Genomic DNA, 121,896 nt, shown 5'->3' with positions numbered 1-121,896 from the left:
ATTATGAATGCCATACGATTGTAATCGCAGAATGAGTTTTTGTTTATCTTGGGAAGGTCAAACGAACCCATTTTACGCAAAGTAATTTTTGTGTTTTTTTTAAAGAAAGCGATCATGGTTTACTTCAGGCTTCGGATTGGGCTGGGCGAAGGGAAACCAGGGTCTGCGCATCAGCTCTGGGTTCAGGAGGGCGCGTCTTCCTCCAGCGAGGGGACCTTCGGGGCCGCGGGGCCCGTCGAGGTGGTTTTGCGCCCTCGCGTCACGGGCGGAGCCCGAGGCCCGGGAGCCCCGCGACCCGTGCGAGGCCCGCAGCTCCCCGCGCACCGGGCCGGGTCCTGCCCGGCGTCCCGGTGCTGGAGGCTGTCCTCCACGCCACTCTCTCCTCCTTTAGGCCCCATAAAAATCATTCCCAGGTTTTTTGAAAGATGGCTGCACAATCGCCGCGGGCTAGGGAGAGGTTTTCCTCCCGTTGCGAGCCCCGTTTTCTTTCCCTTTCTGCCCGTCTCCGCGCCCCCGGACCCCGCGGAGCCGCGAGGCCCAGGCGCCCGGGCGGGGCCGGCTGCGGGCGGGCGGGGGCCCCGCCGACCCCCCCGCGTCAACGACCCGGGCTTGGCCGAGGCCGGGCCACGGGGCCGCGTGATGCGGCTCAGAAAGGTGCGGCCCGCACGTGTCCCCGCCGGCGCCCCGGCCTCGCGCGCCGCCGCCAATCGCCGCGGCCGCCCCGGGGACGCCCGCCCGCCGCCGCCATGCGATTCCGCTTCGGGCTGGTGGTGCCGCCCGCGGGGGCCGGGGCCGAGCTGCTGGTCGTGGGGTCGCGGCCGGAGCTGGGGCGCTGGGAGCCGCGCGGCGCGGTGCGCATGAGGCCGGCGGGCGCGGGCGCGGGCGCGGGGGCGCAGCAGGAGCCCGGCCTGTGGCTCGGGGAGGTGGAGCTGGCGCCCGCGGCGGCGCGCGACGGGGCGGAGCCGGGCCGCGTGGACACGTTCTGGTACAAGTTCCTGCGCAGGGAGCCGGGAGGAGAGCTCTCCTGGGAAGGTACGGGGGCTGGCGCCCGCCCCGGGCCTGGAGCGGGGACCCTGGACCCCGGACCCCGGCCCCGCCCGGGCGGAACCGGCCCAGGTCCCCGCTGCGCTCCTCCGGGCGCTTTGCCCGACCCCTGACTCGGGAAAGCCGCCCGCCCGCCCGGCTGCCTCCTGGCCAAACCGTCACCGCCAGACCCGACTCCGGCTCCCCACGAGCCCCCGGGCGTTTGCCGAGCCCCAAGGTGTTTGCCGAGCCCCAAGGTGTTTGCTGTGTCCCTAGGCGTTTGCCGAGCCCCTAGGTGTTGCCGAGCCCCCAGGCGTTCGCCGAGTCCCCGGGCGTTTGCCGAGCCCTCAGGTGTTTGCCGTGTCCCTAGGTGTTGCCGAGCCCCCGGGCGTTGGCCGAGCCCCTTCAGCCCTCTGCCTGTCGGGTCCTAGAGCCCCTGACTCCGTCAGTCCCCAGGGCACGTCCAGTTCGGGGCGCAGGCCGTGCGCGCCTCCGCCTCCGCGCCCTTCCCAGCGCTCGGCCCCGTGGGCTCCCCGCGCGGCGCCGCCGTCGGGGTCTCTCTCCGTGCGCAGTTCACGGAAAAGGACCCGGCCGCGGGGCCCGCCGCTCCGCTAACCCTCGACTGCACCGTGCGGGTCACAGTAGGACTTTCCCCTTAGAGCCTTTCTCTTCTTGGATTGTTTTCATCCCAAATACGTGACCGCCGAAGCATGCTCTGATTTCTTAAAATATAAAAACAATAACTCTGGTTGTAAAAAAAAAAATCAGATAAATGCACAAGGTAAAAAACCGTTTCCTCCCCACATCTTAAGCCCACTGGCTGCCCAACATGTGCAGGGGTGTGTATTCGTCTTACCTGGTGGCGTCATTCGGTGTAGATGTATCTCATTTTTTTAAGTGGCACCAAAATACTCTTCACGTACCAATGTGCATTTAGGTTGCTTTTTGTTTTCTTCTGTTATAAACAGGAATAGCCTCGCTGAAAATCGGTATACAGAGCGACCTTTGAGCATTTGGAAGCGTTTCTATAGGGGAGATTCCGGGAAATGGAATCTTCAGGTCCAAGTGTAACCCTGTTTTCATTTCGGTGGGGCTCCCAGATGAGGCCCGAAGAGGCTGTGCCGGTGCGGACTCCTGCGGGGACGTGAATTCACACAGCCCTTCCTTTAAACGAACTGTGCCAGGGGAAGGACTGGAGGGTGCGATGCTCAACAGTTGTCTAAAGCCAGTGAAAGGAAGGTCTCTTTAGAAGTTGGTATGAGGAAGGCAGGCCACTTAGGCCATGGCCATGTGGAGGCAAAGACTGGGCAAAGATGAGTCTTCTGTACCCCGCTGGGTGACATGGTCCTTTTGTATTTTCATGCCAGAACTGAGTCGCCCTCTTCAGCTTTTTGGCCTTCGTTACAGTGCACTGATATTATTAATAGTAGTATTTACTTATTTTTATAATAAGATACTATAGGATACTTTTAATAAAAATTGAAATGGGTAAGAACAAAAGTTTTCCCACTGCCCCTCCTTTTTGATTTTCAGCTTTTGCTATTCCTCCCACAGCTTTTCTTTCTAAAAATTTTTTTGGTAATACTGGAGGATATTGTTCCCATTGATTTTTAGAGCGAGTGGGGGGGGGGGGCGGACAGAGAGACATCTATATGAGAGAGACACATGGATTGGTTGCCTCCGGCTTGTGCCCTGACTGGAATCGAACCTGCAACCCAGGTACTGCCCTTGACCAGGAATCAGACCCATGACCTTGTGGCGCTCCGGTGGACACCCTAACCACTGAGCCGGACCAGCCATGGCCTCCCGCAGTTCTGAATAATTTGTTTATATTGCTATTTCTTAATGTAGCAGCTTTTAACTTTTCTGTTTTTATAACTTTTTGAGTTACCATATACATTACATATATTTTATTAAAATTGGGCAATATCTAGTGACAGCAGCTGTATACCCATAAAGTCAACCATGATTCTTGCTATGAAATATGAGGAATTTAGCTAAGTTCATTGTCTCTCTGCCCCTGCTGACTTTTATGTTCTTTTAAATTATATCTAAATTTTATACATATTTATTATAACATATATGTTTAAAGTTTTATATAATTTATATTCTGTTTTATAAGTGTTACTATGCCTTCCTGTTTTAGATTGATAGGTTGACTCTAAGAACTGTAAGTTAACAAAGAGCGCTGTGAGAAGGTCTAGCCACTGTTTAGGAGCAAGTATTCTAGAGTCAGGTTGCTGGGGTTCACTAACCAGTGTGTGGCCTTGGGCAAGTCACTTAGCCTCACTGTGCTGTTGTTGAAAGGACTAAACTGGCTAATAAATTTAAAGGACTTAGAATAGAATATGTATTCAGTGTTAAGTGTTAGTTGTTATTTCTTACTATTAGGATTAGGAAATACTGCAGAACCAAGTAGTTCAAACAGACTCCTAGAAAAGGAAATATAATTCTGTGACATAGAAGCTGTGCCACCAGAACAAAACAAAAAAACTCTTTTTTTTAAACACTGTAAATCATATTCATATTTTTACCTACAATGATACCAGACTTTCTTTTAATTCATATTTGGATGGTAATGTTCTTCTACAACTTGTTTTAAAAATTCTAGTTAATTTTTAAACAGGGGAAGCACACAGATCCTCAAAATTTCCTAGCTTGATTGCATATTTAATGAATACGGATTGCTCGTTTTTTGAAAACTTTTTTTTTCACTTAAAGATTGGGGACTTCCTCTTCTAATTTTCACTAGTATGTAGCTTTCTGAGAGCAGCTACCTGGGAGTGAGTTTGTTTTTAAACTGAACTCGTGTGTTATTCGCATTGTTTTGGATCCCACATCTTCCTCTCTGAATATGTGAATCATTTTCGAGAAACAGTAGATGGAAGGTAAAACATCTGAGCCCTTAAATGCCTGAAAATGCCTTTGTTTTGCCCTCACACTTAATTGATCACTTGGTAGAATATTCTAGTCTCAAAATAATTTTCCCTTTGATGGCTTTGCCTTTGTACTTCTAGCATGCGTTCTAGTTGATAATTCTGATGTCAAAATAAGCCCATTTCTTTGCAGACAATCTGTTTTTTCTTTTTCTTTTGAAGCTTTTCCACTTTTCCTTACATTATTTTACCAGGATGTAGCTGAGGGCTGTGTGTGTGTGGCTTGTCAGCTCATTTATTTTTATTGCTCACTAATATTCCGTTATATTGATGCACCACAGTGTGTGTATCCATATACCTATCGAAGGGCATCTTGGTTGCTTGCAGGTTTTGGTGATTCTGAGTAAAGCTGCTATAAACATTGATGTGCAGGTGTTTTGTGTAGACATAAGCCTCTCAGGGTGCCACGGCATTTTTTAATTCTGTTCTTGCCTGCTGTAAGTGAGAGTGCCTGTTGCTCTATAGCCCCATTGACAACTGGTATTGTCTTTTTTCGAATATTAACTCTTCTAATAGGATGGGTAGTGGTATCAGATTGTTTTCATTTGCAATTCCTTAATGATAAATAATGTTGAACATCTTTTCATATGCTTTTTTTGCCCTCAGTATATCTTCTTTAATATACTGATATTATATCTGAGTGTCTATTCAGATCTTTTATTCCATTTTTAAATTGGATTGTTTTCTTATTGCTGACTTTTAAGAATTCTTTGTATATTTTGGATACAAGCTCTTAAGAGATATGTGATTTGCAAATATTTCCTTCAAATCTGTGACTTGTCTTTTCATTCTCTTAACAGTGTCTTTTAATTTTAATAAAGTTTGGCTTATTAATTTTTCCTTTCATGGATTGTGCTTTTGGTTTTGAATTAAAAAAACTCATCCCCAAATCCAAGATCACCTAATTTTTCTCCTATGTTATTTTCTTGAAGTTTTATAGTTTTACATTTAGGTCTGTTATCAATTTTGTGTTAATTTTTATGTATGGTGTAAGGTCTGTGTCTAGTTTGTTTGTTTGTTTGTATACAGACATCCAATTGTTCCAATAACATTTATTGAAAATGCTATTCGTTTTTGAAATACTTTTATCAAAAATGAGTTGACTGTGTTTGCATTGCATGGGTCTATTTCTGGGCTCTCTTTTTAGTTCCACTGATCTGTGTCTGTTTTTTCACCAGTATCACACCGTATTGATTACTGTAGCTTTATACTAATCTTGAAATAGTGGAATGTGATTTGTTCTCTAGCTTTGTACTTTTTCTTCAGTATTATATTGGCCCTTCTTGGTTCTTTGCCTTTCATATAAATTTTAGAATCAATTTGTTGATATGTATAAAATAGCTTTCTATGATTTGGATTGGGATTGCAGTGAATCTATAGATCAGGTTTAGAAGAATTAACATCTTATAAATATTGAATATTTGAATCTATGAACATGGAATATATCTATTTAATTAGATTTAAAATTTTTTTTATTAAGGTTTTGAAGTTTTTCATATACAGATCCTGTACATATTTTGTTAGATTTATATATATAAGGCTTTTTCTTATGCTATTTTAAGTGGTATATATTTTTAAATTTCAGTTGTTCATTGCTGGTTTATAAGAAAGAAATTGACTTTTGTGTCTATTGATTTTTGTGTGGATGCTGGACATTTTAGTTTCACATTGTTTCAAAGAGTATAGATTTTTTTCCCTAGCAGTTATTTGTGATTTGCTTGATCCTTTTGAGGTTTATCTTGAAACTTTATAAGGGCAGGTCTATAGTAGCTTTTACTGTAGGCCTACATTAGCTCCTAAAGAGCACTACTAAGCCATACTTTTCCTGGAAACTTAAGTGTGACCCAGTTCTGTATGAGCAGTTTTTTTCTTGTCATTTGTTCTTTGGGTAGCTCTGTCAAATTCTACCACGTGCATTCACAGATTGGATGTAGCCAAAGAGTCTAGGAGACATTTATGCAGATTTATGGACCTCTTTCTCTGCATGGCTTTATCATCTCTGGAATTTGGCTCCACAAATTCTAGTCACTTTGTTTTCCCCAATTTGGATTTCATTTTCCTCAGTCATGAGATCACTGGGCTCTATTTGGGATCACTTCCCTATGTCATGGTTCAGATATTCTCTACAGGCAGAAATCCATGGCATCCATGTTACTCTTCCTGTTTATTTTCCTCTTCTCAGGGATTATAATCCTGCACAACTTTTAGTTCAACATTTTAAAACAGTTGCTTCATGTATTTTTTCCACTTTTCTAGTTGCTGCTTTTATAGGCAGCAGAAGCAGTCTCTGACTGATTTTTAAAAGTTTACAGATAGATATTTTTCCAGCATATTCTTAAAAATTTTGCAAAATAACAATGCGTGATTTTGCTGTTTAATTTGCTTCTAATATTTTAATCTGTACGTGCATATATTGTATATATAGGCATACACACAAACAGACACACACACATAGAGTCTGACCTATATTTTTCTTGCTAAAATGAAATTATTTTCTTTGAGAGTATCTTTCATTCTGAAGATTCTTAACTCTTTAATTATAACCGGTCATTAAATTTTGTTTCCACCCAACAGGATCAGGCTTTATAGTCTTAGATTTTAATGGCCATAACTTCAGTGTTTAAATTATCACTATGTTTTACTCTACTCTTTTATTCCTTCTGCACAAACTGTAATTTATTTTAATTTCATATCACCTTTTGTGCGACAGTAATTGTATTAGAGTAAAATTGACTCATGAAAAATTTGAATTCCTAAATAATCTGTTATTACTATTTAAGAAGATTAAACAAATCAACATACAACTTTTATCTTTAAGATAATGTATAGTTTCCTAGGGTTGCCATAACAAAATACTACAGAGTGGATGCCTTAAACAACAGAAATTTATTGTCTCACAGTTCTGATGGCTTAGAATTCCAAAATCGGAGTGGTTTCTTCTGAGGTCCACGAGGGAAGGATCTGTTCTAGTCTTCTCTCCTTAGCTTATAGATGGCTGTCTTCCGCATAGGTCTATATCATCTTCCCTCTATGTGTCTCTCTGTCCAAATTTTTTCTTTTTATAAGGACACAAATCATATTGGATTAGGGTTCAACCCAATGACCTCATTTTAACTTGATTAGTGCTGTAAAGAACCTCTCTCCAAATAAAGGAACATTTTGAAAAACTGGGGGTCAGGTGTTTAAAATATAAGTTTTGAGGGAGACACACAATAGATAATACATCTTTTTTAAAAAAATATAAACTCATTAAATTGTTCTTAACATTCTACATTATTAGATGAGGCTATTTGTTGTCTTTGAGTGGAAAAACTTGCCCTGTAACTACTTCACTGTTATCTGTGTTTTAGATAAAAGACATATTCTGTAGGCAGTGCGAAGGGACACCGTTGTACACGGGAAAGGACAAATGTTTGGTATCAGATGAAGCCGGATTAGACCAAGCTCTGCCACACACTGTGTAATCTTACATAAATTACCTAGCCCCGTGAGTCTGTTCCTTTCTGAAAAGGGGCGGTGAACAACCACACTAGGGTTGTTGTGTGGGCTAGTTTATAAAGTGTCTAGGACGAAGTAGTAGTTACAGTTTTAAGACAGACAACAGTTTTGGTAGCAGAATTATCTCTGCCTTTCCATTTTCACGAAGATGGACTTTGTTGATCTTAAAGACAGCGTGTGTTCACGGAGGCAGCAGTTTCATGTGACTGAGCTACTGCGTACGCTGAGCCCGACTCTAGCAGCCGGACCCGCACATTCTAGGCCGTGCTGCGCCTCCAGATCACTGTTTGCATTACCCCTTTCTACTTGTGGTTCTACTTGGCGCTACACCCTGGTGAAGACTGGATTAGAGTAGAGGACAGATGGACACATACTGCGTAAGGGGTATCTTCCACATTCAAGCCAAAGTATGTGAAATGCACTCAATTTAATTAGACAAACTGAATAAAGAAAGGTTTTCTAAATAGGACCTTGGTCCTTTGTTTCATCCATTATGAAGTGAGAGTGTTTCAAGAGCGTAGCTCTGCTTACTGTGCTCAAAGGAACCATCACAGGAACCACTGAAGAGGTGAGTTGAGACTATTCCAACTGGTCCTCTCTCTTGACATTATCTTAATTGCCCTCCCTACTTTTCCCCTTCATAACATTCACTTAATGTGTTGTTTCAGTCAAAATGACATGAGGTTTTGAGAACATCATCAAGAAGGGCATTCAAATAAAAATGAAAAGCATTATTTTCTCACTCTTGGATCAAACCACAGTCTACCACATATCCAAACAAGTTGTGCTGGACTAAAAGAGTCCAGGAGTAGGTATTATTGTGGTTTCTCATTCCATCTTCCCTAGTACCTGACCCTAGCCCTTTGCTAGAAAGTTAATGGGAGCTGAAATGAAAATTTTGCTGCCTTTAGATGACTTGTTCATGTCTCCTAGAAGCAAAATGAGGTTCTAATTTTAGGGAAAATTAAAATACTGTTTCATAATTACACAGTGGGGAGGGAGATAAGTTGTGAAACTCCCCCCCCCCCCCAAAAAAAAAGTGGTAGAGCAAGTACAGTCTTAGAAGTGTGCCTTGGGGCTTCTGTGGAGACAATAAACTGGATAAGGCATTGATGTAAACCAGTATAACATTCTATGGTGTTTAGGGAAATATAAACCCATGTGGTAGAGATTTGATGCTTCATTAAATATGTTTCTTTGTGTAGCGATAATGCTCAGGAGTGCCTGAGATTTGAGAATGAATGAGAAAAATGTTTATAAATTGGATTTGCTGAAAGCCAGAGGATGGATAGCTTAAGGAGATGAGGGAAGTCTGAGGAGATTTCAGCTTTCTGGGAAAGAAACGGGTTCCTGTGGCAGGCCAGGTTTGACTAGCCAGGGCTTCTGTTACGGTGAGCTCATTAAAATATTCTGTTATCCTAACACCATAAAAAATTTTGAAAATTCTGTTACCTGGGAAATCTCCATTTTCTGCTCTGATGGTGGGATCCTGGGCCTTGTCCAGCCAGCTCAGGTCTGTAGAACACCCAGCACACACTGGAGTGAGAAGCTTAATGTTTTTAAGTCCATGACCTTCATGTTTTTAAGTGTGAGGTCATAATGGCACATTAACATAGAGCTTTATCTTGTATTTTAGCTAATGAACTCATAGGGAATCAGAGGAATGGCTACTATTGCTTTAAGCTATGCTCCCAAGACCCCTTGGAAATGTTTGAGAAGCGTTGGTGATCTGTGAGTCTGTTTCTTTTCTCTCTGAAATACAGTGTTTGGAAAAGAGTAGGGATGTCAGAGGCTCTTTAGGAGGGCTCCTTGGTGTGAGCAGCAGTGAAGTGGGAGCCAGCAGCCTGCGGCTCCAGCACTTGTTTTGCTGCTAAAGAAACATAGACCCCTGTCAAGTCATTTATCTGCGAGAACCTCAAACTCAGGAAAAGATGGACCCACACTTCTGCTATATGTCCCACTTGATTGTTTTTTAAGGAGTAGTATTTTTGAAATTATTTTGAAAATTATTAAACTCTGTTATTCCAATTGAAATCTTTTCACATTTGAAGATTGTATTTATATTGTCGGTCCACTGGGTGGCAGTATTTCCTTGTGCTCTGCTGTAGCTTTCCAGAGTGTATATAATCCCATGGAAAATAATTTAATCAATATCTCATTCCCTCCCAATCTTATCTTTCCCCTTTCCCATCCCATGCTCTCTCTATCTCCCAAAACAAATTTGAGAAAGCGTTACCATTAATTTAAAAAAGGTAATGACTCTTTTTTTAATGACTCTTAGGGTCAGTCTCCCAGAGTCTTAGCAATTTTTCCAGACTTTCTGCCTCATTTGGGAAGAAATGTTGGATAGCTTAATTCTTGCTCAGATGTGAGCAAATTACTTTGATGTAGGTAGTTAAAATCAGTTAAAAATCACCTACAAAAATCTTGCCATTGACTTTTATGGTGAATGCTTTAACAATTACTTTTTACAATAAATTCATGTAGACACTTTTGATTGATAATACTAGCGCTGCTTGTTTTATCTGAGTCCTTTGATGTCTATGACATATTTGACAAGTGTTTTTACTGTGGTTCCATATCAGTTTACTTTGTCAGGATTTCTTAGAGAATAAATTTCACAAATTGAGAAGTAAGAAAAGTACACTTGTAAAGCTTGATAAGTGTTTCCTTGTTAACGTCTCAAGGTTTCGATATAAGTGATGGCCTAGGTCTATCAGAATGGTCTTGTCCTGTAGCATGGAAAAAAAATTAAAAATCTTTAGCGCCATGATGGATTACTTGTTTTCACTTGTAGGAAGACCGCTGATGCATTTTTAAACTGCCATCGTCACTATATTCTATACAAGAGCAAGTAGGTGCTTTGAAAGTTAGACTGTTGAAAAGTTATTTATAAAACTGGATGTACGTAGAGAAATCTTTACTTTTAAATGGCTGACACTTGATAGAAAAATTTAATTGTTTTGTGCCAAATAAATCTTTGCTATTTTCAGGGAGGAAAAAAAGAAAAAGTTGTAAAAAAAAAAAAAAAGGATATCTAAACTCCAATTGGTATGTTAATGAAAATTTTATACCTTTCTCTTCTGGTTGTAATTATGAACCGCATTTCCTCTCTTCTAATGTACAGAATACTGATAAGATGTATGCACTGTGTGTATGAGCATTAAACAGTTTTTGGGGGGTGGGGATGATCAATAACTTTTCACTGATTCTCACATAAAGTAAAAAACAATAACACAGAACCCCTGATATTTCATCATCATTACATATTTTGAATTAGGTTTAAAAATTGCTTAAGAAATGTAACCTCACCAAATATCAACCCTCATTTGTATGGGGGAAACATGGAGTAATAGTGTACTTAGTTTTAGGAAGGGATTTTAGAAAAATCTCCCAATTTCTTTGTGCACAAATTAAAAGGCAACTGGCTGGCTGATCGATTAGTTAGGTGGGTTTGTTGCAAGTTGAACAATTGAACCTAAAGTGCTCCGATTAATAACCGGGAAGGACATGAATGCAAGTGGCAGGTCCAGTCGCTGGTCTTCGTGCTTTCCTGCTAAATCTTATTATTAGTGATTTAGGAAGCTAGCTTATCAAATTTGCTGATAAATCTGGGAGAGAGAGTTATTTGTTTGAGAGAAGCAGTATGCAAAATATTAAATCCCAAAGGTAGGAATAAACCTACAGGAAGAAATTAATAAAAGTTAAGTCTTATATTTGCATAAACAAGTTATTTTATAAAAATAGAGAGCTAGAGAAATTTGTCTTGAGAACAATTCAGAGGGAAAAGATTTTGGAGTTCCAATTAGTTTTGGTTTTAGGGAGAAATCAGCAGGTTTGGGCAGAGATTGGTCAGAATATATAGACTAGGTGAGTTACTGGAAAAACCAGTGTTCTTTCTTTGGAATACATGAGCCCATGGGAAGTAACTGTTATTGTGGTCTTGTCTCGAAACATAGAGATCTGAACAGAGCTGTTGTTAAAAAGCAATTTGACTTCTTTTAGTGGTTTACTTGTTTAGCAAGTCAGGGTATAGATTTGCAAGACACTACAAGGACTAGAAGAAATATAAGAGAAGAAATTGGTGTTAAATTGTTTTGAACACCAACCATAGTAGGTCCTGTGTTTAACCCTTTCAATGGGCTACTTAAGTGAATTCACTCACAACTCGATGAGGTAGATAACAGTACTGTGACCCCTGTATCACACGTGAGAACACAGAGGCACAGGTTGCCTGACTGACTTTCTCACCACTGTTTACAAGCAGTAAAAGAATCGCTTGCAATGGAGTCGTCTGCACGTTGAGCCCGTGCACTAGATGCTCTAATACACGGCCTTCCCGGAGCAGAGTAGTCCTGAAGGCACAGAGGAGAGTTTCAAGGAGAGTGGTCGCTATCATTAAACGCTGCAGGCAGGTGAGGAAAGATGAAAAATGAACCTGACAGTTAGGAGATGGGTTCATTTGAAGTTTGTTTTTTGCTATTTTTTCCAGTGGAGTGTTGAAGGCAGATGCCAGACTGTAGCGCACTGAAGAATACAGAGGGAAGTGAGGTTGTTCAGTGAGGACAGGGCCAGTTAGAGGGAAGACAAGGTTATAAGATGTGATGGCGGGGCAGATGCTACAGGAAAACTAGGAGAGGAGGGATTTGGTAGGACAGGAGGGTTAAGCTAGGGATGCAGGGGATGCTGTGTTACAGCAAAGAGGTTGTCCAAGCCAAACACCATCGAGTGCTAGACAGCCTTGCTCTCTTTCCCTCCCTGGCAATTTTTAACCTTTTAAAAGTACATTATTGTTGATTTAAAAAAATAATTTACAATTAAAAATTTAGTACATTGGTACTTTTGAATTAAATCAGGTAGAGACACGTGATATCTAAAGCAATGTGGTTCATTTTCCAAAATGAGTTGCTGGAGAAAGGTGATGTGTTCAGACCTAGTGCAGTTGCCATCCATGGCCTAATTGACATTTGTTTCTCCCCACTTTCCTGGGCCAACAGAATCCTGATTTGTTTTGGTAGAGGTGGGGTGAATCATTATTGCCCTGACTAGAATGGTCATCTTCCTCCTTGGCTGGTGATTGGTCAAAGGGTGTCTGTGTCACTTAGTTCTGGCTAATGGGAAGTAAGAAGTCTTGGGTGAGGCTCCCAGGAAAGCTTCCACTTTTCTCATGAAAAGGAACAGAGGCCCTTCACCCTGCTCCATGGCTAGGACTCCAGACATGATGCCCAGAGGTCCCCTTCTGAATGTGAGGCGACATTTATGACAAAGTCAATGTGTGAAGGATGGAAAAGCAGACATTTAGAAAGCACTTGGCATGTCACCAGTTCTGTGCTAACTCGAGTGCTTTGCACCTCTTGTTAGGGGAGAGATAGAGCTGTATTTGTGAAGTCACTGTTACATTTTCTGTGGCTTGCAACCAGACACGATCCTAAAAGAAGCAAAATCCTTCAGCTCTTCCTTATACGTGTGTAGTTTATGAGTATGGTAATTTTTAGATAATTTCTCTAATTGACCCTGTTTTACTTTTGCAACCTATAATGTCTCATTGAAAGGGTATAAAATAATGTCTTACCAATTTCTAAAAAAAACTTAGTCTTTAAAAATTATATTTGACCACTATTCTTGCTTTCAATCAGCTGGACATTTCTAGTTTCTTTCCAGTAACTAGAACAGCGCGTATATGCCCATCAGCTGGGTCTCTATAATGTCAATAAAATATTTTTGTCATAGAAGAAACTAAAGCATAACTCCACCAGAGATGGATTTCACAACACAACTAGACCAGTTCAAAGGGATATTTAATTAAACCATTTAGTCCACATTAAAAAAAAATCTGAATAAGGAGAGATTTCATGCCAAAACATTTCCTGACTATGAAACTGTTAAAATGCACGTCTGCTGGGTTAGTTGGGGTAGGATGGAGTTAAATGTATAATAATCCTCAATGTTCTTCAGCGTTCCTGGGATGAATGTGCTTCTTCTGTGTTCTTTGTATCTAAATGTTGGACACTCTTGAGATATAGCTACTAGGGAAGGTATTGCCTTCTGCCTCAGTATTATTTGACTTGAAGTACACAAAGACAGGTGACATGGGAGCTTTTGCCGTGAGATTCAAGGTATGCCAATGAAGTAGAGAAATCTGGTTAGAGGAATTTGCTTTATACAGTGAGTCTAATACTAATATAAATACATTATATATTTTCATAATGTGACTTGGGTTTGTATTCGGATGATGAAACACAATGAAGTTTCTAGTCGATCCTGGGAGTGCTGTGGAGAGGAAAAATGACCTGTTAATTTAACAATAACAAAAGTCTAGACACTACTATAAAAATTAAGTGAGAGTAAGAGAATCAACGTTAAAATTATTAGAGCAATTAAATAAAATGTATTGAACACGTGAATATAAACACCTCTTGTGGGACACAGAAAGTAAATGTGGTATCCAGCAAATATGCCCAATTATGCAGAGATGGAGCATTTTAATATGCTGATCTTGTTAATCACTTGAGTCAGGGCATAATTCGCTATCAAAGGATCTGATCACTTCAAATCAGGTGGTCAAATCTTTGGCCTTACTCTAGATTATCACATTGAATGAATTATTAATAATTCAGTCTTGGTGCTTTGAGTCAAGCCTATTAAGAGCAATCTACGTTTTAGATTTTCTCTAAAAAATTATAGAAGAAGGAAGCTCTTTTATTGTATTCAGTTTTAAATGGAAGCATAATTGCCCGGTAATGCCATTGTTGGGGATGTTTTAAAAGAGAATCTTCAATCTTTGAGATGCTTCCCACGAATCACTAATTAATGTAAATCTTCTTCATTTAAAAAATATCTGACTGCTTAAATCATGGTTAGAGAAGTGGTAGTTCTATTCTCTGCGTTGCCAGTTTATGAAACCCACCTGCTTTACAGCGCTTGCTTTAGAGTCTGTAAGGTATGTGGATCCCCTATGAGTCCGTATTACGTTGTCACTTTCCCCACCGAAATAAATATATTTGTTCTTATTATCTGCTTTCTGCTCTGAATCACAGTCATATATTCTTGTGCTCTTTGTATGTATCTGAAACATACCCTGTTGTCAATCACAGCGTGTGACCCATCCCGCCTATCACCCTTTCTCAGTAATTCTAACTCACACAGCTACAACCATCTCCATTTTCAGTCTTCTGCGTTTGTGTACATACCGCAAATTTATCCTAGTTTTCTTTCCTAGTGATCCAATTGCTCCTGAAAATATATCTCAATGTAGCATTGTGCATTAAAAATGGCACTGAAGATGAAGCCTATTTGCAATCTTTCCACAATCCGTTAATGTAAAACTATTTTATCATATAGTTTTAAAGTTATTTTCATTCTTTCACTCACTAATGCTTTGTGTAACCTTTGTCTAATGAACAGTGGCCCATTGTTGGAGTCAGGTTTTAAATTTCATCTGTCTTTCTGTTTACCACAGGACTGGATATGTAACAAGCTCCCAATAATATTTGGTTATTAACTAGATTAAGCTCTAGAATATTTAAATATATGAGTGTGTTAGTCTGCTTGAGTTGCTGTAACAAGATACCATAGACTGAGTGGCTTAAATGACAGAAATTTATTTTCTCATAGTTCTTGACCTGGAAGTCCCAGATCACAAGGCCAGCAGATTCGGTTTCTGGTGAGGACTCCTTTTCTGGCTTTGCTGATGGCTGCCTTCTCCCTGTCTTCACATGGTCTTCCCTGCATACCTGCAGGGAGAGAGAGATCTCTGGTGTGTCTTCCCACTCTTATGAGGACATGGGTACCTTATGGGCCCCACCATTGTAATCTCATTTTACCTTAATTACCCAACTACCTAAAGGCCCTATCTCCAAATACAGTTACATTAGGAGTTAGAGCTTCAACATATAAATTTTGAGGGGAACAATTTAGTTTATAACACCGAGATACTAAGTTATTCGTCAATCTTTTAAGAAAAGAGCTATTGGATTTTGTTCCTCCCACAGTTTTCTCCCTATTACATGTCTTCAATATAGCCTGTTCTAAGCCTCCACTTCACCTATATCTGTCTCTTATCATGAAAGTTTCCCTTCTAGTATTTTCTGCTCTGTATAGTTTGGCAGATGTTAATTAAGTCTCCTTAAAATTCTTAGCTTTAACTGATCAAGGCTCTTCTGGGAGTTTTACCTAAAAGATCCCCTCTGGAGGCCTGGCACAGAGTGAGTCCAGAGCTAAGCTTTATGAATAACTCCTGTTCGCCTTCCTGCACACCTCACGCTCACCTTTGAGAGGACCGACACATCACGCCTGGCTACGAAACATTCATCTGAAGGGCTTTTGTTGACTATTTCATAGAATGTGAAGCATATGTGAATGGTCTTAAGTCTGATTATTAATGAGAATAAGTGAGGTCATCCTCATTATATAGAGAGGTATGAGCCCGATGGTAATTCTATCAAGCAGTTGTCTTAGGCTCAGTGGCTCATTTTTGACTAAAGCATTATTGTTTACATGTTCTGTACAGAGGTGCAGAAAGGATGATGCTTATGTATCCCATGTTTCAACTTAACTATTTGCCATAAAAATAGCAATCACCAATAATAATCAATTTTCTATCTTGTAAGACACACACACACACACACACACACACACACACACACACACACACAGCTGAGCCAGATGTTTGATTCCTTACCATAATTACCCTGTCGTGTCTGATATTTTTTCTGGCCCTCCAAACTCCAGCCACCTTAACAAGTACTATTATCATATCTATTGTAGAAAAACCTTATTATATCTAATTCTTGTTCTCATCATTGCTAAGGAGGCTACTTATTTGTTTTTGTAGTCATTCTTTTTAATCAAAACCCTTGGAGCTCTTTCCTGAACTTGTTGGGTTGTTGTGTGTTGGATTTTCCCTAGGAGTTATTTCAGCTTTAACTCTAGGCATCGCACTCTTAACTGAATAAACCTCCTATTATTTCGATGCATTATTATCATTCAGAAACTGGGCTTTTGTCTACCTACCTGCCTGAATTACTATAGAACTTTCATCACACCCCTAGGCAGTCACTGATTTCCTAACTTTTGTTAGCCACATTTTATTGTTTTTGCCATTAGCAAAACTGTTGTCTGCTTACATTTTGCATTTCAGGTTTGTGCATTCCTCTAATCAAATGAGATTAAAAAAATCTTATGATTAAAAATATTCTACGTGAGCCCTGTATTATTATTTTCTTATTAGATCTTGCTTTCTTAACAATTTATTCTGCTGTGTGTGTGTGCAGATTCTGAAAGGTTGCAGAGACTGTAACTGCATAGGTTGGATTTTAACTGTGGTCTTCCCTCTTTAATAGGTATTTTTCGGTCCCTGGTCCTGTAGGTGGGGAGGGTGGACCCCCTCTGAGATGCTGTGCAGCGGGGAAGGTTTATGTCCTCGTGGTCTTTTCCTGCTCCTGCCCTGCTTAGCAGACACACCTGCTTGTGGCCCTGCTTATGTTTCCCTGTTCGGCGTCAAGTCAGCATAGGTGAGGCATTCAGTTTTTAAATAAACTGTCACTAGTGGACCACCTTCTCTCTCTCCACACAAGAAATTGGTGTGTGAATGTAGTAGGTTACTTTGAAGGTTGGAGAGGCAGGTGAGAGAGGAATATTACAGAAGGGCAAACACATTAAACACTAAGATATTAAAATACTTGCTTTTCCCTGCTCTTCGGTGGTCCCGTGACCCAGGTGTTTGGCTGCTCTGCTTTGCCTTAGTAGTTGGCCAGCTGGATCTCCCCTTCTCTCTTCTCTTTCTTCAGCTCACCTTCCCTCTCCTCCCCTTTCACACCCTTTCCTCACCCTCTCCTTTGACTACACCCACATCCTATATTTTGTGGTGCAAGATATTTCAGCTGGCTCCACCGCGCTCCCCAAACTCAGCTATTTTCCAGCTTTGCATATTACAATTTATCAAAGTGCTCGACCTGAACAGGGTCCACCCCTCCCAAAGAGGCAGTTGGTTGAACAAAAAGATTGTTTTGAGTGTTGTTTTGTTTTGGTCATTAGAATAGAATATCAAAATGCTGAAGAGTTTGTAATAATTATACCATGTTTGTATAACTTTGTGCACCAATAGCTTCTGAGGTAGTAACAGATGGGCCATGAGAAATCCAATTTGGGTGAATTAATAGCTAAGATTAGAGATTAAAGCGTGAGGTTCAGAATTTATGTTCATGTGCTAGAAATAAAAGCAGTACAGTAATTAAACTCCAGAGAGGATAGATTAAAATAAAATAACATTTGAATGATAATTAGAATTTTAATTTTAAGTAGGCTAGACTATCCAATAGATATTGCTTCTCTAATATAATTTCACAACTTCTGACTTTATAAAAAAAACTCATTTTAACGTTAACTTTCAAACTTACAGAACTATTTAAAATAATGCAGTAGTTCTGTTTTTTTTACATCCTGACTATCTTATTTTCCTGGCTTTAATTAGAGTCCCAGAAAGCAGGCCTTTTATTCCTTCACATTTACTCACTTTAACTTACCTCCCTTGCATTTTTTTTCCTTCAGTTTGAGATCTTTGTGCTTCATAATATAATGAGTGGCTGTCTATTGAAACCTGACATTTTGAGTTATATAATGAGACTCTGGATCTTATTTACACCTTCTGTCTTAACTGGATTCCTCTGATCTTGCACCAGTAGGAAAGTGGGGGTGCCACCTCATTACCCAGGCTCCCCTCCCAGTCTCCATTGACAGGTGAAGGGATTGGACTCCTTATTAGTGCTGATGGGGTGGGAGTTCCAGCGCTCCACTAGGCCTCCACTGATGCTTCCGTGGCTGGGGAAGATCCATGTGCCTCGTTACTTCTCCTCGCATGGCTTCCACTGATGGCGGGGCGGGGAGTGAAAGTCCTGACTCTCTACTAGGCCTCCTGTGACACCACATCTGTGGGAAGCGGAGGGCACCTTGTTATTTCTTTGTGGAGGTAGAATTCCGTCTCCCCACCTGGCCTCCACTGGCGCTGCCAAGGGGGTGGGTGCTAAAGCCTTGTCTTCTTTGACACCACCCTAGTGAGCAGGTGCTTATTACAGCCTGGTGAGGGTGGGAGTCTAGGTTCCCTACTTGGCCTTTGCTCGTGTGGGGCCACAATTTTTTTTCCGGGGTGTTTGGCTGGGGTAGAGCAGTTATTGTCTACAAGTTTCACGCCTTGCTCTCAGACTCTTGCCTTTTCCTTTAGACAGATAGAGCTAACTGTTGGTTTTTTTTTGTCTGTTCTTATTGGTGTTCCTTGGTTACTGGAATCTGCAGAGACAGGTCTGCCCCACCCGCAAACAACTCGGGGGCCTCACTGCCGTGGGCTGCTCATCCCCAGTGTCCCTGCGTGGTCCGCCTCCTCCCCCTGGCCTTTCGGAGCCTCCTTATATTTGTGTTTATGTACAGGGTGGGGCAAAAATAGGTTTACAGTTGCTCGTATGGACTATAATACAATACAGCGACTAATAAGTAATAATACAGGAATAAACTCAGTGTTTCACATGCTCTCAGCTGTAAACCTACTTCCCCCACCCTCTATAATGTCTGGTATTTTTAATTGTACTTAGTAGGAGGAAGAGGGAAGAGCACATTTACTCCGTAATCACTGATACAAAAGTCCCGAAAAACAAGATTTATCTTATTGTTCATTTTTGGTCTTTTTTTAAAACTAAATTCAGAAGACAATGACCAACCCTCTAAAGACACTTACTAGAAAACAATCTGCATAGCCCGGGTTACTCTGTGAAAGATTCCTTTAAATGTGACATAAAACGTGTACAGAAATGAGTGACCAAAGAAACCAGTTCCAGGAATGAAGACGTCTTAGGAAGTTGATGCTACATAAATAATTTTTCTTGGACATTATAATTTATGTATATTTGAGCTCCTCACTAATTACATGTAATTACGTTGTATCATTTAAGTTGTTATGTCTATTGTATTGAACAGTGGGAGCCATAGATATTCTTCTATTAAAAGAAGAAGCAATACCTGCATTTCGTAACAAATCCAATGAACTCAGAATATTTAGAGTAAAACTGTCCCCGTCCCAGTGCCCTCTGCACATAGAAGTACCGTCGGCGGTCAGGCGCGCGTGGCCAGCGTGCAGCCTGTGTGCCCGCCAGCCCGCCCCTGGCTGCCCTCGCCGCGGCCCTCTCTGTGCGTCCTTGAGCTCCTTCTTCCTGTCCATCGGTAACGGCCGGGCCGCCCCTAGGCCTTGCTCTGGGATGCTTTTCCTCTCGGTCAGCGTCGTGTTTCTCTGTGACTCAGATATCCTCGTTTCAGCTGCCACCTGCATTCAGAGGAGCCATGCCTTCATTTTCCCAGTGCAGATCTCTGCTCTGCGTGTCGGACCCGTGACCCCAGCTCTCTACTGGACACCCGCGTTAGGGGACCCAGAGGGCGCTCCCGCCGGCGTGCCAGGCCAGACCTGAGCTCCCGGCCGCCCCTTCGGGCCTCACGTCTCGGGCGGAACCGCTGTGTCCTGAGCTGTACCTCCTAGACGTGTTCACTCCCTTTCCCCTGCCCCTCCCGGGCTAACGAGTCGTCCAGTCCTGTGGCATTTTCCTCCCGAATCGGCCCACGCCGCTCCGTTTCTACCTCCGGGCGTTTATCATCTCCCAGCCTGGATTTTCTGCTTCCAACCTCATTGTACTTGAGTGAACTTTTTACTCTGTAACCAGAGAGATCTTTTCAAAGTGCAAATTTGGTCGTGTCACCTGCCTGCTAAAAATATTTCAATTGTTTAATGGCCTTTATGGTAAATACCTGGACCCTTACCGTGACCAGCACCGTGCCCGTCACATCGCTGGCACTCGCATACTTGCGGGAGAATGTGTAACGATCTTACGTAGGTCACAGTATTTGCTATTAAAACAGTATTGCCACATGCATATACCTCTGTGTGTATCTTTCTTTATGCTTATTCCTATTTCCTTTAGATATATTTCTAGAAGGGGGGTTGCTAGTATCGTTTGGTTTTCATCTATTAAATATCAAGGTTAATGGAGCAGCTGGTGTAGTGCTTTGCAGCCATCAGGAGAAAAGAGGAGCCTGACCCAGGAAGACCAGCGAGGATTTGTTGCAGCCATCCTTGCCTTCTGTCTGATGGAAGGGAATTACATCCTTAAAGAGTTGCCCAGTGACTTGAGCAGTTTTTTTGAGATTTTATGCCAAATAACTTTAGATTAAATATTTTAAGACAGAGCAAGGAACAAATGAATCAAAATTTTATATTCATAACAAATATCATTTATTCCTGTTTTTATTTTGTTTATATGTTTTTTTTAATTCATGAGAAATTATGGAAATTAGGTAATTTAAGGAAAGGAAGAACTTGAAATGGGGTGGTGACGTAAGAAGCACTAAGAAAAATAAATGTATGATTTATAATTTTCATAGAAGTGAAGGATCTGTTTACTGCTGTGGTTGATACAGGGCAGATTGTGTTTCAGAGACAGATTCTTCCTTCTCTGCCTCTTTTGCTCCACTCCCTGGAAGGAGGATGGTGTGTGTGGTGCTTGTGAGGTAGCCAGAAATCAGCATGAAGGTATCAGATGCCGGAAAAGTGGGGCCTGTGGGCATCAGGTTACTACCAGCCCAGCACTTACTAGTTCTGTGCCCTTGGACAAGCTAACTAATCTCCCATCTGAAAATGATACTAACCACTGATTTACATGCCAGCTAGGCTGGATGTGATCACTTGTTTTATTATTTATTCATCTGTTTATTTTTTAAAATTTGTTTATTTTTTAGCTGACACTAAAACACTTTATTACTGATTCCAATCCTGAGTTTGCATACCAGAAAATTAAAATAATGTAATGCAGGGATGCAAATTGCTTTAAGAACCCTTTTCAGCAGCTTATAAGGCTGCAGAAGAATTCGCAAGGGGCTCCTAAGGCACTGAGAGTACCGTGCAATTCTGAAAGAGTTAATGCACTCAAAGGGAACACAGAACTCTGACTTTCATAACTAACCTCTCACAAATTTCTGCTGTTTTCCCTCTCTAGTCTGCTTTTCAATACTGAAATGTGTAGATTATGTAGCTTTATATTTATTTTTATCTTACCATTAACTTTGTGTCAGCTGCTTTGTGGCTGTTTAAGCAGAACGTTGATGTAATTGCTCTGTTTGTCATCTCTTCTTGTTCCAGGCAATGGGCCGCACCACGACCGTTGCTGTAATTACGATGAAAACAACGTGGTAGATGGTGTTTATTGTCTCCCAATAGGACACTGGATCGAGGCCACTGGGCACACCAATGAGATGAAGCACACAACAGACTTCTATTTTAGTATTGCAGGCCACCAAGCCATGCATTATTCAAGGTAAAAATAGTGCCGTGTTTATAAGCACAGAAATAGGACAAGAGGTAGCATTAGGACAATGGAAGTATTTACTGCTTTTGAAACTGTAGTGTCTCTCTTCAGAGGGGCCCATGGGCCTGCAGTCCTTTGTGGGGATAGATTATAGTGAATCACGGCACCAGCTTTTCTGGTTCTAGATGTGAAGGATCCTTTTTGAATTCTTTTATTAAGTATATACCCTGGCATCAGTCTATTTTGACCAGACAGTAAACAATCTTTGTACTTAAATAGTGGATTAAAAATAAAAACTGGATGAACCCTGGCCACGTGGCTCAGTTGGTTGGAGTGTGATCCCATACCACCCAAAGGTTGTGGGTTCGATTCCCGGTCAGGGCACATACCCAGGTTGCCAGTTTGATCCCTGGTCGGGGCACGTACAGGAGGCAACTGACCAATGTTTCTCTCTCTCTCTCTAAAAATCAATGGAGACATAGTCTCCTAGATCCGTGTTTGTCTCTTTTATGCTACCAACCACCAGTGAAACAAAAATGGGTGCCTCTGTATAAAACCTAACTCAAGTAAACATGGGTGAAAATTTAGACATAAAACTAGATTGGATGTGATCATTTGCTCTGTTATTTATTTATATATTACCTTTTATGTATTTGTTTATTTAGTTGTTATACCCGCAATATATGCCTTATTAAAAATTCAAACACAAGAGGATGCTAAATGAAAAGCAAAGCCTACTACATTTTCCTTTATTCCCCCTTAGCAGAAATAACTATATTTAACCATTTATGATTAGTTTTCCTGGAGGGTAAGTCCAAGTCCCAAATAATGTGTGTCTACTTTATTTGTTAACATATCAATTTAAAAATTGCTGTTGATTCCGTTTATGACGTGAGACAAATTACACTCACATGTACTTTTTCTCTCTCTCCATTCCCAATCCCTACCACACTCATTAAAAAAAATTCATTTGTTATTTAAGATCATAAAAATTCTGCTTATTGGCCCATAAATTTGTGACAGTGCCTCTTGACTTCCTGCTGTGTAAGATGGGAGATGTATTGCCCCTCTCTTTCCCTCCACAGCTTCTTACACCTATTTGCTCCTGTTTTTTATGACTTTTACATTTTCAAGGTTTATAGAGTTTACATTTAATTTAGCAAGTATAAATAAGTATTTTATACTTTGATGATTTCAAATTTCAAACCAATATCCAACATATAAAATACTATGTATATATTGTTTACTGTGGAACATGCAGGGTTTGTACCATACACAAAGAGACGCATTCTCATGTTCTTAACGATGCACTGCTTTGAGCGAGAGGGACTCAATACGAACAGGGTTGTGAGGCGAAGGAGAGAGAAAGTGCGGCTTCATCAATGCGGTAGGGAATCAGTGATATTCTCGGACACAGCTTTCGTACAGATTCATGCTAGATCTTGGTCTCAAGGATGGTAGGAGGCAAAGCAGGAGGAGGAGAGCAGTTAAGCACGACTCATGGTTTTATGGCCTGAGCAGCTGGATTAACGGTGTTGCCGTTTCCTGAGATGGGGAGCATCAGGAGATGAGCAGTCTGGAATAGGGGCTGGGAAAGAATTCTATTTTAGACATACTACCTTTGAAATGTATGTTAGATTGCAGGAAGGAAGTCGATTGGATGTGTGAAGCTTTGGGGAGAGGTTGGAAATGGAGAGATGAAACAGATGACATCCAAAGGGGTGAGACTGGGTGAGCTCAGTCCAAAGGGGTGAGACTGGGTGAGGTCAGTCAGCATTTGAGCGCAGTGTAGGAGGAGAGGAGTGAGCGAGGCCCTTGGGTCCTCACAGGTTAGAGATCAAGGGGAAGAGAGTGCGGAGAAGGAAACGAGGGGCACCGTGGAGATGTTCAGGTTTAACAGGGATGTGCTCATGGGGCGTTTTTCATTTATCCCGAATCCTTTTATCTGAAAAGTCATGTCTCAGGCTCTGGGGATTTTCTTCTATTTGATTAGTTTTCTCTTTTATTGTCTTTATTCTGTCAATAAAGACACTCCTGAGATGGATGTCGGGTTTTATGGATTCGTGTCCCATTTTAGACTTTTGAAAAATAATTTTTACCTCCTGGTTTTATTGCTTTTCATTTTGGGGTCGCTTCATTTCCCCCCCTAACTCAACTCATTCTTTTTTTTTTAAGTTTGGCAATTGAATTCCTAATTTTTACAGACTCTGACTTACTCTGTTAGAATAACCTGTTTGCATATTAGTTGGTTTCAGCTTCTGAGTGCATACATTCTTTAATCTGCCTTAGAGTAAATTCTATGGAGAAGTATTTAAAAATTCTCATTACTGGATCTGCCTTGTTTCCTCCTGGATGAATTGTTTTCTACTCATTCGATCTGTGTTATTGTAGTGTTAGTTTTGCAAATAGCTGGTGGTTCTTAGCTGTTCCTGTTTATTGTATGAAAGTGTAGGTGCTTATTAAATGTGGCTGGCATTGCCGAGGCTAGCCTCTGGGCCTCTGAGAGCGCTGGTGTGTGCTGCGTGCCTGCGGCGGGTCACGTCTCCCTGTGCAGACCTCTCGTCTTTGTTAGGAGAAGGCAGGTTTCCCAGAGGAGGCAAGTGGGAAATGGCTCTGAGGGCCTGGCTGCTGCTTAAACAGATTTCCAACCAGGTCTTCTGTTCCTTTCACCCACATCCAAGTATCTGGCGATACCAGTTTCTGAGCCTGTTGGGGATTCTGTAGTATAATTCCAGTCCATTCTCAGCTTTCTTTACCGCTGGCCTTAGGAGTTAGTATTTTTCTGTCTATTAAGTTATTCAGTAATCAACCTATTGCTTTCCAGCTCCCACAATTTTGTTGTTGTCATCTTTCTTCCTGTCCTTTCTTGTGGTTTTATGTGTATAATTTGTTTTTTAAATCGTTCTCTTCTTGTTTTAGAGGGATTTAGTGAAGTCAATAGATGTGTGAAATCAATTTGTCTGCAATAAAAGTGAAATAAAGTATTTAAAGTGCCTAACATAAAACTTAGTCATAGTAGCTCAGTAAATTTAAGTCCATTCTTTATTTCTCGTACTTAGCATACATTCTGTTCCTCTGATGCAGGTAAGATTCTACCATGGTATCATGAGATTTTAAAAATCAAAGTGCACTTCCATCTTCAGGCTGAGGAAGGAAAGTTTGTACTTGGTACCAAACTGCATCTCCCTCTTAGATTTTTCCTTATGTAAAAGAGTGAATATTTGCCTTAAAGACATAGATAACTAATGAAATGAGACTTTAGTGGAAAGGGACAGTAGTTTCTGTATCTTGAAAAGACTTATTGCCTACTAAACTCATTTCAATAGACAAATTAGGCTTTATAAACATCACACTTTATACAGTTTAAAAAATGTGGCAGTTTAGAAAATGTATTATAAAAGCATGCTTATACTTTGCAGCCCCTTTGGCTTATAAAGAAAAGGTATATAGTAATTTTCAATACTCAACAGTACTTTAAACGCTAGAGCAATAATTTTGCACATTATTAAATACAGTTTTATTTAGCACATTTTCAAAAATGAATGAAATTAATCATTTTGGAGACTGAATGAGGACCTTGGGTGCCAGCCCAGTCTCTCATTTACTTTTGGGTAACCTTGGAATGAACCTGTAATAGTTCTAGATTTCACTTCCCTGATTTGCAAAGTGAACTGATTGAACTAAATGACTACTAAAGGCAGTTCCGGAAATAATCAAGGATTAAAACTAATTAAAAAACTTAAGGCTTGCGTGATATTTTGCCAATATGTTATATATTGGCCTAACAGCCACTGTACTTCATATCAGCTTCTCTGGTTTCAGATCTAGGGACCAAATGCCTGCAATCTAATGCTGTCCCTGGGTGATACTTTCCCTCATTTTTTTGTAGCCCAGGACATACATTCAGTTCAACATTACAGAAGCTACATTTGGAAATACATATATTATAGCCAGTATACAAATAATCTTTAATAAGTATGTGTGTGCTTCTCATATAATGATATTTTTATATTGCTCATATTTATAATCAAAATTTGACAAGAAATCTCTCTTGGAATAAACAGACAATAGCCGTAAAATTCTGTGTGCAAGACACCTCATTACATTTCCTACTTCTTCTATAGATCACAGTCAAGATGTTATTGGCCAAAGGAAGAATCTACTTGCAATTGGTAATTACATCTGATTGAACGATTTGAGATTTTTCTAAACATTAAAACCAAGACTATAATTGTTCATGCTCGTGTAGGAAAGGAAAACAGCATAATCCTTCTTTCGAGTTCTCATTGACCAATGATTTTTATTATTGAGTATTAACTGAGCGTGGGAGATTCCTTGAAGTTTCTTTCCCTTATAAATAATGCAGTGCATATTTTATAAGATTGAGTTAATTGATGGCTGTCCTCTTTTTATGATTAAGATACATATTATTATATGAAACATATCTAAATATATTAAATAAAATAGATTATATATTTCATATTATATGTAATTATATTGAGATGATTTATTTTCAATGTTGTATCAAAAATGTTAGTGATAGATATGAATATTCTAACAGTAATATGGGCTAGTGAAAATATACCCTTTAATTTTTATTCCTTTTTTTAAAAAAGTATATCTTTATTGATTTCAGAGAGAGGAGGGGAGAGGGAGAGAGATGGAAACATCAACAACGAGAGTCATTGATCGGCTGTAGCCCACAACCCGGGCATGTGCCCTGACCGGGAATCGAACCCCGATCACCTGGATCCTACGTTGACAATCAACCGCTGAGCCACGCCTGGCCGGGCTAATTTTTATTTCTTAGGAGTTATTTAAAACATATCTGCAGAAGTTCATGGAGAAAACAGTTTTAGCTGATAGTGCTGTTGTGGAATCAGTACAGATCTGAAGGAAGTAGCTGGATTTTGTGTTGCCTTGTATATTATCAACAGCAAGAATAGAGAGGAGTTTAAGGTTGGAATCAGCTGTATAGATCGGGTAACTAATGGAACATAAATATACTAACTCATGAATTTTAATTTTTACAAGACTCTTCCAATTCCAATGTTGCAGTGCCCATGGCAACCAAAGAAGGGTTGTTCTCTCATATTAAATGAATTCAGAAGACAGAGAGAATATTTTTGACAAGCTGAGATAGTCTTTTTTTGCAGTTGCTTGTGTCACTTCAGCAAGATCATAAAGAAGTCTCAGTAACACACTAAAATGGAGTCTTGGTAGGTTAGAAATTATAGGCCATGCTTTTCTAGTCACTGTGGCGGAAGGTCCACGTCAGGAAGACCAGGGATCTATTTGGCGTATTACGGTCAGTGGATACACGGGGAATGCTTCTCTCTTGTTTTCAGAGGGTTGGAATATTTATATCACGTTTTCAATCATTGATTGTGACCATTTAAGTTGGCTTAAAGGGACTAATTTCTTAGATCATAGTCTCATCTTTGGCTGAACAAACTGGAAGGATAATGAAACCCAGGGGGTAGGGATCAATTAAGGATCAGTAGTCAAAATACACGTTCCTTGCTATAAATGAGAGTCAGTCTTGCTGTTGGCTATTTCTATATTATAAAGGCCCTGTTATGACTTTTCTGCTGGCAGGATTGTTTTGGAAAGGTGAGGTCTTTATTTTCATGCTTTGATACATTGTAACATGCCTTTCCCATTTTTCTTTGTCCAAGTCCTTTTAATCTTTCTCCTCGAATGCCATGTAGACTTCTGTTTCTGATAAATGAATCAGTAGAGATGAAAATATTAACGTAATTGATTAGCATGTGTAAACATTACTCTGAAAAAATACTGGGTATATCAACACACGCAGAAACACACATACACACACATACACACAAATAACATCTATTCATACAGACCGTTTGCTTTATAGTAACAGGATAGTTTTTCACCCACAGGCCACATGATGTGTTTGACAGAGTGCTGGGCCAGGGCTCTAGGATCTGGGCTAATGAAAACAGGGAGTGGATTTTAGATGCTGTACAATGATTATATTGGGCAAGTAAAACCACAATATTGCTTTATAACCCTCAGCTACTTCTGACTATGAAAGCAAAGGCATCTCACACAGAATTCCCTCATGTTATGGAGAAGCCAAGTGCAAAGCAAAGCTACCAACATACTGCTTGAGGTCATAACAGTTGACAAGGACAAGAGCTGCCATCCCCAGTTCTCCACGGGTCTCTATTTTTTCCTCATAAAGGCCTCCATTTTCTTGTACCAGAACGTTCTACCATCAAGTTCTGATCAAAATGCAGATCTGGACACAAATAAATGACAAAAAGAATTCTACTTATTTTCACTAATCCAAGTTTCAAGTTTGTGCAGTTTATGTAAGTCTAGATGAGTTTATTATAACAAGGACCAGAAACCTCTTTTTCTCTCCTAGCACTTTTGTGCCATTTTTTGAAAAGTGATATTTATTCAGTCTTTTGCCTTGTCATTTAACATGCCTAGTTATCCTTCCCACCTCGTCATCTTGAGCGATTGTATTGATTGCCTGTCTCCCTTCCCCTTTCCCTAGATTTCAGATCCTGTCCAAACAGCCCTTTCTTCCAAAAGACTGCTCTGTTTGTCTGTTTAGCTTTTTTGAGACAATTATTATTAATCTTCTTGATTTAGTTGCTGACATTTCTGTGGCTACGCCCGCTCCTCAGGTTTATTGCAATTGTCATTATAAATAGGAGCATTGGTGTTAGAGGGAGACGTTTTTATAAGAGGATCTCTCAGTATAAACCACGTTACATTGTTTTTCTACTGCTGCTCCAGCTTAATTGTACCAGGAGTGAGACTTCATGCTGAGTTTTGTGGAAACTGGATATAAAGTCCTAAAGCTCAAAGGGACATATTTGCATTAAGTTGGAAGTCGCCAGAGAATTTACTTAAATGGTGACTTCTGCAAGGATCTAAGAGTTTATTTCAGATTTTTTTTTTTGGGGGGGGGGGGGTTCTAGTTTTAGGAGAGAAGAGAAACCTAAAGCTAAAATTAATGATCAATCAAGATAAAAAATTAAGTATCTTAAAATGATAAATTGACAGGAAGTGTGATCAATTTGCTGTAAAAATAATAGGGTTATATCAATGATCAGGAATCATTTTGTTGTTCACAGTGAAATATATCTATATCTATGAAGCTACTTGTATGTTTATAGTTGGGTCGTAGTTATAATCTAGACAAACTAGAAAGGAAGGAAAAAAGAATAAAGACAGAAGAAAGTGGGGAGAATGAAGGACCAGGGACTCTTTTCTGGACATGGCTGGGCTTCAGTCTGCTGTTCTGTGATCGCAGGTGGTAACATGGGTTATGTTTTTGATTCTGTTTCCTTCTGAAGCGTGCTCTGTCCCTTGAAATTTCCCTCTGAATAGCCTCTTGTTTCTGATGTTGCCAGAGGTGTGAAATAGGGCCTCCTGTGCATCTCATTGCTTATAGATGATGTGTTTTTATTACTCCAGAACTTTTCAAAGGAAACAAAGCCCAGGGATGCAGTGGAAGTGAAAGACCCGTTCTGAGAGAGCTCAGCAGTGCACTGGTCCGTGGTCCGCAGCCAGAGTAGCTGTTGACAGTTGATGGGGTTTTGAGAGCTGTCCTTGAATTCAGGATATTTCAATCAGAGACTGTTACTTTAGTCAAGGCAGAGTAAAAGGGTGATAAAAGTGGCATCATAGAAGCCAGAAATACATGTAATTAATTAATTGAATATAGAAATAGATTTGAGCATTAGCACACCAACTTTCAAAATACCCTTTTCATAAGATTGTTTAATGTTAGTCTCTACTTGCAAAAACAAATTAAAGAACAGAAGTTAGAAGTATGTATCAACTCGATAATATACCGTGTGCCCAGTACTGTGTGCTAGGTACTGTTAAAATTTCTCAACTTAAATAATAATGAAATTGTGTGGTGTCTGTTTATCTCACAAAAGTGTTCTTCACTTTGTGAAAGGATTTAGATGAGTAGACATTCTCGGGATAGAGCTGAGGGGCAGGATCTCTCCCCTGCCTGAATTAATAATACCTGAGGGATGTATCTGTCTTGGCCACCGCCACTATGACAAGGAAAAATTAAGAACAGGAAAAAACCCCCCATAACTGAACAGTAATTAACCAGCTAATTCACACTTCAAAGATGAGGAACGAGAAGTTTAAACCCTGAAATTCGTGAACTACAGATCGCACACAACGACACGTACAAAACTTTACCTGCAGGTGCACCGTCACCCGTCAGGGTTTGCCCTTATACGTGGCCACCTTTTCTATTTTTCTACCCGTTTCTGTATTTCCAGGCCCCTTCTCTGTGGCCCCCACCCTGTTCTGTTTTACAATGTTTTCCATTGTGCTTCTGTTTTCCTGCCTGTCTCTTACTTTCCCTCTGGCTTTGCTCTCCCCTTTCTCTATCTTTTTAAAAATTTTTTTATACGTCTTTATTGATTTCAGAGAGAGGGAGGGAGGGAGAGAGAGAAACATCAATGAGAGTCACTGATTGGCTGCCTCCTGCACGCCCCCTGCTGGGGGTTGAGCCCGCAACCCGGGCATGTGCCCTGACCGGGAATCGAACCCGATCGCCTGGATCCTAGGTCGAGGCTCAGCCGCTGAGCCCTGCTGGCTGGGTGCCTTTCCTCTATCTTAATGTCCTTCCCTGCTTTCTTCATTTTCAGCTTGATACTTTATTAACTGGCCACGATATGAGATTGAAGTTTATATCTAAAAAAGCATTTACAATATTTTGCATTCTCTGTTCTTAATAGAATAATAAGGTGAGTTTGGTCTGTGTTCATTCCATTCATTGATTCATTCCTTCAACTGTTTTCTTTTATCCTCACCTGAGGATATGTTTTTGTTGATTTTTTTAGAGAGAGAGGAAGAGAGAGAGAGAGACAGACAGAGACATGGATCTGTTGCCTCCGGTACATGCCCTGACCGGGGATCAAACCCGAAACCTTCTTTTGGTGTGCGGGTGACCCTCCAGTCAACTGAGCCACATTGATTTTCGTGTGGGCACCTCAGTAGCCAGTTATCAAACTACCAGCCAAATATTTCACTAATTTCATTGTTAAACTTTAAGTAACCAGGAAGTGGTCTCGGTTAACAGGCTTTTCATGCCTTCCATTGCTGGGGAAACAAAGAAGTAAGTTAGAGTCTAGGTCGGGTCATAGTAACCTCGACAGACTTTGTTAAGCTCTGAAGGCATCTTTGAATTTCTGTTGGACTCTAAGTATGGATCAAAACCTTTTTTTGTATTTCATACAATCAAGAAAATTTTCAGTAGCATAAAAGGTTAATTTATTATTTTTTGGTTTCTGCTCCCTGGTCCTGAAATACTTTTCTGCTCTCTGTACTTTTATGCAGCATTAAAATTGCACAGCCTTTGCAGAAAATGGTAAAGTTGACCCTTTAAATTAAAGACATCCTTGATCAACAGTTAGTTCTGAGATGAGGACAGTGGAAGACTAAAGAAGTTCAGGAAAACCTCCTTGACCTCCTCAAACTTACTGTCCATTGGAATGATGTGGCATTAATACCTGAACATCTTATTAGCAATATATAAATTAAACAAGTGAAGATAAGAGTAGAAGGGCCCCTAGAGGCAGTGTGTGATATCTGTGATTGTTGATCTTATGTGTCAGCTTGGCTGGGCCACATTACCCAGGTCAATCGTTATTCTAGATGGTTCTGTGAAGCCATGTTTTAGATGATATTCATATTTAAATCAGTAGTCTTTGAGTAAAGAATATTACCCACGTAATGTGGGTGGGCCTCATCCAATCAGTTGAAGGCCTAAATAGAAAAAGACAGAACTCCCCAGAAGAAGAGAAAATTTAGCCAGTAGGTGGCCTTTGGATCTGAACTGAAATATTGGCTCTTTCCTGGATCTGTAGCCTGCTAGCCTACCCTGCAGATTTTGGATTTGCCAGCCTCTGTAATCGCATGAGCCAATTCCCTAAAATAAATGTTTTTGTCTACATACACATCCTATTAATACAGTTTTTCTGGAGCATGCTAATATGGTATCAATAACAGTTGAGTGCTATGACTTCAGAGGAAAAAGATCGATGGAAAGATTGTTGTGTATCTCTCACTTCCTTTTCCTGCATTTAATCTGCCTTCCTGGATGCGGAGCTCCTAGAGATCAGCAGAGACAATATCAAAGGTCTAGTCTGGATAAAGACTTTCAGGGGAGCATCCTTTAATTCTTATATTTAAAGCTGTCCAAAATGAATACACAAAAATCGTAGGCTTATTGTGTGGCTTTCTCCTTTCACTGGTTAATAGGAAGGTTTTTAGAGCTAATAAGCAATGCTGTGGAAAGCATATTAATTGAAATGTCTAGAGTTTGTTCTTCAAGGGTTGCAGGGCATTATACAGATTGCCCCGTGTCTATGCCTCTGTTTCTGCTTGTGGGTTAAGCAAGATAACAGAAGTTCCTGACTCCACCCAAACCGGACAAACGAATCTATGTGTTATAAGTCCAGATAGTGGTTCTCCTGGTCGTGACTAGAAAGGAGGAGAGGGAGAAGTTCTGCTTCTGGTTTTGGGTGCTGGCTATATGGATATGTTCACTATGAAAAATATTTATCAAGCAGTATATTTATGTGTATTTTTAATATATATTATGTTTCAGTAGAAATTTAAAAGTTAGTGTCTTGCAAATACTTTTAAAAATTGATAGGGCACAACAATTATAATGTGTTACAAAGATAAACAACCAAAATAACTTGTTACAGCATTTCCCTTCAGTAGAGTCCACTAGAAAATCAGCAAAGGCAAATAAAAAGTGTGGAAAGTATAGACAAAGGGAAACAAATTTCTTTGAATCCATTAACTGATTCTTAATAGATCCACCTAAGTTGCATTTTAGATCTCTGGGACTACACTTATTTTCTTTGTTGATGTTCATCTCGAGGATGCAATGAGCCCAAATGGTTGTATTTATGAAAGTGCTTTTTAAAGAAAAAAAAAAAATCTTTATTGATTTCAGACAGAGGAAAGGAGAGAGAGAGAGAGAGAGATAGAAACATCAATGATGAGAGAGTCATTGATCGAGCCCGCAACCCGGGCATGAGCCTTGACCGGGAATTGAACCCCGATTGCCTGGATCCTAGGTCGATGCTCAGCCGCTGAGCCACGCCCGGCAGGGCTGAAAATGTTTTTTGATGTTTGTAAAAACACAACGGGAGAGTCAAAGTAATAACAGTAAGAAAGGAACAAATAAAGCCTCTTACAAGAATGTTTGAAGCTTCATGGGTCCTAAAGTCAGAAAATGGAATTATTTAGTGTTTCGATAAAGGCACAGGACCACCCTCCATTAGTTAGTCACAAGTGTCACACCAGCCACCTACTTTTAATATCAATGAGAAGCAGGTGGAGAGAATTTTCATGTGCACAGTGTGTGTGTGTGAAACAATAAAACATACACAACATTCTTTGCAGATCCCCTTTGAACTATTCAATAAAATAACAAAATCCAAAATCAAGAGTTTTTATTTTTATTTTTTAAAAGCATCTGAGCAGCAGAGGGACAGCCTTATTGCAGGTGTGTTGGGCAATAGGGTGGACCTCAGTATAGCTCAGGACTCACTGCCATCCCCTCTCCTCTCTTCTGGTTATTTTATATTCATGACCATTCTTCTTTCCTTGTGTAAATATAAATATACACCACTTAATTCCTAATTCTGTTGGCTGGATGGAGAGGGCAATCCATTAATCCATCCCTCAGTACTTCTGGTTGCAGAAATGCTGTGCATTGCTCAGTGGAGGCAAAGGACAGCTTCCTGTACATTGATAGAAACAGGTGTTCTCTTTTAGTTGTCAAGTCAGCTCCCTTCTGAGAATCTCAGATAAGTGGTCCAAATTACATCTAAGAGGAAGATTCGCCAAAGCATAATTACTTTTCATCAGGGTGCCACAAATAATGAAAAGAAAAGAACATTGGATGTATATTGTAATCTACTTAATCACCATCATTTTAAAAAGCTGATGTAGAATTTCTTACTTCAAGACAAGTTGTATAGCTTTGGTGGTAAATTAGGCATATTTTCTAAACACTAAATTATATTTCTTCTAATTCACATTTGGCTAAGAAGAGCTGACTAGACGGGTCTTTGTAGCAATGGAATATAAGAGATAAGGTTTGCAGCTGCCATTTCAAACAGTGCATTTTTGTCTACTGTTCAACAGCTTCCTGTGTTTCTATTCATATTGAATGAATCCCCTTCTTTATCTTGGGAAGATGAATTCCATCAGTGTTGCCGTCTGTGCAGGACGCAGGCACATTCCTCCCATCACCTTGCCTGTCCCTGTTCCTCCCCCTCCCCCTTCCCCAAGAGCGAAACTTGTAGACAGCATTAGATTATTAGCATGGGTAGAAATAGTAAGGCTTTGCCTGGTGATAAATAATAATCTTGCACAGTACATAAAAAATCCTGGTCAGAATTTCAGGTCGCATTTCTCTGCATTTAAGAGAAGTTCTAGAAGTGGAAACTTCAGTAAAGGCATAATGGAAGATCCGAGACAGATAAAACTAGGTTTGACTACAAGCTCAACCCTTGATTCGATGTGGGAAGTTGCTTAAACGCTGCGTCCCTTGGCTAATTCATCTATAAATTAGAATAATACCTATCCTGTAAGAAATAGCATAAAATTTTTTTTTCTAGTTTGTATTCAATTAATAGTAGTAATTATCAAGGAAATCTCATATTTTGGGGAGGGTGTGTAGACTTTTAAGGAGGTGACTGGAGAAAGTGGCCATCCTACATCAGCTCCTTTACTGAGGGGCAAGGCCTTCAGGTCGCCTTCTCTCTTCCCAATTGTCTTCTGTTTCCCCCCATCAGCAGCTCTTCCTCTGTGGTCCTCCCTGTTTATTCCTTCCAGCCCATATCACTGAACCTCCACCACCATAGCCACTCTCCCTTTGCATCCCACACTGATGACTGTCTTCTTTCTCCCTCCAGCCAACTAGCTCGACGGCGTAGAACTGCCCACTCATGAAATAAAGTTTGTCTTGATGATCGAGACTATGGGGAGGAGCTGTCGGCTTCCCAGTGCCTTACTCATCTAAAGCAGGGACTGGCAAACTTGTTCTGTAAAGGGTCAGACAGTATGTATTTCAGTCTTCGTGGGCCACATGCTCTCGGTTGCAGCTCTTCACCCCCTCCCTCTGATTTTTGTTGTGCTGTGAAAGTAGGTGTAGACCATATGTAGACAAATGAGCATGGCAGTGTTCCACAAAGACTGTATTTACCAAAACAGGTGGTGAGCTGCACTTGGCCCATGGGACATAGTTATCTGAGTCTCTAAGTTGTTGAGTGAACCGCACCATGCTAGAGTTTAAAGGGACATAGCAATCATGTAGCCTACTTTTCTCCAGCTTGTGCTCTCCTGCAACCAAGGGTTAACCAGTAAAATGTATTTTTGAAATGCTATGTGATGTGTCCCCTTCTTAGAGGCTCACCAACATTAGTAAACTCGAGGCCCTGACTTTTTTTCCAGGGTGAAATATTAGTGATAGGAATGATAATTAATGTTTTGATAGTTCTTACCATGTGCTTGGAAATGTTCTAAATGCTTTACATATATTATTTCACTTAATCTCGCAACCCTGTGTGGTATATAGTGTTGTTAATTCCATCTTTTAGTCAGGTTATTTAATCTGCCCAAGGTAAAATAATTACTGGATCCAGGATTGAAATTTAGGCCACCCGGCTCCAGGGCCTGTGCCCCCAGCCATCCATCCACTTTGTCATAATATCCAGACATGTCTGTGAACAGTGTGACTTGAGAAAGTGCTTCTTTAATCCAGTTCTCTCAGTTTACACATTAGAAGTGACGTCTAGAGAGATTCCAGTGACTTTGCAAAGGTCACAAGCGTAATTAGTAACTGAGATAAGTCTACAAATCAATTAAATCACTACCTGGTACTTGAAGAAATGCTTCAATCCATCCTTTATGAAGACAGAAAATCCTTTTAAAAATGAGTAATCACTTCTGATTTCCCCTTTCTAATTCAGGTTTCATAACCAGTTTCATTTAATGGGAGTAAATACACAGTTTGATTTTTAAGAGGTAGTATTATTTTCACTTTATTATGAGACAATAGTATTAGGCAATCTGCTATCATGAAAAGATGACAGATCTTTATCTCCAACTCTGACCTCTCTCTTGCCCTACATTAGTGATCCCCGGGCCTCAATGTACATTAAATCACTTGGGATGCTTGAAAAAATGACACTGCCCACCCACTGCCTCAGAATTATGTTTTCATTGAGGATCTGGTGTGAGCATTTCTAAAGATACCTGCAAGAGATTCTAGTGTGTAGTCAAGATTTCGAATCACTGTTCTAGAATCACATTTGTTATTGTCTGCTAAATGTGTCCACTTGCAGTATCAGCTAACATTTAAAATACGACATGTCATGAAATGAAACTTATGGCTACAGTCCATGGGTTATAATTAATGAAAATGTGACCACATTCCAAGCATGAGTGGAACTTTATTATTGCAGATGAATTATACCGGCAGCCATAATATTCGACCAGTTTTATGCGAGTGGGACCTTTGGATGGACATGCATAGCTGTAGAACTGGGCTGACCAAAAATCTCGGGGATTTCAATAGTTGCTGCAAGTCTATGTGGCTCCAGCAGAGCCGGGCTCTACCTTTTATGTGGCCTGGGACCTATGGTGGAAGAAGCAAGTATTTTGGAAAATTAGGTTTTGGCACCATCTTCCATCTACTTACAGATATTATAAGCAGTTATAATAGAAGAATTTAGAAAAAAAATCATGTATAGTAGAAGAATTTAGGATAGAAATAGACCATCTATGAGAGCAAATGGAATAGAAATTTTCAGGGACTTGAGACGGTCTAATTACTACTATTGACACCAAATTTGTCTTTAAGTTTTCTGGCAGTTAAAGCAAAAAAGGAAACATGTAATTTATATTATGGCTGAAAACAGCTTTCACGTTTGTCTGCAGAGAAAATTGGTATTTTGAACTAGTTTTAGCTAGTAATTTAACATGTATATCCTTGGGATAACACAGTTGAAAATGTCTTCACCACAGTTTCGCAAAAATCATTGACTCTAGTTGTTCACTCATTCATTTATTCATTTAATTACCTATTTGCTTCTAAGTGCTAACTCTATGCTGGATATGGTGTTAAGTTCTGGGAATATGGTGATCAAGAAGACATCATTCTTGTTCTCAAGGGGGTCACAGTAGAAAGGAGGAAATGGTCAGGAAAACCAACATTTCAGACGAGAGAGGCCAGAGTGAAATAAAGGTGTCCCATCACTTGTACATGTTATCGGAACACAAAGGAGGAGCCATGGTGAATCGGGGGAGATGGGAGTAGGCTTGATCAGGTAACTGAGCAGTGAAAATGCATCTGGGAGGAAGAACCGCAGGATCAGAGGCAGGGGAGGGAGAGTGCATGGCGCTTCAGGACACTCTCAACAAATATCTCCCCTAAACTGGAAAGCTGTGGTAATGGGGGAAAGAGGACAGATTGTATAGCTATTTAGGAGATTGACGTATGTGACTAGATTAATGACTTTAGGGAAGGAGAAGAGGAAAGAGCTAAGACGCGTTTCCTGGCGTGGGTGGCTGGGTGGCCTGTGGCGCAGTTCATGGAGCTCAGGCGCCATAGAGGAGCGTCAGGTTTGTGGGTAGAGAGAAGGGGTGGAAGATGGCGAGGGGGAGCCCCGTTGACACTGACCGGATATTGATGGAGAATCGGGCAGGGACAGGCCTGAGCTGGGCGCAATAGATTGTAAGTGACCAGCACGCAGACGGCAGGTGTAGACGGCAGGCTGTATTAGCGACATCACTTCAGAGCATAGAAGTGGAAGAGACACCACCCTTTGGAACTCTGAGGGACGCTCACTAAAAAGGTTTGCAGAGGACACAGTTTATGAAGGAAACAGAAGCAAAGTAAGAGTAAACTAGGAGTAGGTAGGGTAGTGGAGGTAATCAGTTGGATAAGGCTACCACCTAGTAGAGTTAGGGACAGAGATAGAAAGTGTACATCAATCTGTCTCCGTGAAAGATAAATTGTGTCGGAAGGGACTTGATAGGTGTTGGGTCTTTGGCTGCTGGACCGAATTCTCTAAATAGGAGATTGAGATACCTGATTATGTTTCAGAAGCTTGACATCCAAACATTTCTCCACGCGCTGAAGCCCAGCTGTGAATGCCGAATAGTTTCCCTGAAAAATCTTGAAAATATCTAAGCACTTGCATAACAAAAGACAGAGATGACAGTGTCCTGGGAGACGCTGAAATATGAAACATGGGAGACACAGTTTTAGCTTAAAACGTTTAAGACCAATTTGTACCAATTAAACACTTCAGTGAATAGAAGCTAAGTATGCTCAGTGGAATGGATGATCTCAAATAAAAGTATATTGTGAAGGCCTTGCCAGAATGAATTCACTACATATAACAGCACCACATACCTGAATGCAGTCTCTTGATGACTAGGGTTATTTGAGGTTTACCTGCTTAAACATGACAGTGAGAGTTTGGATACGATTGGCACTTAGTTCACCTTGTGAATTGTATTGGAATACGTGCCTGACTATATATGTTTAAAACCGTTCCTAGTTAGAAATAAGTAGAGCAAGTTTCACCAAACCTGCCCTGTTCTCCCAAATCTATGGGTCCTCAGGATCTGTGGTAACTTAAAGAAAACAGAGGCCTTTTTGATGTGCATATCCTTAGGAGGGCTTATTGACTATTGTGACTTCTCTCTGGACATTGTAAGATACACTCCATGTGCCCTGACTCCAGACTGAATGAAAGAAGCACAACTTCCCAGGGACTGTGTAGATCCCAATCTCACAATATTTTCTGTTATGCATCTCTCTTTGTCCCCTACTCACATCTCAAAGGGGAGAGGAGGTGTTTACTTTTTGTCTTTCTGGAACCTTATCGAATTTCTGACACCCCTGAATGCAACACTGTTAATTGCATCAGAGTTCTCAACCATTTAAATTCCTGGGGTCCCATAAATTTCGGGTCTTGTGTGTATTTTTTCCAGTTTTCAGCATCCCTATGTAAAATCTCAAACTGCATTTAAAATATAACACAAAAGGGAATTTCCGGTTCCTATCAAGAGGCCAATGAGCATCGTAAAACAAGGAAGGTCATTTTGTAAACACAGCCATTTGGCTTCCTGAAGATGGAAAATCAAGAAAGAGTGCTAAGGGGATTTTAAAGTTTTCTGTAATCAGTAGAGTATTTTTTAGAAAGCAAGCCTCCCTGCATGGTTAATATTAGGTCTCTAATATTAGTATCAACAGTAGAAACCAATGCTTGTCTTTTGTTTGCTCTAGCAGGTGATCTTATTTGGTTACTTCTCAGTGCATCTGAGCATTGTGAATTGTACTGAACTATTATAATGTATAATAATATAATAATAGTATTTAGATTAAACATCATCATTAGAGTACTCCTTGCTACTCAAAGTGTGCTTCAAGGGCAGCAGCATTGGTGTTGCAGGGGAGGCTGTGAATTGCAGAATCTCAGGCTCCAGCCAGGTTTCCTGAGTGACCGTGTACATCTTAACACGATCCCCAAATGGTTCATCTGCACATTAATATTTGAGAAGCACTGGCTTAGATGAATGATAACCATAGGACTATCTATAGTGATTTTTTTGGTCAATAAGATGATAATAAAAACAGCCATTGTGGCTCAAAGTATTTAATAGAATCCCCTTCACACCAGGAATTCCTTGTATTTCAGTAAATGAAATGAGTGATTGGCAATGATGAAGAATTAATGTAAAAAAGAAGAAAAGTCATGATTTAAAAAAATTTTCCAGCTGTCTTTTCCCCCCCTAAATTTATTTTTGTTTTAGAGCTGAAATAAAGACCCACAGGTGAAAAGAATAAGTTTTTAAAAATGTCTTTAGTGAATCGATTAAATAAATAAACTAGTTTCAGTTGTGTACTACTTTGTAATGGATATTTCTACAACGTGAGCTAAATCTAAAAGATGGGCAGTGTATCCTATGTACAGAGTTCTTACATCAATTTAAAAAGCCCTACCTTATTAATATTTGCATAATAGAAATAAAGATTTGAATGGGAAACTGAAAGGAAGTTTGAATAGTTTGATGTCATCAAGACTTGAAGCATATGGCTGCTATTAGCATGCTAATAGCATGCTATTAACATTTCATTAGTTCATTAGTCAATGAAATGTTAATTAATCTGAAACTGTAAAAATATATAACAAAGAAACCTAGAGGTAGAAGCTTCATTGAGGGCAGCCTTGGTTAAGAAATTGTAGATCATAATATCAGATTAGTAAATTTTAGTCAGTTTTGAATCTTTCCTTCCCCTCAACTTCTTCATCCAGTTAATGTGCATGATCTGTTGGCTCCACCACGGAAGACATGTGAGTGAACCCACTTCCATCGGCACCAGTAACTTTTCCATGTCATCTCTATCTAAAAGGTCTTCCCTGTTCCCCTTAACACCACCTCTTAAAAACTTTATAATAAGTCCATGTCACTCCTCTACTTAAAAATCCTTCCTTGGCTTTTCGCTCCTTTTATATCATGATACAGATTTCCTAGCACATCAGTAAGGCCCGGCGTGGTTTTCTGTCTGTCTCAGGCCGCGCTCCTTCCTGTTCCCCTCACTCCATGTCTCTGGGTTTCTCGCAGCTCCTAAGGTCTAGCTGAGTCTTCTCTCCATAAGAAAGCCGTATGTCTCACTATTTTCCTAAGTCAGGTTTCAGCTTTAGTGTCCCTTTCACAGAAGACCGTCCTGATTGTTGTATCTGAAGTCTAGCTCCCCTGTGGTTCTCGATTTTAACTCCCTGTTTATGTCCTTGAGAGGACATTACAATTTAATATCATAAATTTTATACATTTTATATCTTTATTTGCTTATTTCCTGTCTTCCTCAAAGAATGTAGATTCAAACGAGGGCATACCTTGAAAGTCTCCCTCACCGCTGATTATTGGGTGCCTGGCACACAGCGGATATCACTGCATATTTGTTCAATAGACAGATGACTTTAAAACAAATACAAAAAAATTCACGTTTAATTTTTTTTATCACTTTCTTGATCTTCTGTGGTTCTTAATTCATTATGCAAGTGCTTAATTTTAAACAAATCCTTTTCAGTTTATTATTAGAAAAAAATATTGAACATGACATTTCACTCTTTCAGGGAATGCTGAGCACTGGGAACAAAATTGCCATGCCAAGAGAATATTTTTTTGGAACGTTATGTGGAAATTTGTGTCAAGGAAACAAATTGGGGCTGCTATCGTAGTTATTTGTCTCAATCTTTGTGTTACCTTGTGATTGATTTTAAGAAAGTGAAGTGTGCTAGTTGCCCTATTTACCACTATAATCTGTCAATGTGGCATATAAACCAGATTTCAGGGCAACAAACGCACAAAAACAAGAAGGCTGAACTCTCTGGGACTGAGAGTCATTAGAAGTTATGAGTCTGAGAGACTGTGCTCTTATACTTTTCAGGTAATTCTCCATTGAGGTCCATTCTCTGAAAGCCAAGCAAAGGGACCCAAGACGCCACAGTATTTATCAAAACTAGACGACAGCTTAGTACTTTAGAACTGAGTTATTAGATTAGGAAGGAGGCCAAATAGTCCAGCCAGGGACCTGATGACTCTTCCGCCCTGTTGGAGGTGCTCAGGTGATGGATTGAACGACACGAGTGAAGGGAGAGTGGGTAGTATTGTGGATAAGAGAACAATTCGGACACCACAATCAAACATTAGTCATAATTGTAGAATTCCAATCATCAGGGTGAAAGGTGAAAACTGTCTACTAAAATGCACCTTGAAGTACGCCTGCTGTGCGGCTATCTGAAGAATCTGTCTGAATGAGTGTGTGTATGTTAAGTGAATTGTACTCATCTCCTGGGGCTACCACAGCAAAGCAGCAGGAACTGGGGTGCCTAAACAACAGACATGTACTGCCTCCCAGTTCTGGAGGTGAAGGTCTGAGATCAGTGTGTCTGGAGGATTGGTTCGCCCTGGGGCTCTAAGGGCAGGATCAGTCGGGCCTCTGGCTTGCAGACGGCCGTTTTCTTCCTTCATCTTCTTGCCCACTTCCCTTTGCGTGCGTCTGTGAGCGACTTTCCCCTTCGGATAGGAGACCAGTCATTTGGATTAGGGCCAACCCTGACGGTTTCATCCTAACTCGGTTGCCTCTGTTGAGACCCTAGCTCTAAATAAGGTCACATTCTGAGATGCTAAGGGTTAGGACTGCAACACAGAAATTTTGGGAAAACACAATTCAACCCATAACAGACTTTTATGATTAATTTAATTATATAGCATTTTATTATATAGAAAATAAAAGAACCTATGTCAAAAGTTTTTGCTTCAGTTATAAACTACAAAGCACATCTAAAAATATCTAACAAAGTAACTGCATTTATAGAAATTAGCATGTGCTCTATTTATGCAATAGTCTATGACCCATAAGCAAACTACAATAAAACTGTTTTTATAATAAAGAAGTTAGTATCTTTACATTGGAATTTGTCTTTGAGCATTTATTTAGCCTTAGCTGGAGTCTGTAACAAGCACCCTTTTGGGTTAGAAGTTCGGCATTAATTACTTAAAACAACACCAGAGGACACATTTTCTGCAGAAGGAGCTACATGTGCTAATGAAGCTTGGAGTTCACCGGGGATTGCTGTTAATGTTTCTCTTGCTTTCTCACTAGTGAGATCTAAATTATAAGATGGATGGATTTTTTTCTTTACCCATTATTTAAAAACCAGATCACGGTTTAATTTCACATCGAATCGCCCATAAAATATTAAATAAGGTAAATTTAACACAACTATCCAACTTAGGAAAGTGCTAATTTTAAAAAAATATTTATCTTTATTGTTGAAAATATTTTTTGTTTTTCTTTGTTTTTAAATTCTTAGCTGGGTTTTGTGGAGAACCACTGCAAAATCCATTTTCTCCCTCTTTGGAATGGTGCTGCTTGTCTGACTAAGAAGGGCACTGCCCTTCAATAGTTGTGGTCTCTTGGTTTGATAAGAAATAAAAACCTGTGTTCCTACATTGATCTCATTATCTTGTGGTTTTCCTAATTTTTTTTCCTACGGACAAAAATAATGCTAATTTTCACCTTCAGTAAAAGGTTATTCTGCCATTCCTCTGGCCTTTAGTGATGGAGCCTGTGATGTGGAGTCCATACAGTGATCTCAGTTCCTGATACCTGTTGTCTTTTTCATGCCCCTCCTGCCAATGCCCGTGTTTGTTCTCCCCCCAAGCGCGTGGGTGCGTGTTCTGCCTGATGTGCTCATTGCTGCGGGCGAGGCCTCCCTTGACTGGCAGCTGGGAGTAGCAAGGGGCTGTGACTCAGACGCTTCAGTGGCCTTTGTGCCACTGGCCCTGCCCGGCCTGCCAGGCGGGGCGAACGGTGTAGCGCTGGGATGTGATTGCCTGAAACCACAAATCCAGATTCATTCGAATGAAACTGATTTTGATTTGCAGTCCAAGAAGGTGAGGTTCTGGAAATGCCACCATGCTTTCTTTCCCCTGGTCTTTAGCTGCATTGTAATATTACTAGGATCGATTTTATTTAAATCCATTCTTGTTGAATCAGAGTGGCAGTAGTCAAAACCCAGGTTAAAAAAATTCCCCCCCCCCCGCAAAAGTGCATCCGTAATGGATAGAACTATATTAAATACTTATCGTGACTCAGCGGGTTTAATTCTGACTTTTTAGAAGAAACTACGCAGTAAACACATGGGCTCACTTTCTCAAAACTACTCTTTCCTCAAAGACAGTTTGCCATTCCTCACGCTCTGTCTAGGAATCATTTGCAGCCTTGAAACTATTTTGGGAGAAAGGTAAGGACTTAAATCTAGATGTGCCTGTGTAGAGTTGAGCAAGTGCACGTCCTCTCATTTCCAAATCTTTTACTTCTACTAAAAAACATTGCGATCTGTATATTAACTTCTCCTATGTATTTTTTGGGATCTGCCACGCTAGTAACATACATAATCTGGTTAATTTCTAAGGGAAAATAATCCACAGAATCTTAGACCTCACTCCAGAGCCACGTTATGAGTATCTGCGGGGTAGACCTTGGTAATGGCAGTTTTTATAAAAGCACCAGGTTTGGGAGCCTCTGTCCTGGGCTGGCTGTCAGTACCCATTTGGTACAGTGGGTTCTCTTTGATCTTTCCAGACAATCTACAGTGAAGTTGCCAGAAAGCTCTGATGAAATTCAAGATTGGTAATGAGTTACTCATAAAACAATCCTCTAGAAATTTTACAATGTAATTGACAATATAAGCTATATATTTTATTCCATTATTATAGCTTTGAAGTTTGGGGTATGTCTTGCATTAAAACTACCTTTACAGAAGGTTTTTATTCCCTAAATCCCAAGTTTCAACACATTTCTTTTCACTTTAAAAACAACCTGGTTTTTAAAATTGTTTAAAGTGTCATTGACACCAAAAGAAGATTAAAACTAAGATGGAATGAGTAAAAATTGATTTTTGATGGTGTTAAATTATTCTCTTTTGAATGGATAAGTAAGAGTTTAATTACTATTTGGAAAGTAAATCATGCGTCTTATTACTTCTAGTGTATCATATAACTAGAAATTTATCACCTACTGTTAGAGACAACAAACTGAAATAGGATGAGTATAAAGGGCACTTTAGCTGTCTGATTAAGCAGAATTCATTGATTTGTGTGTTTCTAACAAGCCCAGTGTTTTGTCTCCATGTCCCATATAATGGTTCAGTAAATTTACTTTATAACTTTAATTCTCTATCCTTCAATACAGTGCTTGTTTCCAGAATTTATCTTTAGTTACCCATCTCCTAGGTTCAGAACATCTTGCTTAAAACATCAGGAATTGCTTTATATTTATTTTTAAAATATGCATTCTGGCATTTCCAGAGGAAAATGTTATCAAAAAGTTGAAAATAATCTGATACAGAAACTGGTGTTTATATGTGTGTGAGAATATGTGGGTGTGTATTTCCAGGGCTTATTTCCACTGGAAAATTGATGGAGGAAGTATATATGTTAAGGTATCAACTTTGGGTCTGTTTTTCTTGGACTCATTCTGAATTTCCTGAGGTTCCCAGTTATTTTAAATATACTTGAATACCACGGCTGAATGAGATGATAGAATAATACCTTTTAGCAACACAATGTGATTTTATGGTACTGACTCTGGTTTGGGATTCCGATTTCTTATTTTGTAGGCTCGAATATCCCGATGTACCCTTTGCATATCTCTATGAATTATTCTTTGGTCTTTATGCAGACCTCGCATATTAGCCACTTTATTTTGGCATTTATTTACTAGCTAACTACTAAGTGCTACCTACTCAAAGGGTACAATACGTATTCAAGTGAGCTCCGGGTAATGTTTGGAATTCAGCTTGCCTGTCGTGAATATTTGCTTTAATATTTTACCAGTCCACTTCAAGATTTTGCCAACAAAAATCCATTGTTCAAAAGGCTATATTTCTCAGTTATATAACTGAGGTGTCAACTTCCTTCTTTTCCAGCTTAGTGTGCATAGTGTCTTGAGGTGAATAAAATTGCATTTTAATACTACATGTTTCATGCAGCTCCTTAGATCTCAAATCATACCCACAATAGTAAGAGTTGTCTCCTTATGTTCTCATTAGAATTCTACCAAATATCTGGCTGGGTAGCTGCCCTCGCCAAGTGGAACACGTAACCATCAAACTGAAGCATGAATTGGGGATTACAGCTGTAATGAATTTCCAGACTGAATGGGATATTGTACAGAATTCCTCAGGCTGTAACCGCTACCCAGAACCCATGACTCCAGACACCATGATCAGACTGTACAAAGAAGAAGGCTTGGCCTACATCTGGATGCCAACACCGGATATGAGCACTGAAGGTAAGGATCAGAACCATTCTGGCTCCCTGTGAAATGTGTTTCAGAGAAGCCCCGGCCTGCCTACCTTTCTTTCTATAATTGATTGACCTAAATATGAACGGTACAAATGGAATAAGGGAAAGGGTTTAGGTTTAATATATTTAATATCTATCTTTTGACACCTTAGCTGAGGTTCTGTTTAGCATGGGTCCTTTGTTTATTCATGAAACATGTATCTATTGTGTATCTACTGTGTATGTGGCACTATGCTGTGGCAGGGAATACAGTGAAGATAGGCAGGACAACTCCTGTCCTCATGGAGCTTATAATCCTGTAGGTAAGACAAGCATTAATTAAATGACTACAGATAGAAATTAAGAACTGCGATGAGTTTTTGTTGTTGGTGTTAGAAAGATACGCAAATATTGCTATGAGAGCATGCACAGACAGTCAGACCCAGGAAGGGGGCTCAGGGGAAGTGTTCTGGGGAAGCAGTGTTTGAACTAAGATCTGAAGAGAGGGTTGGGGTTGGGGGTAAGGCTCCCAGGCAGAGGGAGCAGCTTTTGAAGAATCCCTGTTGCACGAGAGCATAGAGGGTTGTAGGAACTGAAAATAGGCCGGTGTGGCTGCAGATCAGAGGATCAGGGATGTGAGTCTTGCAGGATTTGGGCACAATAAGGACTTCAGACTTTACCCTGAAGTGGTGAGAAGCAGTTGAAAGAGCTGGAAGCTGAGAGATGCCCAGATAACCATTTTCTTTCCCTGTAGCAGTGTAGAGAATTGATTGGGGTGGGCCCAGAGTGGGCCTGTGACACCAGTGGGGACGTTATTGCGACGCTGAAGTGAGAGATAATGAAAAAGATAATTCGGTTCAGGAAAGAGGGTGATAGTGAGGCTGCATTTATTGCACAGGTACTGGCTGAGCCTGTCTTTGTGAGGAGAGAATTGTGACGTGTCATGGGCGCTGCTGGGGGGAACAGACAAATAAGGCATAGTTTTGATCTCATGGTGAGGGGCAGTAAGACAAGTTCAAGACTATCTACAGCGCAGAAGGAACATGACGAGAGGAGTGATGTGCTCTAGGAGAGTTATGATGGGGGAGGAGCCTTTCTGTGAAGAACAGGCAGGCGAAGTGAGTGTCCTGGCATTTGATGTGGGCATGACAGATCAATGTGGAGGGAGGGAAGAGGGCATGTTAGGTACAAGAAAGCATAGGCCAAGGCACAGAGACATGGGATTTTAGAGGAATGATCTGTATTTCATCCTGGTGGTAGAATAGAGTTCTTGTAGAAAGGGAATGGAGCCAGTAGAAGCCAAGAGAACCAAGTTACACTAGTAGTATGAATAGATGTCAGCAGGGGTCAGCAGAGAGCTGTAAAAATGGCACAGGCCAAGGGAGTTGGGCCAGCACTGTCCCAGGGAAAGAAGGAAGCAGACCTTGATGCCTAGGGAGGAAACGTTTCTGTCATCAGCCCTCTTCCCCGAGAAAAGTCCGTTATGTATCAAACACTCTCCTAAGCAGCTGCTTGCATTAACTCATTTAATTCTCACAACAAGAGTCTGGACATGCGTAGATATCTCTATGTTGCAGAGGAGGAGACTAAGGTGCATAAAACATAAGTAACCTGGCCAAGGGAAATGACAGACACAGCCTGGATTTCAGTGCAGACAGCCTGACTCGGCACATTGCTGCAGACACCATACATGCTCACGTGAACTCTCCACGCGCATTCCACAGGCCACCACACTTTCAACCTGTCATTTGCCTCTTTAGCTGGAATTAGGCAAAGTCATGAGTTGCTGGGGAAGTAGCTAAGTCTTGAGAATCACAGGCTGCCTGGCCCGTGGCCACATTGGCTCTTTATCAATCTCAGGAGGCCCTGTGGGCCCAGCTGGACCCCTTTGTGGGTCTTTGTGTGAACTGAGCTATCTCTAGGAATGAGGTATAATTTTTGTTCCTTAAAGAGGGCATAGTTTGGCTCTTCCTCTTGGTAACGCTGATCCAAAGAAGCTTGATTTAGCCACACGAGCTTTGTCTTTTTCCCAAGGGAGGGGAAAAAGTTTCATTTGCACAGAAGAGCACTGGTTGAATGTAGGTCATATTTGTCCTGTCGAGCTTGTTTCTCTGGTTTCAAAACAGAGGAAATCGTCAGGGTAGTGCACCTACAGCTCCCAAAGGGCGTTTAGATGTTCACTGCTTTGATTCTGGTTCTATAGCATTGCTATCCCATTGGGATATTATGTGAGATGAGGCTCAGGGAAGTTGCAGTAAGTGTGGCGTGCATCCCAATCCACTCCATGCACTGGCTACCCGAGGGCCCTGCTGACAGACTGGGAATTTGCATGCTCATCACTAAGACCCGCTATAGTTGTATTGAAACCTTCTGGGGGTCTGTCTTTATGAAGACAGAATTATGATGTGATATGGGTGCTGCCAGGGAAACAGACAAATAAGATCATTCCTCTATGACTGGGGGTGCCAGTCACAACAGCAGAGCATCCTCCACACTGACTACGTGAAATGACTGCAGAATGAAAGCTCCCACTTGAAAAAGGCTAAACCCCAAGACCACATAGAGGGTTTCTTTGGTTCAGCATAACCTGGCAAGTCATTGCGGGGTACTGACCATTTCGGAATCCCTAAGCAATTTTTGACCAATAGATCCATTTATGCAACTCACAGTATTAGCACAGTAAACATATAGATTAGTTCTGCTGAATATTTTTAGAACTTTAGAGAAAAATCCGTCTGGAAGTGTTTTGAGCCACATAATGCTGTCGTGAGCTTTCTGAGAAAGAAGACAGTCTGTTAGGACTGACCTGTTCCAATTGATTGTGCCGTCCATCCTTGCCTGGTATATTTTGTGATATGCAAAGGGGTTGGTTAGGTTTTTTCTTTCTTTTTTTCTTCTATTTTGGTTGTGTCTTTCGCCTAAGAAACAAAAAACTCCCAAATTTAGCATTCACCTGGAAAAAAACCCCCAAATGTGTTCACCAAGATTCAGTTTCCCTTCACATAGGAAGCACTGTGCTTGTGTTCGGCCCTCTGCCAGGGCCGTGCTTGGATAACGAATGGTCTCTGCTTCCCCAAAGAGTCCGCGTGCTGCCCAGCCCTCAGCCACCCTGTTGTCACAGTCTGAGTTGTCGTCTCTGACTCAATGCAGGGAATTCAGCGCTGCCATGAGGCAAAGACGCTGACCCCGGAGCCACAGCCCCGGGCTCGAGCCTCGTCACCCTGCGTGGCTGCATGATGCTGGGCAGACTGGCTCCTGAGAGGGAAAATGGGTATAATAATTTCTGCTTGACAGGATCATAGCAGCAGGGGAGGTGATGGATGTGAACATGCTTTGAAAATCCCAAAGTCGGGACTGTACTATTAGTCCCAGGTCCTTAAGTTTCTACCGAAGGGTGTTACAGATAAAAGAACCTTATCCGTGTTCCACTGCAAAGGTAGAAAAGAAGACATCCTCAAAACGTAATAATATATTCAGCCATCAGTCTGCTCCGTATCAAGAAAGGAAATTAAATTCTGTATGAAGCCAAAATCCACAAAACATAAAAATTAGGGGCTCTGGTTGACACTGGCCCTGTGGTGTGAGCCCCGTTCCTTTTTGTATTCCTCGGTGGGTTACATATTAGCTAAGGCTCCCTAGAACGGTCTTCACGCAGAGCGACGTGGGCACGTTGGGCACAGATGGCCCCTCTGGGGTTGGTGGCAGAGGTGCGCAACCCCAGGCCAGGCGTGACTCACACAGGGGTAAAAGCAGAGCATGCCCAGGGAGAGGGGACGCAGGGACTGACTGGGAGCTCAGGTTGGCAGCATGGGGGCAGCAAGAACCACTGACCAGGGAGGCTAGGGAAGGACTGTAGCACAGGGGTTAAGACCAGAGGCTTTGGCGCCTGGCTGGCCGGGTTTAAGTGGCCATGAGGGAGTAACCTTGGGAAAACCTCTGTGCCTCAGTGTTTTCAGATACAACAGAATAATAGTAGTCCCAAACTGGTTGTTGCTAAGAGGTGGCTGTAAAGGGGCCATTGCATGCTCAGTGCTTAGCACAGCACGTGGCTGGTAGAAAGGTAGGAAGAGCTGCCCTCAAAGCAGGGCGATTTGCAGTCCCCGGAGATGAAAATAAACAAGGTCTCACCGGAGGCCAGGCTGAGATGGGTGGGCACCCTGGCCCCACCACTTCTCTATAGTATTTGTTCACTTTTTATGTTATTTAAGTACCTGTTTGACAGTTCTTAAGTGGAATAGCTGAGTGATTTTAGGAGAAGACCACTGGTGTGTGAAACCTGTGTTTAAACTGGGAGCCTTCTGGAGCCTCCACGTGGCCGCTGACATGCATCTTCCAAGATAACGTATCTGAGATCATAGAACCTCAAAGTGACACATATCCGATTTCCACTTCTAAACACACATCCATTTTCAGCAGTTTCAACTTCTAAACTATTTGCATGCATCTTGAAGAATCTTTGACAGATAACAAGGAAGAGGGGAGATATTGCATCATTTAGGACATTTGGTGCAGACCAAATGGCCAGAGAAAAGGTCAGGGGAGAGATCCTGATGGTCCATGGTCCATGTAATCCCTGCACTGGGCAGGCCAGCCGCACCAAGCTGCAGAGGCTGGGACTCTGACTGCAGCAGCTCTTCCTGCAAATGGCCACTGTGGTCTGATTGTATATTTGGCGTTTAATAAAAACCTACATTAAACATGTTTCTGTTCATTTCTCAGCAATTTATATGATAGCTAGAGAGGTAGTTATAAGCAGGGAACTTGTCAAGTGGTAGATTAGGGAGGAGTGGAAAGAACCCAGACTTCCTGGATCCATCACCAGGAGTCCCCTTCCCAGCAGTACTACTCTACTCGGAGTAAGCCTCTAACACCCCTTCAGTGGAACAAAAGCCCTGAACTTGAGCCAGCCTCACCTTATCACCAGGTTGCTGAAACATACCTTGGAGGTTTTGCTTCCCCTGGGCCCCCAACTCAAATAGTAGATCAGCTACACAATACACTGAGACACACAGTGAGACACCTCTCTGGTACATACAAGGTTCTCTCCTTGCTACATCTGCAGTGATATTTTCCTGCCTCTGGGACAGTGCCACAAACAACTGACTGTATGGCAGGCCCACCCAGGTCTAACCTCAGAGCACCTCGACACCAGGCACAGAGGTGTACATCAATCAACTTTATGGCTCAGTGTGGACTCTGAGAAATCACACGACAGGTAGGAGCTGACGTGCCTCCAATTCAGATGCCTCCAGGGACCAGGCAGTCAGCACGAAGAGAGATGGGGCTCCAGGAGCTGCAGAGTGTGCCCTGCCTAAAGGAACTCTAGTTAAAAGTGCCTCCAAACTGCTCTTTAGATTCCATAGTAAGAGGGATTAACAGAGCACCAGCAACAAACTTAGAATATTTCCCTGGCTTCATGTAGACTCTCTGCTCCTGGCTCAGAGCGGGGTGAGTCTGGCTCAGGCATGCCCCTGGATAGAGCGGTAACTGAGCAGGCCTTCATGACGAGGTCTTGGTAACATCTGTCCTTCTCTGGTGGTGCTGACGCCTGATTGCAGTAAGATGTGTCCGCCCCTTCAGGGGCGCTTGCATTGTGAAAAAGGACAGCTAAGGGAGGAGGCTAAACTTACAAGAGGGCTCTGCAGGGAGAAATCTGGGCCCCGGGAAATCTGCAGTGAAATCATGTGAAGGAGGGGCTCTCCTGCCTCTCCGGGCCTCCAGTGGCAGGCAGTGTGAAGGCCGTGGCCCTTGAGGATACCATACCTTGTGTGTCTGTGTAGCTGAGGACACAGAGTAGCTGGAGAAGGTCAAATCATAGGCACGTAGTTGTAATCCAGGACTGTGCAGTTTCCCTCTTGCATCCCTTTTTGAAGTAATTTACACTGACCCCCCCTTCCCCCAAATCCACTAACCATCTTTGACGGAGAACCTGTAAGCAGAAGGACGTCCAGGCATCCAGGAGTGTGATGCTTTTAGGGGGACCACTTACAACAGCCCTGGCAGAGCGTGCGTGTCCTCTGTCAGTGCAGTGAGAAGACACCGGCATCGCCTCGTAATTGGAAAAGTAGTCACGAAGCTGCAATAGCCATAATCATAATTGCCCAGTAAAGGAAAAACTGAATTAGTTTTAACGCACCCTGCACCACGAGGGAGTAAATGAACGATTTATCCAGCATCCCACGTGCGTCAGTGAGTAAGCGTCATTCCATTGGACTAATGGAGACTAGCGCATGTTGAATGAGTTAGATTGGCTTCTTTAATCAGGATTGACTTGGTCTGTTTTACATTCCCTGGAAGACCCTTTTGGATTAAAGGAAACCGAGGTGACAGGACCTGTCAGGCTGTCTTTGGAATCCTCTGAACCTCTGCCCGGCCGGTACCGACGGGCAGATGTAAAAACCCGCTCTCCCAGCGACAGGCACTGGTGAACTTTTCTCTGGGGGGAGATTGGCGCGGACGGAGAAGTCCCTGAAGGTTGCAGCCAAACCAGGTGACAGCCCCGAGCTGCCCCCTGCCTCTGCAGGGCCCCTTCCGCTCTTAGCGCAGGATTTGATGCTGTCCCGCCTGTCCCTTGGCAACGGGAAGGCGGCGGGTGCCGTGCTGCCCGGGCGCTGGAGGGGCCGCCGGGCCCCGCCGTTCACGGTGTGCCTTGCTCTCTCCCTCCAGGCCGGGTGCAGATGCTGCCGCAGGCCGTGTGCCTCCTGCAGGCGCTGCTGGGGAGCGGACACACCGTGTACCTGCACTGCAACGCGGGGGTCGGCCGCGCCGCGGCGGCCGTGTGCGGCTGGCTGCACTACGTGCGGGGCTGGCAGCTCAGGAAGGTGCAGTACTTCCTCACGGCCCGCAGGCCCGCCGTGTACGTGGACGAGGAGGCCCTGGCCCGGGCGCGGGAAGACTTTCTCCAGAAGTTTGGGAAGGTGCGCCCTTCCGTGGGCAGCGTGTAGGCGGCCCGGCCGCGCCCCCCTCCCAGGCAGTTTCCTTTGGAAGCCGGGAGTGATGGAAGCGCAGTGACCGGGAAACAAAGATGCTGCCTGGCTTCTCCCCCAGCCCGCCTCCCTAGCCTGGGCCGACTTTCTGTTGCGCTTTGGTTGAGCCCTATCGCCTTTGAAATGTTTTACAAAGGAAGCTGTGACTGACGCAGGAAAAAGAGCCCCGGGCGGCTGGGCTGTGCTGTGGCTCCAGCCTCAGACGGAAAGGGAGCGCGTGCGGTCCACTGCCCGCAAGCCCGCCAGCCCTGCTTTACAGACGCTGCGATGGGGGCTACTGGGAAGTCATGACCACGCTGTCATGCTGCCTTGAAACCTGACCTGCAGACGAAAGATCAGGGTGTTCTGTAGATTCCATCACTGGTACACACACACACACATACACAGTTTATCTCCTGAAATTATAAAATGAGAGCTGGTCAGTTGCCAAAGAAGGACATAAGGGTAGAAGCCTGGGCTGTGACAAACTAAGAACTCAACATAACCCCAGCCGATGGCTTTCCGTACCTTGTTTTTGCGTTTTGTTTCAAAGCCTGTTTCCAGGCATCACCTTCCTTATCGGCCCGCGACCCTGTGTGACACCCAGAGTAGACTCATGTTCTCCCTGTTTGTCTTCATTGAGGCTCAGTGAACACAGACAGCTTGCCCAGGGTTTTGTTTGACTCAGTGCTTTCTCAGCACAACTTGTTTTGCCAGCAAACTGTGGTGGATTCCGTTTCTCTATCTCAGCATAAGGTCGATACTTCTGCTGCAGTTCCTACCATGAGAAATGGAACAGCGTTCTGATCAGGTGCCAAAGAATTTAGGAGAGTGCTCATATTTTGTACAACCTATTTTAAAACGTGGTGGGCTGTCTCAAGGCCAAAGTGGCCTGAGCTGTAGTTCACAAGAGGAGCAATACTAGTACCAAAAAAAAGCCCAAGGAACCCAAACCCATAGGTCATTGTTCCACAGCTTGGGAATGATCCTAATCCACACTCAGTTGAATACAATTCACAGTGACTGTTCCTCCAGAATGGGCACCTTGCTCCGTACGCTCCCGTAGATGCTACAGGAAACACGAAGATTAGCAAGACTTTGCCTTCCAAAGCTCATAGCCTGGGAATAGCTCTGTGTTGGATCACGTATAATGCAGGATTGAACTGGGAATGCCTTCCTGGAGCAGGGGAAGGGGGAGTAACCTTTGTTGGGTGCCTCTTATGTGCTAGGTGCTTTAGGATCTTATAGCTTTTAATCTTTGCAGTACCCTGTGAGAGAGCATTGTTATCTCCATTCTATAGATGAGGAAACTGAGGCCCAGGGAGGCGGAGTCAACTGGGTAGGGCAACGTGGTGAGTAGATAGATGAAATGAGATACAAAGCTAGGTGTGTCTGACTCAAAGCCCATATTTTTCCTATTAAACTACAATGCTTATTTACTTTTCTGCTCCGTCTTTCATAAATATTTATTGACAGATGTGAGGGAGTCTGATTTAGGAAGTAAGGGGAGTAGGAAGGATGCAAGGTGAGGCCCAGAGGAGTTCAGAGGAGGGAAAGACGGCTTCTAACTCTGGGACACAGGGGTGGTGGCATTTGATTTGGATGGAGAAGCTTACACAAGACACATTTCTCCCCCAATTTTACAAAGTTAGATTTATAAGTCAAGACTGAATAATGTGAAGCTCAGTTCCCTTGCCAAAAAGAACTAGAGATAACTATTGTATTAAAGTAACCCCTTTATAGTCATAATGTGTTGAATAAAATTTAATCTTAAAAACAAAATATTGCTAATATTGTGTGTGTGTGTGTGTGTGTGATGTCCAAGAAGCCTAGTTATGTAATTTCAACTATAGGAAATCCTTTTGGATGGATCTTTTTTCCCCCCTCTAATAGGCAAAATTATTTTAGGACTATTAAAGGGCACTTTGGAATAACCTCTCTCTTGTCTTCAGTGAATGGATGTCTAATGTATTTCAAAATCACCTTGAATTTTTGCTAAATAAAAGCATAAATGACCTCTGTGTACAGGATTTTAAAAAAAAGTTATTAATTTTGTCTGCAATTCTGAAGAACAAACTGTGTTTTCTTATTTGTAATCTAGTTTATTCCTTTGTTTTCAAAGTAACAAACTAAAACCCAGAGACATCAAATGACTCTTATACAGCAAAGAGTTTCAATTGAGGGTGAGAGGGAAGGGAAAAGCTAGGAAGATGGGTCAGGAGATTTATTTTGGTGTTGAGGAGCCATTGGAGAATTCACGGGAATGAGGGCAGACAGTGTAGTTAGTGGGAAAGAATTGGTGAGAGGATTAATGGAAATCGGAGAAAGTGGAAGAAAAATGGCTAAAATGAAAAAAAGGCAAAGAAAAATGAAATTTCCAAAAGAAGCAGCAGCAGGTAAGTTTTTTTTTTATAAAGATACCATTGGAAGGATTGAGAAGGAAGGTGTGACTGTAGAAATAGAGGGGCAGAGAGAGTCAAGGTTATGTTCCCAGGATAGAAAGTCATGCTAAATATCCACTGCAGTAGAAAAAGACAGCTAGACGCAATGCGCTGATGACTGGGAGGGTGTATGGGCATTGATTTATTACTTGCTGGGGAAAAAAAAAAAGAAATCTGATAGGGGATGGAACTAAGAATGAAGAGGAAAGGACTGACGAAGCTACCTCTCATTAAAGCACTAATCGTGGGAAGACAATGAGAGGTGCAACAACCGAAACAATGGCTTTGTTCTTCCCGTCCCCAGCCCGTTTCTCCAAAAGTCTTCCCCAGTTCAGGTAACGGACACGTAGTTCTGTCCCTCCACCTGAGTGGTTCTTAACTCCTTTCTTCCTTTCAGAATTCACATTTAAGCCATCAGAAAAATCTGTCACCTCTCCTATCAAAATACGTGTTCTAGTCTATGTGTTACCTCCTCCGCAGAGCAGCCCTGTTAGGGCCTGGTGAGTGATCTCCAGACATAGCCTCCTAGCTGGTCCCCCGGTTTCTGTCCTTCCCTCTCTCCCCCCCCACCACTGTCATATCTACTCTCGCACACAGGCCGGGGCGATCCTATAAAAGTGGTCGGGTCCTGTCACTCCTGTGCTCAAAGCCTCCAGTGATGTGCCATGTCCCTCGGGGGAAAGGCCAGAGCGCTTCAAGGACCTGCGCAGCCCGGCCGGTGGGCCTCTGGCCCGCCTCCTGCTGCGCTCTGCCTCACTCCTGGGCGCACTGGCCTGCTTGCTCTCTGCCTCAGGGCACTGGCACTTGCTGCTCGCTCTGCCCGGAAGGCTCTTTTCCAGTAGGCACGCGGCTCCCCCCATTCCCCCTTCACGGACCACCTACCAAGAGCTGCCATATCCGACCTCAGCCCTTCCTATGCTCACTTTTTGCTTTATCTCCCTTCGTGGAACTTAACTGCTGGCCAATATATTACATCATTTTGCTTATTTGCTTTATCGCCTGCCTTCTCTCGCTACACTGAACTTCACAAAGGTACACGTTTGTCTGGGTTTTGCTTGATGATGTACCTGTTGTGCCTGTCATGGAGTCTGGCGTGTAGTTCAATGAGTGAAGGTCAAGAATAGCTAATACGTGCTGACAGCACACGCGTTCCGTGGGCTGTTCTCTACGGGCTTTGCACGTGTCCGTTGACTTAATCCTCCCAACAATGCTAGGAGGTAGATACTATTTTTACCCCTACTTTACAGACCAGAAAACTAGAGGCATAGGAGAAACGCGAATTTATTTTAAGGCAAGTCAGTTTGACTCCTGGCTTGGTAGAGTGAGCTCCTCATGAACCCCCCTTTACAAACTCTCGCCACACGGCGTGTATTAGTTGGCCGGGGCAGCCGTAAGGAAGTACCACGAACTGGCTGGCGTCAGCAGCAGAAATGCGTCGTTTCACAGTTCTGGAAGAAGGTCGCAGTATCAGCAGGTTGATTCCTTCTGGGGGATGTGAGGGAGAGCCTTCCCAGGCCTCTCCCCGAATTTCTGGGGGTTGGCTGGCAGTCTTCGGCATTCCTTGGTGTGTAGATTCTCCCCATGAGTTTGTGTGTGTGTCCACATTTCCCTTCCATATATTTTGTTGAGCATATAAATAGCTGCAGGCCTCAGAAAGTCATAAATAAAACTCACAACTAAAAGATTAGGCGAACCTATTGACCTGTTATATTTCAGAGAAAACTGCAGATTTGGTCGTCAGAATTGTTATTACATTGGCTGTATTCCCTTGTGAAGTTAACACCAAGTTTTTCTTACTTATAGTATATTGTTTTTCCAAATATAATAAAAATTTACCTCAGTACTTTAAAAGAATCATATTTCTGTACACAGAAAAATTTTTGAGTATTTTTATATATTAAGTGAATTATTTTAATAAATTAAGCTGCTGATTAGAAAATGGAGCTGACACTCCTTGGAATATATTAGATCATGACATATGTAAACCGATTAGATAAAAGAGCCTTGTATATATCACTGGCAAGCAGCAATTGAAGCCTTTAGAGGACATTTTTTATTTTCTGTATTTAAATAGTTCTGGATATGCATGATGCAAAACAATTGCTGTAAAACAGTTCTCTTTCACAAGGTGATTTTAAAGTGTCCATAAGCAAATTTCTACTTTAATTTGAAGCATTAGCTGGTATTATTCCTCTAGGAATCACTTTCACAAAAATGTTTGCTGTTGGTACAGAATATATGTTATCCCTCAGTGGTCTCTTTTCTTTTGAATAAAGGAGAACTCTTTGACCTGTGATGCATAATTAATGGTGTGTGTGTTTTTTTTATGACAGAAATAGAGAATAAAGGAAATTTACATTGGAGTAAATCTTTCCACAGCTCATAACTGAAGTGTTATCAATAAGATATTTTGCATAAATAAATAAATAAATAAAGGGAGAGGCTGGGTTTAGTTCAAGTGAAAACAATCCAGGGCCTTTAAATGAGTCAGCCACTTGCTCTTGCCGCTGAAAAGGCTAACAAAATGACGGGGTGGTTTATCACACACACAAATATATAAACAAACAGGGAGTACTTGGGTCTTGACTCCACAAAATATAGTGCAAAACTTTTGCTCTGACCACTAATCTATTGAAGGATTGTATTTATTTCTGTCAACAAGTTTGAAGTAGGGTATTGACATTTACAGATCAGACAGTTTTCCAAAGAGAATTTCTAATTTTTTCCAAAGTATAGGTGGAGAAAACAAGACCCAGGGAGCTTTTTGTATTAGTAATTTCATCTTTTGAACAATTGTGCAGATGCTTAGTATCTTCCAGGTATTGCATGGGACTTTCACTCATTTAGTGCTCACAATGGCTTTGTTGAGTGGATATAATGATCAAAATATATAGAAAAGAGCTTAGGAAGATTTGCTTGGAGAAAAGAAGACTGTGGGAAAAATAGCACTCTTTAACTATTTGAAGGGTTGATATATAAATAAGACAATCACCGTGCACTCGATTAGATTCATAGGGTGGTAGCATTAATCTCCCTTTAAGAAATAACTTTCTAAATTGAGTTGGAAAATGGTGAAACAGATTGCTTTTTGAGATAGTGAGCTCCCTGCCACTAAAGGATTTTAAAACAGAAGTCGAAAAAACTCCTCCAAAAATGTGTTACAGAGGATTAATTACTGGATGTAAGATTTGATCTTAGGACTTCTGAGGTCCCTTCCAAAGTTTCCATGATTAATAATTTATGCTTCTAATTATTGATTTATGTGAACTTTCCATCTCTTCTTTTCCTTTGAACATTGAAATCTACACGTTAGCATTTACCAAGGTAGTCAAAGGATATGGGAGAGGGGAACAAAAGTATTACAGTGTTGAAAGAGAAAACTGAATGCTCAGTTGGCTCTTGCCACTTGCAGGTAATGTTGGAAAAGATAGGGGAAGGAGAATGCACAGCCCAGGTAACCAAGTGTAACCCTTTTGTAGCTATGGCGAGGTTTTCACATTGCGTGTCAAGAATTCTGGAATGACTTACCTGGGGCCAAGTGGATGAACTGTGGCCATCTCTCCAATGAGAAGAGCTTTAAAGGAGAAAGAAGGCCATGCCTGCAGGAGAGGAGAGTTCGCCTTTGCCACGGGAATAATTTAGAGTTCATGGTACTGTCTTGATTGGGACATTGTCTTCTACATGCACTTTTCTGTAAGATTAAAATTTATATCTATCTATATATCTTTATTGATTTCAGGGAGAGGAAGGGAGAGGGAGAGAGAGAGATAGAAACATCAATGATGAGAGAGTCATTGATCGGCTGCCTCCTGCACACCCCCAACTGGGGATCGAGCCCGCAACCTGGGCATGTGCCCTGACCGGGAATCGAACCCCGATCTCCTGGATCCTAGGTCGATGCTCAGCCGCTGAACCACACCCAGCCGGGCTCCATGTAAGATTTTCATTCAGAATTCTCCATGAAAATTTCACTTTAAAACGTCTCTGACAAATATTGAATCTGATGTCAGTAAAATAAATGTAAATTTGATCATTCCCAGACGCAGTTCTAGTTTATTGGCTGACAATTCTATGAGCTGTATTAGATTAGGTATATTGACTGGTGAATTCCTGCTCATTTATTTATTTTTATTTTATTTTAACTTTGATCTAAGCACAGAGTCAGATCAGATGCATTGATCTGACTTAAGGCAAGTATAATAGACATACCAGGATCTTATTAATTACCTAGACTCCTGGATGAACACCATCCTCTCCCTCCTGTTGGAAGAACTTCCTTTTACTGTTTCACAGGGTGAGAGCTGTTTGCTGTGAGGATGTCTTAGCCAAGGACATTAAAGAGAAGGATACTTGTGAATATGACCACATTTCTCAAATCATCTCCTCAGGAGTTTTGTTCCTATTTTCACTGCTATTTAGTTTCTTTCCTTTGACATAATTTGCTGCCCGCTCAGTTAAAGCAGTTAGGTATTTGTGTAAATTAGATTTTTGTTGACTACCCTGAAGTGGAGGCACTTAGCTCATGACGGCAGCTGGCATTAGATGCTCATTCTGAGAGCAACTCTTTGTCTCGCTGTTTTCTCCGTGGCACATTTGTATCTATTTCTTCAGACTGTGTCTGGCTCTCTGCAAATACATCACACTTCAGTGGGCCCTCAAAGAAGCACTTATTTGGTAGCCTGTTGTTTAAAAAATGGGTTGACTATGTTGTTTTTTACTTTAGTACCACTAGAGAAGAGAGATGACCAACTAAAGGGGTAATATGAACGTTTCCTTTCATTTACCAAGATCTTGAACTGTTTATGAGATTATATGTGGGAAACATGTAAGAGGTCGCAAAGAGATTTTTCATATGAGTGCACACAGAAAGCAAAAGTCATTTTACAAAAGAAAACAACTTGAAAAGGGCATTGATGAAGTAGTTTTTAAGTGTAATTCTGATACTTCGAGCTTTGATCTGTGTATGTCTGTGCAAGCATGCTGCAGTACATATGTATATAAAATTGTTTTTGGCCCTGCCAGGCATGGCTCAGCAGTTGAGCGTCGACCTAGGATCCAGGCGATTGGGGTTTGATTCCCGGTCAGGGCACATGCCCGGGCTGTGGGCTTGATCCCCAGTTGGGGGCGTGCAGGAGGCAGCCGATCAATAACTCTCTCATCACTGATGTTTCTCTCTCTCTCTCTTCCTCTCCCTTCTCTCTGAAATCAGTAAAGATACACACACACACACACACACACACATATATGTGTATATATATATATATATATATATATATAGAAACCAAAAATCTATTTTTGAATCCTGTGCCCTGGCTTCCCCTTACACTCAGAAACAATGGGCCGAGTGCCCAGCCACCAGGCAACTGATAGTGACAAAAGTTAAGGACAGGAGAGAGCAGCAATGGGTTAAGATAGTAAATGGCGACTCCACATGATAGTGTTTTGAAAAGCCAATGTAATTTTCCTTTTGCCCGCTCACTGCCTTGATTTATATTACCTTAAACACAGGACATGTTGGGATGCAGATCCCGTGTCAGCTGAAGGTCTCCCTCTGTAGCCCTCATGCTGCTCCCTGTGAATCAGAGCAGGTGTGTCACCCTCTCTCTTCCATTAAAAGTCACAAACAAATTTTCACGTCCTGTGCAGTGTTCTTTCTATCCACCCACGTTACTGCTAAACTGCCTTCATTTGCTTCATGTGTTTTCCTCAAATCTGTCCCACTCCCTTCCCCACCCCACCCCAGGTTACAGCCTGTCCTAGGTTCTTTTTATTTTGTATCTTGATCGACTTCAATCCATAAAACATATAATCTGTCTCTGGCATAATTGTAAATTTAATTTCTGCCATCCTCCTGTTCCTTTAAGCATTGATTACCCTTCTCCACACCTTCCTTTCCTGTCCCCACCCCAGTGATGCCCATAAGCCCAAGTATGAATGTCAAGGAGACCTTGCTCTGCTCCCCAGGCCTGCCCTACTCAGGTATATGCCACCTCTCCCCAAACTATCTGATCTTCCTTCCTGCTGGTGATTTACTTTCATGCTTGGACAATGACTATATTCTAAATTTAAGAGGAAACATGATTGAATAACAGAAGTTTGGTATCTTTAGGGTTCCCCCCAAAACTAGACACCAAAAGGGACCTGCTTACCCACTACCTAGATCTCCTAAGAGTGACTCTCAAGCAGTGAAGTGTCTGATATTATGATGGTCTAGGTGATCTTTAGAGGCCAGTGGTCCTCATTAGTGTTTATCAAACTGAGATCGTCTAGCGAGCCATCTACATACTTCTATGTAAGTCTTCAATGATCATTTGAAAGGAGAGGTTGAAAGGTGTTGGAGGTAATATGCTTTATTTGATTTTTCCAAATGGAAGTAATGCTCATTAAGGGACATATTTTGCATGAGAATATGAGAAATAAAACAGCTATTCTCTTTTTACTCAATTTTCTCAAATTGCCCTCTTTTTCTCTTATGTTTCTTTGGAACATTGTGATGAACTATTTGATTTATGAAAATTATTCTCAGGCTCTGGAGCAAATGACACCAAATACTGCACTTTTTCAGTAAATTAATGTTCATGAATTATTTACTTTGAAGACTATAATAAAACTAAATGGGGAAAGTTTTCTGCATGTGAAAAATATTATTTCATGTGGAATAGAGTATTTTAAGATATTCTTCTGTGTCTGGGTTAGATTTCCCAATAGTTGCACTTTGTAGATTCAATATAAAATTTACATTTGTAAGAGCAGGGTAAAAGCTAAAGCTGAGTTCTTCAAATACACATGTTTCATTCTTTATCAGGAATGCAATTTGTTAAAAGGGAGTATGCTAAATGGTCCAGTATTCCCAAATGTCTAATATATTATTTTGAGTCTGATAGTAAATTCTTAAAGGACATTTTCAAATCTTTGTATATAGTAATATTACCCAGCAGGCATAATAACATTTCTCAGATTCCCAAGAAATACAAACTACTTTATTTCCTAAAATGATGTTTAAAAAATACACACACATTTTAGGGATTTGTCTTCATGGCCCCAAAAGAGCCTTAACTCTTTATGGTTATCCAACTTAGCTCCTGTGAATAAACACTTTATTGTTTAAAATTCTGTTGGGTAAAAAAAAATAATAATAATAAAAAATAATAATAAAAAAAAATAAAATTCTGTTGGGTAAAAATCAAATCATTGACAAATTTCCATCCTATGTATTTTAAAGAAATTTCTCCCCACATCCTCAAATTTACCCTGAAGGCCTTTTTTCCCCCCCATTTAAATTGTTTAGATATTGTTAGTGGTTTGAAATATGACAATATCTTTTGTATTGAAAATCATACAACTTTTAGCTTTTTAACTGGAAGGGATCCTAAGAGATCATTTCTGAAATAACTTTACTCTACCAATAAAAAAAAAATTTGAATTGCAAAGAAGCTAAGTAAGCCATGGCAGAAATACTAATTCCCAGTTCAGGGAGCAGATCAGATCAACAAACATTTATTGAATACTTACTGGGGATTTTTACATAATTGAGAAGTAATGTCAACCTTCTAGGAGCTCATAATTTAATCGGGTGTGCAGATGTATAAATAGAAAATGTAAATGGAATGTGTTAAATATGGTAATAAAGGTAAGTGCAGGATAAAAATGTAAAGAGGAGCAATTGATTCATTTGATAAGTGTCTTTATTTTTCACCAACTAACATTTATTTGGCACCTACTAAATATCAAGTGATAAGTATTGGTGAACTGAAATAGACGTAGTACCCCTGATCTCAGAATCTTTAGTCTTTTGGGGGATAGAGGTCAATGAATTAATCACATAAAAATTATACTAAAAATTAAAATAAGTGCTTTGACTGCAGGTCTCAAAAGCACGTAACTGGGGATTCAAGAAAAAGTTTCTTCTCATTCAGTCACCAGGACAGCCCACAAGTCAAAGGGGTCAGCCTCAATGACTTTAACAGTCAAGTTAAAAATCCTTTGTATAATTTAGAAGTAACAGATTCTCTTCTAGGTAGTTTTGTTTGTGCAGAAAAGGGTATATGGCAGTGTCACAGGCTTGGGGGAGTCACAGTCAGAAATGACGCCTCAGTTGCAGAGATGCTGTTGTCCTGACAGCCAAGTGCAGACACTACAGAGAGTCCTGCCGACATGGGGTGTGGATGTCAGAGTGAAGGCTTCTGTCCCTCTGTCTCTGGACCAGTGTCACTGGATATCTCTGGTTACTTTACTGACGTAAGTTTTAGGAGGAGCCTACTTCTTCATGCGGCGTTTTTCTAAAAATGAAGACTCAGGAGCAGAGGCAAATCTGTCATGAATCTTCTGAAGCTTAAACTCAGGTGACCCTCACTTGGATGTCCCTTCCACAACCCTGGGTGTGACCCAGCAACATGTTCACTTGGTTCATATATTTTTGCTCCTGGAGGAGCACTGGCAGTGTGTGGTTATTGATGTTCTTGAAGACCTTGGGGTTCTCACTGTGCCAGATCACAAATGGGTTCAATTTGTAGCCTGCAACATTGTCCCCAAGCAAGACTGTTATCCTGTCCTTAAAAGCCTTGAAAACTGGCATTGACTTGGCCTCCTTATGGATGAAGGTCCTTTCAGGCATTCGTTTCTAGACTAGGGAAGTTTCATCCATACTGAATATTTGCTCTGGCAAGTAATTTTCCTCCACCATCAGATTATTTAGAGTTTCCAGAAATTCTTCAGCTGCTTTCACATCAGCACTTGGAAACTCCTGTTCACTTTCGCGTTATACAATGAATAACAAATCTTAAGGTGTTTAAACCACCCAGAGCTAGCAGTAGCTGGGTCTGGCCTTGTCCTGCACAGTAGGTTTGTTTCGATCAGCAGAGCCACAGACACATGAATAATGCAGTGCACTACAATGCTAGGAGGGCTACAGTGTCAGTAGGCAACAGGAATTTTCCAGCTTTGTTATAGTCTTGGGAGACCGCCGTCCTATATGTGGTCCACTGTAGACTGAGTCGTCGTTGGGCAGCACATGGCTATAATCCATTATTCTTATATTGGAGCCCTGTTGATGTGGTATTTAGGTGTGGGTGGGGAGAAGTGTTCCATAATCTCGTGATTAAACCTGAGTCTTTTAGTGGGCCTGTGTCCTTGGGCTGTGAACTTTACAAGTGTTTATAGTTTAGGGCTAGAGGTGAATAAGCCTCTGGGAAAGTCTTTCCCCTTTGTTATGGAGAACATTCTGGGCACCTTTCAATGATGACTCTCCCTTCCTTCCACCAGAACCATGAGGGGATCTTTCTTAGCTCTTCACCGTGAGAAAGGGATGAGATTCCTAAACCCACAAAAGTGTGAGGGTCTCCCTAAGACTGTGGCTCCCAGGAGTTTCTCATTTGCATTCTAGTCCACATTCAGACTCCAGCAATTTTTCAAACTTACCATCTAAGTGTTCTTGGAGTGTATGGCTCCAGCAACATCTGCTCTGGGCAAACAGATCTTGGCTGTGGTTTTCTGTACTTTTCTGTGTTTGTATTTCAGTGTTCCAGTGTGCCCTATGACCTCAGTTTTCTGAGAGAGGTCACTGATTTTCAGTTTGTTCAGCTTTTTTTCCTCCCGCAAGAATGGCAGTGACAATTTCCAAGCTCTTTACATATCAGAATTGAAACTGGAAAGTTGGGATTATTTTTGTTGTTGTTGTTATTTTTAAATTTATCTTTATTGTTGAAAGTATTACAGATTCCCCCCTTTTCCCCCCATTGACCCCCTCCACCCTGTATCCCTCCCCCCAGGCCTTCACCTCACTATTGTCTGTGACCAAGAGTTATGCATATATGCATATAAAATCTTACGTTAATCTCTCCCCACCCACCCACCCACCCCTGCCCACCCTCTGAGATTCATCCGTCTGTTGGGATTTTTTTTTTTAAGTTTTATTTTACTTGTTTTCTTTTTTAAAAAAAATTGAATTGTGCATGTATTGCTTAAATAACCCAGATATTCGTGGTCTCCTCATTCATTCAAGCTGATTCTTTTTTGGCCTAACATCAGTCACCCATTTCACATGAAATCCAACTGCACTCACCATTCATCAGCACCCTTTTTTTTTCTTAGTTTTGCAGTCCCCACATAAGATTTATAGAGGCACTGGAAAGGATGACAGTCACACAAGGTGCACCAGGCCCCATTAAACGCGTCTCGCGCAGGGTCACTCAGCCCTGTTGCTCCCACAGTCTCCTTCCCCATCCCCTGGACACCCCAGATCCTCTGCAGCGATGGCCCTCGGCCTCCGTTTCTCAGGAAGGTTGGGGGTCTATAAATAAAGTGCCTGTTGTTTTGTGGCCCTAAGCACACTTGCAGAGGAGAAGTGGCCGGATGGAAGGAATGCCCTGGGCCGCTGCACCCCAGACCAGGCCTTTCTCGCCAACAGCCGCTTCCAGGAGCCCACACGGTGGGCTGCTTCTATAAACCAACTTCCGTCGCCCGAACACTCCAGAAAGCTGATATTTCTAAGGAACAACTCTGTCCCTTCCTCTCTGGCAAGTTTCTTTGTTGCCAGCAGGCTTTGTGTTCCTGCCATAGATGCTTCCTTCTTGAAGAGGTTTGGATCTGGGGCTTGGTTGAGGAGAAGGTTCCCTCCTAATCATCAGTTCCCTTATTTTCCACTCTGCCTTCGCCTGGGGGGTAGTAACTTTTGCATCGGCTACATCTAGACACCTTAGGGTTCTCCTTCATCTCTTTTAGTAGTTAACTACCTTCTAATAATGAATATTTCCTTATAGTACAATTCCCCTATTCAAATAACAGTGTGATTTCTGTGTCGTAATGGAATTGACCGATTTGTCACAGTGCATTTTTTTTCCTGAGTCTTTACCTTTCCCAAGTATTTTTCCTTCCGATACTACAGGTTTAAGTTTACAGACTATAAAACATAAGCCATAAGCTACATTTTAGTCATCTTTTAACCTCTAGTATTTTGCACTATTCCAATAAGAGATCAAAAAGAGTTCAGGGAATGAATGAATAATGGTGATGATATTTTTAACCAACAGATTGGGAATGTTTTTGTACTCTTATGATACAAAAGGAAAAACAGCTTAGAACAATACATGCCAATTATTGTAATATTTCCTAAACTTTTATACTTTAAAAATTTCCTTAACACTTTTCTCAAATTTGAATTAACTTTGGGATTAGTAATGAAAACTGGAATAAAGTTTCCTGAAAAACATGTCTCAAAAAATAGCTCAATTCTCCAAGTTAAGCATGTTCCACTTGAGGAATTTTAATTCTGTTCTCTAAGGAATGAATTCATGAAATGCATGATTTGTCCATTCTTGTTAAATAAAGCATAAATAGGCCTATAAAGTAAAACTGATTTATTTTTCTACAGCACTCATGGTTTTTATTAGGTTCTTTCCAATATTAAAGAATGTTAAACTGTGAGATTATTTTTTCCCCTGATGATAAACATGTCAGCAGTGCTTTCAGTGAAGTCTAGCTCTGAAATCCTGTGTTTGGCAATGGAGACACATTACTTAGGTATTCCAGTTGTCTGTGTAATTCACTATAGTTCACCAGAGAGATTTATCCAGAAGTTTTTGGTGTTCACTGTCAGCAATTGATAAGCGTGCTTTTAATACATTTTGCACCAAAGTAAATGACAGCTAAATCTGTAAGTGGTTTTCCAAACAGAATGCTATCTGCTTTGTGCATGTATAACTTTTTTTAAATTCAGAAGTTTTATTTATGAGATTTCATCAACATTACATATTTATTTTTTAAATATCTTGAAAAATTAAATTTTAAAGAACAGGATGGATTCATTTAAGAAAAATGGCATATCCTTTCAGGTTTTAGATATATTTTTGTTATATCCCTCATCAAAAGTTCCTATAACCACAATTCTTGTGTGTTTTTCCCCCCACTTGGGAATGAGGTAAGAGTTGGATTAAGTGAGAATGATGCTTGGTAATGACAACGAGAATGTACGAATTGGGTGCTCAATGTGTGCGGTACATTACAAGGTTTTATAAATTCCTGGCTTCACCTGTTTGAAAAAAAATGAGTCCCTTCTCTCCTCAACTTGCTGTACTGAGAGAATTCTTATCTGCAGGAGTCAAGGAGCAGCTGCTTACTAATGGATCACAGCAGGCAAATAAACACAGCAGTCTGGGCAGAGGAGATTTTTCACTCTTGTGCAACTTGCTTCTCAATATTTTGTCTTCTGTTGTGGGTTATAAAGTGTGTGTGTGAGAGTAAACATCAGGCAATCACTCCTCCTCTCCCCGCGTGAGGAACGACACTTTGAGGCCTATTGGTAATTCATATATTCTGAGCCATGTGTAGTGCGGTTCTTCACTGAATACAGAGTACAGAAGAAACCTGGGTTTAGTTCACTTTTCTCATTCATCATAAGAACAGCACATTAAAATGAGACTGATTCTTTCGAATGGGGCAACACTGATTTGTCTGTTTCTATATTCTGCTAACTTACTACAAATGACTGCATGCCTCCCACAATTGCATGGCCGTTGTTGCATGCTAGGTGAGACGCTGTGAGAGTGAACCAGAGAGGAAGTGACTGGAACAAGAGCATTTCAAGAAGATACAAGTTTTCGGGGGTTTCAGATACTTGATAGAGGTCATATATAAAAGAAAATGAAAAAAAAACAACCACCACCACCACTCATTGGATTTGGCAATTCAGAAGTTTGGGTAATGTTGCAGTCAGTTTGGGAGCTACAGTACAAGAAATAAGGATTGATTATTGATTATTAGGGCTAGTTTACCCTCGAGGCTGTTTCGGGGTATCAGGAGCTCTGAATACAATCTGTGCTCCTGGGAGCACTTTAAAAAATGAGTCTACTGGTAAACACTGGGACAGTGAGATTACCCTGACCTTGTAGCCTTAGGAGAGGAAGCAGGAGGTCAGCCTTTGCTAAGAACATTAGTTTTATTTCCTGCTGGCTGTGTACTTAATTAATCCTGGGCAAAGTACTTAATTTCTCTGAATCTCACATTTCCTCATTTTAAAATACAGGGATTATACTATCTGCCCAATCTAGTTTACAGGCACCTTAAGAAGCTCAAATATATTAAAATCCTGCTGTGTACCTGCAAAACTCCATTAAGTGTAAATATGACTATAAAAGGACAGGGACTACATACGTCAAAGGGGGCTTTGCAATGATACATTTGAATATGTATGTGCAAATTGGGACGAATGAGTCTTCTCTGCTTTCCAGAATGATCAAGCTCTATTAGATGGCAAGAGCCGTGTCCAGGCCGTAGGTGAGTCACCCACTTGTTTCCTGTAATGCATTTGCCGTTGCCATGGAGGTCAAGTGAATTTTCTGGTTTCATCAGGAGCTTCCTGTAATCTGACGCCTGATTCTGCCGCCACATAGCATGCTGGGGGTTTATGAGGTCCCCTGAGTTGTCCCTTCTGTATCCCACATCATAGTGGACTACCCAGGTGCCATCACGGGAAGATTCTAGTACCAGTGAAAAGTAGATCGGGTTGGCAAAATTCACAGCGGATTAATGAGGGTTTTTAAAATACCTGTCTAGGCTATTGTTACAAAAGCAAATGTTGACAACATTGCAGGAGTCAGGACAGTCTACACGGCTGTGCCGTTTGGCTGCTTCTTTCTCAAAGTGTAAAGCTTGTAAAGGGCTGTAAATTTTCCTGAACAGCATTTCAGAATTTCATATATCATTTGGTTTCGAAAACTCCATGCCTGTGGCCGCCCCCTCCCCCGTCAATTCCATTTTATCGGCTGTAGTGACGCCTCCAGGGCAAGCTCATTCAGACCCTGGGCAGCAGCTTGCACACCCCGCAGGGAGGTCATTATTCCATCGGAGGCCTCTTATTGTCCTCGTCAGACCACTAATTTCGCAGGATTTAAATTTGCATTTGCTGCTGCCTGTTACTTGCCTGGTGCTGACACCGCAGGAGCCATTACCAGAGAGGGCCTGGTGTCTATCTTTTTCTGCCCTGTAGCGACAGGTTGGTATTCTGACATTGGAAAAGGGAAAGCATGGAGGAGATTAGAATCTAGTTCCTGGCATGTCCTTCACAGAGCACTTCGTATAGGATTTGAAGTCACAGATCCCAGGCTCTTATTCCGGCTTTGCCATTTACAGGTCACGTGAACACAGATAAGTCATGCAGCCTCTGTGGGTCTCAGTTTCCCACTGGAGAGTAAGACCACAAGACGAGTTTCAGCTTGTTGGAGAAGTCTCACGTTCGTTCCCTAGGCATCGTCCCACTCTCAGCCCCTTGGGAGTATTTGAAATGCGGAACAGGTACATTTATTATAGAGCTGTAGCAACAAGTTTAATTAACATGATCTTAATTAACATAAAATGACATTAATTATGTGGCATCCTTCCTTTATGCTGTCAAATTCTTGATCTCTGAGTCTGGAGATGCAAATACGAAATGCTTCCAGCCAACAACAAGGTTGAATGGCTGAACAACATGCCGCCAGGCCCTCTAAACACCCAGCCTACACTGGGATAGTCATCGATTCTGGGCTCTGCAGAGAGGTAGAAGGGGGCCAGGTGTCACACTCTGCGGGAGTGACCCTTGACTCTGCACCATCAGAGAAGCACCAGCTGTTCCTTGGCATGATCTGGCTTCAGGATTCAATATCAGAATAACGGAGCAAATCATGGTACCTGCCTTATCCTTCTGATCAGTGTGCTTGGTTCGAAAAAACAAGGGAGGCAGGCACAGTTAGCACCCCCTAAAGTCCACATGCAGTTAGGTCAGGGCCTTGTGGCTAGTTTTGAGCAATGAGCTAGGAGCAGATCTGTTGGTGCCACTTACAGGCTGAGGTAGTCAGAGCCAGTCTGCTGCCAACAAATTTCCTTTAACCTGCTTTGGAGACATGTTCCAGATTGTATGGCTCCCAGGTAGAGCTGGTTCCCCAACCTGCATTAGCCTTTACCCGACCAAAAAAATAAACCTTTGTTTTTTTAAGTCATCCAAAGCTGGGGGCTTGTCTGTTGCATTAGCTAGTGTTGACTGAAACACACTTAAAACAGGGTAAAAGATATGGGAGAGTGGGGACAAGTATTTGATAGTGATCTAGAAACAATTTCAGTTCTTAAGAAAGAGTATTCTAAGAGAACTTTCAAAAATAGATTGGTCAAGAAAAAGATGCCCATCCAGTGCGATGGTGAGCCCCGTCTGAGCCGCCAGTGCTTCCGAAGAGGTGGTGGGCATGGGATGCTGATAGGCAGCTGCGAGGATTTCCCAGCAGCACCGCCACCCCTGAGGATTGGGGGCCTCCCCGAGCTGACACCTGTGACAGGCCACACGTGTGCAGGACAGCGTTAACGCATGAACGATGGGTTTATGGAAAGTGTGCAGAGAATGTTTCACCTTCACCAAAGTCAACTCCCTCTTTTGTGATTTCTGAAGAAGAAAAGACTCCGGGCTCGGTTTATTGGATTTTCACCGCCCTTTGATAGGACTACTAAACCAGAGTGACTTTAACATGGGCACCAGGCACATTCCGAATATTAGATTTCTTCAGGCCTCGGGCTACTCTTGCCTTTAGGAATGTTGCCAGGCAACGGCCTAAAGTTGTTGGTCTAAAACACTTCGGAGAAGCTCATCTTTAAAAAGAGGAAAATTTTAGTAGTTTCTTTTGACCCTAGCGAAAAATAAAAGATGAACGAGCATTTTGAAAGGTAGCCTGCAGGGCCTTTAGAATGTTCTTTGCTGTTTAGGGTGCTGGTAATGGGTTTCTGCTCTCTTTCCCTTAGGCCACATAGAAGCAGCTCACCCTCAGTAACCTTCAATGGTTTAATGCCTAGGAAAGGATTTAGCACTGTGGTCAAGGTGATCACCACTCAGCGAACAGGTGAGATTCCAGTTCTTACCTGAGCAGGCGCTGGGGGCATAGTGTGGGGGAGAGATTGGGCTGGGAGCTGCACAGGGAGGTAGGGGAACCTTAAGACAATCACGTGCAAACATATACCCAGATAAGACAACCGGCCACCAACTATTCAGGAACTTTCCAGAGGGGTGGTTAGCATTTTTATTTTAAACCTAAACAGTTCTTCAGAAGGGAATAGAATGCATTGTTAGTGATAGAGGAAGCTTTAGAGCTCTTCTAGTCCACATTCTCCAATTTTCAGGAGCTTGAAACCAGCAGACAAAGATATGAAGTGGTTTGTCTAATGTCACAGAGTTAATGGCAGGTTTAGGACTAACACTCAAGTCTCCCAGTTTCTAATCACATCCTTTGGTATTATTCCAGTAATAAGTTCTTTGGAGATGTATTATCCAGGTATTTTTTGGTTAAGCTCATCCACCTAAGAAAAGTTGGCCTCCGGTTGTGAAGCTATTATGACATTCTTCGATCACTCATTCATTGTTCTTGATCTCAAGGAGTTTCATTTTTTTAAAAAAATATATATCTTTATTGATTTCAGAGTGAGGAAGGGAGAGGTGAAAGAGACAGAAACATCAACGATGAGAAAGTCATTGATTGGCTGCCTCCACGGGGATGGAGCCCGTAACAATGGCATGTGCCCTGACCGGGAATCGAACAACCACCTCCTGGATCATAGATCAATGCTCAACCACTGAGCTATGCCGGCCGGGCTGAGTTTTCATTCTTATGTGGAAATATATTTACTGACCCAGAAGCAGAAGCTGCTCCAGGCTTATATTACAGGAGCAGTGCGGTGTCAGCCCTTCCCTCCACAGAAACACAGAAATAAGAGCCAGGCAAATTTAAAGGGTGACTGATTAGCTGGATCTCTTTCCACCTGAGTGTGAGCCCTGGCTGTGATGTGGGTTGGTTTCCTCAGTGTCCACTGCAAGACTTCGCACCCCGACCCTCAAATATACACACACATACACATACAAACACACACAAATACACACACCTTGTGTATGCGCATATACAAGTGTGTATATATGCATGTGTATATATGTATGTGTATGTATTAATGTTTTATGTATTATATGAGTAGTAATATATAACATTAGTTACAGTTATTTTGTATGTTACATAAGAGTAGTAACGTATATAACATTAGCTATAGTTACACACACACACACAGACACACAAGTTCTCCAGGATCCTCGTGTCTTTTGGGGCTGATTTCCTCCCTCCATATGCTGCCCCTTGTCCACTGTGATTCCTCACTAACACACTGTGCTTTGAGCAGGGCCAGAGGCTTCATTCAAACCCTTTACATGCCTTCTGTTCCTCAGAACTTACCTGTTCAGTGCCCCATTTCCTAAGTACCCTTTTGGTGGGGTTGGTTCTAATCTGATAAGCTGGTTTCATTTGGTGGTCGCTAATGACTTACTATGTTATTCTATTCAGAGAATGTATTGGCATGTTAACTGGGTCCTTCTGAGCTTTATCCCAATAACTGCCACGGCCAGGATGAGGTAAATGAGCTGCCCCGGCTGCACAATTTAAGGAGGCGCTTACGCACCTCTGCAGGTGAGTAACTCCTTAGACTTTGTGCTCTGGGAACCCCTTTTTCCACAGCCCAGTTCATCACCTGGCTGCTAGATGGGGGCAATGCAGAGCACTGTGAACAGCAAGAAGAGAGAGACTTCTTGGCACATCCAAAATTACATTCCATAGTTATCTGCTTGCTCTAAGTATTAACCTTGGGACACCTTAGGTCTTAAATTTATTTAAGTCAAAATATAAAGTGTCACATAGACAAGTAAATTCGTCAAGCTATTTCTTAATGAGTAACAATTTTGAAACAGCTAAAAAAGATTCTTGATAACAACAGAAGGGAGTTGAGCATAAGCTGATACTAATGTGGCAATGACTTGTTTTTATTTTTGTAGACTAGACATTCTGAAATAGTATGGCATTAAGGATAAATTTAAGATATAAAATGAGACATAATCAGGAAAAATAAAGTTTTTAAGTGAAAGACACAAGTATGGTTCTCAAGTAGAGCAATTGCCTACAAATGCAAAATTTACAAGATCCCCAGGGGACACACATTGGCATGGTTATATCCTATGATTGAAGTTGACCTGCCCGTCTCCAGGTAGAAATGAATGAATGTATTGCTGATGTTCAGTTACTTCCTGTCACTTTGCCTAAGTCACAAGTGCAAAAGCAGTGTTGTGATAATAAGGAATATGTGATTCAATCATTTCGAATGTTTTAGAAGAAATCATTCTGGTCACAAATGTTTTATCCAAATGGGAAATTAAATGAACAGGAAAATATGACATTATATTCTTATGAAAGGAATAGTGGTTTTGAACAACAATTGCTTTTGAAAACAAATGGGCATTTTTTTCAAATCTATCAGTAAAAGCTAACTATCAGCTAAAAATAAGAGATTGAGTTTTGTCACGGGGTTTCCTATTAAAGAGGCAACGGTACATGGTGTCCTCTAGCAGGTGCTTGCTAATGGTCTTGCAGCTTCAGAAACTTCCCTTTCACTTCCAGTCATTCTTCTCTAAGGGGCACTTGGTAGACTGGAGGCAAGGAATGTACCCACGGAGCAGGGAACTCAGATGGAGCGGGACTGAAATTGCTGTATATCTTTCATCAGCATCAAAGAAAGGATGGTTCAGTATTTGTTACTTTCCTATATCACCTATTTTAAAAATTATTTTCTATATTCGTGCTTAATTATTCATTCAGCACCCAGAGTATTGTGCTCACCGTGTTGAGGGTGGGGTAGTGGGGGGGGGGTTGCAGGAATTCAAAGCCTGTCCTAAACCTCAGGCAAAACCCCTTGGTGCAAGAGGGTTAGGTTTATTTGGAAACACAGTATCTAAATGAATAAAATAATGTTAGAGTTGTTCCATTGATTTGCTTTTCCCCCCCCCATTTCATCAGATCCAGATACGTTTTGTCGAGCTGGCAGTAAATGTTGATTTCATTACTCTACGCTACCATCCTTGAGTGATTTCTCATTGCCTTGCTATTAAATCCAAACTCCTGGCCATGGCTCAGCAAGGCCTGCAGGACCTGGCCTCCAGGACCTGGCCTCCTTTGGCCTCTCCAACCTTAACGCCCTTCATTCGCTGCGTTCTGAGCACAGTGGCCTCTTTCTGTTCCTCAGTGCTCAAGGCCTTTCACAACTTTGGGCTTTCTCGTGCATTCCCTCTATCTGGAGTGCCCTTCCTCCAGCCCCTCCTGTGGCTCCCCCATCCCTTGGTCTCAGCTGAAATACCACCTTGTAATAGTCTGACTCCATGTATGATGCTTTGCCACACGTGGCTTCAAGCTCTGTTCCTCTGGGCAAGCCAGTGAGAAAGCTGACACACTCACTCCCTTGGCACAGGGATAGGTGGGAAGTTAAACCACGAGTGCCCCAACCCATGCATGGAAACTTTATCCCCCCAACCCCCTAACCACAAAGATAAACAGAGCCACATGTTCCTCTCTCTGCTCACGCCGTTTGAACTGGCTTGGGCATCTGCCTTGCTCGCCCCAAAGCCCCATTATGTGAGTAATAAAACTTTTCACACACTCTGTGTTCTTGTGTCACTTCATCTGTCTCCGCATGAAGCCAATTCTGTGGGTGTGATCTCATCCTCTATGGTACAGTCCCAAGACGTACCTCCTCAGAGAGGTCTTCTCTAGCACTCATTCTAAGATGGCCATGCCATAATCCTCTATCTCATTCATGTCATACTCCTTGAAAAAGTCTTCAATGTTCCTCGTTGTCTTCAAAATAATTAAAAATGGCAGTATCTGACACTCAGTACCTCCCACAAACTGACCACTGCTTATCCAAACATGTCCCTCCCTGCTCTATGCTCTCCCAACTCACTAGTCTTTACAGGTCCTAACTAGGATATGACTAGTCCCTCTCTACCATCTTACCCATTGCAATTTCACTTACTTGGAAAGCTCTGCCTCTCTGATACTGGTTCAAGACTGATCCATCTATCAAGTCTTAGATTTAGGACTGTTTCTTCCATGAACCCTGCTAAATAACTTCAAAGTTCAGCAATTACTCCCAGTTCTAAACTCCTACAGAAATGTTTGCTGGCATGATTTCCTCCCTATACTTTCCTCTTTTTTTCATTTTAAGTACCGAGACCCTCAGGCATTTTGCCAAGGGAGGAAGTCAGAGAATCCTGAAATCAACAGCTTTTCTTGCATTTTGCAAAAAGTTAATTCCATTGAGTTGATTATATTAGTGCCCTGGAGCAGTAGGACAGAGAGGGGAAGTCTCTGAGAGGAAACTGGACAGTGAAGAGTGTCCTCTGCAATCAGACAGGTAAGAGAGCTGTGAGGCTCTCCAGAGAATGGATATTGGGCAGCAGTTCCAAGGCAACATCCCAGGGTTGGGGGCAACTCAGGGGAGAACTGTGGGGTGTGCCAAAGAACACAGCACCCTAGGCGCCAGAACTCAGCCTCCCCAAACTGTCCAGCCCTAAGAAGCCCTTCAAAGTGGCAAAGTGCTTGGTCCTGAGGGGATCATGCAAACTGGAAAATCGTGTCTCAGAATAACTAATGTGGACAGGTGGCCTTCCCAGACCTGGACACTGCATCTTTTATTGTGTAGTGAAATCTGCACAGATAATCTGTATCAGAGAGACTGATAAATTGGTATTTGATTTTATGGCATGGTTTACATGTTGATATCGCCTGTGCTGGTAAACTGTGGCCTGTGGCCCCAAAATCCTGCCTTCCACCTGTTTTTCTAAATACACAGCCATGTCCTTTCATTTACGTGTTGTCTGTGCCTGCTACAAAGGCAGAGTGTTGAGTCTGTATGACTCACACAGCCTAAAATATCTGTTATCTGGTCCTTAACAGAAAATGGTCGCCCCCCCCCTCTGATTTAGAACATTGATTTGAATGTCCCCTGAATAACTAGAAAAGTAAGATGTTTATTATATGATGAGTGCTCTATGACTCATGTGTTTTGAGACATCTCTGGTGATTTCAGTTCCTAGAAAAGTGTGAATTGCATCAGAAGAGTGTGAGTTGGTAGAATATATCCTGAACAGAAATCATTACTGAGACCAGAGCTACAAGGCAGGCAAATTGCCCTCTGGAGATGAATTTCACCTCTGACCTCACTGTTGCCTTCTGGGCTGATTTCCAAGGCCAATGTCTATCCATGGCATCTTGCACCCGTTTGTCTAAGTCCCTGATATGGATAAGCACCTGTGAATAAATTTTAATGCTGCAGAAGTGGCCTTCCTATTGCCTTTCTAAGTTCAGAGGCTTCTGTTGCTCAGGGTTGGGATATTTAACCTCTCATCGCAACACCTGAATCAAGCCTACTACTATGACTGTGTCTTCCTCCTGGCACAACTGTTTTGACTGCAGAGCTAATCCTTGCTTTATGAATTGTGCATCTGGAGACTTTGGGTTATGTGACTGCAGAGACTAGAGTGGCTAATGTCATCTAAATATAATTATTGTGTAAATCAGCCTCAGATTAATTGTGGTGAAGGGATTTGCTTCTCATGAAGTTGAGATAAATGAGCATACTTTATCAGTTTGGTGTTTGCTTCTTAAAAGAGCATCCTTTTTAGGGGGAAAGTGTCATTGTAAAGGGAGTCATGGGAGACAACACTATGAAGGAGTGAATTGCCCTTTGTCTCCCTTCTACCACTGTTTTAAAAACTTCCTTTTTCCTGGAAGTGATTATTTTCTTTATTGACACTAATGATATTGAAGAAAACTGTAATAATTATTACAAATCATTTAAATTCTTATAATTCAGTCTCTATCCATTATTTATTATCTGCATATAGGCTTATGCTATCTTTAACTCTTGACAACTCTTATTTATTTTTATAATACAAACTGAGACCTCAGAACACTAAGGGACTTGGCTCAAATCATATAGTCAAGAAATGGAAATTGGGATAAACCCAGGCTTTATTTGTTTTTCCAAATCCTCTGCCTCTATTGTCTGTTGGCTTCCCACGACTGTCTACTCAATTTTGTCTTTTCGATAATCTCCTAGGCTCTAGGCATTGCTTACCCACTTCCTCTCTCTATTTTTCATCACAGTGACATTTGGGATCACAGTTGTGGCAAAGCAGAAGGTACAGTGATCCTTTCATCTTGAGATTTGATCTTTTTGCTAATATTTTTTCTTTCTGCTGCCATGCAGTTGTGCTTATAGTTAAGCCAGTGGCTCTGATGGATTTTGGGAGATGTTACCCCCAAATATGGCACCTTGGTATATTGAATATCTTAAAGCTGAAGAAGTCTGAGAAAATAGTAGAAGCAGGAAGGTCAATCTGACCTCCTCCCACATCATTTTTCTTCCCTGAACCAAGGAGATAAATCCCCCATGGCAAAGGCACCCTCCTGTATCAGGAGGAGGGAAGATGTTCTTCTCATCAGAGTTGGGGAATTGGGGCTTTACAAAACTCCTGCCAGGAAATGGACAGTGATTACTTTCAAAATGCATCATTTCTGAATTTAAAGATTCAGCAAAACACTGTCGTAGTGCTACGATGCTTGCAGATTTAGAAAATATGAAAAGATGCAATGAAAAAATTTGTCTTTTATTGTGTAGTGAAATCTGCACAGATAACCTGTTAAACTTTTTATGCTATTATTTTCTATTTTCATGTAAATGTAGCATATCACTGGAGAGAGAATAGAAGCTAGGTATATGTGGTTTGCTATGAGAAGTCTTCTGTCTTGTGGTTTTACATGACTATGTACAATATTTGCAAATATATACTTCTAGACTTTCTTGAATGATTTGTATGAACAAAAAATTCAATAGAAATCATTGTAAACACTTCAAATATTTTTACAGAGACTGCAAATTAGACACATAAGCAGAGACATAAATGTATTGGGTGACAATGGTAAGTAAGATTATATAGGTTTCGAGTGCACATTTCTATGGTATGTCATCTGTATATTGCATTGTGTGCCCACCACCCAAAGTCTTATCTTCTTCCGTCACCATACATTTGACCCCCTTTACCCTTTAATACTCCCACCCCCTTTCCCTCTGGTAACCACATGCTCTTGTCTGTGTCTATGAGTTCTGTTTGTTTTTCTTTTTTTTTAAATTTTTTTTTTTAATCCTCTCCTGAGGATATTTTTTCCATTGCTTTTCAGAGAGAGTTGAAGAGAGAGAGAGAGAAACATTGAATGTGAGAGAGAGACACATCAACTGGCTGCCTCCCGCACGTGCCTCCAGCTGGGGATCAAGCCTGCAACTAAGGCACGTGCTCCTGGTTGGAATCGAACCCGGGACCCTTTAGTCTGTGGGCTGACGCTCCAACCACTGAGCCAAACCAGCCAGGGCTTGTTTGTCTTTTTGTTTGTTCATTTGTTGCTCTCAGTTTTATATCCCACATATGAGCAAAATCCTATGGTGCTTAACTTTTTCTGTCTGACGTATTTCCCTTAGCATTTATTTTTAAGGAGAGGAAGGTCAGCTTTTTTCAGCAAACAGGTAACAGTTGTTCCGAGGAGAATACTGCCTGATAAAATGAGCTGAGCACTTCAAGTTGGCCGTCTTATCAAAGTTTTCCAGGAAGCCTTCTTAGAGCCTCATACCAAAGGCTGCTCTGAAGGAACCAAATGGGCTGACTCTCATTTCCTGTCCAGTATTGATACCATTGTAATTAGCTAGATATTAATAATAGGAAAGGAGCAAAGGGAAAGCCAGACATTATAGGCATGTTGTTTGGGCAGCTTCACCAGGAAGCTGCAACTTTGCACTCCCCAGGGAACCTACAGATCACTGGGGGAAGGGGTCCAACAAAGGAGAGATAGATGCATGCACACTGAAGTTGGTGTCACGTACGGAAGGTACTTGCCTGTCAGTCACACCTGGGAACAAAGATTATTTGCCAGAATGGGCCTGGCCACTGCAAGAGCACAAAGATTTCTAGAAAACATAATCTCCTAAACAAAGGAGTTTTCTTACTTCTTGCTTTTGTGCTCTTGGCTGGCTCTCGTCTTCCTCGCATTTGCCTGTGCTTCCTCCATAGCTGTGTGGACCTGCAGACCCCACATGCAGTGGATTGATGGACTGCAGTGAGGAAACACAAATTAAGCTAGCCTGATGTTGTATTGGACTGTACAGACATGGAAAGGAAATTCTGGACACTGGCTCTGATTTTAGCCCTGCTGAAGGTAAAATGGGACTTCTTCCTTGTCAGGACTGGGAAAATGAAATGCTAGAAACTCAGGGATGTAATTCCACGCCAATAAAAATCACTCATTCTTCCATACAGGTCTCAGAAAATTCTTTTTCTCAGGATTTACAAGAATTCCACTCCCACTAGCAACCTTTAGTAACAGTATTACCTTACATTTTTAACTGCTTCTTCTCCTCCTCTTGGTAACACATGTCCCAGAGCTCTAAATACTTTCTGCCTTCTAAATGCCCCCCTATTAACCTTGAAGCCATGAGGAGGCCAGCAGGAGGATTTGGAGGGGCTATTCATCTTCAGAGCTCAGAAAATTCTATCCCATTGGGGTCAAGTAAATTTTACAAGATCTCTGCCCATCAGAAACAAATTTGAACTTTCTGGCTTTGCTCGGGAAATGAGAGAAGAATGAAAATACATCAGTACTAGTCACCCCCTCCCACATCTGACCAGGGAAATTGGAAGAGAGGGTTCTTCAATTTGTCAGGAAGGTATCTCCACAAGGAAGTGCGCCTTCTGAGCCCTGGAGAGTCTTGGCAGGCTTTTATACGCTCTATTCACAACAAATATTGTTTGCTAAAAATACAGCCTTGGGACGAAAACCTAATTTGTCACAATTTAAGTTAAAATTTTTTAATAGAGTGGTTTTAATTGTGGAACACAAAGTGCAAGCAGATGAAACAGTGCCGAAATCCTGAAATAGATTATGCATGTGTGAAATGCTATGACTGCAAAAACAAAAAAGTTAATGTGCAACTTAATTAATTTCTTCCATTGCAGAGCCTTTGTCTTTGCTAGACTCTGCCTGTGTTAGGTAAGCACATGTTTTAGTTATTTACATCAGAAAGGTCCAGGAACTACTTACAGGAAGACAAAAGAATAAATTCAGAAGGTGAGAGGCAAGAAGCACAGTGAGAGAGCTAAGCCAAGGTTAGCTGAGAGGAACAGACTGGGGTACTGGCTTGGGGTTCCATGTGATACAGAAATACATATACCTATCTATATATTGTCTATATAGAAATACATACACACACAAACACAGCTATTTCTCTGTGTGTGTGTGTGTGTGTGTGTGTGTTTTGAGAGAGAGAAAGAAAAGGAAATTTAGAGATTTCATTTGTGGTTTAAAAATGTAATTCCCCCAATTGTTTTTGGATGTTGGCATGGGGTTTCTTTTTAAACTATACTGATATTGCTACAAAGTAGCTTAGTTTATATTAAGCTGAACCATATGAAATTGCTGATTTTGGTATGTCAAAGATGGTCAAATATTGCTGATTTTTCCTGGTTAAACTTATTCTATGGGCCACCTTACATTTGTAGTTAGCTGGTTCATGCACAAAGACACATTTGAATGTGCCAGGCAGAGGAAGCCACATGTGCAAAGCTGGGAGTAAAAGGAAAAGTGGGGCACCACAGGGACCCCTGTCCTGTGGCTGGTAAGAAGTAGCTGGGAGGGGAGCAGAGATGAGTAACCCTGAGGATACTCGTACAGCGGTGCCTGGGCGTGAGCCTTCTTCAGACGCTGTTCCTAACGCTGGTAGAACAGATCTCAGTACAACCCCACGAGGGTTGTCTGAAGCAGGGGTTGTTATTTTTCATTATTGTTATTTTGCTGATAAAGAAATGAGCCTGTGATGTTTATGTGTCAACTTGACTAGGGTATAGTGCTAAGTTGATGTGATTACTATATAACTATTAGACTTTTGTAAAGGGTATTACCCCACATAGTGTGGATGCGCTTCATCCGATCAGTTGAAGGCCTTAAGAGAAAAGACTGAAGTCCCTTAATGAGTAGTGAATTCTGTCTGTCTGTCTGTCACTCTCTCCCCCAATATATATATATATTTGGTTCTTTTTCTCTGGAGAACCCTAACTAAGAGAGGGCCTTAGTAGTTAGGGAGCTGATAAATTATAGAGCAAGGGCAGGAACTCAGGTATTTGTGGTCCCAAAGTTCATATTGTTAACCACTATATCATTCTACCCCCTTATTTTTCATTATAGAAAGTGTCATCCTGTGCTCCCATCATTTGTTTATGTGTTTGTTTCCCCTGCTGTGCTGCAGTTCAAGAACTTTTGTATCCCCAGCATCCAGCACAGTGCCTGTCACATGGCATTATTCAATACATATTTACTTTAGAATTTGGAAAAAAATATTTATAGTAATGTGCTTGGATAACTGTAAAGCACTGTACAAATATTAGACCTTATTGTATATGGCAAACACATAATTCTTGTAAGTTATTTGTAAGAAAATATAGATTGCGTGTATATAAAAGTCAGATTGTGTGTACCTAAGCCAGTGTGAACTTGTAAGCCAGAATTTTTATTACTTGATATAATTTTTATCTTTTGCCAGCAACCAGGGGTGAAGGAAAATTTCCAGGACAAAAAAGGAAATTGTGTTTCTTTCCGTAAAAACTGACGAAAGAAGTAGCAATCACAGATGTTTTGCACATAGGATAAGGTCCCCAGCCTTTAAGCTGTGAAAGGAGCTAGTTTGATGTCAAATGGTAGCTTTATCGATTGGTTGTGGCTGTTAGAGCACTTGAGGAGACTGTGAGATTACATTTGGTCCTTCAACAAAGAGTGCCATGATTCTACCCCGGGCAAAGGATTGAGGGTGGGCCGCGTGAGTGCCCTGTGGCCCCCTGCCCTGAGCTAAGCAACACAAGACTCGGCCTCAGTGTTTGTGGACCAGCGAGGCTGGCTGCTGGGAAAGAGGAGAGGAATAAAGGTTCCATTCGAAAGGAGCCAGGATAAATGTACTGAATTACAGGTAGAGCATTCTAAGTGTTTAGGTGAAGATTAATCTTAATACTGTCTTCAACATTCCATCAATTGTCTAATTAATCACAGAAATCAGATACATTTAAATTAACCAACATGTTTGGTAACATGTTTACTGGACCAGAAGAATTGTCCATGTCCAAAGCCAACACCAAGATAGAAATATATAGTATTATCAGAGAATATTTTAGTTTTGCCCGTATTTCACCATAAACTAGACATTAAGTTCCATAGTTTTATAGTCAGTGGTTTTTCACTTTTATTCACACTTTATCAATGTTTTTGCACACTTTTCCTTTTTGAATGTTAAAAAACCTTCCATCTAGGTCACTCTTTTTCTGTTTGAAAGACATACGTGCTTTATTACTTTAGTAGGGATCTTTTGGTGATAAGCTCACTTAGCTTTTTCTTTTGTCTGAAAATGTGTTTGCTTCTGACTTTTCCTGAGAGACAGGACTGTTTGACACAGAAATCAAGGTTGATGGTGATTTTCTGTCGGTCTATTTTTTGGCAGTCTCCTGGGCTCTGTTCTTTATTATGTGAGGCCAGCAATTATTAGAATTCTCATCCCTTTGCAGGTATCTGCTTTTTCTTCTTGGAATTTTAAAAAACATGTTTTGTTTCCCTTTGTCGTCATGCAGTCTCTCTATTATGTGTCTACGGTGGGATGTATTTTCATTTATTCTATTTGAAATGTGTTAGTCTCCTGAATCTGGAGATATTTCAATACTTCCTTTTTTCATTAATCCTCACCAGAGGATATCTTTTCCATTGATTTTTAGAGAGAATGGAAGGGAGAGAGGGAGGGAGAGAGAAACATCAATGTGAGAGACACACACCGATTGGTTGCCTCCACACACGTGCAGGAGGCAGCTGATTGATGTTTTGCTCTCACATTGATGTTTCTCTCTCTCTTCCTTTCTCTCTAAAAATAAATAACAATATATTTTTTAAAATAAAAAAATAAGTAAAATGATTCCTAAGAATACAGTTAATCTGTCTTAATCACAATATAGCCTGTCATATTTTTGAAAACAGAGGTCAGATCAGATTATATCACACCATTTTTGACTCAGACTTCTGCTGGGGACATTTGACTTTCAGGTATGAAATCTCACTTACACAGAATCACAGTCAGTAGAGCTGATTGAGTGTACTGAGGGTGGGCTCTCTGATTTGGGGGCTGAAATCTATGAATGTGTACGCCTCTTTATGAGCTTTGTATTGCACTGGACTCTGTAATGTATGAATGTGGGGGAGTTCACATTAATTCTAGATAGAAGGTTCCTGGATTCATTCTGACCCCCAGACACTCATACCTGTATGTTATCCATCACGTCAGGGCAAGTAAAGGAGAAAATTAATATGTTCGGTACATGGGGTAGCAGCAGAGAACAGGGCCATGTGGCTTTGTAGAGGGCCACTCTCTCTTTCTGGGCTGGAGGACAGCTCCACATGCCTCTGCTAGGAAGGGCAGGCTGCTCGTGATAAGGCACCATCTAGAACAACTTACCCACGTGCAGTTTCCCTTGGCAATTCCCCTGTGCTTGGATCTATTACCATAATGGTTGGATTTCTATCGTCTGTTCCTTGGCAATATTTTGTAATATCAGTGTTTACAATGTTAGGATTTTTATTTTTTGGGAAGGAACTAAGAAGTGTTACAATTTATTGTCCATGAATTTGAAGAATAAAATATTCTCTTGCTTTGAGCTGTTAGCTCAATTCTGCTCATGAATCCTCTGTTCCAATTACTTGAGTCTGTATGTAGGTAAAATTCTGACATGGAGTTACATCACTGCAGATAAAATACCTTCTTTAAACCGTAAAAGCAATTTTAGGATTCTAATTCTTCAGAATAGTGTCATTTTGCTTTATACTATTTTGCAATGACAAGCAGGCTTGTAAATTTTAAACCAAAAATGATGATAGCATTTGAAATAAAATTGCTTTTTGTCTTTTAAAAATCTAATAGATACCATTTAAAAAATTGTGTGTGTGTGGGGGGGGGTGAGTGTGGGGGGAGGGAATCTAGTATCTATGGCTCATAACAAGTGCCCTTTCATTATTTCTTAGGGCCATGACCTCCTTCTGTGTAATTTTGCCTAGAGGTTCTTATGTTATTTTTGAAGAATTTTCATGACAATAGTAGGAGAGAAATAAAAGTAATATCTAGAGAGGTGCCAAATCAGGTATAGGTGTCTCTAGTCCTCAATGTAGTTTATATAGTAAAAATTCTTGATATAATTTTATAGGGTACATTATTCAACCCAGGGGATTGGGTGAGGGATAATTCTATCCCTTTAGATGAATCAAGGAAGACTTCCTGAAGGACGTGGCATTGAAATTGATCATTGAAGGATGAATACTAATGTGGAGAAACCATATTTTCTTAGCAGTAGAATTTGCCTCTAGGAAGAGCCTTGTTTTGTTTGATGGATACTCTGATAATTCTCTTTTTTGGGTGAGGACCTGAGACCAAAGAAGTGCAGGCTCTGTACCAGGTTTTTTATTTACTGAGTAGAGCAAGCAAAGTTAATATGAGCTGAATTTAGCTCTTAGGAAAATAAAGAGGATTTTTAAAGGCAGTAGAGGGCAACAGGTGAAAGACAGAAGAGGAGTCTTCAGGGGAGAGACTTTTAGGGGAGGAAGACTAGAGATCATTGGCAGTCACACTGGGATTTGGGGGGATGTTGCTACCATGTGAATCTTCCTTCTCACCCTTCCACAACATATTTGGTAAAATATCCACTTGTTATTAATGAATTCTGGAATTAGACCTACCGATGTCCTGCTTCAAGGGTGTTGTGAGTTAAATACAGGGGCTGTTCACAGGGACCTGGTCACTCACACCTTGGTTCCTATGGATAGGACTTTGTTGACAGGGAACACTAATACGTTTCTTATTCAGACTCTTAATAGAAGTTAAGAGAGCAGATGCTTGAGGCTATATTTTCTCAAGAGTGCTTAAAATGCAAATAAACTGAATTCTTAATTGGGAGTTCATTAAAACATTTAGAGGGCACAAAACAGAATAAAGTTGGAGTGGCTTTGTGGAAACTGAGGAGGCTTGCCCAGGAGTCATGGGATGGAGGACCATCTCAGCTCCGGGTGGAGACAGAAGTGAAAAGCATATGGATGAATCTGAGGAAAAGCAGTAAGACAGGAGGCTAGAGAAATAATCTGGAGCCAAACATAAAAGACCTTGAAAGTCATGATTATTTGGTTCTTGCTTGTTAGAAAAAAAGAGTCACAGAATATTTGTTTTAGGGTGACAATTTGGATTTATAAAATAAGCTTTTTAGTGCTTCTAAAAATAATGCATTCTTGTCATATTAAACCAAATAATATTAAAAAAGCATAAAAAAGAAATCAGACATCTGGGCAATCCTACCATGTAAGCTTTTTAGTATCCTTTCTAGAATTTGTTTCTGTGCACAGACCCAGGTTTTAAAGAGTAAATACATTATTGGGATGCACAGACTGCTTTGTCAGCTGCTGCACTGTTCTTACCATTGAAGAGTTTTGGTTGGAGACCTACTCTAAATGAATGAAAGTGGTTGCAGTGAGGTGCTGGACTGTGACCAGAGTCTGGATACTGGCAAAGCCCAGAGAGGTTTCAGGGGAGAAGTCAGGTCAGTACAGAGAAACTGGAAAGGACGAGAGAGAGCTGGTGGGTACACGGCATCTTAGGGGAGACTGAGGCAGCGGACAGTGATTTCCAGATTTTGAACCTGAACCTGTTGAAAAGTTAACAAAATGGAGAATTCGGATGAGTTGCCAGTTTTGATAGAAAGTTGATAGGTTTGATTTGAAATATGTATGGCTCTCAGCAAGTTGGGTGAAAATGTCTAGCAGAAACTGGAATCCCCGGGCATGGTGAACAGGCTAGGACTGGACTAGAGAAGGGGAGGGCTGCTTGAGTATTTGTTCATGCACAGAACCTTTAAACTCACCAAAGTAGGAATTACTATCCCCTAAAATTTTAGAGATAAGAAAAGACTCAACAAGATTACACCATTAACCCACACAGCTACCAAAGGGCAGAACTGAGATTTAAACAAAAGACCCAAATTCAAAACGCCTTCGGTTTTGCTAAGTGAAGTATCGAAGGGTAGAATGACTAGGGACATCATTAAAGGGAAACAGTGTTTGTCAAAATTTATGACCAAGACCTTCGCCTAGACAGTACTCGGGAGGGCCTGTGGGAGGCGCTCTCACGCCCTGTGTCGGTAGCTAAAAGCCCTATAGGAAGAGCTCTGTGGTTACAGCAGCTCTATGTTGTAACAGCCCCCCCCCTTCACTGCCATCTCCCCTCTTCAAAAGGGGCTTCCTGCCTCTTGTTTAGCTGCATGCAGGTGGTTCGCTGTGGCCGCACGCACTAGATTGCAATCCTTTTTCCCAAATAAATCCTTTTTGGTGATGGGATTGTCAATATAAGAAACATCCAAACCTGTAGAAAAATTTTACGAGTTTATTTGAGCCAAACAGATGACAGTTGCCAGGAAGCAAAATCTCAAAGGATTGAGAAAATGCTCCTGAGAATGGCAGTTTTGCAGTTTTCTTTTATATGTTACCATCCAAGGAGCCATAAGGAGGGTTACATGAAATTTATTGGTGGTAGATTAGGGAGAAAGCACAGCTAGGAAATCTCTGAGATTGGGTGAAGAGTAAAATGAAAACAAAGACTTCTTTCACACTGGTGGGTTTAGGATAGTTAACAGTTAACATTTACAGCATTAGAGGTGGTATTTGGGGAACCAGATGACAATGAGGGGTTCTATGGTCCCTGCTCTGGTAGAAGATTGTGCCCTGAGGGGTCTGGGAAAAGGGGGATTACTCTGACATTCCAAAGATATGTTGTTATAGATGCAAAAAGACAACAGACAGGCTCAGTTAAGGTAAAGATTGACCTTTGTCAGGGAAGCTACAGGCCTTGGACAAGACTACCAGCCATGACTCGTTTATAGTTAAGACATTTTCATATCAGACCATCCTAAGTGGTTACTTTCAGTCTCTGAGTTTGTAAGGCCCCCATGCAGCCTCCCCTGAGCTTGTCAAGTTTAATATGTGGCCCCCTTTTCATCCACAGAATACATAGTCAACTTCTGTTGAAGGTCAACACATACAATTTTTATATGGGGATGTGTGCCTGTGTGTACATGGGTGTGTTCTGTTAGTGTGGTGTGTTTGTGTGTGTGTGTTTTGAGTGTTTATGATGACAGACCACTGACGCTAAGAAAATAATACTCTCCCTGCACTAAACCATGTCTCTCCAATCCTGGAGCATACATTTTAGCAAGAAAAGATCATTAGACTACTTAAGTATCAATTAATTACAATTGGGATAAATGTGAAGAGAGAGAGTTAGAAGGAATTAGTTTTTAATGGGGGACCTGACTCGATCTTAATTGGTCAAGGGACATTTCTCTGAAGAAGTTACAACCTGCAGATGCAAGTCTAGATGAAGGAAAAGGGAGAGGAAGTTATTTCAGGCCGAGTGAATGTGTGGAGCAAATTTCTGAGGCGGGGGAGGCTGTGTGAAGAAGTGGGCTTTGGCCAGAGCTTAGCCTGGGGGGAGGAAACCCGGGAGGAGGCTGGGGCAGCGGGCAGGCTTCAGCTCCTCAGGGCCCGTGGGCACATTGACTGTAATGCTAGCAAGGCCACTGGAGGTCCGGGAAGCAGAGGGACAAGTTTATTTAAATGATCAGGGAGAATAGATGATAATGGTAGATAATAGTAATGAGGTGAGTTGCATTGTGGTTTCTAAGCCCACACACTCCCTCCCCGTTATAGGAGGACAGAGCCTTGCTTTCCACCAGGTGGCTTTGCCCCTCCCACTTGGTCGGGAGGAGTGCATGTCCTTGATGTCAGGCTTGAGCAAGTGACATGCTTCAGCCAATGGGATGGTGACGGGTGTGAGGGGAGCAGGGGCTTTAGATGCGCTGGCGTGGTTTGTCTTGGGCTCTTGCCTGGGCATCGGTCATGAGTAGAACATGCTCACTCAGCCACTGGTCCCACACAGACAGCCAGCCTTAAAGAAGTAAGCCAGCCCACACACCTCAAGTGAGAAAAAAGTGATTTGTGCTGTAAGCCACTGAGAGTTCACTGCGGCTTTTGCTAACTCATATAGAAGGGCGTAATAATGAAGGGAAGGAGACAAATTTGTGGTCCAAGTAAGATATAATGGTGGATTGGACTAAAATAGTTATAGTAAAGAGGTGATGGGAAAAATGGAATAGATTCCAGAGATCGGTTTTAGAATCGGTCATATGGATGACTGATTGAATGCAGAAGTAATGGAAAATGCCAAAGATGGTATTTCAACCAAAGATTCATGCAATATTGTTCAACTTTATGATCCCAAAGGCAAATGAATATGCATGGAGCTTTCAGCTGATGTATGTTAGTTTATTTGTGACTATAGAGATCATTATTTTGGTGAAGAAATTAAATAGTGAAGGTCCCTTGCTGGGAGTCCATGGCACAGGAACCAGGCTGCTGGACATTCACTATTCTTCCCCTGGGAAGCAATACCAGTCCCAGCTCAGAGGACCTGCTTCTACTGGGCTGGTCCAAGCAAAAGCCCTGCCTTTGACCAGATTGATATCTAATGTCCTGTTACGACTTTGGGGTTGTCACGGGCGTGCCAGCTTCTGCTGTTAAGAAGCACTAAATCCATCACTTTTATGAGGCAGCAGAAAACCCCAATTTATTATGTTTTCCTGCAAGATGCTTGCCTGGCTTTCTGACTAAGGCACACTTCGTGCCTGAACTTGGATCCACAGCCTAATAGCCTGGCCTTTTCTTACACAATTTCCCCCTTAGTGCTGGGTAATTCTACTGGCCACTTATTTTGTTTTGTTTTGGGTTTTTTTCCAAGGAAGCAACAAACTATTTTCTGTTCAACATTAGTGAGCTGCAAGCATCTTGATTTTCATTAACAAAGCGAGAAAATAAATGTTTGGCAGTCTAGTTGTTGAGAAAATGGGGTTGTGAACTCCAGGACATTCTTCAGTCCAGGCGAAGTCTCACTCATTCTTTCACTGATGTTCTCTCTCCACAGCCAGAGGGGTTGTGGTGTCTGTAAGGGTCTGTAAGCAGCAAGATTGCCGGGGCCTTTCTCATGGAGGCTGGGGAATTTTACCCACTTGTGACTCATACATCAGGCCTGTTTGGTCTGATTTTCTGGGTTCTGCCGGATGAATGTGTCTCTGCTAATGGTTTGTCCATCTTCTTTCAGCAGAGCTCAGCCAGTATGGATATTACCAAAAACTTTACTTTTTGACATCAAAATTAAGAAGATTAACTACAGTTCATTCTTAAATAAGGGTCTTGATAATTTGGTAAAGTTGAGTTATACAGTATCCCATTTGTCAGTTTAATTCACAGGCCCCAGCCACTGAATTAGGGTAGAGGAAAAGGTTGATTTCCTCCCCTACACCGGAGATCCACTTACCTGCCAGGAGAGGACCAGCAGATCCTCTGCCAGAAGCCCTAACTGTGGCCTTTTAAACAGGAAGAAGACAGGAATCTGTAGGGTTCGTAGTGGCAAAGGGAATTCAGAAAGTGGAATGCCACGATCCCAGATGGAGGGTGGCTAACAGAGAATCTTTAACGGTTCTTCATGGTCGGAAGGTGGCCAGAATCTTTAGTAACTGCATCCTTGTTAAGATGTAGACTTGGACTTTCTGTTTTACTTTCAGTCATACGTTTTAAATTTATAGTTTGATCACATTTTCCACTAATGCCACATTTGTCCCAGATTCCTTTGAAATAATTATGTTTTATTTAAGAAGCCTTAGCTTTATTCACCACCATTTTCTCATATGCATGGTTAAGCGTTTAAAGAGAAAAAAAAGGTATTTATAGAGAGCTTAAGACATGGTGCATGGTGCTTGGAAATGTACAATATTTTGCTGTGTAATTTCCCGTGACTTTCAAGGGACAGATACCAACCAGAATGTTGTTTGGGTGGATTGTTGTGCATAATAATCTCTTCTAGTATTATCTCACTTAGATAAATTTATGTTAACTTGTCTGGTGCTCACCTCTGGAAGATCTTCAGCATTTAATGGCCGTTCCAAATTCTGCTTCATTCATTTATTAGAAACATCTATTTAGTACCTATAACCCGACATACTGTGCCAGAGCTGACAGTGCAAAGAGGAAGTCCTGGAGGTCTTGACTCACTTTTACATCTTTAATGGGCCTGTATGGAGGCATTTGTTGAAAATTAGGTCAACGACTTATAAAATCTTTGATTTTTACTACTTAAATTACATAGATTGTGGGCATGCAAATCCAGTCCCAGAAAATTTTGGCTTAATGAATAAAAATTACCCAAAGCATTTTAAATTATTAAAATGGCATTTCATTAAAGGCTGATTTTAATACGGAACAACAACAAATATATATAAATATATCCTTAATATAGTTAAAATTATTTTTAGTTCTTCACAAAACTATTTTCATACATGCCTATTTTCTTGATCACAAGGCATCTGTTCCCACCTTTAAAATTAGAAAAAAGTTGAGTGTGTGTGTGTGTGTTTGTGCTAATAGTGTTGCCTATATGCAGTCAGAGTGGCTGCCAGCTCTGTCTTTAATAGGCCAAAAGTTATATTTGACTTTGAATCACTTATTTTTATTTTGTAGTGAATCAGAAATAAGAAGTGATTCTACATAATTATAGTTATTCTCAATTTTAATACATTCTTTTAAATGAAAATTGAAAATAATTTTTATCATTTACAGCTGTCTTCTAAGTTATGCATATTTCTGTGTGATTTTAAGACTCTGGATTAACCATACACACACATTTTAATCTTAATTTGTACATTTTTAAACCTTTAGGAATTAAAGGTATAAAGAGAATTTCTAACAGCTTGAACGTTTGAGTAGCTGTTAAGAGAGCTCATGAGAGGGTGAATGTTTTGACACTATTTTTCCATGTTCCCCATCTTCTCATGTATGAAGTTTGTTTTATACAGTGAATACTTATTACCTAAAAGACAAGCTTCCCTACAGAGAAAATATTTTATTCTTTACTTACCACTTAGTTAAGATCAAACTTGACCAGGCACATAGGATTACAGATTCCTGTTTTGGTTCAGACCTGAAAATATGCATTTTGAAGCCCCTCCCTTCAATATGATTCTCCCTTATGCATGAGAATCTCTGGTGTCATTAAATAAGTTGTTAGGTGTTGGTTATGGTAAAAGGAGAAGGGAGGTGGGTTGTGCTGAGGTAAAGAAATATCATCCTGAAGCAAGTGTTGGCCTTCCTGCCCCTCAGACACTGTAGCAAACTGAGCTCAACCCCAGCCTCGGTGTCTGAGAATTCAGAGCCCTTCTCACCATGTCAGTAACTTATGACATATTTCTTTCTTGTGGTTTTTCTAAACTTTTCAATTGATGTTTCAAAATATAGTGTATTAATAGAAATGTTGAGTTACCGTAAGGTCAACAGATGGGAAGATGATTGCCATTGAAAAATAGTTAAGATTCCCAAGAGGACAGGGCCCCCCAAGCCATGGGGTGGGGGCCCATGGGAAAGCACGGGTCAGTCCTGAGGCCTTTATTATGGTTTCCGCAGGAAGGAACAGGTGAGGCAGGGTAAGCAGGCAGGCTTAGAATGGGCTAGTTTTAACCATTTCGGGAGGTTGTGGGGTGTAGGAGCTGCCCGTGGTTGTCTGGTAACTAGCTCTGGGTGGTTAGAACAGGTGGATAGTGGCCCGGAGTTGAGAGTTCAGTAATGGAGGTGGTCGGGGCAGTGGGTTCTGGATTGGCTGGTTTGCATTTGAAAAGCTTGCTCTGACTAACTCCAGGAACTGCTAACTCTGAGAGGGTCAGCCAGCCCCAGATCTCAAAGCATCAGAATACAAAAAACCACAAAATGATATGGTTACTACAACTAGGTCTAACTCACTGCCTTGGTTCTTCCCCTTATAGACCTGGACCCAAAATATAGCCCCTTTATCAGTTTCCACAAAAGTCCCAATCACACCAAGAATTTTGTTAGGCTCAAAGTGTTATAGGAAAGTTATAAGGAGTTACAAACAACTGTGGGCGTTTTCTCTTTTCCTGACTTTTTCTCTCTCTTTCTTCCTTCTTCAGTGCAACCAACAATTTCCCCCCTTGCTTCTGTCAAGTCAAATCCTTATGTGCAAGCCCTCCAAGATCTTATCTTCTACTCCATCAGGGTTTTAAATACATTCTGAGCATTGGTGGGTCTCTTCTCCTTATGATAAATGCTTCTGTCAACTGCTAAGAAAATAAAACTTCCCTATCTCATGCTGATAACATCATAAACATATATAAACATCATACCGATAAGATGGCTAGAGGAGAACTGAAAATAACAAGAGCAAAATGTGACTGTAAATGAACCATGAAGCTGAAGTGAAGATGGGAAGTGTGGCGCTGCTGGATCTTCAGGGACAGCTTGGGCAGCATATTGATAAACAGACCGTGACTTTGCTCCCTGAGCCGGATGTGATCTGTGAGCTTATGTAGAAGGGATTTATTGTACATGCTTGTATTATCATGAGCAATTTTTGTTACCATTTGGGGGAGCCCAAGAACGGTTTGCTAGATAACATGGGAAAGGGCAACTAGGTATACGAACCCTGCCTGGGTTACAGCTGTCTCTGTTACTCCCCTACATGTGCCGTTGGTGAGCCTGGGCCAAGTGAAAAACAGAAACAGCCTATGAGTATCTTTAATTATCTGCCTTCGTAGGACATGTGTCATGGTTAACTTTATGTGTCAACTTGACTGAGCTGCAGGACGTCCAGTGAGGTGGTCAACCATGATTTCTGGGTGTGTCTGTGAGGGTATTTCTGGAAGAGATTTAGCATTTGAATTGGTAGACTAATACAGATCGCTTGAGGAAGAGCGAATTTCCTCTCTGAGCAGGGACACTCATCCTCTCCTGCCTCCGACATCAGTGCTCCTGGTTCATGGACCTTTGGACTCAGATTAAATGACATCACCAGCTTTCCTAGGTTTCTCTGGAGAACCCTGACAAATGCAACATGTGTAACTGGAAGCAGGGATTTCTGGAATATGGAATAAAAGCTGTGTAATTTATTTGCTGTGTTCCCTTGGGCCTGCCTCACAATCTTTCCATCTGTGAAGTGGAATAATGTCTGTATCCATGATGGTGTGAATTACGCCAGAGTGTGTTTAAAAGTGTTTAGCCTCGAGTTTAGTACCATTGGTGGTTACCATTCTCGGGTTAGATTGAACTTAAGTACAGTGATAACCTAAATCTCAGCGTGATAAACACTAGCATCTGTCGGAAACTAATTGGCACAGTATTTGTTACAACATTCAGACATTCTAAAGACAGAGGAAATTGGACAGAGATTTGCTTTTAAAAATATGTTGGCCTGTGTCCTTGTTAGCTGCAAACTTTTGAATTGAACTGGAGGGGTAATCAAGCCATAGGGGATGAGATACTCTTCTTGATGGAGCCAGGGCTGCTGATTGTTGTCCAGGTCTCATCAGCATCTGATTAATGGCGCTTTAAGAAGCCAGAGGGGGAGAGAGAGTGAGAGAGAGAATGCCTAGTGGGGCCATTAAGAGCTCTTGAGAAAGGTCTGCCAGAGAAATTCACTGATTTCCATTCAGAGAAATCAGGAATTTACTGCTCAGGCATCTTGATTTTGCCATAGCTACTTCCTTCTTATTTCTAAGTTATTATTAAACACCTATTAAGCTCCCACAGTGCACAGCACAAAGCAAGTAAAGAAAGGCCTGTCGTAGGACAGCTTCTGCTTTCAGGCCCTTCTTTATCTTTTAACCCAAAGCCTAGGCTTACCCAGAAATATAATATCATAAGAGGATACTTCTGGACCTTTCCCTAGTTTTTCTGAAATATAAAAAGAAGTCATATTAACAAATAAAATTATCAGTGTGTTTGGGGCTCACTCATCACTGCCGTCAGGATGTGGAATGGGCTGGGAAGGAGAGAATGGAATAGACACCGTGACCCATATTCTATTGATTCTGAGAGACTGAACGTGAACATGGACAATGGCTGGACCATGTCTAAAAATAGAACTTTGACCTGCAACCCGAAGCAGCTCCTCATCTACAGTAAACAGTCCGGGAAGTGAAGCAATAGCTTCTGTAACAATTGGCCCCAAATGCCCAGGACCTGATTAATAACTGACAGCTTCCCTCATTTTTGATCCCATGTCCAACTTAGCACCAACCAAGGAAAGTCCAATAGGCACCCTAGTGAATCAGAGAGCACTTTTAGCCGGCCTAGGCTTCCCCTGGGCCCACAGCCTCCACCGGGGCACACCTGAAGCCTTCCCTTCTTTGCACTATAAAGCTTCCCCACTCCTCTGCCTGACTGTGAGTCTGCCACACGCAAGAGATGATGGCTGACTCCCTTGCTATAGCAAGTTCAGAAAAAATATCCTTTGCTTTCCTCATGTGGTCTTTAGTTATTTCCACAGTTCTAAGAAGGACCGGAGGGCTGAGTGTGAATGAGTCCACACAAATCCTTCCCCACCGCCAGGGAAAGATGCAGTGACTGCCATGGCTGGTCAATGGCATCTGTGTCATTAGTGGGTGAACATAAAGATCGGAGTGTGTGGGCAACCAAGCTTCATATATTAGCAATGAACTCGGGGACTGGGTATAGAAATGGCAAAAACAACCGCAGAGAGGGTCTCTGGGGAATTGAGATGAACAGCCAATAGGTTCAAAACACAAAACACAAACTGAACAGCACTTTCAACTGTTCAATGTGCTGCTGTGAGATTTTAAAACATTACTCACTTTAACCATTTTCTGACAATATTTTTCTAACGTTTAAACTGCTTGTGACATAGCTTTGAAATTCATTTAAAAGGATTTTCCCTCTGCCTTAAATACATCAAAGCAAGGCTTCAGGCAGAGGGATAATTCAGGGAATTTCACTCCTGTGAAACTCAGTTGGGAAAAGGTAAACTCACAAAGGGAAGTGAAGGTACCAAGCAAAACCGTTAGGGGCTACGAATGACAGAGCATTTTCACTCTGTTTCACTTGCCCAAAGTAATTGTAGAATGAGCCAGTTGTGATTAAGACCTAATAGTGGCATAGATCTTCCTAACCTCACTGATTTTCAGTGTTAACTGAGCTGTATTTCTTTGTTTATTCTATTGATCCTTACTTGTGTACTATTAGCCACAAAGGTCATTGCTGGAATGCTAGGGGCCCTCACTGGGTCTTTAGGAAACTGGAGGCTCCCCTACTTACCCACGTAGACTGGTGGTTCTTTTTTTTAAATATATCTTTATTGATTTCAGAGAGATTAAGGGAGAGGGAGAGAGAAACATCAATGATGAGTCATTAATCAGCTGCCTCCTGCACGCCCCCTAGTGGGGACTGAGCCCGAAACTGGGGCATGTGCCCTGACCGGGAATCGAACTTCAGTCTCCTGGGTCATAGGTTGATGCTCAACCACTGAGCCACGCCGGCCGGGCTAGACTGGTGGGTCTTAATTCTGCCAGCTCATTAGAACCATCCCACTTCAGGCCTGTTAAATCATAACCTCTCAGTGTATGTTTAAAAATAGCTCTCGGGGTGATTCTAATGTGCACAGAATGTTGAAAAAACACTCTCCTAAGAAGCATGATTTCCTACTCAGTAAATGTCACCTTGAATTGTGTTCACTTTGTTGAGGCTTGTGAAAATTTAGTGAAATTACTTTAACCTTGTCGATTTTAAAGTAATGGAAACACAGATTTTACAAACGGGTTTCCTGGAGCCTTGCCTGACTTGCTCAGTGCTGCGTGTCTCGGGATCCAAGCGTGATAGTGGGAGAGGTCCCCAGACCTGGACTAATGCGACAGTGGAAGACAGAGTCACTTTTCCTCCTTGTGGCTTCAGTCTTCAATATGGAAACAATCAATCACCTGGTGGAGAGGCAAAGAGGTGGAGAGGGATCATATGTTAAGTTGGTTGTGTGAATGGCCAGTAACAATGCAATATCACATGCCTGCTCTGGTAGAAAGTCTAGTGTATTTTCACCATTGCCGTGACCACACAAAGGATCCAGGACCTACAGGTGTGGTGGCGCCTTTGTGCTAATGCATCAGAGAAAGCCTTAGGAAACTGATTTAAAGGCATGGAATCTGTAATTTTTGCACCTCCCAGCCTCAGATTTCAATGTAGAAATATCACAAAGTGACTTTATATGAGGGACTTAGTTTTCCAGAGTTCATGAGATCCCAAATGAAGTACCATCTCTTTCAGAATAGAGCAGATCAGAATTGGGTAACTAGATTGTTAAAACCTGCTGTACCTGGGCAATTAGGGGAAGAAAGCTAGGTGCTGGCTCCTTCACCAGGCTCTCCTGCCGCAGAAGAGGGTCTGCCCTCCAGGCTTCTGTTGACCGGACCTCTCCTTGAACAGATACATGTGGAAATGGTATTTGAGACCTCCTACGAAGTGTATAACTTAGAAAGGGCTGTGTGTTCCGGATTTACTTTGAATATGTTTTGTAGAAATGACCGCTTAAGACTCTCTCTTAATTTCTCCCATCCCCTCTAGTTGGCAGAGCTCATTTTCCTGTTAGACGGCTATGGCTTTCTTTACTATTGAAAAGATATAAAATATTCTTGTTGTGCTTGCACTTCTCACTGATCTAGGAGAAAAATGTTTCAGAATAATATAGACTTCTCACCCTTTCTCAAGGTAAATAAGTGCCCTAAAAATATTATTTTGTATACAACCCCTTTAGAGCTGGAGAAGATGCCCCGGAAGCTGAATTGTGTTCCTGTTGCTTACCATTAACTGACGACTACTCTTGCAAGAGCGCAAAGATTGTGAGTAAAATTCCTCCAACATTACCACTGCTCTCACCATTCAGCAGATTCCCAATTATCTTTTCTAGTGGAATATGGACACAGGTAAATGAAACCATAAAGAATATAAGGTTGAAAAATTTTAAATTTGTAAATATTTTAATACTCTTTACTTTTTAGGGCAGTGCTAGGTTTACAGCAAAATTGACTGGAAGGTGCAACGATTTCCCTTATACCTCTGCCCCCGCACATTCATTGTCAAGGTCCCCCACCAGAGTGGTGCATTTATTACAGTTGATGAACCCACAATGACTCATCACTTTAACTCCTTTGTGGAGACTAGTGAGGATGTGGAGATTTTGTGGGGAGAGTAGTGAGGCAAATTGGAAGGTGCAAGATGGGTTAGGAGGCTATTGCAGGGTCTAGGTGAGGGATGGCGATGGCTTGGACAGTGGTGGTTGTGGTGGAGACAGAAGGAAATGAACAAAGAGAGTCAGTTGAACTTGGTAATGGATCAGAAACGGGGTGAAGGAACAACAATCACAGGTGACCATGATATGGACATTTACAGGAGAAGGAAGAATAATGGCCAATTATTTTTTGTTTGGTTTGTTTTATGGAGAAAATTTGGTGGAATCAGTAGATATGTTAGACCTGTTAGATTTGGGAAGTTAATCAATGTGGTCGTGTCCAGTCAGCAGTTGAATGTACGTGTTTGATCCTAAGGAGATTGGAGCTGAAGACTTAGATCTGGGAGTCATCAGAAAATAAATTGTATTTAAAGTCAAGGGAATAATTGACATCATATAAAAGAGAGACTATAGGGAGGAAAGACAAAGGTCTGCTCTGGGCCCTGGCAAAAGAGGAGGGGACAGGCTAAGGCCTGAGAAGAGTGGCCAATATGTTAGCAACTGGTCACTTCAGTGGAAAGGACATTGGTCAGATGGGAGTGGGTTGAACATTAAAAGGCATGAGGAGGCAGCAAACATTTCCATAAGTTTTGCTGTGAAGGGGAGAAAGAAATGAGCAATTAACTGGAGGGGGTGAGAGGTCAAGGGAAGGTCTATTTATTAAACTTTATAACAGAGTTACCAGAGCATGCTTATTTATGGTTATGCATGTGAATTGGTCAATGTTAGTGTCAAACAGCAAATAGGGGACACTTAATAATATTTATAGCATTTTATTATGATAAATTATGTAAATTTCTATGTCTCAGAGAATTGCAAACTCCTTGGGAGAAAAGATATCCTTCATTAATTGTCAACTATGTCAAGCCCTTTATTAGGTACATTGTATGTGTGATCTCATTTGCTCTTCACAAGGGTCCTATATGGGAAACATAATTTTCTCTATTTAATAGAAGTAATTCAGGCTGAGCAACCAACACACAATAATTTGGGTGGTGAGTGGGAGGCAGAGTTAAGATTCAGGCTCAGATCTGCCTGCCTCTAGACCACACGCTTTCTCTTGCTCCCGTTCTTTCTCACTGTTTTCTGCTGTGTATCCCAGTGCCTGCTTAGGACAGTTCCATATCAGTCACTAACTAACCTGAAACTCAATAATGATGAAATAAGTAAAACAATGCTATAGTAATAAACCTTAAAAACCTGCAGTTCAATTACTCTCTCATTCTCCTGTTTGTGATAGTATATTCTATTTGTTGATTTAGAAGCAAATGAGAAGGCCAAAGGTGTCTGTTGAGTGTTGGGATTGGGAGGCCATCACTTTCCTAGGTGGAGACAATGGGCTCGTGCAGCAGGCAGAAAATTGAATGGGAAAGAGAGAGTGGAGAGAAAATACAGATGGCATTGCAAGACATTTGATTATAAAACAAATGAATTAGGAAGACATAGTTAAAGAAGCTGCTTTGTTGTGTAAGATACCTGATCGTGTTTATGTGCTGAAGGGAAATTGTTTTAAAGAGTCAGTGAGAGATGTGGAATTCCAGACTTGGAGAAATCAGTGTAGTCTGGGGAAGAGAAATGAATTTTAAACGATGGGTAGGATTTGGCTATGCTAGGATTCAGCCTCAAAACCTGAGGAAAAAGTTCCTATTATACTGATAGAGATTATGCCCAGAGTACTTAGAGTTAGTACTGGGATCCTGCTTAGCAATTTGTTAGATGTGTGACACTGGGCATGATTCTGGGTCTAAATTTCCTCAATTTCAGAAGGCAGTTTGCAGTAGGACCTTCCTCATAGAGATCTTAGGAAGATTGAATGAGATGGCTTCATTACCTAGATGTCAATATAAGGGGCCTATGCCTCAAAAATCTAAGGAAATTTGGCTTAAGCCTTTGCTAATGTTACAATCTGCAGCAGTCTGAAGGCTTTCTGCACACCTCTGTGGTCTCCTGGGAAGTCACAGTCTGGGGTCACTGGGCTCCCCTCTTCTGTATGCTCCTTAGCTGCCTCTACCTTGCGCTGTACTGCTTCCATTGAGGACCCTCTTCTTTCTCTACCATCTTCAAAATAAAAAAAAAAAAGACTTTAAAAAATGTCAAACACAGTTAAAAGCTGTGATAAAACATCTTTTAATGACTTTTTGGAGAGCTGGTAGGGAGGGGAGTGGAGGGGATTAGAGCAGCAAGTTCAACAGCCCCGAAGGGACAGTCAATTCCTGCATCGTTTCCCTGCTGCATTTCATAGTCTCTGAGTCTTGTGTATCTCTTTATGTTATCTCTCCCTTTCCCTTATCCCTTCTATCTCCTGTTCATTTCCAGGAGTCAGATCTCCATGGTGGATCATGCAGAGAAGCTTTCTCTCTTCTCTGAGCTTGGAAGACAAGTAAAAAATAGAGCCCTAGTAGGGGCTTTCCCCTTTCTCATTTATTAAGCCATTCTTCCAAAGGGAGACAATTCTTCTAAGAGAAACCCAGGAGCCAACTCTTAAAATCCTCTGACATTTATAAGGGACTTGAGTAAGGAAGTCTAGCTGTTATGAAGAGGAACATGAGCATTCAGTTCCTGTTCAAGGCTGGGTTCTGGTAGAAGAGTGGGGAAGAGTTAAGAGTTCTTTTTTATTCCATTTTTGCCATGTTTGGGTACTCAACCCTTAAACTTTCTCCCACACTCCAGCCCTGTCTTTTCAGTTGCCAATTTAGCCTTACTTCTGGATGTCCAGTTGGTATCTCACAGCTACACCATTTGTGTTTCAATAGCATGGGCCATTCTCTATGCTATACTACGTCAGAGTTCTGGATTGTTACTCTGGGGTCGTAGCATAAGCTAATATAGTGGTTGATGGCAGGGGGGAAATGGAGAAGAGAGATGATTCATTTCTCTTACCTCAGGATACATATGTGGCATTCTTAATCTTTTCTACTCAGAGATAACTGTTAGCCAATTCCAGTCACAAAATGCGATCAGGGACTTACTATGTCATAACCTTTTTTTGTGTGAGTTTCACACAATCTGGATCTGATCCCTGGGTAAATGCCATTCTGATTCCATTAAGGTTAAGTTTCAAACAGACAGTAAAGGGCAAAGCAAGAGCTGAAAGTAATTACAGAGAAGAGCGCACATCTGCTCCACCAGAGTGTCCATCTTGCTGCTGATGCTGAAATGGATTAATCCTTTTTCAGAATCGGTTGAGCACCTTGAACACTTGGACGCTATTAAATGTCAAGATGGGTTCATTTTGGAATGAAGGATAACAATTAAGGTGCCCAAAATAAATCACCCCAATAAAAAATACATTTCTCCACCTCTCTGGGATCAGCTAAAGTGTTCTTGCTGAGAACACAAAACACTGAACTTTATCTTAGAAAAAAAAGCTTCAAATGTAAGTAACTGGGATATTGGAAAAAATGATATATGGTTCATTATATGTAGAAATGTAACCACATTCATCTTCATGCTTAGGTCACTCTCTAGAAGTAAGTTGCGAGTTTCAGGCAATTTACAAAGCCCTTCAAGCCTTTGGAGAAACATTGAGTTGGTGTTATTTATGGTTTAAGGGCTTGGTGTTTACATGATGATAACAGGAGGCACATCTTTTCAGTGGTTTATCAACTGGAGTGGCCTTAAGGATCTCCCCTTTGAAGGCTACAATGACTTTTTCTCTAGATTAGGTGTTCAGAGTTTTATTTTATGTGTCTTATAGATCCAGAGATAGGGGTTTAACCATGGCAGTACAGAATATGCTACTACTGGAGATACCACCTAATTGACTCCGTGATAATCTACCATTATCCTAAAAGATCCATTTTTTGTCACCCAGTTTCTTCCATTTGGCAACGTTCAGTTTGTTCTCTGTATCTATGAGTCTCTTTCTGTTTTGTTCACTAATTTTTATTGAATGACTGAATAAGTCAATGTGGTGAAGGCCTGGGGTGGAGCAGGAACTAGGTGGAGGGAGACAGATGGGGAACATCTGTAATACTCTCAAAAATAAAGATGAGAAAGAAACTAATTTTGTCTTTAGAGGTAAATAGACATTTTTTTTCCAAAGACATCAAAATGACCAACAGGTATATGAAAAGATACTCAGCTTCACTAACCATCAGGGAAATACAAATCAAAACCATGGTGAGACATCACCTCACACCTGTTAAATTGGATGTTATCAAAATTAGACAAGTGTTGATGAGATCGTGGAGGGTAAAGGACCCTGTGCACTGTTGGTGGGATTGTAAATTGGTGCGACCACTATGGAACACAGCATGTAGGTGCCTCAGAAATTAAAAATGGGACTACCACATGATCCAGCAATTCCACTGTGGAGAATATATCCAAAGAAAACAAAACACTCTATTGAAGAGATATCTGCACCCTCATGCTCAGAGCAGCATTATCTACAGAAGCCAGGACATGTTAAGAGCTTAAATACTGAGTTTCTATCACAAGGGAAAAAAACATTTTCTTCTTTTTTTTGTTATCTATGATAACTAAACTTACTGTGGTAATCATTTCACAATCTATCTAAGTCAAATCATTATGCTGTACACCTTAAACTTATACAGTGCTCTATGTCAATGATATCTCAATAAAACTGGAAAAATGTAAAACGTTTAAAGTAGCAGCATTAAACTTTATCACTTTTTTATTCATTCATTTATTGCAACCACACTTATTAATAGGGGAAGGGATTCAGTCATGACATGTTTTATGATTTTTATTAAAGAAATAATCACAAGGAAATTGTATTAGGGAAATAATACAAATTGATTAACCTGTCAGTCACATATATTGTCCTACAATGATACCTGGTTGAATCCCATTTTATAGTAATCCATACATTAGTTTTAGATAGATAGATATAATATGCGACCAAGACTTAATTGTTGTAAAATGAATGTAGGGATTATTTTCTTCTGCTTTATAAAAATAATTGGGACAACTGATGAAATATAACTAATGTCTGAAGATTCAATAACAGTATTGAATAATATGTGTTAATATCCTGATTTTGGTAATTAGAGAGTGGTTATGTCGGGTGAAGGGGCATCACTGCTGCAACTTATTCCTATATGGTTCAGAAAAACAATAATTTGTACATATATATAATATGTATGTGTATATATGAATGTATTTATACACACAGAGAGAGAGATGAAGTACACATTGTAAAATGTTAACAGTAGGCGAATCTGGGAACAGGATATGCAGGAGGTTTTTTGTACTATTCTTTCAACTCTCCTATAAATCTGAAATTATTTCAAAATAAAAATGACAAAAGCAAGTAATAAATGGATCAGAAAAAACTTCCCACACTAAAATTTTCCTCTACCCACTCTCCACTCTTTTTTTTCTACCCACTCTTTTGTATAATTTTAATACCAACATTTATTTAATACTTCTAATAGAAAGGAGAGACGATAGTCTGCAGATTAGGGTTTTTAATTTATAAATTATGTGGTATCGTGGTTATGAGAGCATCAATAAAAAAACATTTCAATGGGATGTGGCAAAGCGAAAGCTAAAATTAATCGTCCTTTTATTTAGCATCACTGCTCCGCAAACTAATTAAGCATTCACAACCATTTAAATTAATATTTTGTAATGAATATTATCATGAATCTGCATTAAAATCGTTGTTAATTCAATATTATGATTATTCACCGAAAGCCTGAAGATCCCACAATGTTAATTTTCTTATTGATTTGCACATTCGATTTGTACCAAACATATATATGAATAGTCGTGGTTTATGCAGGGCTCATTGACTTTTATTAAGCACTTCCCATCTGCTAAGTGCTACCTACAGGATAGGAGCCGGTCGCTGTTTATTTTCCAGGTGCTTTCCTAAGACAGTAATAAAGACAGCTTGAGCAAGGCTGGCACTGTGCCAGCTCTTAATAAGGCTGCCGCCCCCCCTTCTTCCAGATGGGGGGAGAGGGTGCGTGACACCTGCTGCTTGGGGATGTCACAGGAGAGCACAGGAGAGCACGTGTGCACCGCCTTCCTCTAAGCAGCTTCCTCGGCTGTCGTCTCTTCTCCAGCAAAGTCATTTGTTTGGGGCCGTGCAGTCATTTAGAGGACATTTTTCTGTGTCTCACCTCAGGATGGCTTTGCCAAAGCCCGGAGCCTGGCAAGGAGGCTGGGTTGGCTTTGGCCGGAGCCGCGAGGCAGACGGCAGCTGTGGGAGGCAGGAGGCTTGGCAGCCCTGGGCAGCGGGGAGACGCTCAGGCCTCAGGGGATCCCCTCTCCCCCATGGCCACCGTGTCCCTCGGGACACTTACTTCCTACAAAGGCTTCTCCCTGAATAACCTAAATCTCACAACTGCTTTTCCTCTCGTTAACTCCCAGGGGTGTAGCTGTGCGCTCTGCACCCCTTTCAAAGTCTGCCTACCTGCATTCGCGCCTTTGCCGTGCTTTGGGGTGTCGCCCCAGTGCTCAGTCAGGCAATAAAACCTGTTTTTCTCCTGCTGTTCCAGGGAAAGAGCTGTAGAGTTCAGTGCTTCGGGCTCCAGTTCCAGACCCTTCCTTCTACTCCAGCTCTAAAACCTTGGACAAGCATTTAAACTCTTTTAGCCTAAGCCTTCACCTCTCTAAAATGACAAAACATCAGCAACAACTGTTACTTCTCTCTCTACCTATTCTCTTTAAGACCTTGCCTTGGGATCCAGATCTTGGAAGAAACTAAGACACAAACAATTGGGAGATTTCACCAATCTCATTATATCTCTCAGAAGATGGGAGATAGATAATGACTGGGTTAGATTCAGGCAGAAGAAAACTCACACAAGCATATAGACGTGTTCCTACCTAACAGAACGGATCTTCTCCACACTCTTCCCTCCCACCCCTACCCACTGTGTAGATGGGCAGCCTTTAAGTAATTGCAGGCAAATGGGAGGTGACTCCTCCAGTGTCTGGAGTGAAGTTCAGCTCTGTGCTTGGGACGGATGGGTCTACTCCAGTTACTTCAGTTTTATACACCAATGGGACTAGAGGCAATAGCGCTGAGTTCCACCAGATGGCCACAAAATACTGCAGACAGGAAAGACTTAGGGAATGAGTAGAATAATTAATTGGGACCGCAAAAAGGATAAGAGTATAGAAAATGTGACAGTTGAAGGCTCCCCTAAAGAAATTCAGGGCCACAGGAGTTGTGTAATTACACAACCTTTTATGGTGCCCCTGGGAATATTGCCAGATGCGTAATTTGAATACAGAGGAAATTTTCAAAGTTTTTTCTGTGTATCAGGTTTGTTCAAAACTCATTTGACTATTAGGACTTCTGCAGTTACTATAATACCTCAGTAGTAGTAACAGAAGTGGGAATATTTATACCCCTGAACTTTTCATCTGCTCTCTAAGTGACACATACATTATGAGTGTTCAGAAAAATGCTAGTTTTTATAATTGCATATGTCATACACATCACTGACTACTGCCACACAAAAAATATGGCCCCTCTGAATGCTGGATGAACGCACTGAAATTACTCCAGCACCCTTCTGTACAGAGTTACAATAAGTTGAATCTACAGATATAATATAATTGACATTTCCCACAAACTGAATATTCCCCAGTGCCAGTCATCAGTGGTGGCCCCCCGACCTTGGGCTACGCAGAAATGACAGAGCCGAGTGGTAAGTCTGTACTGTTAGTGCTTTCAGTGGAGCCGGGGCACTCTTTCTCCCTTTTCCCTCCTGTAGAATTTTACAAAGCGGTGGAGGGGTGGGTATGGACACTTTCTGTGTTTCTCAGCCTAATTACAGTTGAGGACACTTGCTAGAAGCGAGAGAGTGTTACTGAGTGAGAAAGTAATTTCCACATCTACACTTGACTCAATTATAGTTTAAGGTCACATTTGCCCATGCCAGATTGAAATGCATAAACTGTTCATCCTTGGAATGTAAGAATCTGAGCCTGTAGGAGCCGAGGGAGGGCTTCATATATAGACAAAATATAGACAGTCTGTGGATCTCAGGAACCAAATGTTTACATTCGCAAATTTGAAGTAGCAGCCACAAGAACTACCAACAAAACAGCCTTACTCTCTTCATTTCCTTTATGTCTACTTGCTAGCCTGGTGGATGCTACTGTACCTGGGGTAGACCAGGACAGGGCTTGGTTAGTAACCCTCTGTGTCCTTGCTGGTGGATGACTGTGCCACATGTCTGATTGACTGAGAGCAGTTATTAGCTATTTAGCTAGATCATTAGCCACCTGACTGCTTAGGTTGTGTAGCTGCAGGCATAATTTCTAAGCAGCTTCCTCCACCTTGCTGGGGCTTTAACATCAAAATGCAAGCCACAGAAAATCAAACAGACATGTTCTGGTATCAAGACTCCGTGGCTCTTGTTTTATATACTCACTCAAAGGGCTTTGATGAGGGATGTTTTGATGACTTTCTTTCTAAACAGTTGGAACTTCCATATAAATGATTGTTCTACAGCTTTAAAGGGAATTCTGTCATACCAGCTCACAAGTTTTTTTTTACTCAACTCTAATTACATAAATTGTTATATAAACAGATGGCTGTTACACCAAAGTCTACTTTGCTTGGGAACTCAAATTTTTCTCAGTTCCCAAACTGGGACTGAAAGAAACATCTTTTGATGTTACTAAGGAACATTTTATGCTGTCAGGATGTGAGGAGAAAGGCAGTCATCAATCAGGTTCCTTTGCCTTCATGCTCCAAGGAACAGAGAGAAAAGACCCAGAAGGGAGGGCACATCACAAGGCTGGCTCAACCCCTAAAGGAACTCTTTATCTTGGTTAAATTAATTCCTTTTCCCAATATACACACTTCTGTCAGCGTCTCCTCCAGAACCGTGATAAAAACAATAGTGTATAAAAAGATTTTCTTCTGCAGAGTGTTGTTTGATCTTCAAAACACAGTCATGAAAGAGGGAAAGGAGAGCCTATGGTCTTCCATTGGGTAAATACTCATATCTCAAAGCCACTGAGCTAACACTGATTCATTCATTTACCCATTCATTCATTCATTCATGCATGCATACATGAAACAACTGATTCTAGTTATCTACTATGTGCAAGGCACTGTGTTTGTGCTTCTACAGAATGAAGACTAAAAACAGACGTGAACATTGCCCTCAAGAACTCATAATCTAGTTGAGAGAGACATTAATTAATTAATAATAAATTTGATAATTATAAGCCATGATTAACTTATGATTTGAATAGGAATTAAAAGAATATGTAGGAGAAGTCCTATGAAGGATCCCTTTAAGAAATGAATTTTGGGCTGGGTCTGAATAATGCATAGGGTTTACCTAGGGTAGAGCAGGTAAAGGGAATATGTGAGCTGGGAGAAAACACATTCGACTTTGTGATCCTGAAAAAGACCCACTTGGCAGGATCTCTGAGAGGGAGAAGGCATGGAGGCAGATGAGAAAGGAGACAGAGGCAAGGTGTCAGATTGGGAACAACCCTGCTTGTCTTGTTTGTTTTCTTCATTCTAAGAGCAATGTGAGAGCATTAGATGTTTTATTTGAAAAGACACAGAATCAGATTTGTATTTATAAAAATAAGTCTGGCTGTAGGGTGAACAATCAGCAGGAGGGATCAAAAGTGGATGGAGAGACCAGTTAGCAGGCATTCTGACATCAGTTGCTTGTAGAAGAGAAGACCAGGGTTTGATTTGGGGACAGGAAGCCTAGGGCAGGCTCAGAGTTTCTAAGTGTCTACTAATATGTGGAGCAAGGCAGCCCCTGCTGGGGGTTCAATGTTTTGCAGAACTAAATACTTGCTACCTAAAACATAGTTATCTGAATCTGAAATTATTACCAAAAAATAGCAGAAAAGTCCATTTACTCTTTACAGTAACTCTAAAAATTTCCAGCTACTTCTGATCAGTGATGTGATACTTTTGATAGTTTCCAAAGGAACCAACCTTTTCATCTAAAAGCTGAAACCCATCAGTAGTATTTGAAACTTATGTTCAACAAAATAGATTTAAAAAAAAAATTGCATGCCATTGTAAGGTGTAGTCTTCTCATTAGAAAATGTAGTAGTTTCTATAACTTCTTAATGCTTTTTCCCTATCTCAGACTGCTAGAAAGCCAGGTAGAACTGATATTGCTGTTACGATGGCCTCTAATGAGCAGAGGTCATCACTGGGTGTGTGAGTTCCTAGAAAACAAACTTGAGAAGATGGATTTCATCATGGTGTTAGCTGGAATGGCATGAAAGATAAATTAGGTAGAAAGCAAAAAATGATTAAGAAGCTAGTGTTTTAAAGACGATTGTGTGGAAATATGTGCTCAGGCACCCTTGTTTATCATTACAACTTGTTCTTGGCTAACACAGAATTGCTTGCTGTTCTCTGGAGTTCTGACCCAGAAACACAAAACAGATTTTATGCCTGGATGATTCACTTCTTTAACAGTGTGAATTCCTTTCAGTCATTACTTTTAGGTAAGACAACAAATGAAATAATACCACCAGTTATGTTTCAGTCTTTAGGGAAATGGTGGATTGATGATTCTCTTGCTTTCTTAAATTTCAACCTCAAAACGAGAGGCTAAATGAAACCTTACTTAAGTTTCCAGCTTTGTTTTAAGAGTGAATAAAACCAAATTAGTTACCTTTGTTCAAAACATTCTTCCAATTATAGCTGACTGCAGGCTGAATGAGCTACCTACATTTGTTGAGAGCTGACTGGTGCTAGAGGAGTTTGAACATGGGCTAGACAGACAGTTGGCTTATATGCTATAGCTAGGGTTCAGACACCAGAGTAGTTAGATTATCTTCAAAGCTGCTTTCAACTTCAGGACACAGGTTTAAGTAACAAGGACTAGCCTTGGCTGGTGTGGCTCAGTTGGTTGGGCGTTGTCCCACGCGCCTAAAGGTTGCTGATTCGATTCCCAGGGCACATGCCAGGGTTGCAGGCTTGGTCCCCAGTAGGGGGCATGCAGGAGGCTCTCACATCAATGTTTCTCTCTCTCCCTCTTTCTTCCTCTCTCTCTAAAAAATCAATAAAAGTATTAATAGTAATTAATAATGAAGACTATCCCATGCTAAGAGACAGTGCTTTGATTTTTTTAAAAAAGGAAAGAGATATTTTAATGAGCTTTTGTTTTTCTGATGGACATTTACCTTTGTGCCAGTACTATACCAATTTTTGGCCCACAAATTGATGGGGCTTATGTTAGCTAAAAGGATGATAGATCTTAAAGCACATGTCAAGACACCACACTCAGTTTTATTTCTTATGGAGCTGTCCAGCCATTGCCAAACAACCCATTCAGACATTGCTTTTCACAGATGCCCTCAAAGCTATTATTTAAGGCATAGCAAAAAGAAGAAAAAATAGCTATAGCTATAGTTTAAGACATAAACTATCAGTGCAATGAAACAAAGAGTACGGATAGTGTAAACTGGAGACCAGAAAGCTGACTGTAGATATTAATGCTGATCTAAAACCAAAAAGATTCATAAAGCAAATGGGTTTTTGTATTGTCTGTCATTTGGCTTCAGTGTATTTCTGCTTTCAATTGCTGAATGTTGCTGTTTTTTTCCAAAAACATCTTTTCGCCAAGTGTTTGTGAGGGTTTCATGCATTATGCTTACTAATGAGCCAGAGTTCCTCATTTTGCCCAAGCAAAGATTATATGGAGTACTTTTTTCATTTTACACTAACAACAATTTACTTAAATAAATAGAAAAAAAAAAAATAGAGGCTCTCTTCATTGGCACCGAGGACCATGATCAAACGTACTACATTTTAACTGCCTTTATTGTTACCTGCACACACTCCTTAATGAAAAGTAGATCAAGCAAAGAAAGTGAGCTCTATTTCAAAAACTCTGTAATCCAAGCATTAACAATGGCCATTATATTCATCATGTAGAAGACATTTTTTAACCTCATTGCAAACTATTGTATTTTTCCAACACAATTTCTTTAAAGCCTCAAAGTTAAAGGTGGAAAAAGATTGCTGAATGATATTCTGTGAACTAATTATATTATTTATTATTATTACCTCAGCCAACAGTACTACTTAAAATGACAGTGAATCTGAAATTATCATTTGCAAGTTCTGTACAGCTGTCTTCCAGGAGAAAACGTCCATGTGCACAGATGCAACATAGGAGCTGTTGGCTGGGTGTTCATAGTTCCCCAGAGAGAAAGATGAGAAATAGGGTCATCAGCTTTTTATAGTGCCTCCCCTCACAGGGAGTGTGCATTTTTCTATTGAGTGGCATATGAGATTCGCTACTGGGCATTTGTCTAATTGCCTCAGTGAATGTCTGTGGTTTGGTCCTTACTTACTTATCCACATATCTGTGTATGATCTGATTATATTACCCATGAAGAAACGGAAGCATTGGACTGGTTCCAATTTAGGGACTATATATGTGTGTTTTCTGTCAGAAAAAGAGAATGGATCTTAATTTTTTTAAATGATGATATTGTGTACAAGTTATCATTGCTGTATAATAAGTTATCCCAAAGCTTAGCAGCTTAGAACAACAGGAAGCAGTTATTATCTTACAGTTTCTGTATGTCATGAATTTGTGAGTGGTGTGGCTGGGGCAGTTTCGGCTTGGGGTCTCTCATGAGATTGTAATCAGATCTTGGCCTGAGCTGCTGTCATCTGAAGGCTTGACTGGGGCTGGAAAACCCATTATTAAGGTGATTCATTTCAGTAAACTGTAACAATCAGGTTACTGAATGAATATTCCTGATGAGCGAGACCCAGCATTTGGTAAACCTGTCAATGGCAGCTACCTGGTATGCTCTTCCTGAAACAACCACCCATTTTGAACTTGAATTAGTGTGACATTTGGAAATAAATAAGTTTAGAAATAAATAAATAATACCTCTTTGGGAAGTATGCCTAAATTAATTTTCTGAATATTTTCCGGCTTAAGAAACAAACAAAAAACTAAATAGTTTTTTTCTAGATAAAATAGGCCTTTTAATTTATTTCTGGTCTCAAAGTGAGGAATTAAAGAAATCTTTAAGGGCATTTCTCACCACCCCCCAAAGGATATAAAGAATCAATGGAGAAGAAGCGATCACAGACAGCCAAGGTTGCTCTGAGGGCAATGATTTACTAGTGCTACCATACACTGGGGGACTAAACCTTTGCCAGTTAAAATGCAGAAAAGCTGAAACAGAATTCTTCATTAGTCCACGCAATTTTAAGGGGCTAGGTTGGTCCCAGAACACAAATACTTTTAACTTTCAATGGAAGCAAATGCAAATTTTCTCTGGCCCATGCTCAGTATTAGGAATAAAAAAGGACAGATAACTACAAATATGGATATTTAAAGCATAGTAAGTAAATATTTATAAGCAACGGAGGTTGAAAATTTTGAAAATTTATGAAATGGATAAAATCCATACATAATAGAATTTATCAGAAATGACTCAAGAAGAATGCCTAAATTGTACTATAACCATTAAATAAGTTGTGTCAATAGGTAACATTTTTTCAACAGAGGAAACACTCTGTTGATATTGTGTACAAGTTATCATTGCTGTATAATAATTGCTGTATAACATTTTCAGTTGGTGAGTTTAAAAATTTATTAAAAACACCATATTTTAGCCTCAGTGCTTTTATGAGGAAAGTACAATGTGCAGCAATAGAAATGACTTGAGCTGTTCTGATTATGCAGGGCATTATATTTTGTGGTTATTTTTGCAGCTATAGAAATGCAAATGTCCCCTGAATAAAGCAGGTGACAGGAAATTCAAAGCTTCGGAACATTATGTCTTATTTATTTGTGAATGACCGTTATGCAAGGAAAAACATGATAGTATCTCTTCCCAACATTAATATTCAAAATTATAAAAACTGAATATAAACAGGACACACATTTGTACACATTAGTTAGAGAAGAATAAAACTATCACTTGTACACAAAATAATCGTCTACCTAGAAATCTAATAGAATCAATAAAAAGCCCCATTAAAATAAAAAAGGTTGCTTGTACAGTAGCCCCCCTTATCCATGGGGAATGCATTCCAAGACCCCCAGTGGGTTCCTGAACCCATGGCTAGTACCAAACCATATATATATATTGATTTTTCCTATACAAACATACTTAGGATAAGTTTAATTTATAAATTAGGCACAGTAAGAGATTAGCAACAACAGTAATAAAATGGAACAGTTATAACAATATACTATAATGAAAGTTATGTGACAACCGTCTCTCCCTTTGCAATGACTTGTATGTTTTTCAGTCCGAACCTGTTTCTGGATGTGCGCAGCCATCCCTGGCTTGCAGTAAATGCCTTGGTCTCATTGTTTCTGGGGACTCCTTGCTCGAGCGCTCGGACAGGCTTCATGTTTTCTGGTGCACACGCTGCCTTCAACTGGAACACATTTTCTGCTCATGTCTTCCACACACAAATTTCATGCCTTTTCCATCTAAACTAAGCACTTGCCACACACTGTGCCTGTACCATCTGTAGTTTAAGGTGCAACAGCACAACTAACATGAATTTCTTTTTCTTTCTTTCACAATTTTACTGATAGAAGATTTGTTCTTACCATAGATCTTAGCAACCTCAGCATATGATTACTTTTTCCTTCCTCGTTAAGTTGAGAAGTTTCATCTTTAGTTAGGCTCTGTGGCGTATCACTACTCTTGTGCTTTGGGGCCATTATTCAGTAAAATAAGGGAGACTTGAATGCAAGCACTGGGATACCTGGACGGCTGACCTGATAACTGGCTGTCAGGTGGTAACGGGCAGGCAGCTCATACAGCATGGAGAGGCTGGACAAGGGGTGGACTTGTGTCCCGGGTGGGATGGTGAGAGATTTCACCACGCTACTCAGAATGGTGTGCAATTTAAAGTTTATGAGTTATTTCTGGAATTTTCCATTTAATATTTTTGGACCACAGGTAACTGAAACTGTGGGAAGTGAAACCATGAAGAATGGGGGACAACTGTACATAAAAACTTTTGCATATAGGACAGTAATGAAATTAGAACATATCATGGAAAAAAATCCTAATCACAACATCAACAGGAACCAAAACACAGTGGGAATTAAACCTAACAAGAGGTTGAAAGTCCCTTATGGAAAACAGTTTAATCTTCCTGAAGGGTATATAAGTCAAGCTCAATAAATGCAAGGGTGTGTCATGTTCCTAGAAGAGAATAGTTAACATTTCCAAATTAATCTATGCATTTAATGCAATCACATATAAAATTTTAAAAGAATGATTTGGGAGCTTGACTGGCTTAGTTTAAATTTAATTGAAGATAAAAATGTAATAGCTGAAATGATCAGAAAGTGATATGTGCTCAATCATGTTAAAAATACCTAGTAAAGCTAAGCCTATGTAAGTAATTGCTCAGCAATAGACGGTCTGGTTGCACAGAAAAGGAGAGTGCGAGATCAGACCCAGCTCCCTAGGGAAGTTAGCATGTGACAAGGGCAATGTCATATGTTACCTTGTGAGGGAATTAGTCAGGAAGGAATGGGCTATTTAATAAAAAGTCAATGAACAATTAGCTGATGATTTGGAGAAACAATGAAGTTTTACCCTACTTCACCCTCACAAAATTGTTTTGAAATATATCAAGTAATTATACATAAATAACAGAATTATGTTGAGAAAATAAAGAGGCATTTTATTTATAATTTGGGGTCTTAAAGAATTTCCTGAGAAAGTCTCTAAATTCAGAAATCATAAAGGAGAAAGTTGTCTTATTTACCTACACAAAACCCACAAACTTTAAAATGACAAAAGTCACAATAAATGAAAGACAGAAAACAAATGTCTTTCCTAGAGAATAACTCCCATTTGTGCAGAGATGCAAATGTAAGGATTTGATGGCAAAGAAAAACCGGACTCCACTATAATCCATTGGTCATGGGCTGGTTGAACTCCAGTACCTCTGTACTGTGAAATAAATAATCACACGCACACCAACATGGAAGGTCTCCAGTACATACCAGCAAGTAGAAAACATTCATCGCTGATATTAAGTATAGGGTTATGTCATTTAGGCAGGAGATTGTTTAAACACAAAATTATAGGTACATATATACGTGTACTGTACATATATACACGTGTATGCATCTTACATAGTGCGCAGAAAGCAATCTAGGAGAATCACAACCTTCAGGGAACCCCGATTACAGAAGAGGAGGAGTGAGATCTATTTGTGTGGACAGGAAATGAATTGGGTCTTTATTCTGACAGTGTAATACTTCTGTGCTTGAATCGTTTTTAAAAAATGTTTTCTTATGTGATTGAAAATAAACTAAAACAGATGTAAAAAAAAAAAAAGAGTAACTGAAAATGTAAGTTAAAGAACATGACACTATAATATCTGGATAGAAACTTTGGAATTGAATTAACTATAGCATAACTCAGTGTACCTACTTGATTTGTATTTGCAGCAAAAGCCGGAGTCCTCTTAACTGAGGTTAGAAAAAGTGTTAAACAGTTTGTTGATGGGGCTAAACTGATGGGCATAGAAATTTCTTGCCCTGGGTTTTAGGGATATGGACGGGTGTTGTATAAGCACTTATGGGGGAGCCGGTGCAAGACAGTCCCCACGCGCAGACTTACTGAGCTCTGGCTGTACTGTCAGTCCCACCTCCATAAAAATTCCAACAGACATCTGCAGCGTCAGAGCTGATTTGAACACCAAGTTATTTTAAGTTATGAGTAACATTCATTGTTTTTAATTAGTTGCTAAAGGTAGGTGTGTGATAAATATTCTACATAAAAATACTTTTACGTGAGTAAGCTAGAATACCTAATCTTTTGAGACTTGATGAAAGTTAGGATCTTCTCCTTGGAAATATATCCTTAATTATAAATTTTTTTGTACAATGACTTCACGCAAAGAGGGAATGGCCCATTTGTTGCACAGGGATCAATCCCCGACTCCCCTCTACCCAGTCACACACAATCACACAAATTTCCATGCCACACACAACTTGGAATATTTTCCTTTCTCCCATTTGAATTTCCTGGAAATATTCAAAATATAAAACAAGAATTCTTCCAGCGTGGCTGTACTTTATTATTGAAATAAATATGTATGAAATAATAAAGCAATATAAGTTCGTTGGTATTTCATAGGTAGGTTTGCTATGCCTGAGCTTCCAGCTGTCCTTGAAGATTCTCGCCCCCCGAGGGTCCCCCTGAAATGCCCTACCTCCTAAAGGACCCGATGTACTTAATCATAGCTTGGGCTCACCATCACCCAAACTCAGATATTTTGCTGGAAGTAAGAGAAACCAATTCATTTTTCTTGCACCCATCATCTTTTTTTGTTCTCTGTTTCCGAAGTCTTATTTATCTCTCCTTCCTCTCCTCCAGAAAGTTACTTCCAGTCTCCTCGGGAGACCTTTTCTCTTCAGATAATTAGCAGACTCTTTATTCTGTGCCGCCTCATGCAACATATGGCATTGGGATTTTGGTTGTTGCTTGACCATTAAACTTTACTGTGGAGGTACGTATGAATGGGGCCTAATCCAGTGCAGGAGAACAGGTTGGGTCTCTGCCTGAATCTCCTCAGCTCTGTTACACTCACTGCTTTCCTTCTAGGCTGCTTGTACTTTGGCAGTGCCTTTTCAATCTCTCTCTGAATGTGAAACGTCCCAGCTGCCTCATAGTCATGTGCGTTCTCCAATCCTGATTGTTGACTGCAGCGCATTCAAAGCCAAGCCAAGCCCATCGCCCACTTCCATCAAATTGAAATGACTGTGATTTCTACTTCATTGCTTATGCTTTTTGCTCAACTTCTCAAATTAGGTAGGAGTATTTCTTTGAGGTAGAAATATTTTCCAGTCTTCTAAGCTGACTTAGATCCCACTTTAAAAGAGCATAGCTGGTAAAAGTTGGGAACAAAACAGTGATTTAAATGCACACTCTCTTAGGCTGATGAATGAGAGGACTGGTGAGAAAGGAGGGCGTATTGAGGTCAAAGCGTTTGATCTGTGGTTAGGAAGGCCAGCCAATGGGGAATAAAAACTACTAATTACCAGCTTTACATTAATATTGCATGTTGATATGCTCATTTTGGACATTTGATATGCCACATCTATGCAAAGTTCAAGGGTGTTCTTTAGAGAACATGTCCGGATTTGACTCTTAAAAGTTATAGCTATAAAACTGACTACATTGCTGACTTCTTAAAGAGAGTATTCAGTCTGTTAGATGGTTAAACATTTTAAAATCTTATTTTGTACAGTTTTCCCTTAGGATCTAAGTAGCATATGCTAAAACTCCAATCAAGTAAGTAGTCGACAGTCTATTACAGCCTACTCTGTAATGTTTGATTGCTCACCCATTCTCCCCGAGTCCCCAAGTCCTCATCTTCCACCTCACATTTGAAGGAAGGAGGAGGGAAAGAAAGGGGTAGGAAGGAAAAAAGAAAGGAAAAGTAAGGAGGGAAAGGAGAAAGTGCGCTAATTTTATTTTGAGGGTTTACTGTGCACCAGCCCAATGTGAGCTGCTGACTTTACACATACTCGTTTATCCACCACACCCAGTTTAAGGCAAGATAAAACCAGCATTTTCAATGTAAGGGAGCTAGGAAATGATCTCTTCTTGCTTATTTTATAGACAAGAAGACTTTGAGCAGAGTGGTTAAGAAACTACCTAAGACCATACAATTGATTCATGACAGTGTCAGGAAGATGCTAATACTGGTTTAAGGCTTTCCCTACCATTCCTATTGATCTTTGAATAGGACTATCTATTGACAAACTTAACATATTTAGTGAAAATTCCATGCCTTACAAAGTTCTAGAAACTCTTCAATCCAACTGATATCACCTCAACTCTTTCTTAAAGACTGTGGTGACCAATCCCATTCATCTCTTCTGAGAAGAGCAGGAAGAACTGGCGTTTTGTGTTATGGTCAGTTCAGGCCCAATAATTTGGTTAAACCTAGATATTTTATTCATGTTTATTTTTCATGTTTATAATTCTCTCTTTAGCTATATTTAACTGGCTGTTTAATTTTCTACTTAATGTTTCATTTTAATATTTACTGTTCTATTTCTAGAAGCTTTATTTGGCTTCTTTGCAAATGTGTCTATTTCCTGATCATATTTATAAGTTTCTCTTTTATTAAACATTACTATTACATATTATGTGTCTAATATTTTCAATATCTGAATTTATTTTGAATTTTTTTCTTTGTTGATGGTTTTGTTTTTTGTCTTTTTTTGCTACTTCCCAACCACATTTTTAAATTTTCTTTTCTGTTGAATGAGTTTTGAGAGTGAGCTGCTCATTTTTCTCTGAGACCTGGGTTGAACTGACTCCTACAGAGATTTGCGTTTGATTCTGCCAGTTGCCTGCTACCACTTTAAATTAAACTCTATGAACAGTGTTTGAATCCCCCAGGTAGTGTGAATTCATATCTCAAATGTACTGCAAGGGCCAGTTTGGTATTATAAAAATTCAAAGAAGGATTTTCCCCTCCACTTGGCTCTGAGATAGAAAAATTTTCTCCAAATCCCCTTTGCATGGCATGATTTATTTCTTACCTAACTCTAATTCTCACTTTTACTGTGAGGGCAGCCCTCTCAGGGTCCACACTCTATGCGTTCTGATCCCTTACTAGATTCCTGACCTTGGAAACATCGTGAGTTTTCTCTCTTCTCTCTCACACCTTGTATCACCAAGGGATCTCAAGATAACTGCAGATGGGCAGTCACCCTCAGTATGAAAACTAGCTTTGGAGCTTGCTGGCCTGTTAAGATTTCCTGGTTTCATTCATTTGGGATCTTTGAGGATTTACTGATTTACTAAAGGTCCATTTAGAGAGGTGCTCTACAAATCTTACAGTGTTCCCCAGCATTTTCTCCCAGTTCACCCAGCATTTGGAGTCTTATTCTGTGTGACTGATCTGCCGTGCTATTGGAATCGGGAGCACCTGAAGATGGTCTTAAGAAAGAAGTGACATACTGAATTTTGAGAGCTTTCCACAGAAGACACATTTGATATAGTAGGGTAGGCGATGCCCGCAGAAGCTATCAATTTCACAGAAGTGTCAGAAACAGATGGGGGCCATTCTCTTCAAGATAAAATGACAGGACAAAATATCTATCAAATGTGCGTAAGTCTTGTTGTGGTTTTTTTTACCCCCTTCCTTATTTTAAATAAAGATAGTATGAGACAAAGTAAAATTGAGAATAAATTTACTGAAGATAACAACACCATCAAAGGTTAAAAATAATATTTTAAATTAAGAAAACAGAACTACTACCTACAAACAATAATTCTGAGAGCTTCTGACCCAAACATGGCATCGGCAAAAGTAACACATGATACTGAACTTCGTTCATCAGTGTTTTAATTGTGTTGTTAGCCAGTCACCCTGCAGCCTTATGCCAAGCACAGAGTGCTCATGAGTGAAATACTTTTCGATCAGCTATTCCTAGGTCTCCAGGCTTTCAAAGGAGAAAGGAAACATTAACAGCGACAAAGTGAACAAGGACATCACTTCCTTGGGAAATCCTACTTTTGTTTATTTGATCTTTGCACAGCTGTGACAAAATCAAGGCACACCTAGTACAAGTTAGAGCAAGAGGGTCCCCACCCCCGTTATTTTTAATCTCATGGCATCTTATCTTTTGGGTGAGGAAAGGGGAGGCAGACAGCAGACTCTTTCTAAAATCTGTGAGAGCAACTGGGAGTGAGATATTTATCTGCATGGAAAACTCTGAATTATGAGGATTTTATTCCTCCCACCTCCCCTCCCTTTGCCAACCTCAGGGATTGAGCTCATGTAGTATTTTTTCTAGTAATAGAAAGTAACTCCAGAGGACTAGCATTCTACTCTTCTGGGCACCAAACTGTGTGTGAGTTTGGATTAATTGCAGGGAGAGGGCATGAGTCTGTGGTACAAGAAAATGCATGGACAGTTTCAGAGACAACACTTTAAAAATAAGAGACTTTGGAAAATGATTTAAAAAATAAATAAGAGATTAATGGTCTTCCAGCTACTTGTTACCGTATACAAAATGCTTGAGTGTCAGAGTAGGCAAAAAGTTCAACAGAGCTCTGTGTCCACAGTTTTCCAGACCTTGGAACATGCTCCGTGAGAGATGGAAAGCAAATGATGGGCCTCTGCAACTGCTCCAGCTGACGGCCTTAGAGAGCTTCCAGGTCCTGGTGTGGGGAGTGGGACCCAAAACAGAGCCTGTCCGATTCCCAGATGGGGGAGGTGGAGCTGAGAGTTCAGGCAGAACAAGGTGACTAGTTAGTAGGACAGAGTCCAGGAAAGGAAAAGAAGCCTGGAGACCTGTAGGGAAGTCCCCCAGGAGTATTCAACTGCTTACTGATCAGCATGTGCATGTGACAATACGTACCCACGGTCAGGGAGAGCATCGCCGCAAGTGACTGGGGCTTAACAGTGCTGTGGTCTTGTTGTGTGTGTTTGGTGGGTACCATACACTTCTGTGGGCAGTGCCCAGGAGGGCGCTGTGGATTGATAGGGCCTGTGCGTATGCACCCGACTGACTCTCCCACCCATGATGGTTCCAGTTTTTCTACATCTTCTTTAATGCTTGTGTTGTCTATCATTTTTATTTTAGTCATTCTGGTGGGTGTATAATATTATCTCATTTGACTTTAATTTGCATCTCCCTGGTTACTAAGGAATCGAGCTTCTTTTTATGTTTATTGGCTTTGATCATATAACCATTACAGTATAACTAATCATTAAAATAACTTTGTGATAAAAACCAATTTCTTATTTTATTGACTTAATAGAGCTTTTCTTCCTCCTTAAAAATGATACATTCAAACATCAAAGCTTAGAGGAAATTCTTTGTCAAAGTTGTTTGGCTATGCTGGGAACAGTCGAGCAAAAATCTGAAATTTAGGAAAAACACTAGTTGGTAAGTAGCTTTGGAAAAGCTTTATTGATTGCTCTAGCTGGAAATACTTTACCAGGCTAAATAAGTCTGCTCAAGTTTTAATTAGCCAATGGGTAATGACAAGATGTCATAATGAGCTGAACAGTTAAGCCTTGCCCTCATGAGCTTGTGGCGGAGGTTCGCTATTTCCACCTTTGATGTTAGATCGGCTCACCTCACAGTAAGGTAAATAGGATAGAAGATGCTATCGTGAGATACTGGTAAATTTTCTTTCAACAAAATTACCACAAATTGACAGATCTCTGTCAACTTTAGAAATAACTTTGCTGTGTAAATAAAAACAAGACTACAGTGAAGGAGGCATCTGGTGGTACAAAAATAGACTGCACATGGGCCTGTGGAAATCAGCTATCATGAAAGCGTTTGCTAATTATTTTTAATTTGGTTCCGTCATTCCTGAAATACCTCTTCCACCTGAAGTCTTATGCCTGGCTTCTCTTAAGTCACTCATTTTAAATGTTTAAAAAAATTTTAGTGGGAGTCTAAATATGCCAGCAGCAAAAAGTCTATAACTCACAGTAGCCCTGACAAAGATGTTAATGGATATCATTAGACATTCTCCATCGCGCCTTAGGTAAAAGCAAAGCTCGTGAAACCTCCCACATAAAACAAGACATCACAAAGTTAATAGATAGGAAATAACTCCCTAACTTCTGTTTCAGTATATTTTGTACTATTCATTATGACGAGACCCAAAGTTTTTCATTGTGATTCTAACAACATTTCTTTGTAGAGGACATCGCAATAGCTCATGAGTTCATCAACTAAGGGAATGTTTTGAAAAAGTGGAAGAGACTCTTTGCCTGGAGTCTGTCTGTTCAGTAAAAATACAATGAGACAAGTCATCTGATAGGTTTTAGCCTATGTATCATCTCTGTGTTTTCATTTTTCTATTTAAGTAAATAAGATAATCAGTGACTCAAAGAGCAGGTGTCTCAGGTACTGTTGCTGACAAGGACCTTAGCTTCTGGTGCAGCAATAGATTTCGTTTCTTGAGCACCCACTTATTGTTCTATATCAAACAAAACAACAATACCTATGAGTGTTTTCTAAACATCAAAGTATCATGCTAACGGTTCTGTTTGCATTAACTCTCTTTTCTTCCTAATGATTACACAAGTTAAATATGTTATTTCTATTTTTCAGATAAGGAAACTGAGGCTTAAAAAGTTTACATTCCTTTCCCTTACCTACTTGAGTACTCTCACTTCTCTGATGTCTCTTTTGCTGGCCTCTTTCTTCTGCCCTGCCCTTCAAAGCAGTTGTTCCCCAAATTCCCTGATCTTCTCCCCCATTATAGTCTCCATGGAAAATCTGATTTACATTATGCTTTCCTATAAGTCTTGGTAATGATACAAAGTACTAAATACACCAGCAAGTGTAGAAGCCAATGACAGATAAAGGAATACTTCATTAAGGGATCTTAAACATTCTGCTCATATTTTAAATAACTTTTAAAAAATTTATCTTTACTGTTGAACTTATTACAGGTGTCCCATTTCCACCCTCATTAATCCCCTCCACCTCTCTCCCACCCCTTCCCCAGGCCTTCTTTAAATTTAAAAAATGAAATGGAAAATAATCACAACACTGCATTTACTTCAATTAATCAATTATGTGGAACCACTAGTCCCTATGCCATTTGAAAGAAAAAACACACCTATATCATATATATTTGTTTGAAGTTAAGACAACAAGAAACACACCTGGAAAATCCTCAGATTGTATAAATAATTATTTTAGCATTCATGTTTTATATGATGATTTTATATTTTGCCAAAAAAATTCTGTCTGCGGTTGAAACTGAATATTTTTTCCAATGTTCTGCACCTAGATTAGGTTCTAACTTGTCAGTAATTTTGGTAGTTCATTTTTTATATTCCTCTTTAACTGAATACAAGGAAATTTACTGCTTTTTGAAAATCTAATCTCAGATATCAGACAGATGGGGACGGGAAAAGAAGAAACTTTCTTCCATTTCTGTTGTATTCTGTTGCTAAATTTTCTCTTGAGTGCTATCAGTAACTTATTTTTAACCTCTAGTTCCCCCACTGAAAGATGTTGATACAAATGCCATTTCTAACCTTTGGGGATTATTTGTTTCTTTTGTTTTCCCTCAAATATCTTTTTAAACTGTGTGGAAAAATTCTACTAGTAACACAGAATTTTTAGGGGCCTTTGACTTCCAGCTGAGCCATCAAAATAGAACAATTATTTATATTTTTTATTTAAAAAATAAATCTCCTGATTAACTCTCTTATAAGAAAAGATTACAAACATTTTTTTACAAAAATTCATCAATAATATTAGGAGACATTTTTTTTCATAATGACCTGCGTGTATCATTCCATATATTAAAATCTTAAATTTTAATTTTTCCACCGTCTTAAAGATGATGAAGAGGAATGAATAACTTTGAGTTCTGCAAATGTTTAATAAAATGTCCTAAAATCTAGGATATGAGCTGATACATTTTTTGTAGATTTTTAATGATAAAACATCTTATTCATTATTTCAGACTATTTATGATATTCTCTATATCTTGAGAAATATATACTAAGTACCTACAGCATATGCCAGGCCTTGTTCTAGGTGCATGAAGTGTGAAATCAAATAATGCAGAGAAGACCCTTGCTCTCAAGAGGGAAACAGAGATTAGACAGACAAACAGTTTGATGGACAGATAAACAAAAATATATCAGAATGTAGTAAACCTTTTGTTTAAGAACTAAAGGTGTAATGGGATAACTAGTGGCTCATTTAGATAGGACAAATAAGGTAAAGAC

General features: G+C 40.9%; 1 protein-coding gene across 3 annotated transcripts; it reads left to right on the top strand.

Moving 5' to 3' along the window:
* Positions 1-619: 619 nt before the first annotated feature.
* Positions 620-93,092, top strand: EPM2A (EPM2A glucan phosphatase, laforin). Of its 3 annotated transcripts, none has more exons than XM_081140886.1 (4): positions 620-654; positions 21,628-21,802; positions 45,472-45,713; positions 52,373-54,694. In XM_081140886.1, the coding sequence occupies exons 2-4, from the start codon at positions 21,741-21,743 to the stop codon at positions 52,648-52,650; spliced, it is 582 nt and encodes a 193-aa protein (XP_080997012.1). In that variant the 5' UTR covers positions 620-654; positions 21,628-21,740; the 3' UTR covers positions 52,651-54,694. The 3 variants fall into 3 exon arrangements, with proteins under 3 accessions (XP_080997012.1, XP_080997011.1, XP_080997010.1); XM_081140885.1 differs by lacking the exons at positions 620-654; positions 52,373-54,694 and adding exons at positions 746-1,032; positions 92,119-93,092; XM_081140884.1 differs by lacking the exon at positions 620-654 and adding an exon at positions 746-1,032.
* Positions 93,093-121,896: the final 28,804 nt, after the last annotated feature.

This window comes from Miniopterus schreibersii (genome assembly GCF_964146895.1).
Source record: "Miniopterus schreibersii genome assembly, chromosome: 6".
NCBI classification, from domain to species: Eukaryota; Metazoa; Chordata; class Mammalia; order Chiroptera; family Miniopteridae; genus Miniopterus; species Miniopterus schreibersii.
The sequence above is the reverse complement of the archived record's forward strand: the minus strand, read 5'-3'. Positions and strand labels throughout refer to the sequence as shown.

Excerpts from the sequence above, each read along its gene's own strand:
- EPM2A (XM_081140884.1), top strand. The coding sequence starts at position 747 with ATGCGATTCCGCTTCGGGCTGGTGGTGCCGCCCGCGGGGGCCGGGGCC. Across the intron at positions 1,033-21,627 it reads AGGAGAGCTCTCCTGGGAAG|GCAATGGGCCGCACCACGAC; the intron begins GTACGGGGGCTG and ends TTCTTGTTCCAG. Across the intron at positions 45,714-52,372 it reads ACCGGATATGAGCACTGAAG|GCCGGGTGCAGATGCTGCCG; the intron begins GTAAGGATCAGA and ends CTCTCCCTCCAG.